Genomic DNA, 144,179 nt, shown 5'->3' with positions numbered 1-144,179 from the left:
GCAATAGAATAGATGTGGTCATTGCTCCTTTAAAAACAGCACAGCAGAAGAGGGTCACCTGGTTTGAGGTACCAATTGGGATTGAGAGTGGGTAATCATCCCAGGGGCTGGAGTCTTCTCTTAGGCAGAAGACAGCCAGAAGCCTTGTAGGGATTGGTGCAGCTGAGGCCTCTGGCTTCTGTACAGGTTTTCCTTATTAATAAATAATCTTTGCATTGCTGATGAAGTCTGTTAGCATCTGTCGTCCTTACCTGGTCTGGCCTACATGGGACTCCAGAGCCACAGCAATGTGGTTGACTCTTAACTGGCCCCTCAATAATTCGGGATGGGCAATAAATTCTGGCACAGCTGGCGTTGCCCACATCCCATGAACGAATAAAAAAAACCTATTACATTGACGACGAGGGTAACACGGATTTTGATGACCAACCCATGTGTATCCGGTTTTAATTGAAGTCTGAAGGGAAGAACTACTTACCCGAATGACCACCTTTGGGCGAATAGGCCCAGTGAGATGCTGAGATATTGCCAGATCCTGAGGGACAGAAGCAGGGCAGCCCATTGATCTGCTCCCCATCCATCACTTTAAACATTCACGAGGTTCTTCATGAAGGCACGTCCTCTCAACCTTGCCCCTCACCTGAATTGGCCAGTGCAATAATAATGGCCCCTGCACTGAGGGACTTCCAGTAGAGAAGTTCTGGAGGTTTGGGGAGAAGAGAAGACACCAACCTGTTTTTAAAAAAAAGAAAGAAAAGAAAACTTTTAAAAATGACCCCTTGAAATCAACAAAACTGGGCACATCAAAAAGAGGAGGGACAACAAGCTCTCCATACAGCGAAAGGAAAGCAACAAATGCCACAGAAATCGCTGGAAAGGCTTTCCAGCAGTAGAAAGGAGAGGTTTTGTGACTTGGAAGCGAATAGCAGGAGATACCTGCCAAAACATCAGAAGCGCAGTTAAAGCACCAAGAGAGAACCGGCAGCTGCTGATAGTTTTTTAAAAAGTTGACAGCCTTAAAGCAGAATGGGTACTACATTTAATATGGCAATGCATTTATAGTAGCAACCACAGGAAGAAACAGAGGACCACCGACAGGAAAATTGAAGAAGACAGCCGATAGAGGGCAACTCTCTAAAAGGTCCATAAGCAACAAAGTCCTCAAGGAAGAGTCAACACAAGACCTCAGAGAAGGAATTGAAGGCCTCATGGAAGACCCTGGAAAGAGGACACTGAAAGAGCCCAGAAGGGGAGCAGCAAAATACACTATATTACTAAATAAATAGCAATAAGAGAATTGTAGAGAACACTACATCGGCGACAGTGAAGCCAAAAATGGGTTTAGCTGAAGATGAGACAAGTAGAAATGAAGATTCCATTTGTCAAATGTATGTGTCTTGTAAGAATATGACGGATTTCCCTTTGAAGAAATGCAGAAATTAGAGATTGTATAAAGGAGTTGAAGGGGGAGGCTGTGGCGATTGTGGTGATTGTGGTCATTGTGGTGATTGTCCCTTTAAGGGCAGCACAGCAGAAGAAGCTTGAGGAAGCAGTTAGGACAGAGTGTGGGTGATCACCCCAAGGGGTGGAGTCCTCTCTTAGGCAGAAGACAACTAGAAGGCATCTAGAGGACATGAGGAACTGGTGTAGCCCGTGGGCTGTTCCAAGGCAGCCAGGGCCTGCCAACCACTTTACAGATTTTCCTTATAAATAAGTAACCTTTGTGTTCCTGATTAAGTCTGTTAGCATGCAATTATTATGATGTCACAGTCCGAGTCTGAGGAGAGAGCTCTTGGGCGGGATTCTCCGACCCCCCGCCATGCCGGAGAATCGCCAGGGAGGCGGCGCGAATCCCGCCCCGCTGCCGCGACGCCGGATTCTCCGGCGATAGTTTTTCGCCAGGGGCAGGAATCGCGTTGCGCCGGTCGGGGGCCATTGGCAGTGGCCCCACCGCCGATCTTCCGCTTCGCAATGGGCCGAGTGGCTGCCCGTTTTCGGCCAGTCCTGCCATCGTAAATCAAACAAGGTCCTAACCGGCGGGACCTGGCTCTGCGGTGGCCTGTGGCGTCCTCGGGGGTGGGGTGCGGGAGATCTGGCCCCCGGGGGGGGGGGGGGCCACGGTGGCCTGGCCTGCAATCGGGGCCCCCCATCTGCGGGCGGGCCTGTGCCGTGGAGGCACTCTTTCCCTCCACGCCGCCCGCTGTAACGTTCTATAACGCCGGTTATAGTGGAGAATCCCAGCCCTTATATTTCCTAAACAGTCAATGAATAACAACACCATGGGCTGGATTCTCTGTTTGGGAGACTAAGTCCTCTCGCCGGTTTGCAAACACTGATGTTTTATGCCAGGAAAACTGGCGCATAACGGCCACCGATTCTCCGTTTTGCTGGGGGTTAGCAGGGAGGCAGCATAGAGCTCCCAGCACTAGCTGCCGATACATCCCTGAGCATTTCGGGGTGCGTGGCCGCCCATGCACATGGCGGTGGTCTGCAGATGCCGCACCGTGCTTCATTGCGGACTCAGCCAGCGGACCCGTATGCTGACCGCAAAATTAATACCCTCCTTCGGCCGCCCGCACACCCCGTACCACCCGTCCACAGTGCCCACACCCCCGGATGAACCCCCTGCCCGCGGATCGGCCCTCCGCCGACTGTGACTGAGTGCGCAGCCGCCACACTAAGTTCACGACGGGTGAGACCGCAGGTGTCCCACGCTGTCGGGATCTCGGCCGGTTGAGCAGGAAGCATCGCGGGGCGGGTCTCAGGCACTGGCCTGAGGCCGTGGATATGTGGCGGGGCATACTCCTAGAGTAAGCTGCTTTTCAGGGGGCGGAGCAGTATGAAAGTGGTGCCGCCCCGATTTTGGCGTCATCGGGGATCCTCCGCTCCCTTGCCGAACGCGATTTCGGCGTCAGGGAGCGGAGAATCCAGCCCCATGTGTGTAAAGGTGTAAAGAGAACAGTGGAGAATTTAAATGCAAACAGGCTTGGGTGTAGTGACATGAGTGTCGCGGGCTTCAGTTGCCTAGCATCCATATTTTCTGTTGCTGTACGTGCTGCTTTTGATTCAAAATGACCTCTATCCTGCGTATGCACACTGCTGGCCCAGCCCATGCTTCATGCCATTTTTGGCATGTCGTCAGCACAGGGATTGGAAGTGTGTATGCCGGTAGTATGTGATGCACTGTAAATTCTATGATAATTTATGATCAATTGCACAAAGACTAAAGTTGGGTACAACTGTGGCTGTATTACAGTCAGATGCGTGGCCTCCTGCTGCAGCTGGTGAAATGGCAGGGCACTGGAGGTCATGCATATTTATACAGTTCTCCATGGGCGGAGCCAGCCGGCAGGAGCTACCGGCGAACCTGGTTCACCACATTCACCCCCTGTTAAAAATGATTCTGGCGGGGGTGACGTGAAACTGTATACAATTAGTGCAATTATGTACAGTGGTAGGGAAAGAAAAGTCCATGTTGACAGTCCGGAGTCCGTCAAAGGTCTGGTCCGGTGCTTTGGTGCTTCGTTGGGAGCGGCGTAACGGTGGCGGCGAAGTCGGTGCTGGTGGAGGTGGAGGTGGCACCGATGGTGATGGTGGCGGTGCTGATGCTGGCCAGTCATCGGGGAGCTCCGGGAGAGTGCAGAAGTCCTCTTCGTCCTCTTGTGCGGAAAGGGGAGGGGGGGTGGTCTGGTGGGGTCAATATTGGCGGCGCTGTGGGAGGTGGGGGGGGGGCGCATTGGTGGGGGGTGTGTGCTGGGGTGGAACCTGACGGTGCCAGGTCCCTGAGTGAGACAGTATCTTGGCGGCCGTCGGGGAACTCAACGTAGGCATATTGAGGGTTGGCGTGGAGCAGGTGAACCCTGTCCACCAAGGGGTCCGCCTTGTGGAGTTGGACATGCCTACGGAGAAGGACCGGTCCTGGAGCAGCGAGCCAAGTCGGGAGCGACACCCCGGATGTGGACTTCCTGGCGAAGGTAAAAACACGTTCATGGGGTGTGTTATTAGTGGCGGTGCACAATAGTGACCGGATGGAGTGTAGAGCGTCAGGGAGGACCTCCTGCCAACGAGAGGCTGGGAGGTTCCTGGACCATAGGGCCAGCTGGATGGCCCTCCAAACCGTCCCATTCTCCCGTTCTACTTGCCCGTTTCCCCGGAGGTTGTAGCTGGTCGCCCTGCTGGAGGCTATACCCCTGCTGAGCAGGAACTGACGCAGCTCATCGCTCATGAATGAGGATCCCCTGTCACTGTGGATGTAGGCAGGGAAACCGAACAGGGCGAAGATGGTGCTGAGGGTCTTGATGACGGTGGCAGATGTCATATCAGGGCATGGGATGGCGAAGGGGACTCTGGAGTACTCGTCGACCACACTGAGAATGTACGTGTTTCGGTCGGTGGAGGGGAGGGGCCCTTTGAAATCCACGCTGAGGCGTTCAAAGGGGTGGGAAGCCCTATCTCAAAGTATATCTTAGTGTACGATGGTCTCATTAACACAATGTCCCAAGCACACAAGATGCCTGTGGGCAAATACACTTCCCACTCTGAACTCCAAGTGAAGGTTTGTGGATGTCTCCTCAGAATCCAACCCCCCCCCCCCCCCCCCCCGAATGATTGTCATGTGAAAGTTTTCAAACTCCGCTCCCAAAAACATGCTTAAAAATCTTCTCCCATAATTATGCTTTCCCTTAGCCTTTTGCATCCTGAAATTCAGACCAAATGACACTTTTAAACAAACCAATGCTCCACTTTTAACAGCAAATCCAGTCCAGGATTTTACACCAATCCTTTTCAGATTCTTTTGTCTTGACTGCTGTGCAAACTGCTCATAAATGCTTGAATTCTCGATTCCAAGTCTATTAAAATGGTATCTGGGGCAGGATTATCTCAGCCCGGGGCCGGGCATGCGATTCTCCGCAGTGCGGAGGTTGGCGCCGGCGTGGTTGTCTCTACACGCCCCCCCCCCCCCCCCCCCGCCGATTCCCGGCCCAGAATGGGCCGAACGGCTGTTATAAAATATCCGAGTCCAGCCGACGCCGTCCACACCTGCTCTCAGCCAGTGGGAACTCAGCGTGGAGGGGTCTGAGGGCGGCCTGTGGGGGGGAGGAGGAGGGTGGCCCGACCCCGGGAGGGGCCTCCAATGTTGTCTGGCCCGCAATTGGGGCCCACCGATCGGCGGGCTGGCCTCTCTGGCTGGGGACCTCCTTTCTTCCGCGCCAGGCCCCTGTAGCCCTGCGCCATGTTGCGTCAGGGCCGGCGCGTTGAAGGGAGCCACTGCGCATGTGCGTGTTGGCGCCGGTGCCACTGCGCATGCGTGGATCCCGCGGCGCCCAGTTCATGACAGGATCAGCAGCTGGAACGGCATGAACCGCTCCAGTGCCGTGCTGGCCCCCTGTAGCGGCCAGAATTGCTGATCCTGAGGCCGTGTTGACACCATCGAGAAACGCGACGGCGTTTCCGACAGCGTCAACACTTAGCCTCAGGATCACAGAATCCCGCCCCAGATATTTGATTTACCTTTGAAGGCTGTTGCCCCACTTTAAATCTGGTTACCGCAATGGTCTCTTTAACTCAGAACACTTTATTTACTCTTCATTGGATTCTTCTGAACATTACCTTGGTCTATGATCTCTTAAATTCAGGCTTCTTAAACATGGGACCAGTTTTGTGTCTTAACCTTACATATTGTGTCCCATACAGGCTGACCACGATTTCTTAAATTTAGTGAATAGGATCGCTGTCCAATATGGACAGTGGGCAGGCTCCTGGAGGGCCAATGCAAGGCCCTCTGGAGCTAACAGCTCAATGGCCTCCCTGACCAAGATGGTAGCTGCCAATCTGAAGATGGTGAGAGAGGGGGAAGAGTGGGAGAAGGCCATGCTTATCTTTTCTTTTAACATTTTAAAAATAGCCACTGTTTCCCAGTGCTTAACAGCCCTTTACATTAATTTTCTCTAAATTGGTGCCCTTGCTCACAGGTGGGTAGCTGTTTGTGACCTGATCTGGCCTCCCTGAAAATGGCTTGGGGGTCAGGTTCATGGAGCCACACTGACATGACGGTTGGTGAGCCCAAATTGTAGGAACGTTCTCACCTGCTGCTTTCCTGACAAATAATTCCAGCTACTACGTGATGCCGATCGCTTTCATTAACAGCTTGCAGTACTCTGATGTATTCAACTGTACATCGCAAGAGTGAGAGGAGCTGAATAATTCCCTGCTTCCTCTTATCCCCAATAAATATTGCAGATTCAGCGAATAGTAATTATTGATAAACTAGGCAAATGACATTGAAATCCTGGCCTTCATTGTTCGTGCAGAACCTGTCCTACTTTCCCATTTATCCACTCACTCACTGTAAACAAAGTGTATAGGGGGCATAGGGAAGAAGAATTTATTGCCACTGATTCATTCTTGTCATAGATTCTCAACAAGTTGCCGCTAAGATGTTGCTATAACCTGTCTTGTTCCTTTTCCTATGGCTTCTATGAAGCAGACTCAGAGAAACCTTTATAGTGTGAAGAATCCCTCAGTACAGTCCTGCAAAGCAAGAGCTCCAGCACATCCACACCAGGGAGTGGTGTTAGTGAGTTTGAAATGTGTGCACAGGCATTGGTTGTGGAAGGTACACAGCACATGAGTGAACAGAGGTGGGTGAGGAAGTATCTGCATTATAAATGCAAGTTATTTTTGTATGATTGTCATGGACCTCATTAATACTAGGGGATCACAGAGGTGTAACAAGGAAGACAGTGAAATGTATCAATTTTCCCACTTAGGAGGCAGGCTAGAAAGGAAGCTAGAGTTGTCAAATATTTTGGGCGTGATCGAACGGCCTCGTTGCGCCTGACTCGGTGGCGCGCCAAGGTCATTACCTCTCGTGAGATTTGTGATACTCGGAACACCTCGTGAGATCTAACGAGTACGAGATTTACATATTTAAAAATTAAATAAATAATTTTTATTGTCACAAGTAGGCTTACATTAACACTTCAATGAAATTACTGTGAAAATCCCCTAGTCGCCACATTCCGGCGCCTGTTTGGGTACACTGAGGGAGAATTCAGAATGTCCAAATTTCCTAACCTGCACGTCTTTTGGGATTTGTGGGAGGAAACCGGAGCACCCGGAGGAAACCCCGTAGACACAGGGAGAACGTGCAGACTCCACACAGACAGTGACCCAAGCCGGGAATCAAATCTGGGACCCAGGAGCTGTGGAGCAACAGTGCTACCCCACTGTGCAACCATGCTGCGTGCGCAGTTTGGCTCACCTAACTATGTCTGCGCCTGATGCTCCCGAGGCCCGGGAATGAATACCTGCGCCTGGGAGACCTCGCCAAGTCGCCGTTTATCACTGGTCCACACGAACGTGAACCAGGTGTACACGGCACATGGGGGGTTCTCTCAAGCTATCGGAGGCCCCCAGGTGGTCAGGCTCTGGGCACGGTGGTAACCTGGCACTCCTGCTGCCACCCGAGCACTTTAGCACTGCCAGTCTGGCATGTTGGCACTGCTACCTGGGCACCCTGGCAGTGAAGCCCTGGCACTGCCAGACTGCCAATGTGGCAATGCCAGGGGGCCAGGCTGACGGTGCCAATGTGCCCGGGTGACAGGTTGCCTGTGCCAGGGATAGGGCCCGGGGGTTACCTGCCCTTATGAGATGGTGAGAGAGAGGGGGCCCCCCCCTCCCCCCCAGGGGCTCGAGGACCCTGTAACAATAATTTGGAGCTTTGGCTGCGGTGGGGGGCTTGGAGATCAGGGTGGTATTTAAAAATGCAGGTGCCGAGAAACACCCTGCTATAAGCATGCAAAACGGGATTGTCTTTTTCCCATTAAATTGCGCTCATTATTTCATTTAAAATCTTGCACATGACAGTTTAATTTGAATGGTAAAGTTAGTTCACAGTGTGATCCAAAAGGTTATTTTAATATAATCAAGATTGACCACTTTATTGAAGATGCAACTTCTTAATAAAATATCTACCTGTGGGCAAATCTCTGTTCTTTTCTCATTAAATTCAAATGCCAGCTCAGTTTCACTGAATTGTGGATGAAGTAAAAAGTTAGTTTCGTTATAGTTCGATTTTAGTTTCTCCTCAACTGGGAATAGTTGCTTGTGTCCAAATTTACAAGATGTTGGGCGGGATTCTCCGACCCCGGGCCGGTTTGGAGAATCGTCGAGGGGGGGTGGGGGGGCGTGATTTACGCGACGTCGGTCCGACGCCGGTCCACAGATTCTCTGGTCACCGGAGAATCAGCGCCAATGACACCGGCGCGGTCGGCTCTACGCGGCCCCCCCCGGCGATTCTCGGCACGCGTTGGGCCGAGTGGCTGCCGAGTTAGGCTGAGTCCCGCTGGCGCCGTTTACGTGTGGTCCTACCCGGCGGGACCTCGCCGTTCATCCTGCGGGGGCAGCCTGCTGGGGGGAGGGGGATCTGATCCTGGGTGGGGGGGACCTCCACCATGGCCTGGCCCGCGATCGGGCCCTACCGATCGGCGGGCTGGCTTCTCCTGGTGGGGGCCAATGTTCATCCGCGCCGGGCCCCTGTAGCTCTCTGCCAAGTTGCGTCGGGGCCGGCGTGGAGAGGGCAATTAGCGCACATCCACGAGTTTGTGCCGGTCGTAGCATGCTTGCGCAAATTCGCGTCGGCTGTAGCATGCATGCGCAGACCCGCGCTGCCAGTTCTGACGCCGATATCGGCAGCTGGAGCAGCGTGAGTTGCTCCAGTGCTGTGCTGGCCCCCTGTGAGGCACAGGCTCCTCGGCGCCTGTTGACGCCGTCGTAAAATGGCGTTTACGAAAGCGTCAACACTTAGCCTCAGGACCAGAGAATCCTGCCTGTTCTCCCTGTTTTATTTATGGATGTTCCTCTGACCCAGTTGTCTTCATGTTGGGGTCTCCTAATCTCCGACGGCAGGGAGCAATACAGCATTGAAGCGGTTAATTTTAATTTAACCCTCCTGATGAGACATTGACAGGGCTGGGTCGGCTGCCTGCTTTTAATCCATTCTCAATTTTACATTTGGCTTCAATCGAGTGTGAACTGGGCAGGGATATAATGAGTCGCCAAACTGATCCTGACAATTTCGCACTGGGCAGTTTTGGATAAAATGGCTGTCTAGCATTTAATGTTTTTCCAATAATGGAAAGAACAATAAGAAAGGAGATGCTGTTGCTATCTGAGTGGAAGGGAAGAAGAATTGACTAAGGTTAAAGGATGATGAGAGATGTTGCATCCTAGAGTTTAATAGGCGGGACTTTCCTCTTCTTCACCAATTTTGAATTGGTACTGAGGGGAAAAGCAGCATGAGGCAGACAAATGTTCTAAAGACCGCCAAAGCTCTGCCATCCACGTGTGGATATGAAAAGGCAAAGTGAGACATTTAAACTTCAACATGGTTACTTTTAGTGTGCAAGGCATTTTCAAAAGAACAAGGGTCTGGATTCCCAGCTGGTGGGATTCCCCGTTGCGCCAGCAGCACCCCCCAGCTCGTGGGTTTCCCGGCGGAGTGGGGTGGCCACGATGGGAAAATCCCATTGGCAGGTGGCAGGAACGGAGAATTCCGTTGCCGACTAGGGCGCGCCGCCCAGGAAAATACGGCTGTCGGACCGGAGAATCCCCCTCAATGTATTTAAACATATCCCAAGTGAACGAGTTTGAACCTTTATTGGACGTAGGTCAAATATCAATCTAAAGCCCAAACCATCTGCAGAGAATGCTAGAAGTACATCAATACCTGCACAGAGTGTAGGATACACTCAGGAAGATTTTCTTTTCACCAAATATATACTTTATTCGTAACAGTTACAAAGCTACATTATGAGACATTTCAACTTGAAAATTACAGAAAGTGCAGTAAAATTTCAACTTGTCTCCACACTCTGAGCTGCCTCAGTACAATTTGAATACTCTTGATACTTACAATATGTGTTCCAGCTCGGGCAGATGACAACCCGAGGGCTAAATGCTTCACGTTGAAGGTTACAGGAAGTGCAATAGAGATCAACTTGTCTCCATGCAGCATGTTCTGCTCTGAGGTGCTGCAATGCAATTTCGATACTCTTGATGTTTACCATACACATTCCTTGTCAGGCAGACAGCCGAGGGGTTCTCCACACTTTCAAGCAGTACTGTGCCTGAAAAGCCTTTACATGACGACCGTTCCCTATTGTGACATTCAGGAAGATTGAAGGAATTCTAAAAACCACCAGAGATGACCCTGTCACAGATGTGCAACCGACTCGAGGTGACAACAGCCTAACTCGGCATCTCGGACATAATGGCTGGTTTGTGTGGTGGAGGCAGATAAAGGCCACCCTGAGAGATTAGACGGTAATTTTTTAATGCATTTTTATTCCTATTTCCGACTCTTCTTGTTGTAGCCGAGACTTGACACATTGTTACAATTCAGCACATCCGTTTTATTTGCAACATTGCATCTGGGACCATTTCTGCAGAACATATTTCAATTTTTGTCAGTTCACTTACCAAGCAGTTTGGTTCCTGTGCTTGTCAGCATTGTCTTGCGCAAAGCAATTTTTTTTTTTTACATAGCTGTCAATCCAAGTTTCCCTTCTTGGTTAAGTACTTACTGCTCCTCAGCACATTGCTTTCATGTCAGTTGAATTGTCTTCTCTGCAAACCAGTTCTGCCCTCGGCTTGCTTCACATTCTTTTTTCATTTTTCCAAATAAGGGGCAATTGAGCGTGGCCAATCCACCTACCCTGCACATCTTTGGGTTGTGGGGGTGAGATCCGCGCAGACACGGGGAGAATGTTTAAACTCCACGCCCGGCCCCGGGTCCTCGGCACCGTGAGGCAGCAGTGCTAACCATGACACCACCACCGTGAGGCAGTAGTGCTAACCACGGCACCACAGTGCCATCCATTTCTTTACAATCTTGAACCATCCATTGAATTTCTGCCCACCTTGGGACAGCCGTTATGAGTAGTTATTAAACACTTACTGTTAAACTACGGGATGTCATAATATACATCTATGTACACAATGGAGTGCAGACAGGCAGTGATTGACACACAGGATGACCAGTAAGCACACAGAACAGAGCAGCCAATCACCAGACAGGACACGACCACTATAAAGCCAGAGGGCACCAGTTTTCCCGCTCTCTCGGGACCCAGCCTCTCAGACAGTCAGAGCTCGTGAGCTAGCCAGTGCCTACACCATGTGGTAGCTAAGTTAGTCTGGTCAGGTTAGTGTCAGGTCTCCAGTCAAGTCAGCATGGTGTCGACCCACGGTTGAACGTGTATAATAGTTTGGATGTTGAATAAAATCGTGTTGCATTTTATCAAGTGTTAGAGGTCTGTCTCTCGCTACACTGCATCAAGTGCAGTTCACCTCGACCCAGCCTACCCATCGAAACGTGCGTTCTCCACCAACACGCCCACATCAGGGCGGCAGAAACGGCAAAGCTAACCTCCCACGAGGCGGAACAGTTGCAGGCCATCACACAAATGCAGGGCCTAAGTATCGACGAAAGTGGCCATTCCGCATGCTTTTCCTGATACAGGAACATGGGAACAGGAATAGATCAATTAGCCCCTCAAGACTGAATGGCTGCTCTTCACTGAGACCATAGCAAACCCGTGACCTAATTCAATATTTATCCCCTTATCCCTTAATATTTTTGCTGAACAGAAATCTATCAACCTCGTGATGCACGATCAATTACACAAAGACGAGAGTTGAATGCAACTGAGGCTTTATTACACTCAGATGTGTGGCCTCCTACAGCAGCTGGCGAAATGGCTGCTGTATGGGGAGCACACATATTTATACTCCACCTACTGGGCGGAGCCAGCAGGCAGGGAACTAACCCCGTACCTGTAGTACAAAGGCCTTACCACAAATCACCTAATATATACATCAGTGGTGACTACCACATTCACCCCCTGTTAACATTTGAGTCCAGCGGGGGTGGTGGAGAACTATATACAAGTACATGTCTTAACTACAGAGAAAAAATGGAGTCCCGATCAAGTTACAGGTTCAGTCGGTCCGGAGCCTTGATCTGCCGTTGGGAGCGCCGCACTGGTGGCGGCCACTCCGGTGTCGGTCTGGTCCTCGGTGCGTGCCGAAATCCTGGTCATCCTCGGGCGTGGGTAGGGGGAGGACGGATTGTCCTGGGGCAGGGGTTGCGGTGGGGTGTGCCGGGGAAGGGGAGGGTGGCGCTGGGTCGGAGGGGGGTGTGTGTGTGGAACCAGCTGGTGCCAGGTCCCTGAGGGAGGCAGTATCTTGGCGGCCATCGGGGTATGCTACGTAGGCGTACTGCGGGTTGGCGTGGAGTAGCTGTACCCTTTCAACCAACGGGTCCGCCTTGTGGAGTCGTACGTGCTTACGGAGTATACAGGTCCTGGAGCTGCAAGCAAAGTCAGGAGCGACACCCCGGAGGTGGACTTCCTGGGGAAGGCAAAGAGACGTTCATGGGGTGTATCATTAGTCACAGTGCATAGGAGCGACCGAATGGAGTGCCGCGCGTCGGGGAGGACCTCCTGTCAGCGGGAGGCCAGGAGATTTCTGGACCTAACTCTAACCCTGATTTCTGACTTCCTCGACGGAGTAGGGCAGATTGCGGGCCTTGATGAAGTGGTACAAACGTGTGACTCCCGGGTGACGAAGGTTGTCGTGTAGAGTCCTGAGTCGGTCCACCTGTGCGCTGGCACATGTATCTCGGGATAGGGCATCGGGGGGCTCGTTAAGGTTACCGGGGCGATTAAAAAATCTCGTAGTTGTACGTATAGAGCTCGATCCACCACCTCAAGATGTTATCGTTTTTGATCTTGCCCCGCTGTGTGTTGTTAAACATGAAAGCTACCGACCGTTGGTCAGTGAGGAGAGCGAATCTCCTGCCGATCAGGTAATGCCTGCAATGCCGCACAGCTTCAACGATGGCTTGGGCCTCTTTTTCGACAGAGGCGTGCCGAATGTCGGAGGCATGAAGGGTTCATGAAAAGAATGCCACGGGTCTGCCTGCCTGATTGAGGGTGGCGGTCAGAGCAACATCTGATGCATCGCTCTCAACTAGGAACTGGGGCGTCTCGCGACTGTGTGCATGTGCCTTGGCGATGTCGGCCTTAATACGATTGAAGGCCTGGTGAGCCTCGGCCGTTAGGGGAAAAAGAGTGGATTGGATGAGTGGGCGGGCCTTGTCCGCATAGTAAGAAAAGAACCCCAGACAACGTTTGAGGGCCTTGGGGCAGTGGGGGAGGGGGAGTTCCATGCGGTCGGGATCGGGCCCCAGAACTCCGTTCTGGACCACATTGCCGAGGATGGCTAAGCGGTTCGTGCTGAACACACACTTCTCCTTGTTGTAAGTGAGTTTGAGAAGAGTGGCGGTGCGGAGAAATTTGGCAAGGTTGGCGTCATGGTCCTGCTGATAGTGGCCGCAGATGGTGACATTGTCAAGGTACGGGAAAGTGGCCCGCAGCCCGTACCGGTCGGCCATTCGGTCCATTTCCCGTTGGAAAACCGAGACCCCATTGGTGACGCCGAAAGGAACCCTGAGAAAGTGGTAAAGGCGGCCATTTACCTCGAAGGCAGTGTAAGGGCGGTCCGCCTTACGGATGGGGAACTGGTGGTCGGCAGATTTAAGGTCCACAGTTGAGAAGACCCGGTACCGTGCAATCTGATTGACCATATCAGATATGCGTGGGAGGGGTTACGCGTCGAGCTGCGTGTACCTGTTGATGGTTTGGCTGTAGTCCACGACCATTCTGTGTTTCTCCCCAGTTTTCACAACTACCACTTGGGCACTCCAGGGGCTGTTGCTGGCCTCAATGATGCCTTCCCGAAGCAGTCGCTGGACTTCAGACCTGATGAAGGTCCTGTCCTGGGCGCTGTACCGTCTGCTCCTGGTGGCGACGGGTTTGCAATCTGGGGTTAAGTTTGCAAACAGGGAAGGTGGGTCGACCTTTAGTGTCGCGAGGCCGCACACAGTAAGGGGTGGTAGGGGCCCGCCGAATTTCAATATTAGGCTCTGGAGGTTGCACTGGAAGCCCAGGCCGAGTAGTAAGGCAGCGCAGAGGTTGGGGAGGACGTAGAGGCGGAAGCCGGTAAACTCTACGCCCTGGACAGTGAGAGTGGCTATGCAATACCCCCGGATCGCCACGGAGTGGGATCCGGAGGCCAGGGAGATTCTCTAATTGGCGGGGTGTACCGCGAAGGAGCAAGGCCTTACCGTATCGGGATGAATGAAGCTCTCGGTGCTCCCGAGTCCAGCAGGCAGGAGATCTCGTGCCCATCGATTTTCACGTTTGTAGAGGCGGTTGCTAGGTTGTGTGGGTGAGACTGGTCAATCGTGACCGAGGCGAGACGCGACTGATCGTCGATGGTGGCAGACGATGGGGTGCCTGGGGCCGCACGTGCCGTGGAGGAGACAAGATGACGGCGCTTGATGTTCCTGGGGAGGACAAGATGGCGGTGTCCATGGGCCGCACGTGGTGGGGGTGGGGGAGTCGGAACAATAGCAGCAACTGAATGGGCCTGGCTCACCGCTGCGAAGTGCCCCTTCTTGCCGTAGGCCTTGAAAAGGGCGCTCCGGGCTGGGCAGCGATGTCGGGGGTGTTTTGGCTGCCCACAAAAGTAACATTTGAGGCCCCCGGGGTTGGTTGGCTGCCGCGCGGCACAGGCGTGGGGTTGGCTGAGTGGGGTTCCGGATGGGACGTCCGTCTGCGGAGTCCACGATGCGTAGGAGGGGTGGGCCGCTGGGCCGGGGGTGTAGGCCTGCATGTTGCACGAGGCGGCCGTCAGCGAGAGCGCAAGCTTTTTAGTTGCCGCGAGGTCGAGCGTGGCCCCTTCTCAAAGGCGTTGGTGGATGTAATCTGACCCTATCCCCGTAACAAAAGTGTCCCTCATAAGCAAGTTCGAGTGTTCTGTGGCCGTGATGGCCTGACAGTCACAGTCTCTGACTAGGGGAATTAGAGCACGCCAGAGGTCTTCTACTGACTCACCAGGGAGTTGACTGCACGTGGAGTTGATGTGTCTGGCGTAAAGCGTGTTAATCTGCTGAGCGTAGTTTTCTTTCAGAAGCGCCACAGCTTCGTCGTAGTTCGGCATGTCCTGGATAAGCGGAAAGACGTTGGAGCTCAGCCGTGTGTCGAGGATCTGGATCTTCTGAGCTTCTGGAATTGGGTCTGGTGCAGACCTGATGTAAGCTTCGAAACAGGCTAGCCAATGTTCAAAGTCCTTTTTGGCGTTGCCTGATTGCAGATCCAGCTGCAGACGATCCGGCTTGATACGGAGGTCCATATTCTAAAAACGTTAGTGTAATAAATTGATGCACGATCAATTACACAAACACGAGAGTTGAATGCAACTGAGGCTTTATTACACTAAGATGTGTGGCCTCGTACAGCAGCTGGCGAAATGGCTGCTGTATGGGGAGCACACATATTTATACTCCGCCTACTGGGCGGTGCCAGCAGGCAGCGAACTACCCCCGTACCTGTAGTACAGGGCCTTACCACAAATCACCTAATATATACATCAGTGGTGACTACCACACCTCACATTTATAATTAAGAATTGATCTAGCATCAGTTGCTACTTTCAGGCGTTTAAAATGTTTTCCACTCTGTGTCTGTGTAGAGGCATTTCCTAATTTCACTCCTGAAAGGTCTAACTCTCATTTCTGGATTATTCCCCGAGTTTTCTCGGGTCTGATTTTCATTACATAAATTTGTGACTCCCACATTGCCGGCAAAAGGGGGTCTGTTTGAGTTCAGTACTAATTTTAAATAACTCTGCTGACTGACCAAAGTGGGGGGGATTCATTCAAGAAGGCACTGAACACATCGAGAGACTTTGTCGGGAACAAAGAGGCAAATTCCAGGCGTCTGAGAGATGACACTAGTCTCCAAGCAGCTCAACTACCCAATTCTTCGATCACTACCCACTCTGCGCGTGGCAGAGTCTGCAAATTGTCACCTCAGAACTCACTGAAGCCGAGTGGAAACAAGTTACCCTTGATTCAGATGGACTCCCTAAGATGAAGTAAAAGACGTCGTGCTCAGAACTGCTCATAACGCTCGAGCTGTGGTCTGCCGAGGTTTCTGCCTAGCTGCAGCATGACTTCTGCTTCTTTGTAGTCTCGTCCTCCAGAAATAAAGGCCAGCATTCCATTAACCATTTTGATACTTTTTTGTACCTGTTCGTGACATTTAATGATCAGCGTATCTGAACAATGAACTCTCTTTGTTGGCCCTCAGCTGGTTCCAGCTTTATGCTGTACAAAAGGTACCCTGCAGGGTGTCATGATATTCAAACACACACATCATGATGGACACACCAACAGACAAATCAGAACACACAACACCACAACCAATCACACACAAAGACAGGAACCATATAAAAGCACGAACATGACACCTGGTGGACAGTAGGTCTGGGGACAAGGACACGGACACGACCTGTTTTAACATCACAAACGGAATTCCCACGTGCAGAGTATCAAGACAAAACTGTACATAGAAAGTTGAAATAAAATAGCGTTGTACCATATACAACTGTGTTGGCTCATCTGTGTGTCAGAACGCCCAACACCACATGGTACAGGAGTGGATCGATACCTGCCAACTAACCTGCCATTCTGGACATGGACCGCACCGACAAACCGCAGCCGTTGCAAGTCGCGGGGAACCTTGGTACCAATTGGAAGCTCTTCAGGCAGCGATTTGACCTGTACATCCGAGCCAACGAGAAACAGAGTGCCTCGGATGACATGAAGATTGCACTGCTCCTCTTCTACGCAGGGCAGCACGCCCTCGACGTCTTCAACTCACTGGTGTTCGAAGAAGGGGAAAACCAATCCAAGTATGACACGGTCATCCTCAAACTGGACCAGCACTTTAATGTTGAAGTGAATGAAAGTTTTGAAAGATACCTCTTTCAGCAACGCCTGCAAGGTAAGGAGGAGCTTTTTCAACCCTTTTTGACGCACCTCCGAATTCTAGCGCAGTCCTGCGGTTACGGCAGCACCACAGAGTCCATGATCAGGGACCAGATTGTTTTTGGCGTTGCCTCCAGTGGCCTACGCCAGCAGCTTCTTAAAATAAAAGGCCTCACCTTAGCGTCTGCTGTGGAAGCCTGTGTCCTCCACGAGAATGCAACCAGCCGTTTTGCCCGATTTCAGGCGTCCGAATTGGCACGGAGGGGGTCCCCTGCCGTTGAATCGGCAAGCCAGGCCACCCACGACGCCAAACGCATCCAGGCCGTCGATTACTTCCCGACCTGTGGCCCCGACGAGAGCGGCCGCTTCCCGCGCTTTTCGCGGTCTCCCGCGCTGGTGCGCGCCAAAATTAACGGCCACATCGAGGGACGCACTGCGCAGGCGCGCCCACCGCAAGATCGCACTGTGCATGCGCAGTGGCGCAACGAACGCCATGACGTCATGACGTGCGGCAATTGTGGAGCTGTACACTTAAAAGGGCAATGTCCTGCTAAAAACCGACAGTGCCTCAGATGTGGCAAGATGGGCCACTATGCTGCCCACTGTCGTGCTGCTCAACCCATGGATCCTGCACATCCCCGACAATCTCGCAGACAAGTCAGGACCGTCCAGCCCACGCATCAAGACTTCCAGTTAAGTGATGCAGATGACCAGGATGCCTTCCGCGTTTCCGTCATCGATGTCAACAAGGTCAATGCCATCAATCTAGCCGATGAGTGGTGTGCCACCCTGACGGTCAACCCGAACTCATCGCAAGCCCATTAGACTGGACTTATAACACCGTTCATATGTTCAAAAAGTTACACACTTCTGTATTATAACCTGTTGTTGTTTATCGTTCCAGATATCGTCTGACTGGACCACTGTTCAAGTTTTTTTTCTCTCGTTCGCATTCATGTTCTGTTATGGTACAACCTTGTTGATGTGACGCACCCGACATCGCCCCATGTAAATAGTTACGTCATATGCACATGCTGTACACAACACACACACACTCTTAGATGCACTCACGACACAATTATATTTATTACCACGTAGGCACATATCTTTGTAAAAGGGGGGGGATGTCATGATATTCAAACACACACATCATGATGGACACACCAACAGACAAATCAGAACACACAACACCACAACCAATCACACACAAAGACAGGAACCATATAAAAGCACGAACACGACACCTGGTGGACAGTAGGTCTGGGGACAAGGACACGGACACGACCTGTTTTAACATCACAAACAGGGAATCCCCACGTGCAGAGTATCAAGACAAAACTGTACATAGAAAGTTGAAATAAAATAGCGTTGTACCATATACAACTGTGTTGGCTCATCTGTGTGTCAGAACACCCAACACCACACAGGGTAACTGGCCAAAGAGCCAGAAGTGAAATAAGGAGAATTTTCTTTTGTGTTGCGGGTTATGAACTGGAATGCAGTGCCTGAAATCAGATTCAACAATAAATTTAAAAGTGGAATTGAATAGATACCATAAAGGGAGAAAATTGGAGGGCCACGGGGAACGATTCGGGGAATGGGACTTACTATGTAGCTCTTTTAATGAGCTGGTGTGGACACACTGGGCTGAATGGTCTCCGCTGCTGTTTGACACCATGATTCTCGAATTATCTGTGTACATGGAGTTTAAGATCTCATCACACATCATTTCAAATCGTGATGGTTTTTGCAAATAACTACAATCGGAACAAGAATCATGCCTGGCGGGTACACCTGCTAGATCTGTGGGGTTGGAGATAAAGTGACCCACTGCTGAGCTGATATGCGGGTCATTGTGTAAAATGTGTACCCAGCTGATTAAAAATCTCACCAAACTGAATTGTATGTTCCAAGGTAATAGTGCCTTAAGGGATGGAGATGACTTGATAAGCAACAAAAACCTGTGCTTGCAGGGTTTATTAATGTTATCTCAACTTCGCAATGTGTCACTGTCGTAGAACACACAGAAAATAAACTTTCAAAACCACTACTCTTCAATAGCCTGCGGCTCCATTCATTCCATTTCAAATGTGCGCAGGATCTTATAAAGTAAAAAAATTAACTGTCTTCACAAAAGACTCAAAGATCTGGGGCGGGATTCTCCAACCCCCCGCCGGGTCGGAGAATCGCCGGGGGGCGGTGTGAATCCCGCTCCCGCCAGCTGCCGAATGCTCCGGCGGCGGGGTTTTGGCGGGGGCGGGAATCGTGCCGCGCGGTCGGCGGCTGATGGCAGCGGCCTCCCCCAGCGATTCTCCGGCCCGTGCTGGGCCGAGTGGCCGCCCGTTTCTTTGCCGGTCCCGCCGGCATAAATTAGAGTAGGTCCTTACCGTCGGGACCTGGTGGCGCGGGCGTCCTCCGGGGTTCTTCGGGGGGGGGGGGGGGGTGCAGGGGATCTGGCCCCGGGAGGTGCCCCCACGGTGGCCTGGCCCGCGATCGGGGCCCACCGATCCGCGGACTGGCCTGTGCCGTGGGGGCACTCTATTCTTCCGCACCGGCGGCTGTAGCGGTCCGCCATGGCCGGTACAGAGACGAAGCCCTCTGCGCATGCGCTGGGATGACGCCAGCACACGGTGGTGCTCCCACGCATGTGCCAACTCGCGCTGGCCGGCGGAGGCCCTTCGGTGCCGTTTGGCATGGCGCCAAGCCCCTTCCCCGCCGGCCGGCACGGCGCAAACCATTCCGGGGCCGGCCTAGCCCCTGAAGGTGCGGATGCATGCTTCCCCAGGGTGCAAGGGGCCATTAACTGCTTGCACATCGGGTTGCCTGTGCTACATGTCAACACTGGCATGTAACACAACCAGAAAGGATTCAACTCCCTCAATGGCCAATTGGTGTGTGACCACGCACAATGTAACATATAGGTCAATGGCTGGAATCTCGGCAGCAGTCACGATACCTTCATTCAGCAGCAGTCTGCTGTACTATCTGCATTTGCAGCCCTACGACAAACCGCAGAGTCACTACTGGGCGAGAAGGGCTATTCCGCACTGACTACCGACGCAATTTAACGGGAAAAAAAATAGAGTCCCGCTTTGGGCCCCTTTAGCTCAGTTTGTCAGTGCAGGAAGAAACCGGGTGCCATTTTTAAATGCCGGCCCAATCTCTCGACCCCCCCTCACCTCCGACCGCAGCCTCCAGACTCCCCCACCTTATAAGGGCATGTCACCCCCCTCCTCCCTCCCCCCGGCCTGATCCCTAGAACAGGCAACCTAGCACCCAGGCATCGTGGCACCGCTAGGCAAAGCTGGATAGATTCTTGATAAACTAGGGAGTGAAAGGCTATAGGGTTAGGTGGGAATGTGGAGTTGAGGTTACAATCAGATCACCCTTGATCTTACTAAATGGTGGAGTTTACTTGAGGGGCCGAGTGGCCGACTTATGCTCCTAATTCACATGTTTATATGTACATTTTTATCCTTGGCTGAACACAGCTAGCATGCAAATTATCAAGCAGCATGAAGTTTGCGTGCTGACTGCACCAGAAAAAGCGGGTGCAGATTAATTATGCATTGTGATACTTGTGCCTGTTTTTAGGCCCTGCTCAGTTTTGCAGCCTAGTTCTTCACTGTAGCTTTTAATTAGCTGTGTTAAGCATTATGGGAATTTAATTCAGTTTGGCAGTCGAGCAGCCCATTGCTCATTAAGTATTCTGGGAACACTAAAAAATGAATGGTTAGACGAAAATTAATAACAACATTTATGCTTTTTGCCTATAACAATTTCTACCTAATATCAACCAAACAATTATGTTTCTGAATAAATGAATAGGTCTTGCACTGGGATATCCAAAACATTGATTTGTTAGACCTGAGAAATTCCTGTAGTAAGTAGAAACAAGTCGAATAAGTCAATTGAATTGAGTCAAATTAAATTTTTGGGGATAGAAATTTAAAAGATTTATCATTTTCTAAAAATGCACCATTTGGTGTTTTGCACTGACTGGGGTTAAATTCGGTACTGTGTGATAGCGTAAAATGGGAGATCGTGTATGTGCAGCCTGTTTTGCATCTCTTTTGAGTTTTTAATTTCATTGATGTGCAAATTATCCACATTGAGTTTCAACAGAAGCCATGAGTGCTGATACATATAGGCACCGAAAGCTTGGTGGTAACTTTGCAGATTTAAAGCTTTAATTATCTGAGTCATTCAATCAGCCCCTGCTAGGCAGGGCTCTAACTTCATTGCCAACGCCCTTGCCAACAACTTAGCATCAGCATTTAACAACAAAATAGGCCAATATGACCCACTTTCTATGGGATCCTTACCCTGCTTCAGGATCAGGAGGTCAGCGTAGACGGCTAGACACCCCGGGATTTGGAATCATTAAACTGTTTGCAAAATTCAATGGGAAACCCAGCCAGGCCCAGTGCTTTACCTGTCTGCATTGACCTAATACAACTCATAATCTCCTCCAGTCCGATTGGCATCTCCAACTCCTGCCTTCTTTCTTGCCCGATCTCCGGAAAGGTCTGCCCATCCAAAAAATGCTTCATTGATTAACCCTCCGCCAGAGCCTCTGACTCATACAACCCAAGGTAGAAGGCCTCAGACACCTCATTAACCTTCTCTGGGGCAGAAACCAACATACCATCCAAGTCCCTAACCTGTACTATCTCCCAGGAGACAGCCTGGTGTCTCAGTTAGTGAGTCATACGCTCCCCATGACTCATAGTAAGTCCCCCTCGATTGCAGGAGCTGGCTCACCATCTTACCCATCGACAACAACCCAAATTCCACTTGCAATTTGTTTCTGTTCGCCAATACCTCCGACATCAGGCAACCAAGTAGTGGTGGCCCACCTTGAGAATCGCGTTCACCAGCCCCTGCCTCTTCACATTCACAGATTTATCCTTATGCCCCTTATGAGAGATTATTTCCCCCCTAACCATTGCCTTCAGTGCTTCCAAGAGCATAGACGGTGAGGCCACCTCATTTCTGTTGAACTCAACGTACTCCCCAATGGCAGAGGAAACAAGCTCACAAAATCCCTCATCCATGAGCAACGGCAATCCCCACAGGGTCACTGAGAGCGGCCCAGCTCCAAAATCAAGTCAACAAAATGCGGAGCATGATCCGAGATAACAATCGGCGAGTACCCCCCCCCCCGCCCCCCCCCCCCACCGCCCCCCTCCCCAGGGTGAAGAGACCAACCCACCAAGAAGTCAATCCGGGAGTAAACCCGATGGATGTGGGGGAAAGAAAAACTCCTTATCCCTCGGCAACATAAATCTCCATGGGCCTGCCGCCCCCCCCCCCACCCCCCCACCCTCCCCCCCCCCCCCCACCCCCACCATCTGTTCCATGAACACCAATAACTCCTTGACCACCCCAGATGGACTCAGAGACTTGGGACTCGACCTGCCAACCGAGGATCCAAAGCACAATTAAAGTCCCCAACCATAATTAGCTGATGTGAATCAGGATCTGTTACAAATGCAGCACCTTAGTAATAAATGCTGAGTCATCCCAATTTGGTGCATACACCTTGACCAATACCACTGATGGTCCCGCCAATGACCCACTGATGATTACGTACCTGCGTCCGCCAATATATTAACCACAGAAAATTCCACCCTCTTAATTAATCAACTGTGGTAGTATGCATTAGGGGTCATGTGGGAATGTGAAGCCGTGATGCTATTGGCTGACAGATCCCGGGTCCTGGTTGGCTGTTGATCTCTAGCTCCGCCCTGAAGGCGGAGTATAAGAACCTGGGCTTCTCCCCGCAGCTCCAGTCTGTTGCTGAACTGCTGGGAACAAGTCACGCTTAATAAAGCCTCATCGACTTCATCTCTATTCGTCTCTCTCGTAAGTCATTGTGCGCTACATCAACACTGCGGTCCGCCGCACCGTACAATCAAAATCGAGTGATATACCTGTCCCACCCATCCCTTCTGAAACCTTGTTTGATCCTTGTTTTTCAAATACATCTCCAGCAGGAAAACCACATCCACCTTCAAATTTCTCACTCAAGGACTTTTTACTTGGCCATTTAACTCCCTCACATTCAAGTTATCAACCGGACCGGGGCCTCCTACCCATCCCCACCCCCACCCCCAATCCCCCAACCCAGGATCAGGCATAACCTCCAGCAGTGCCCCAATCTGCGCCAGCTCAGAGCTCACTCAACATCCCCCATAAAGTCAGCACAAAAACAAAGGAACCGTCACCATCAGCAGTCCACCCCTCCCCCTCCTCCCTCAACCCCATCCCTGCTCCGACACACCCTGAAAATTAAATAAACAACCAACAGAAAAACAAAAGCCCCCTTCCCACGTCCCCAAACCTAAACCAAACAGAAACAAAAAGCCGGAGCTTGTTGCATTAAAAAAAAAAACACCCCCATGGTAACCAGCTACAGACATCTCTCCTTCTCTGCTCCCATTAACGAGCAATACTGCTAGCAGGGTGACCCAGACACAGGGTAAAAATTAAAGTCAATGAAACAAACTTGCCCAAACCAAAAGTTAATACAAAAAAATGGAGGGGAATCGACACCAACCCCCCTCCTGCCCCAAGAAACTCCAACAGTGCAAGATAATGAGCTTTGACAAAGAGTCATCGGACTCGCAATGTTAGCTCTTTTCTCTCCCTACAGATGCTGCCAGACCTGCTGAGATTTTCCAGCATTTTCTCTTTCATTTCAGATTCCAGCTTCCGCAGTAATTTGCTTTTATCCAGTGCAAGATACAAACCCCAATTTCGCCCTGAAAAACCACACATCAATAAGCCCAGGCACATCCCCAAATACAGGTGCACTTAACAAAATAAAAACAACAAACTCCATAGTCCTTAGCCACTTTAGTTCACCCCCAGTCCGTGTTTCTTGACAAACTCATCCGCAATCGCCAACACATCTAAATAATAGTCTTTGTCCCTGAAAGTCACCTGAAGATGAGCCGGGTACACTGCACCAAATCTCACGTTGCTCTTGTACAATGGGGCCTTAGCCTTATTGAATGCCACACGTCTTCTCGCCAACTCTGCCCCACCATCCTGATATATTCTGATGGCATGGTCCTCCCATCTACAGTCTCGATGGCACTTCACCCACCTCAGGACCTGCTCCTTATCCAGGTATCGATGAAACCTGACTATGATCGCCAATCGTGGCTCCCTACATCTGGGTTTCTATCTCAGCGACCGGCGGGCTTGTTCCAACTCAGGAGGGGTCGGAAAGACCCCCTCCAACACCAGCTTTCCGGAAATCTTGGACAGATAGTCCATGGAGAATTAGCCCTTCAAGCCCTCCGGTAGCCCAACAACCCTTAGGTTTGCCTCCTGGAGTGGTTCTCCAGATCGTCAACTTTGGCCATTAGGACTCTTCACTCCCCAGCCACCAATGCCATCTCTGCCTCGAGGGAGTCAATCCAATCACTGTGGTCAGAGAGCACCACCTCCACCTTCTGTATTGTCGCCCCCGCACCTCTATCAGCCGGTCCATCTTGCCCATGGCAGCCCGAATTGGGGCCAAACCCCCGTCCATTGCCTTCTCCAGATCCTCAGCAACCGCCTGCTGCTTTTCCTAACCAACTTCTCAGTCGACCACGGAGGGGCCAATGACACAACAGAAGCCATCGCCATACTCCCCCCTGCTGAGGCTCGAGGAGCTTCTGAGATTGATGACCATCCCTTGCCTGACTTCTGCCTAGTGTTATATTTACCAGACATTATTCATATGGGGGGGATCTTATTCCATCACACTACACCAATTTCCTCCAAAGAAATTGCCCATAAACTGAACAAAAAGGGCAAAAAAAATGAAGTTCCCTGGCAGGAGCCACCACGTGTGCGACTGCTTATCACACAGCCGCCTCTGTAAGTATCATTCAAACCATTGATATACACACCATGAACATATGAGCTGAACCCTGAGGGACACTTCCAACCACTCTTTTAAAAACAAACTGTGCTGAGCTCTTCTTCTTTGTTTTTTTCCCCTTCTAACCAATTTGCAACCCATTTTGCTATGTTCCTCCCAATTCCATACCTGTTAATTTTCTCCAACAATCTTAAGTGTGACACCTTATCAAAAGGTTTGTTAAAGTTTATGTAAACAACATCCATTGCACTTTCACAATCTCTGTGACCTCAAAGAATTCTCTGGTTTGTCAAGCAGAATTTGGGGTGACTCTTAGAATCATACATAAAGTTGTGCAGTAGAGAAGTTCATTCTACTATTGCTCCAATGCCCTTTGGTGGTGTCATAAAAGCATGAATTTTGATCATCTTTGTCAATACACACACTAAAACTGCAGCCATAACTACAGACCTATGCAAGCAGATAGCCAAAGCCACACCTGACAACAGAGCAGAGCAGTTCTAAAGATGAATCAAAGGCACTTTCCCTACTGAAATATACTTCTGGTACTTTTTATCCCAATTAAGGGGCAATTCAGCCAGGTCAATGCACCTACTCTGAACATCTTTGGGTTTTGGGGGTGAGACCCACGAAGACACAGGGAGAATGTAAAAACTTCACACGGACAGTGACCCAGGGCCGGGATCGAACCCAGGTCCTCAGCACCGTGAGGTAGCAGTGCTAACCACTGCTCCACCGTACCGCCCACTTCTGGTACTTAAGGATGATATCTCTGCCCAGTTATCAGTGGTGGAGTAAAATATAGTGGCCTTATCGCCATATAAATTATATGAAATTAAGCATTATTGAAATAGATTTCTCTCTCTTTCCATCGTTAAAAAGAGAGTTAAGACGGACTCCAAAAGATGGCACAAAACCCAGCATCCAGTCAAAGATGGACGGCTAGCACGTTATGTCTTTACATAGACTTGGGACCTCACATCCACATGTAACAAATTTAAGAAGATATCCTTACAAGCGATGAGCAATGGTGACATCAAGGAATTGTGACTTTGACCAGAAGGCTTCACCTTGGACACCTGTTCCTCAGTAATTGGGCAATTTAATGAGAAGGTGTAAATCAGTAAGTGTTTGGTTGATGAGATATCTACCAATGCCCAAAGTTAAAGTCGAAAAATGGGCATCTGAGACGGGAAAAACACAGATAAAGGCAGAAGGCACTGTACCGATGCTAGTTATGGCTCAATACCCTAAATGTATGGAAGAGATTGATGTGGCAGCAACAGTGACCAGGCCGTTCCCCCTGTCCAATTCGGGACGGTAAACCTTCTCGCTCATGCGTCGTACTCTTCCGCTATGTCTATTCTGAATGTGTGTAGTATTTGAAATCTTTCTTCTCACTAAAACACTTTAAACCACTTGTCATGCCTCAATCCTTGTTTTGGGGTAATGTGTGACTCTTGATCAAATCTTACAGAGGTCTGTGCATTGGATCGAACCCTTTTATGGTCATGGGTGCGATTCTCCGCCCCCCCGCCAGGTTGGAGAATCGCCGGGGGCTGGTGTGAATCTCATCCCCGCCGTGTCCCGAATTCTCCGCTACCAGAGAATCGGTGGGGGCGGGAATCTCGCCGCGCCGGTCGGCGGGCTCCCCCCGGAGATTCTCCGGCCCGCAATGGGCCGAAGTCCCGCCGCTGTCAACCCTCGCCAGCCGGCGTGGATTGAACCACCTACCTTACCGGTGGGAGCAGACGGCGCGGGCGGGCCCCAGGGTCCTGGGGGGGGGGGGGGCGCAGGGCGATCTGGCCCCGGGGGGTGCCCCCGCGGTGGCCTGGCCCGCGATCGGGGGCCACTGATTGGCGGGCGGGCCTGTGCCGTGGGGGCACTCTTTTTCTTCCGCCTTCGCCATGGTCTTCACTATGGCGGAGGCGGAAGAGCCCCCCTCCACTGCGCATGTGCGGGGATGCCGTGAGCGGCCGCTGACGCTCCCGCGAATGCTTCACCCGGCGAAGTCCTTTCGGCGCCGGCTGGCGTGGCGCCAAAGGCCTTTCCCGCCAACCGGCGGGGCGGAAATCACTCCGGCGTGGGCCTAGCCCCTCAAGGTAAGGGCTTGGCCCCTAAAGGTGCGGAGAATTCTGCACCTTTGGGGCGGTGCGACGCCGGAGTGGTTCCCGCCACTCCATTACGCCGGATTCCCCCGCCCCGCCGGGTAGGGGAGAATCCCGGCCCTTGTATTTTTATGAGATTCATTTGTTTTCACATGAGCTTCTCAAATGTCACTGTATTTGCATTTTTATGTGGGTGCACTACACGTTTGTGCTTTCTTAGTGTTGAGGTCAAAAAAGCTTAGCAATTGCATCAGCATTTGCATTGATGCAGCCCCGTGTGGGGTTTTCAACCCCTGAAAACAATGTAATAGCTTTCTTTATGTGCCCCTTGCAAAAGCATTTCCCATAAAAGAGTACAATTGACCGTCTCCCAATTACCTCATCTTAGTTTTCCTGCCAATAAACCTGTTTCCATGGTAACATTTGTATGTCCAGACAGAACATGGAGCTTTGGCTAGAAACCTCATTAAAAGAGGCTAAATGACCATTGGGGCACATAAGCTACCCTTGTTGAAAACATTAGACTACGATTCACTACAGCTTACTTTTTTTCTTCTGCTCACGAGATTAATGTACCTTGATTTTAATTATTTTTTTCCCCCATAGCGTGTACAAATGGGTTTATTGATTCCTTTTACTCCTGGTTCTTCACTTCATTAGCTGAAGTGTGAAAAGTTAGCTTCTCAAGATTATTATCCACTGTTCAGGGTCTTTTCTTTCATGTTTCTGAGATGGCTGTAACATGGCGTGATCACCAAATGCTCTGACTTAAATGTCACATACACTTTTTTTCTAACTTGACACTTGATCAAAATGTCACATAATGTTAGGCCATGTAGATGACAGGAGGCGATTGGATTGCAAAGTCGATAAAAGACAATCAAGTATTGAAGATGAGATTTTGCAATGTGAGCCTGAAAAGAATATACGCAGTTGAGACTTTGGTAGAATGCAATAAAGTGAACTAAATAGGAGATGCAAAGTAAAATAAAATGAAGGTTGAATAGGCGTAATTCATTCTCGATCTGTTTCCAGATCACAGATATTTGATTCCAAGAAAAAAACTGGGCTGGATTCTGTGTTCCTGAGACTAAGTGCCGGCGCGAATGGAGTATCAGCGGCATGTTCACGACATGAAAATCGGTGTGAACCCCTCACTGAATCCGGTATGGGTGAGGGGTTAGCACCGGCGCCGCGTGAAACCCACATGGATTGTGCCAAAAACTGCCGGAGAATGGCCACGTCCCGCGCCGCGCATGCGCAGGGCCGATGACCTGCACTGGTCGCGCGCGAACCCTAACCCGCCAATCATGACCCCACAGCCCTGGCCACCCCCCACCAGGCCCCCCAGCCCTAGCAGAAGCCCATCCCGGGCTAGCTGGGTTCCCGACCGCTGGGACCACACGTGGCCCGCGCCATCGAGATGTTGGCCCATCGGGGGTGGAGCATCCTGGGTAGGCCAGCTGATGACGCGCCAACGCCGTTGAAACGGCATGTGGTGCGCGTTATGATGGCGCCAGTTTGAAGGGGGCGGACCGGCTTCAAACTGGCGCTGGCCCCGATTCCGGCGTCAGAACCCATTCTCCGGCTGATCGTCGATCACGATTTCGCCGTTGGGCTACAGAGAGTCCAGCCCAAGGTGTTCCATTTTACCACACCAAGTTTCTTACGACTTCAAAAATATTTCAGTCTTTGACTATGATACGTGAACTAATATGCTCCACATTTGACCTCTCCCAACTATATACTATTTGTGATGAAAGCAGACAGAAGCTTCACTAACCTATGCAAACCGGAATGCTGCGATGTCAGTAAGAGCTCAGTTGCATTTTAACTGCGCCCTGAGCAGGGAAAATCCCTGCGGCATTCTCACCAATTTGAAGCAGTTTTGTGTTGGTCTTCAGACGGAAGGGGCCCTCCAGGGAAAGTGCAAAACTCTCCTTTTGGGGGGTTAAGAGGAGCAGAAGTAGTTCTCCAGACAACACAAAAAATGTGTCAGCCTCTCCTGCCAGAATCAACCCTTCATTTTGACCTGTTTGAAAACCGCTTCCTGACAATTGCCTGCTGGGAGTTTCCCAAAATCCTCTTCTCTACCCATTCCGCACTGGAAGTGGGCAAGTCGCATTTAAATGAGGAATAGGAGATAAAAGATCCCAAGCTCAAACCTTAAAACAATGACTGCATTTGGCATTCCCCTGAGGCCCTCTCTGCTAGCTGGGTGGTTAAATTCAGTCCTGGAGTCTCTGCAAAAATCTTTCTGAGGTGACTTGGTGCTCTGAGATCATGAAAGATGCCATGCAGATCCTTCCTGCCTTGCCTTTCTCAAATTAACCTTATATTATGCAGGGGGGTAATAAGAACATAAGAACTAGAATCAGGATTAGGCCATCTGGCCCCTCGAGCCTGCTCCGCCATTCAAGGAGATCATGGCTGATCTTTTGTGGACTCAGCTCCACTTTCCGGCCCGAACACCATAACCCTTTATTCCTTTATTCTTCAAAAAAACTATCTATCTTTATTTGAAAATATTTAATGAAGGAACCTCAACTGCTTCACTGGGCAGGAAATTCCATAGATTCACAACCTTTTGGGTGAAGACGTTCCTCCTAAACTCAGTCCTAAATCTACATCCCCTTATTTTGAGGCTATGCCCCCTAGTTCTGCTTTCACCCGCCAGTGGAAACAACCTCCCCGCATCTATCCTATCTATTCTCTTCATAATTTTATATGTTTGTATAAGATCGCCTCATATCCTTCTAAATTCTAACGAGTACAGTCCCAGTCTACTCAACCTCTCCTCGTAATCCAACCCCCTCAACTCTGGGATTAACCTAGTGAACCTCCTCTACACACCCTCCAGTGCCAGTATGTCCGTTCTCAGGTAAGGAGACCAATACTCCAGGTGTGGCCTCACTAACACCTTATACAGTTGCAGCATAGCCTTCCTAGTCTTAAACTCCATTCCTCTAGCAATGAAGGACAAAACTCCATTCGCCTTCTTAATCACCTGTTGCACCTGGAAACCAACGTTTTGCGACTCATGCACGAGCACACCCAGGTCCCCCTGCACAGCAGCATGTTTTAATATTTTATCATTTAAATAATAATCCCTTTTGCTGTTATTCCTACCAAAATAGATAACCTCACATTTGTCAACCTTGTCATTCCATCTGCCAGACCACAGCCCATTCACTTAAACTATCCCAATCCCTCTACAGACTTCCAGTATCGTCTGCACTTTTTGCTTTACCACTCATCTTAGTGTCGTCTGCAAACTTGGACACATTGCCCTTGGTCCCCAACTCCAAATCATCTATGTAAATTGTGAACAGTTGTGGGCCCAACACTGATCCCTGAGGGACACCACTAGCTACTGATTGCCAACCAGAGAAACACCCATTAATCCCCACTCTTTGCTTTCTATTAATTAACCAATCCTCTATCCATGCTCACTAACCTATGCAAACTGGAATGCTGCGATGTCAGTAAGAATTCAATTGCATTTTAACTGTGCCCATAGCAGGGAAAATCCCTGTGGCATTCTCACCAGTTTGAAGCAGTTTTGTGTTGATCTTCAGACAGAACGGGCCCTCCAGGGAAAGTACAAAACTCTCCTTTTGTGGGGTTAAGGGGAGCAGAAGTAGTTCTCCAGACAACACAATAGCCATGCATCTTTATCTTATGCAGCAACCTTTTGTGTGGCACCTCGCCAAAAGCTTTCTCGAAATCCAGATATACCACATCCATTGGCTCCCCGTTGTCTACCGCACTGGTAATGTTCTACTAAATTAGTTATGAACCCATGCTGCATCTGTCCAATGGGACAATTCCCACCCAGATGCCTTGCTATTTCTTCCTTGATGATAGATTCCAGCATCTTCCCGACTACCAAAGTTAAGCTAACTGGCCTATAATTACCCGCTTTCTGCCGACCTCCTTTTATAAATGGTGGTGTCACGTTTGCTAATTTCCAAACTGCCGGGACCACCCCAGAGTCTAGTGAATTTTGGCAAATTATCACGAGTGCATTTGCAATTTCCTGAGCCATCTCTTTTAGTACCCTGGGATGCATTCCATCAGGGCCAGGAGACTTGTCTACCTTTAGCCCCATTAGCTTGCCCATCACTACCCCCTTAGTGATAACAATTATATTGCCTTTAATATTGTCACATCTCTTTTCTTAATAGCAATATCTAGCTTGTAAGGTTCTAATTCCATGCTTTTATTGGAAGCTAATCATTAAGGATTATCTTTTAGCTTTATTGTTGATTGGGTGCAAGATAGAACATGCAGACAGCATAGTAAAGTCGCCATATTCCCAAATGAACATTTGCTGCATTCCCTTTGAGGGGGAGAGTAGACTGGTAGTTATTTAACCTGAGAATCACCTCAGGTGAGAGGCAAGATTGAGAAGCCTCATGAATGCCTTCAGCCAGTATGGGAATTGAACCCGTGCTGTTGGCCTCGTTCTGCATCATGAGCCAGCTGCCCAGTCAACTGAGCTAAAGCCCTCAGACAGCATTATCCTGTACTTGGAAAATAATGGGCGGGATTCTCCTTTACCCAACGCAGATATCATAATCGGCGATCGGGTGGAGAATCGACTCCAATGCCAAAATCGGGGCTGGTGCCGTTTTGATGCCAGTGCTAGCCCCTCACTGGTCCCGCAATCGGTAAGGGTTTCACGCAGATCTTTTGGTCGTAAAAGACCACGGGCTGGATTCTCCGCTTTGGAGTCCCCACCCCGGCGTGAAAACAATGATCCTTAATGGCAGGAAAACTGGCGCAAAATGGCCACCCATTTTGCAGGGGGCTGGCAGGGAGGCAGCATAGAGCTCACAGCTCTAGCTGCCGATACAGAACTGAGCGTTTCCGGTTCCGTTGTCCCACATGCGCACGCCGGCGGCCGGCAGCGGACTTCCCGTGCTCCATGCCAGATCAGCCCACGGACCAGGACCGCAAAAGTAATGTCCCCCTTTGGCCACTCGCGCACCCCGGAACGCCTGCCCACAGTGCCCCGAGCCCTGAATGAAGCACCCCCTGCCCGCGGGTCGGCCCTCCACCGACTGTGGAGGCGCCGGACTGAGTCCGCAGCTGCCACGCGACGTTCCCGGATGGTGTGAGCATACGTAACCCACGCCATCGGGAATTTGGTCGGTCGGGGATTTGTGGGCAATGGCCTGAGGCTGTAGATACTTATGTTAGGTGGATTGGTCATGCTAAAATTGCTTCTTATGTCCAAAAAGGCTAGCTGGGTTTTACAGGGATAAGGGATAGGGCGGGTGGAAGGGGTGGGGGTGGCCTAGGTATGGTGCTCTTTCAGAGAATTGGTGCAGACTCGATGGGCCAAATGGCCTCCTTCTGCACTGTTGGGATTCTATGATTCTATGATGTGTACAGAAATCTGCATCCTGAATACTATGGTAGTGTGGAGGGACATAGTTCAATGGATTCACACCCAACATGTTGCTGACATTACTTGTTGATCATTACTCAACACAGCTGAGATCGCAAAGAAGTCATTTAAAATATTGAGCTTTACGAATTAAGGTTATGAATTAACATTGCACTGAGCCAAATATGTGTCCAGTATTTACTTTTTTTTTAAAAACTGAAGAGTTTTTGACAGAATCCAGTAATGGATGTGAATGTTCGGTATTTACTGGATTAGAAAATTGATTTTCGTGTCAGAGTTATTCTCGGCAGTACTGAGGTAATGCTGCACTTTTGGAAGTGCACAGTGGCACAGTGGTTAGCACTGCTGCCTCACAGTACCAGGAATCTGGGTTCGATTCTGGCCTTGGGTAACTGTCTGTGCAAAGTCTGCACGTTCTCCCTGAGTCTGTGTGGGATTCCTCCGGGTGCTCCGGAGGAAACCCATAGAATCATCGAAAATAGAAGCAGAAGGCAGTTATTCGGCGCTGCTATCCTGCTCCCCCATTCATTATGATCATGGTTGATAATTTCTCCTCACCTCAGTCTCAAATGTTTACTCGTTATCCTCAAATTATGACCCTTCGTTCTGCACTCCCCCACTGTCGGAACATTCTTTCTGAATCTACCCAGTCTAATCCTGCTAGAGTTTTATAAGTTTCTATGAGATCCCCTCTCATTCGTCTAAACGCCAATGAATATAATCCTATCACAGTCCAAAAATGTGCCAGTTACGTGGATTGGTCATGCTAAATTGCCCCTTAGTGTCCAAAAATATTAGGTGAGGTTACAGGGATGGGGTGGGGGAGTGGGCCTAGGTAGGGTGCTCTTTCAGAGGATCGGTGCAGACTCGATGGGCTGAATGGTCTCCTTCTGCACTGTAGGTAATCTATGATTCTATGATAATGTGATCAACAACAGCATGTGTGTATGTGCCCACTATCCTGGTAGACACCATAGTGCATTTGTCTTTCACCAATCTCCATCCTCTCACCCCTTTTTCCCTGCACAGCTAGTGCAAGGCTGGCTATCTGAGCACCAGGCCTATCCCCACATTTCACTCTTCTCAGGATCCCCCACCAGCTAAACTATACTGCAATCAGATTCCCAGCCTGAATCAAACCCTCAGAACACGGAATAGCTGATGCAACAATTCCACTGCTCCCTCCCTTCCAATACAGCTCCGAGAGGGCACCATATTAAAGTGGTGTCATAACTCGGCCCGGCAGCCACGCAGAAAGGGAGGATGTGTTATCCTCCTGAAGATGTGTGGTTACTAACTCATCACCACAGAGATTTGCACCCTGATTACTATGGTGTTGAGTTTGAGGGTGCAGAACTTATGGCCACATGTGGGAAATAATGGAATTCCCTCTCAATTCGTGTGGCGTCTTAGTAGATGGCATCAGCACTGTGCCATCTGGCATGAGCATGTGGGCATCAAAAGATACTGAAGCAGGAGTCTGAGGTACCAACAGTAACTCCAGGGATGGTTATCTTGAGGCTTGAACATTGGAGCTTCAGTTGCATCGCAGATCTCCATCATTTTGCCCTCCTGTAGATCAGTAAGAGTACTGAGCTGCAGCCCTATAGCGGTGGGGGTGATGCAAGGGGAATAAAACTAATGGCTCTCTCTCAGGATGAAGGCAACATCATACATACCTTTCAGCCAGATCCTGGCGTTGATACTGCTAACACTGAAACATGGCTACCTCCCTGGCCCTAATTTCCTCATTAAGCATCTCCACTTACCGCATTGGAATGAATGAGATTTTTTTAAAAATTGCAGTATCACTGAGCATTCGATTGTATTGTATTGGATTTGTTTATTGTCACGTGTACCAAGGTACAGTGAAAAGTATTTTTCTGCGAGTAGCTCAAAAATACATTTCACTGTCAAGCATCAAGCACCCTCTCCTCACATCGATACTTCCCCTTTAACCAGCAGTTGACCTGTCCTCCCAAATGATGAACTACTTGCCAGCAGTGTGATCAGCACCTACCTCACCAATTGTCATTCAGGGAAGGCTGATTATGAATATTCATAATGCTTCCTGTAGATGTGCAGCCAACACCGACCTGATCTGGACCAGACCCCCAAAACAAGGCCCGAATTCTCTGCCCGTTGCGATTCACTTTTCCCGCCGGCAGTGCATCCCTCACCCATGAGTTTCCTGGTGATGTGGGACGGCATCAATGGGAAATCCCATTGACAAATGGCGGGAGTATAGAATCTCGGCGCCAGCGAATGGCATGCAACCATGAAACACGTGGCTGGCGGAACCAGAGAATCCAGTCCCAAATCTACAATATTTCACAAACAAAGCAATTCCAACTGCAATAGTACAATGTGCCAGCCAGGAGCCTTCTTGAACAACAATGTGATGTATAGGAACTAACGATGGAGTTAATCCATGTACAGGAACAGCGGTTGGAAAACAGGCTTTTACTCCTTAACTCCTGGGTCCACGCTGAGTGGGGCCCACACTACCTCCCCACTGGCTAAGGCTCACATCGATAGGCCCCAGGCAGATCATGTGTCTGGCGAACAATTGGCCCGTAAAGGGGAGGCTCTACAATACCAACGGACGTACTTCAGAAAGAGACTACCGGCTAATTTCCAAAACAATTCTTCCGCGCCGCCTCCACAAAAGGTGAAGTATCCCACTGGCAGTCATATGGACACAAGGGCAGTCAGAAAGGGTTCACAATCCATATTGTATAAAAACCTGATCTACTTTTCTACTTTTGAAATTTCTGATTCTCAGCCAAAGCCCAGTATACACTTGATACCTGATGCTGTGATGCATGCCTTTCTATAACTGAAAGGTTAGCAGTAGAAATTGGATTCATTGTGCTGATCTCCAGAATCCTTTGGATACTTTTCAAGCTAAAATAAAATGATGGCATTTCTATGTTTCATAAGCCAACTTTTTATTGATTCCAGTTTCTGTTTATCCCTCCCAGTATTCTAAGGGCACAATAGACTGATTCAGAAATCTCTGCAGCCCACTACAGTTGCCAACCTTGCTCACAAAACGTCCTTATCGTTGATCACCTTGCTAGTAACCTTGCTTTTCTCTCTCTCTCTCACCTTCTATCACGAGCTGCCTAATTCCCTCGACCCTGGCTTCATGCGCAGTCTATGATTTTTGATGTTGCTTCGGGAGAGAAAAACAGATTTTCTGTTTGTATGTTAGGGCCCTGAATTTCCTCAACTTTCGTTGCGGCAGAATATTTCTCCACAGTCTAACATGGTGAATTTCAAGGATAACTTAATTTGCATTCAAAGTGCATTCAAATTTCCAAGGGCCGGTGCAGACTCGATGGGCCGAATGGCCTCCTTCTGCACTGTAAATTCTATGATTCTACGATAAAAGTAGTGTGAGCACTTCGACCCTCAGGAAACAAATGAAAATGGTAAATGAAAATGGTAAATGAACTTCAACATAGAAAAGGGTGAGGTGTTACATTTGAAGAAAGATACAGTGATCACATCCGGAAGGTAAGAATGTAAACGGAGACAAGGCGTAAAGGAATAAGATTTACTTCTCGAGGGATAGAAATGTTAAGAAGAGAGGTTCTGCCAAACTTGTATCGAACAGTGGTTCGGCCACAGTTGGAGCACTATATAAGGTTCTGGTCATCACCATTACAAAAAAGATAGAGAGGCACTCGAGAGGGTTCCAAAAAGATTTACAAGGATGATGAGGTGATACCTGTCAGGATAGGATGAATAAGCTGAGCCTCTTTTCAAGAGAAGGCTAAAGGGGTGACCTAATGGAAGTCTTTAAAATTATGAATGGTTTTGAGAGTAGACTGAGGGCTGAATATTGCGGCCCATCCTGGCGGCAGGATCATCTGTTCCCGCCGCCGCCGCCACCGACCTCCCGCGGCGGTGTGGCCAACAAAGACACAAAATGCTATCGGCATAAGTGGCACTAGAAACTAGAAGATCCTCACCGGGATTCTCAGATCCTGAGGCTAAGTGTTGATGCTGTCTGAACTTGGCACCAGGAGCAGCGATTCTGACCCCAACAGGGGGCCAGCACGGCACTGGAGCGACCCATGCCACTCCAGCTGCCGATGCCGGCGTCAGATGGGCACCGTGGGTCTGCGCATGCGCAGTGCGACCGGTGTCAATGTGCGCATGCACAGTGTGACCAGCGCAACTGCGGGATCGGCCGCATAAGAAATCCGAGTCCCGCCAACGCCGTCCACGTGTGGTCTTACCTGGCGGGACCTCGGTGTGCACCTATCCAGGCGCTGCCGGGTTGGGAAGGGGGGGCACAGAGTGGGGTTCTGACCCCGGGAGGGGGGGGGCCTCCGCTGTGGCCTGGCCTGCGATTGGGGCCAACCGATCGGCCGATCCCGGGTGGAGAATCGCGGGGGGGGGAGGCGTGTAGAGCGGCCCCCGCGACCGGCAGCGCGCCGACCACGCCGGCGCCAATGGCGCCGATTCTCCAGGGCGGCGTCGGGGCAGCGTCGCGCAATTCACACCCAGCCCAGCGATTCTGAGGCCTGGGGCGTAGCCGGAGAGAATCCCGCCCCCTGCTTCTGGCTAATGGTGAGTCGCCTCCTTTGCTGGAAAACTAGACGGGCGGGGGGGGGGGGAAGGATTGCGGTGGGGGATCTTGCTCTCAAAGTGTTTAACTTATGGGGAAGAGCATCACTAGAGGCCATCAAAATGATTCAGTCACCCAGAAATTAAACAGTGAACGCAGAAGAAACGTCTTTATCCATAGTGAGAATGTGGAGCTCACTACCTCAAGTAATAGTTGAGGCGAATAGTACAGATCCATATAAATGGAAGCGAGATAACGTGTGAGAAATAAAGAATTGGAAGGTTATGTTGATTGAGTTAGATGAGGGAGGGGAGGAGGGAACTTGAGGGGAGCATAAAAGTGTTGTATATTCTTTGCAACTTTGCAGAAGTGACTCAGCCTCTATAAAGACTTTATTCAAACACTTGTGGACAGAAAAGAAACATGGACGGCATGGTGGCAGTGGTTACCACTGATGCCTCATAGCACCACGACCCGGGTTCAATTCCAACTTTTGGCCACTGTCTGTGTGGAGTATGCATGTTCTCCCTGCATCTACGTGAGCTTCCTCTTGGTGCTCCGGTTTCCTTCCGTGGTCCAAAGATGTGCAGATGGATTGGGTAGATTGGCCACGCTAAATTGCCCCTTAGTGTCCAAAGGTAAGAGGGGGTTATTGGGTTGTTGGGGACTGAGACTAGATAGAATGCTCTTTCAGAGACTTAGTGCGGACTCGTTGGATCGAATGGCCGCCTTCTGCATTGGATGATTCTATGAATGCAAAATTATTACCTCAATCATTTTGCATTTTGTGCATGCAGGCTATCATCCACCCTTTCCTGAAGTGCCTTTTTCCAGAAACATGAGCAGTCAGAGGGCTGCTGTGCCAACGGGCACCACAGGGAGCAGTGTCGCCAGAAAAGATACACAGAAGACAGCAAGGATTGCCTTGTGACTAATGTTGCCCATATCTAGCTTGAAAGGATTTAGTGGCAAAAAAGCATTCGGGGCAGTGCTTGCTTCTCCAGTAACAGCCAAAGTTATTTTGAAGTTAAAAAGTTTGCACAGATGTGCATGGCCACCTTGAACAAGCACCCTTTGAACAAGTTGATCGGCGTAACAAGTCAAACTTGAGCTTTCTCTATCTTTTGGCATAGTAACGCCCCCAGTGCTGAACACAGTGAAGAAAGTCAGAGGCCTTGAGTTTCCAATCTGCTGGATTAGTACAGAGGAGCTGGAAACCTATATTATCAGTTCAGGTTATTCAAATCATGAGTGATTGGCGCACTCGTCCCATGAAGTATAAGTGAAAGAAACATTAGGGGAACTTTGGAGAAACAAATTGTTAAAACTAGAACAGCAGGGTTTTTAATGTGAATTATTTTGCACAGTACTATTTTTCTTAGGATTTTTATTTTGAGAACTTTGTTTTACTGAATTTTTTAATGTTTCCTGTTGATATTTAGGATACGGGATTGCCTTTTGATATTCCTTCCCATTTGAGCTTTGGTGATTGGTCTGGAAATGTGTATTTGCTTGCTATGCACGGCCATCTTGACTAACACAACAGGCACAGAGACACCTACCTGGGAATGTCTGAATATAATTGCCTTCAGAACTCTGCTTCACTAGGGAGACAGTGACCAGGTTTTGCCACCTGCTACAATCTGGCGTTCAGACAATACCACCCGCAAAGAGGGCACCGTGGTTTGTCTTCAAATTAAGGAATCATACCTAGTGCCCCAGGCTCATTGCTTCTACAGGGGACATCAGTAGCATTAGTGCACAGATACACCAAACAAGCAGGACACATACGTTTGTCACTCTGTTCCTTGAATCTCTACGAAAATGAGAAGCCCCAGTGATTTTCCACACTATGCGGTTCCTTTTGCTCAAAGCAGGGGTGGTCCGTGACTAGACATCGTGCAGTTCAATCCTTATTTCCCAGGGAAAGTTCATGATTCCTTTATATTAAGAAATGGACTACTTGAAGGAAAAGGAAACCTCCTTAGCCTCAGCTTTTCACACTATTGCGACAACCACACAGAGACGCACAGGTTTTTATGCAGCAGCCGGATGCTTGGACTTAGCAGCCAATGTACTGGAACACAGTCCTGCGGGTTTATTCATTGCTCTACCCACTGTCATGGTAGCACAGTGGTTAGCACTGTTGCTTCACAGCGCCAGGGTCCCAGGTTCGATTCCCAGCTTGGGTCACCGTCTGTGGGAGTCTGCATGTTCTCCTTGTGTCTGCATGGGTTTCCTCTGGGTGCTCCGGTTTCCTCCCACAAGTCCCGAAAGACATACAGTTAGGTGAATTGGACATTCTGAATTTTCCCTCTGTGTACCCAAACAGGCACCGGAGTGTGGAGACTAGGGGCTTTTCACAGCAACTTTATTGCAGTGTGAATGTATGCCTACATGTGTCAATAATGAAGATTATTATTCTAATTATTATGTGCTGCCTCCTGTATCCACCATTCAGTTCACAAATGCCACGGCACAGCTAGAAATGTGGAAGGTCAATGCCCAGCCCAATGTAAAGGAGACCGACAATAATCACGAAGATATCCAAACTAAATTGGTGATGAAACCGACTAATAACAATATCCAATAATATCATAGAATCATAGAATCACTACAGTGCAGATGGAGGCCATTTGGCCCATCAAGTCTGCACCGACCCTACGAAAAAGCACCTAGCCTAGGCCATATCCCACGCCCTACTCCTGTAACCCAGCCCAATCTTTGGACGCTAAGGGTAATTTAGCATGGCCAATCCACCTCACCTGCACATCTTTGGACTGTGGAAGTAAACCTGAGCACCCAGAGGAAACCCACGCAAACTTGGGGACACAAGATTGAATCGAACCTGGGTCCCTGGCGCTGTGAGGCAGCAGTGCTATTCATTGTGCTACCATGACATCCAAATTTGGTGACAGATTTCACCCTCATTTATTGCCAACCTTCGACAGTAGTGCAGAAAATGGAAACTTTGGGGCTGTCGACCGAGTGGTCACGTGATGACATGACAACGCGGCTACAAAAAGAGTCACGCGTTGGGAATGCGGGTGTTCTCCCTGGGAGCGCAGGCACAGTACAAGCATGCGATAGCCGCTAAGCTAGTGAATAAAATACAGGTTGAAAATTCCTTATCTGAAATGCTTGGGGCCGAATGTGTATAGGATTTCAGAATTTGGGGGATTTTGGAATACACTGTGCGTGTGCAGCGTGCGTTGGGAACTGCGCATGTCTGGAACGTTGGGAACTGCACGTGTGCAGAATGCTGGGAACTGCGCATGTGTGGCCCACGTTGGGAACTGTGCATGTGTAGAACATTGGGAACTGCACATGTGCAGAACTTTATGAACTGTGCATCAGTGGCCCGCGTTGGGAACTGTGCATGTGCGGCGCACGTTAGGAACTGTGCATGTGTGGTGCACGTTAGGAACTGCACATCGCCTGGAAGTCTTGTGGGACTTCCCACTTGTGATGTCACATCAGCACTCAAAAAAAGATGCGGATTTTGGAGGTTTTCGGTTTTTAGAATTTCAGATAAGGGATGCTCAACCTATATTGTTTGTTACAAATCCTTGTTGTCAGTGTTCGGGAACCCAGCTCTTCTACAGGGGGGAAAAAAAATGACGATAATGCGAAGAGATCATAAAGATTCATGGTCACTACAGGAAACTGTTGGGTATCAATATGTTCAACCATATGTTCCCAAACTTCTGCACTCGGCCCGTCTTCAGGGAACTTTAAAGAGTTTGATTATCTTTTCCGCGGTTATTATACCAACAGCTGTTGCCATTAATGGTGGATATGTTTTATTGCAGTTCACAAACTCTTATAATAAATCCAACCTTACCGTATAATATTTTTCCTTAATTACCATTTATTAAACAAAACAAGAGTGAGCCTTCTGTAGATTAATTACCAGTGTCCTTGTAGAAGGCGGCACTGTAATTAACCCAGATTTATTGTTGGTATATGACAACAATGCTTCAGGCTGTGTCAATTTATACACAAGTTATTTTGGGGCCAATTCTACTGACTTTAGTATATATCAACAAAGGATTTTCACCCAGTTTTGGTGCCTACACACGCAGAATAAGCATTCTGGTATTGCAAGTTGTAAAATATGGCATTGGGTGGTACCTTTGCCATGGTTGGAGACTTATCACTGTAATTAGACATCATCTTTAGCTTAGTGGTAGTACTTTCACTTCTGACTCAGTAGAACATGAGTTCAATCTTTATTCCCGAGATGGTGCACTTCATCTGACTCTTCTTTATCAAGGGAGCCATTTGCTGGTCAGAGGTTCTCTCTTTCGGATGAGGCAATGACGGAGAGAAATTTGACTTTGGGCCTCATTTAACTGCGGGTGCAATACTGTAACTTGCCAGGAGGGCTGTTGTCGGCAGCAAAGAGACATAGATAGGATGCAGAGCTGGGCTGAGAAGTGGCAGATGGAGTTTAACCCTGAAAAGTGTGAGGTTGTCCATTTTGGAAGGACAAATATGAATGCGGAATACAGGGTTAACGGTAGGGTTCTTGGCAATGTGGAGGAGCAGAGAGATCTTGGGGTCTATGTTCATAGATCTTTGAAAGTTGCCACTCATGTGGATAGAGCTGTGAAGAAGGCCTATGGTGTGCTAGTGTTCATTAACAGAGGGATTGAATTTAAGAGCTGTGAGGTGATGATGCAACTGTACAAAACCTTGGTAAGGCCACATTTGGAGTACTGTGTGCAGTTCTGGTTGCCTCATTTTAGGAAGGATGTGGAAGCTTTGGTAAAGGTGCAAAGGAGATTTACCAGGATGTTGCCTGGAATGGAGAGTAGGACTTACAAGGAAAGATGAGGGTGCTAGGCCTTTTCTCATTAGAATGGAGAAGGATGAGGGCCGACTTGATAGAGGTTTATAAGATGATCAGGGGAATAGATAGAGTAGACAGTCAGAGACTATTTCCCCGGGTGGCACAAACCATTACAAGTGGACATAAATTTAAGGTGAAAGGTGGAAGATATAGGGGGAATGTCAGAGGTAGGTTCTTTACACAGAGAGTAGTGGGGGCATGGAATGCAATGCCTGTGGAAGTAATTGAGTCGGAAACATTAGGGACCTTCAAGCGGCTATTGGATAGGTACATGGATTACGGTAGAATGATGGGATGTAGATGAATTTTTTCTTAATCCAGGACAAAAGTTCGGCACAACATCATGGGCCAGAGGGCCTGTTCTGTGCTGTATTTTTCTATGTTCCATGTTCTATGTTCTATTTGGGATGGGTGGGAAATCAGCAAGGTTCAGGTTAGACCTGGGGTATGGTGGATGAGGGGCTGACATGTGCCATCGGCTGGACAAAGCTTTTTCTTTATGGGCACAGCATCAGCACTCCATAAAAGTGGGTCCTGCAGATTCATGGAGCCTAACACTTGTTTCAGGCAAACACCCCAGATGGGTGTTCAAGCCAATGTGACATCCAATGCAATGTCATGTCAGTTCAGGTTATGAAATTATGAGATCTTTCAATAGAAAGGATACTTCACCGCAGGAGTGATGTCTGACCAATAGGTATATTCTATGTAAAAATAATGTAAACACAGAATTAACCACAAGAACATCAAAGCAAATAGTTTTACAGTTATCAGTTAAACAGTTCTTAAACACAAGGAAAAATGTAAACTGACAATCTATACCTGCCACTAACTCTAATTAAGCAACCCAATACAGTTCAAATACCAATTACAAAATAGTTTTAAAAAGCAGATTACTTGCTTAGTTAAAGACATTTGGAGAGCGAGACATTTTCAAGAGCAGAACCAATACATGTCTGCTCAACATAGCAGCATTTGGCAAAACTGCTGTTAAACATAAATTTGTTCTGTCTTGTCAGCATAAAATCCTTTAGCAAAACTGCAAAACCACAGACAGACCTGGCTCCCCCAATTAATTACATTGTCTGTATCCCACTACAATGTCGCATGACCTGCATCCCACTACAATGGTGCATGACCTGCTTAGCTAAATACAACTCCTCAAAAATGATCTACTCTCCAGAGAATCTCCAGCAAGCTTAACAATATTCCATTATCCCTTTATCTGTAACCAAGTAAATGGTTAGAATCAATCATGGCCACTTCTTTTACAATTTCTTAATTATAGCTTTAGCAAACACACAGTCTGGATACCTTAACCTAGGTTTTTAACAGAACTACTGCAACAGATATATACCTTAATCTAAGCTTATAATGATAGTAGTGCCACAAATATGAAATCTAAAATTATAAAAAAAAAAAAAATCTAGAGTACCAATTATATTTTCCAATTAAGGGACAATTTAGCATGGCCAATCCACCCACCCTGCACATCTTTTTTAGTTGTGGCGGTGAGACCCATGCAGACACGGAGTGAATGTGCAAACTCCACACAGGTAGTGACCCGGGGCCGGGATCAAACTCGGTGCTTTGAGGCAGCAGTGCTAACCACTGTGCCACCATGCTGCCCTACAATTTCAACATTAATCACAATCCACATTAGCAATTTGCGCCCCAAGCCAGTGCTGAAAAGCATAGTTCTAAGCCACCAACAGCAGGGCTGCACCTGTACCGAGGCTATGGGCTCTATGTGCTTATCTTCCCTTAACAGGCTACACAATGACTTGTAGTCAGTCATTGTCGAAAAATGGTCAGTTGTGAATTGAACTTCTTGAGCAGAAAAACAGATTTCTCAGCAGCCAATTAAGATCCCACAGCACTTTGTATAGTAGATTTGGAAGTTCTCCCAGCATCTTGCCCAATATTTGTCTCTCAGCTAACCACATTGCAAAGTACTTGATTGGAACTGCAGTACCTCGAGACATACACTGGAGACTTCCAATATAAACACAGGGATTTATCAATGAAAGGTGAAGGCATTTAGACAATAGGCACAGAACACTATACAACAGGTCTTTACTCTTCAGCTCTCTGGTCCACACTGCCTGGGGTTCTACTCCCAGGGCCCCACATAAACTCCCCATTGGCCGAGGTTCATGACCTCTTGTGCGATTGGCCTGAGCTGGTCATGTGGTTAGTGGAACTCGTTCCCCTTAGAAACCACGCTAACACGTCCCTCCCCCTTTAAGTCCTTTAATACACTTCCCTGTAACTATATCCAAAAGTCACAGTTAATAGGAACAACTGAGGAAAAGGAGTCCATCAAAAGCTCAATTGGTCCAGAGTCCTCTGGTGCTCCCAGACCTCCAAAGCTGCACTACATAACTGGTGGAATTTCTTCCTACAGAGCATAACCGCTAAGCCCTCCTTCTCAATCTGGGCGTAATTTTGTTCTGCGTCAGAAAAGATCCTTGAGGCAAAGGCGATAGGTCGTTCGTACCATCTCCCATTTTATGCAACCAAACAGCCGCTAAACTGTAAGGGGTCACATTTCACTACATGTTTAATATCCCCCCCATAACTCCTTGATTAATATCCTCCCCTCCTCCCCCTTATTCAGATACGGCCAGCTCTATTGGTTCCCTGGGTCAAAATGCACCAAAAGATTTGAAGACTGAAATACTTCCATCATGACTCAGAAGGCTGCTTTTTGAGGATTCTTCCATTGCTACGACTGATTATTTCTTAAAAGTAGGTGCAATGGTGCCAATGTTGTGGCTCGATTCCACATAAATTCTCCATCGAAGTTGACCATACCAAAAAAACGACTGAAGCTAGCTGACATTTTTGGGTGCAGGGGTATCTCGTGTGGCTTTGCCATTTTCTTCCAAGGGGTGAAACCCTGTTCCATCAACGTCACTTCAGAGGCTTGAAAGGTAAATTTTTCACATTTTAGGCGACCTCAGCATCCCAAACTCTTCTCAATACTTCCTCCAGGCTGGTGTTTTTCTGGAGTAATGCCAGTGACTAACATGCTATCAAGGTAAACCATCACCGGGGGAGGTTTTCCGCCGTGTGTTTCATAGATTTCATAGAATTTACAGTGCAGAAGGAGGCCATTCGGCCCCATCAAGTCTGCACCGGCTCTTGGAAAGAGCACCCTACCCAAGCCTACATTTCCACCCTATCCCCATAACCCAGCAACCCCACCCAACACTAAGGGCAATTTTGGACGTGAAGGGCAATATAACATAGTCAGTCCACCTAACCTGCACATCTTTGGACTGTGGGAGGAAACCGGAGCACCCGGAGGAAACCCATGCACACATGGGGAGGACGTGCAGACTCCGCACAGACAGTGACCCAAGCCGGGAATCGAACCTGGGACCCTGGAGCTGTGAAGCAATTGTGCTAACCACTATGCTACCGTGCTGCCCCGTGTTGGAAGATGGCGCAGGCTGAAGTGATGCCGAATGGCAATCTGGTATACTGGAGGAGGTACTTTGTGAGTATTGATTGTAGCAAGCTTCGGAGACTCCTCATCCAACTCATTTACAGGTAGGCGTGACTGAATTCCAATTTTGAATAGGTGAGGCCTCCCACCAGCTTGGCCTAGAGGTCTTTAATTCAAAGAATCAGATACCGATCGACTCGGGCAGTCTGATTTATGGTAATCTCCGCAACTCCGCTGCCACTTTGAAAACTCAATGGCTTGATTATATCCAGCTCTTCCAATCTCTTCAACTCTGCTTCAATCTTCTGATGCAATGTGTAGAGCACTGGCCTAGCCTGAAAGAACTTGGTGTCAAACCCGGATTGACATATATCTTGGCTTTTACAACATTAATTTAGCCCAATTCTTCGTGGAATACATCTTCATACTGTACAAGATCATAATTAATGATGAACAGCCTCTCTGACCTGAAGAACCCATTTTATGATTATGGAAAGCCAAATGTCTCCATTATGATTTTATAATAGTTCTGATGTTTGTTTATGATATTTCAGCTTCCACCCTCAGTCCGGTGTGGGTTCTAATCTTTATTTTGCTTTCTGTAAAATAATTAAAATGTGAAGGATAATCGTTGCAATTTACACTGGATAAAAGCAAATTACTGCGGATGCTGGTTGCTGTAGGTGAGAATTCTTCAACGCTTAGCCTGCTCGCTGGCATCGCAAGATTCTGGAAATTCTCTTTATTTTTGTGGCAGGGCCAAATAATTTACTGAGAAAGTGAAATACACAGCACAGAGATTATTTGATTTTGGTGGGCAGCTTTCTTCAAGGTCAGTGGTGAATAAAGTCACTTTGCCACTGATTGCAAAAATTTGAGCCAAGAATCAAATAATAGAAATGTAATTGCACTTTGTCTGACCTTAAGAGTGCGAAGAAAATGTCCAGACTTAATCAGGGGGAGTTGGGAACGCAATTGAATCTCTGCACCATGTTTTTCTGCCTGATTATATGGCCCAGATTGCCTCTGAGGGAGCATTGACTTCTATCCTAAAACACTATTCCAAACACAGGTAAGTCTATTTCCTGTCCATTCATAGAACATTATCCGATTACATAAATCTCAGAAGAATCATCTGTGTCCCTGAAATTCATTTTATTTTGTTGGGGATATATTGGCTTGAAAGCAGCGACTCATTAAAACCACTAAAACATGTCAAGCAATAACTGAATATGTATTTCAAAAATCGTACAAGATGGTGATAAACTCTGAGCAAGATATGTTGTCCAGTCTTGTAGGTTCTGGATCAATTGATATCAGGGGCTAGATTCTCCGACGCCCCGCCGGGTCGGAGAATCGCCGGGGGCTGGCGTGAATCCCGCCCCCGCCGGTTGCCGAATTCTCCGGCACCGGATATTCGGCGGGGACGGGAATCGCGGCGCGCCGGTTGGCGGGCCACCCCCCGCGATTCTCCGGCCCGAATGGGCCGAAGTCCCGCCACTAAAATGCCTGTCCCGCCGGCGTAGATTAAACCACCTACCTTACTGGCGGGACAAGGTGGCGCGGGTGGGCTCCGGGGTCCTGGGGGGGGGGCGCGGGGCGATCTGCCCCCGGGGGGTGCCCCCACGGTGCCCGGGCCCGCGATCGTGGCCCACCGATCCGCGGGTGGGCCTGTGGCGTGGGGGCACTCTTTCCCTTCCGCCTTCGCCACGGTCTCCACCATGGCGGACGTGGAGGAGACTCTCTCTACTGCGCATGCGCGGGAATGCCGTCAGCGGCCGCTGACGCTCCCGCGCATGCTCCGCCCGGAGATGTCACTTCCGCGCCAGCTGGCGGGGCACCAAAGGCCTTTTCCGCCAGCTGGCGGGGCGGAAATTCATCCGGCGCCGGCCTAGCCCCTTAAGGTTGGGGCTTGGCCCCCAAAGATGCGGAGCATTCCGCACATTTGGGGCGGCGCGATGCACGACTGATTTGCACCATGTTGGGCGCCAGTCGGCGGACATCACGCTGTTTCCGGAGAATTTCGCCCCAGATCTATGGACAAAAGTTAATGGCCACAGCTGGTGAGCTGGTGACAACACTGTTGTGGCCATGGCAGGCACCCTCCGGCCCAATTCTATGGCACTCAGATTCTTATCTGGTTGGGAATGGGGTCCTCATCACCTTCATGACATATATCCCACTTCTGAGAGCTGCCAACCAATCAGAGGTCGGTACTTTTCCAATATTGGGACTGGGGGCAATAGCCACTGTCGGTACTGCTGTGGGCCCAGGCTGCAGAACATCACTGGAGCCCTGGAAGAAAGGTAGTGATGTGACCATCAATTCACTGAGAGACACGTTGAGAAGTAAACCGTGGTTTTAATCAGCTTACAACTGAGCCTGCCTGTGACCGGTACAACAATGAATGCGGCCCCGCAGGTCAGCTGCCTTTATACTATCGATCGACAGTTCCAACGCGCCACAGCGAAAAACCGGACCCACCTCCTCAGAAGACAAACATGGGACACAACCGGCAGAATACCCTTCGTCGTCCAGTACTTCCCCGGAGCGGAGAAACTACGTCATCTTCTTCACAGCCTTCAACACGTCATTGATGATGATGAACATCTTGCCAAGGTCATCCCCACACCCCCACTACTTGCCTTCAAACAACCGCGCAACCTCAAACGAACCATTGTTTGCAGCAAACTACCCAGTCTTCAGAACAGTGACCACGACACCACACAACCCTGTCATGGCAATCTCTGCAAGACGTGCCAGATCATCGACATGGATACCACTATTACACGTGAGAACACCACCCACCAGGTACGCGGTACATACTCGTGCGACTCGGCCAACGTTGTCGACCTCATACGCTGCAGGAAAGGATGTCCCGAAGCGTGGTACATTGGCGAGACCATGCAGACGCTGCGACAACGAATGAACGGACATCGCGCAACAAGCACCAGGCAGGAATGTTCCCTTCCAGTCGGGGAACACTTCAGCAGTCAAGGGCATTCAGCCTCTGATCTCCGGGTAAGCGTTCTCCAAGGCGGCCTTCAGGACCCGCGACAACGCAGAATCGCCGAGCAGAAACTTATAGCCAAGTTCCGCACACATGAGTGCGGCCTCAACCGGGACCTGGGATTCATGTCGCATTACATTCATCCCCCACCATCTGGCCTGCGAAATCCTACCAACTGTCCTGGCTTGGTACAATTCACACCTCTTTAACCTGGGGTTACCCCATCTCTGGATCTGTAAAGATTTAATCACCTGCTAATGCTCGCATTCCTAGCATTGTTTGGCATCTTTGAATTTGTCTATATATGTGTTTCTGGAACAGACCTCTTCATTCACCTGAGGAAGGAGCAGCGCTCCGAAAGCTAGTGACATCGAAACAAACCTGTTGGACTTTAACCTGGTGTTGTAAGACTTCGTACTGTGCTCACCCCAGTCCAACGCCGGCATCTCCGCATCATTTATACTTCCTGTGAGGGGTGGAGCCATGGGTGAGCCCGTACATGCCCTGACATATCCCCCTGTGGGTGAAGCCATACAATGGCCCATAGGTGGAGGCCACAGGGTTAAACACATAACGTAACACGATACAGCAGTAACATGATATCACAGTGCACTGGTGAATTAACAGTAGTTCCATTCACCACAGGTCGGTTAGGTGGGATTGCTGGGGCCAGTCAGAGGGGCTGAGGAGGGATGGGAGTGATGGGTGGATTTGTGAGTTTAAAGAGAGTCTTCCTGTGTGGGCAGCTCTTGCTGATGGTAGGCCTCTCTATTGGGCATAGGCTGCCAAAGTAGGAGCAATTCCCCACCACTAATCAGGCTGCAGGTACATCCGCCAGGAATTACCTGATAGATTGTCCACATGGCATAGTTCTCGCCAATCCTTGTTTAATACCAACAGCTGTGGGCTGAGAATCCTTAAGTGGCCATTTAAAGGCCTCAATTGGCCCGTGGACAGGAAGGCTATCGTCAATTCTTCCCATCCTGGCCTTAATCTGGGGGAGTCAGGAATGTGACGACGCGGTGTCCATCCAATAACTTTCTGCCCAATTATATGGCCCAGTCTGCCTCTGAGGAAGCATTACATGCTACCCTATGACACTTGGTTAAGCCCCTTTATCTCAATTCATAACATTACCTGATGAAGTAAATCACTGAAGATTCAGCAGTGCCCCTACAATATTGTTACAATATTCTTAACTGTCTGTTGCTTTAGTGTACTCCCTACTTTGAAAAGTTAGAAACCAAATAGGAATTACACAATCAGTACAAAAGTCATAATCATATTACAAGATGATTACATGCATCCAGCTCTGTAATTTCCTCCTGTGCTACAAGCCTCCAATATCAGAGCTCTACTATTTCTGGTATTTGTGAATCCCCAATTTTAATCACGCCATCATTGGTGGCCATGCCTTGGCCCCAAGTTCTGGAATACTATCTCTTGACCTCTCTGCCTCTTTTCCTCACTACCCTGCTTTAAAACACCCATTAAAACTCAACTCTTTGACCATCTTATGTTACTTGCTGTTATTTTTTGTTTTATTACAGTTCTGAGCTATGCCTTGGGGCATTTTATTATGTTAGGCTGTTGTGAAAATAAAAAGTGCTGGAAAAACTCAACAGGCCTGCAAGAATTTGTGGACTGAGATACATTGCAAGTCTGTAGGACTCTTCATAAGAGCGAAAGAGAAGGATGTAATGTAGATGTGATGAATTTTATGCTGTTGAAGAGGGGATGGAGCAGGTGGAGCAAATTAGAAGGTCAGGGGTAGGTGGGCATGAGGAGAGATTGGACAAAGATGTTTTGAACACAAGACCAAGGAAGTGTTAATAGCAGTGTTAAGGACTAAAGAAGGTGCTGATGGTGGCATCAAGATAACAGCAGAATGTGTGGATAGCAGAACAAAGGTCAGTGCTCTGTGAAAGCAAAACTTAAGAATAAGGGACAGATGGCCTGGTGGGGAAAGGAGGGTCGGGAACATTGAGACAAAAAGCAGGGATTTAAAAAAAAGAAAATAAGTAGGTTTAGATGGAGGAGAGAGGGGAAGTTGATTTCATCACTAGCAAACGTGAAGTAGATGAATTACCACTTTAATTGTGGTGATTGTTACAGTTTGGTATTTCTCCAACATTACTGCACTTTATCTTTTTCAAGCCTTTGTGCATGCCTAGAAGCCCAAGAGCTTTCAACTGCATTGTTTTCGTTCAAGTTCATGGACCATTGCCTTTTAAAAGCCTCTTGATTGACAGGCCCAATCAGTTTCAAAGGAAGAATTACCATTGTTTATTTATATAGCTCTGCAGGGGTCCATTAACTCTGAAATACTTCCTCTTTTGAGTATCTGTTCTTTCTAACCACAGTTTTTTTTAAAGAGGCTGTCTCTTTGTTCTGAAGAGCTTCCTAGAATGCTCAGGTGTGGGCAAAACTCCCCTCCCACACCAGTCAGAATTCAAGCCACAAGGGCCCTGTTTCTTAGGACTTGCACCAACTCACTCAAGGAGGATTCCCAGTTGGGGGGAGGGGATTCATGAGCAACACAGGAGGCATTGAATATGGTTCCAACCTGATAATTGGATTCAAATGAATGCACATGAGGTCTTTGCATTTTACTGTCGAGGATGGGCAGGAAACGACGGTACAGACTCGCAGCGGGTTTGATGACCGTGAAACCCGTTTATTGCCTGATGCTTGCTGCAACGGGCTGTCGCGAATCCCATCCCTAGCTAATGTATCCAGAGAATACCGCCCATTGCAATTTTCCTGGTTTGCTCACTTGGCACATTTGCACATTGGCAAACATGGCCTGTTGCCTGATTTCAAATGTATGACTACCATTCATAATACTCCCTTTAGATCAATCCATTCCATTAGTTCACTCCAGGCTGACAATGAGATTTATTTTGTAATTTCTAACCTGATTGCCCAATTGACCACATTTAGCCCAGCTATAAAACATTAACTCTGTTCTCTCTCCACAGATACTCTCACACCTGCTGAGTTTATGAGGCATTCTCTATTTTTCTTCACTAAAAATGCTAGCATGTTATTATAGGTTGCCAGTGATGACAATTGATCAATCCACAACTGTTTTTTCTCCTAATCAAAATTTGTAAACTGTATGCAGTGACTAACTGTAACATTACAAAAGCATTGGTGAGTAAAGGTATAGGAAAGCAATTTCAGATTTTAATGTGGTGGCTAGACATAGGCATCGGTTTTCTTGGGTTGGCCTTTATGGTCTCCAAGAGCAGGTTGGTAGCTGGGGTGGGCGTGCGTAAAATGCCATGTCCACTGCCTACCCGCCCGCTTCGGCCCCACCCCAATTTTACTGGTGGCGGGAGAGCAGTTGCGAGGCCCACCTACCTGTCAGCCAACTGAGACTCTTAAGGAACAAATTAATAACCCCTTAGAGGCCTCATCATGCCGCCATTCAGATTTAACTGCAGTGGAAGAGGCCCAACCAAGGATCCAGCCTGGCATCTTTCACTGCATGGACTGGTGGTGGGCAATGGGGGGAGTGGGTGCCTCATTAACAGGCATTCTGGGCCCAATTGAGATTCCCCCCAAGCTCTTCAGCCAGCCCCCTTCCACCCCCACCCCACCCACTTTCAACTTTGGCTCCATGGCTTCTCACTTTTGCGGACTGAATGCAGTATCAGCAGTGGTCACTGTTCCCAGTGGCACTGCTGGGACCAGACTGCTTCCAGCTATTTGATTAGTCAGAAGCTAACTCTTTGATACACTGACTGCTAATTGGCTTCCCCAACAATGGCCAACTCAGAGCCTGGAGCTTCACTATATGCAGGAGGCAGGCCGGCAGGGCCTAGTCCCAAAATGGGGCAGAATTCTTGACTTAAACTATTTAACGGCCTGGGCCGTTAATTCCCTGCAGGGCAACCCGCTGAAGTGGCTGACATTTTAGCCGGGGGCTAGTGTCAGGCACTTTGGTGCACGGAACAATCCAACCCCTTGATTCTTAGTCAGGATGGACCATCGTAAAAATATAAGATTTGACATCTGATCCAACAAAAAGCATGACTTAATACGTATTGTAGCTGCATTTGCATTAAAAATCCTCAGAGCCCACAAATGTGTGGGGGTAATCACTCTAAGATTTCTTGATATTGAGTCGAGGTGACAGGTGGCAGAACGACCAAACTGCGTTGTGAAAAAAACAGTTCAAGTCAGAATCTAGTCACAGGCAACCCACAGGGCAAGGAGAGCGGGAAACACTGAAGAGGAGCAATATTTGATGCATAGGCAGAGAGAATTGCTACGAGGCATTTTCAGCAAATCAAAATGATAAATTAAATACATTACTAAAACATGAGTATTACACTTGGAGTTAATTGCAAGAAAGGCAGAACAAAATACATCAGTGAGGTGAAGAACCTTGAAGTGGAGGATGTACAAGCAATCTTAGTCTCAACTGAGACAAGAGTTATCTGCAGATGAAGAAGGAGCATGAAAGGTCATCGAATGCATTAGGAACTAATCAGAGTTCTAACTTAGAAATCTAATTAAGCTAGAATCTACTTTCAAATGCAAAAGGAAATGAGGATAGAAAAAAACCCAAACCACTGACGACCAAAAGGTGGGAGAAATTGAATACTTTTTCAAAGTCAAAACTGGACGACTTTACTTGAGTAAGGATTTGAGGATTATGATTTACATGATTTACCTAATGCGACGGTTTTAAATATTTGCAAGATGGCTTTCAATTTTCAATGTGTGGGTATCAGCATGCCGTGTCAGTGCACTGCAAAACATTTCAATTTATTACAAAGTGTTTTTGTTTTAACCTAAATAAATTCCTCCCGCCTTGAATGTAACAACGGAAAGGGTAATGGAGACAGAAATGCTTTCTTGTAATACAGGGAAATGATGCAGGAGTCAGCTGCTGACGCAATTGGAGGTTTGATAATTGCACTGGCCAATAAAGGAATATTTCACTTAGCCCCCCAGGATTTGTGTCATACGAATGTGAGCTATCATTCCAGCAGCTTCTCTGGGGTTCTGCCCATTGAAGTTTGTGGGTTCAGGGGGCACTCATGGTTCCATGCCAAAAGCCCACCTGTGCTAAGGCTGCCAGAAACACTGACACCTGGTAGCTCTCTGGAGATGGCTTACACCCGTCCCCAGATTCATATTTCACCTTTGAACTCCTGCTTCAGGGGCCAACACTAGCATATCAAAGAAAACTTATCTTTCTTGGGTATCTAAGCGACATTCCCTGGTCTAGATCCCTACTAGTCCAGGAGCACCCTCCAGTAGGCTAGGCCATCTCATCTGATTCAGCATTCTGGCCTCCATTCTGCCTGAAGAAAGAAAAATGAACAGCGTTGAGATATTCGGTCCCCTAATTGACTTGTCCTCTCTGACATGCCTGGTCTAGGAAGGAAGGTCTTTGGGGTGGCAAGGTGGCACCGTGGTTAGCATTGCTGCCTCACAGCTCCAGGGACCCGGGTTCGATTCCAACCTCGGGTGACTGTCTGTGTGGAGTTTGTACATTCTCCCCGTGTCAGCGTGGGTTTCCTCAAGGTGCTCCAATTTTCTCTCACAATCCAAAGATGTGCAGGGAAGGTAGAATGGCTATGCTAAATTGTCCCTTAGTGGCCAAAGGTTAGGTGGGGTTACGGCAGGGAATAAAGTGGACGAATGGGCCTAGGTGAGGTGCTCTTTCAGGGAATTGGAGCAGACTCGTTGGGCATAATGGGCGATGGGCAGCACGGTAGCACAGTGATTGACACTGTTGCTGCACAGCGACAGGGACCCGGTTTCGATTCCCGGCTTGGGTCACTGTCTGTGTGTAGTATGCATGTACTCCCCGTGTCTGTGTGGGTCTCCTCCAGGTGCTCCGGTTTCCTATCACAAGTCCCGAAAGAGATGCTTGTTAGGTGGATTGGACATTCTGAATTCTCCCTGTGTACCCGAACAGGTGCCGGAGTGTGGCGACTACAGGATTTTAACAGTAACTTCATTGCAGTGTGATGCACTATCAATTACGACGAGACGAGAGTAGCGAGCAATCGAGGCTTTATTAAGCAGAGATGTGTAGCCTCCTGCAGCTGCTGCCGAAATGGCTGCAGCTCGGTGAGCACACACATTTATACTCCGCCTACTGGGTGGAGCCAGCAGGCAGGGATCTACCCAAGTACCTGTAGTACAGGAGCCTTACTGTATTACCTCTCGTATGTGATATATGCAACAGTGGTGACTACCACATTCACCCCCTGTTAAAAAAGAGTCCAGCGGGGGTGGTGGAAAGCTATTTACATGCATTTTAAGGTAAACATTTTGGGGAAAGTTCACGAATTCAGCCGATCGGGTGCCTTGATCCTCCGTTGTGAACGCCGCAGTCCCGGAGGCGATGCAGAAGTCGGCTCGGTTGCCAGTGACTCCGGGAGCGTGTAGACCTCATCTTCATCCCTGGGTGGGACCAAGGGAAGGACGGATCGTCCTGGAACGGGGGCTGTGGTGAGGTGCGCTGGGGGGAGGAAGGGTGGCGTCGGGGCAGAGGGGGGTGGGGGTGGAGACCAAGCTGGTGCCAGGTTCCTGAGGGAGACTATGTCTTGGCGGCCATCAGGGTACGCCACATAGGGGTACTGCGGGTTTACATGGAGTAGCTGTACCCTCTCGACCAACAGGTCTGCCTTGTGGAGCCGCACGTGCTTGCGGAGGAGAACAGGTCCTGGAGCTGCCAGCCACGTTGGGAGCGAAACCCCGGAGGTGGACCTCTTGGGGAAGGCAAGGAGATGTTCATGGGGGGGGGTTGCATTAGTCGCAGTGCAAAGTAGCGATCGGATGGAGTGAAGGGCGTCGGGGAGGACCTCCTGCCAGCAGGAGACCGGGAGATTTTTGAACTGTAGGGCCAGCTGGACGGCCTTCCAGACCGGCCCATTCTCCCATTCCACCTGCCCATTTCCCCGGGAGTTGTAGCTGGTCATCCTGCTCGAGGCGATGCCTTTGCTGAGCAGGTACTGACGCAGCTCATTGCTCATAAACAAGGATCCCCAGTCGCTGTGGATGTAGGTGGGGAAACCGAACAGGGCGAAGATGGTGTTGAGTGCTTTGATGACGGTGGCAGATGTCATATCGGGGCATGGGACGGTGAAGGGGAAGCTGGAGTATTCGCCCACCCCGATAAGAAAGTACGTGTTTCGGTCGGTGGAGGGGAAGGCCCCTTTCAAATCCACACTGCGGCGTTCAAAGGGGCGGGAGGCCTTCACTAGATGCACGCGGTCTGGCCGGTAGAAGTGCAGTTTGACTCCGCGCAGACCTGGCAGTCTCTGGTGATAGCCCTGACCTCCTCAATGGAGTAGGGCAGATTGCGGGCCTTTATGAAGTGAAAGAACCAGGTGACCCGTGGGTGACTTGGAGAGCATCGTGTAGGGTCCGGAGTCGGTCCACTTGTGCGCTGGCACATGTACCTCGGGATAGGGCATTGGGGCTCGTTGAGCTTACCAGGGCGATACAAAATCTCATAGTTGTAGGTGGAGAGCTCGATCCTCCACCTCAAGATTTTATCATTTTTGATCTTGCCCCGCTGTGTGTTATTGAACATGAAGGCAACCGGCCGTTGGTCAGTGAGCAGAGTGAATCTCCACCCGGCCAGGTAATGCCTCCAATGCCGCACAGCTTCTATGATGGCTTGGGCCTCCTTCTCGACGGAGTTTCGGAGGCATGGAGGGTGCGTGAAAAGAATGCCACGGGCCTGCCTGCCTGGTTGAGGGTGGCGGCCAGAGCGACGTCTGATGCATCGCTCTCGACTTGGAAGGGGAGCGTCTCGTCAACCGCATGCATCACGGCCTTGGCGATGTCGGCATTGATACGGTTGAAGGCCTAGTGAGCCTCGGTCGTCAGGGGGAAAACGGTGGAGTGAATGAGTGGGCGGGCCGTGTCCGTATAGTTAGGGACCCACTGGGCTTAGTATGAGAAGAACCCCAGGCATCGTTTCAGGGCCTTGGGGCAGTGAGGAAGGGGGAGTTCCATGAGGGGGTGCATGCGATCGGGGTCGGGCCCTAGAACTCCATTTTACACCACTTAGCCGAGGATAGCTAAGCGGTTGGTGCTGAACATGCACTTAGGTCGAGAAGTTTGGCGGTGTGGAAGAATTTGGAAAGGTTAGCGTCGTGGTCCTGCTGGTTGTGGCCGCAGATGGTGATGTTATCCAGGTACGGGAAGGTGGCCCGCAGTCCGTACCGTCAACCATTCCATCTCCCGTTGGAAGACCGAGACCCCATTAATGACGCCAAAGGGAACCCGAAGGAAGTGGGAAAGGTGGCCGTCCGCTTCAAACGCGGTGTATGGGCAGTCCTCCTTGCGGATGGGGAGCTGGTGTAGGCAGATTTCAGGTCCACTGTCAAGAAGACCCGGTACTGTGCAATCTGATTGACCACATCAGATATGCATGGGAGGGCGTACGCGTTGAGCTGCGTGTACCGATTGATGGTCTGACTGTAGTCAACGACCATCCTGTTTTTCTTCCCAGCTTTCACACTACCACTTGGGCTCTCCAGGGGCTGTTTCTGGCCTCGATGATGCCTTCTCGAAGCAGCCGCTGGACCTCAGACCTGATGAAGGTCCTGTCCTGGGCAATGTACCGTCTGCTCCTGGTGGCGATGGGTTTGCAATCCAGGGTGAGGTTTGAAAACAGATAAGGCGGGTCGACCTTAAGGGTCGTGAGACTGCAGACAGTAAGGGGTGGTAGGCGCCTGCCGAATTTCAGAGTGAGACTTTGGAGGTTGCACTGGAAGTCCAGGCCGAGTAGCAAGGCAGCGCAGTGGTTGGGGAGGATGTAGAGTCGGAAGTCGCTGAACTCCACACCCTGGATGGTGAGGGTGGCGGTGCAGTACCCCCGGATCTCCACGGAGTGGGATCCAGAGGCCAGGGAGATTCTCTGGTTAATGGGGTGTACCGCGAGGGAGCAGCGCCTTACCGTACCGGGGTGGATGAAACTCTCTGTGCTCCCGGAGTCAAGAAGGCATGATGTCTTGTGCCCATCGATATTTACCGTCGTTGACGCATTTGCGGGGCTGTGCGGCTGGGACTGGTCGATCGTGATGGAGGCGAGCTGTAGCTGGTGTTGGCAGGCGATGAGCGGCCAGATGAGGTGCCCGACGAGCAGAGGCGGGGAAGATGGCGGCGCCCACGGGCCGCACGTGTCCTGAGGCAAGCAAGATGGCGGCGCCCACGGCCGCACGTGGTCTGAGGCGAGGAAGATGGCGGCGCCCACGGGCCGCACGTGGGTTGTGTGGGCAAAATGGCGGTGCCCACAGGTCTCATGTGGGGGGTGCAGGAACAATGGGCCTGGTTACAGCGGAGATCGAGCGGGCCTGGCACACAGCAGCGATATGTCCTTTCTTCCCGCAGGCCTTGCAGAGACCACTCCGCGCGGGGCAGCGCTGCCAGGGGTGCTTTGTCTGTCTGCAGAAGTAGCACTTGGGTCCCCCATGGTTGGCTGGCTGCTGTGCGGCGCAAACTTGGGGTTGGCTGGGGGCGGTCGCTGGTGGGGTCCACGATGGGGTGTTCGCTGGTGGGGTCCACGATGTCCAGGAGGGGTGCGCCGTGCGGTCGGGGGCATTACGACATTACGGAAGGCGACTGTTAGTGAGATTGCGAGTTTCTTGGTCGCTGCGCGGTCACGGGTAGCCCCTTCTAAGAGGTGCTGGCGGATGTACACCGACCCTATGCCCGTAACAAAAGCATCCCTAATTTGGAGTTCGGAATGTTCAACGGCCGAAACGGCCTGGCAATCGCAGTCCCTCGCCAGGATGTGCAGCGCACGCCAGAAATCTTCCACAGACTCACCGGGGAGTTGATGCCGCGTGGACAGGAGGTGCCTGGCGTAGATTTTGTTAGTCTGCTGAGTGTCGTTCTCTTTCAGTAGCGCCATGGCCTCAGCGTAGGTCAGCGCGTCCCGGATGAGGGGAAAGATATCGGAGCTCAGCCGCGTATACAGGATCTGGAGCTTCTGTGCCACTGAGAGTGGTTCTGTTGCAGATCCGATGTAGGCTTCAAAGCAAGCTAGCCAATGTGCGAAGGCCAACTTGGCGTTGTCTGCTTGAGGGTGCAGCTGCAGGTGATCCTGCTTGATGCGGAGGTCCATCGTTGTAAAATCTCTGCTTAATAAATTGATGCACTATCAATTACGACAAGACGAGAGTAAAGAGCAATTGAGGCTTTATTAAGCAGAGATGTGTAGTCTCCTGCAGCTGCTGCCGAAATGGCTGCAGCTTGGTGAGCCCACACATTTATACTCCGCCTGCTGGGCGGAGCCAGCAGGCAGGGATCTACCCCCGTACCTGTAGTACAGGAGCCTTACCGTATTACCTCTTGTATGTGATATATACAACAATGGTGACTACCACACATTGTTAATGTAAGCCTACTTGTGACACTAATAAAGATTATTAATGATCTCCTTCTGCACTGTAGAGATTCTATAACATTCTCTGTGAGTTGAAACAGCTTTCTGCAGAAATGTGTTTGTTTGTGAGTTACACACTGTCAAGGAGGGGTGGGAGATACGAGCATCTGTGAAGATAAAGAAGGTGATGAGATGTCTGAAAGTAAGTGCTCGGCAAGGATTGTGATGACGTCAAATGTGACTGGCTGATCATTTGTGCTCAAGGGGAATGGGACTGAGCTAACCAAGGCTTATAACCATGGTAATGGGTTAATTGGAAGGGATTAAGAAGGGCAGCACTAATCCAGTGAAATTATGGACTTAATTCGCAAACTAACTGCGAGTATTGCAATGAAAATGAAACATGAACTCTCACAAATGTGTGGGTGTTCAATTGAATCACGTATTCCACAGAGATTGGTGCTGAGGTCATTCTGCTCATCATTTACGTAAATGATTTGGACGTGGGATTTGGAAGTACGGTTTTGAAACTTGTGGATGGCTTCAAATTTAAAAAAATAAATAAATTTAGAGTACCCAATTCATTTTTTCCAATTAAGGGGCAATTTAGCGTGGCCAATCCACCTAGCCTGCACATCTTTGGGTTGTGGGGGCGAAACCCACACAAATACAGCAAGAATGTGCAAACTCCGCACGGACAGTGACCCAGAGTCGGGATCGAACCTGGGACCTCGGCGCCGTGAGGAGAGCTAACCCACTGCGCCACCGTGCTGCCCCAAGGATGGCTTCAAATTACGATGCATAGAGACTGATAAATGCAATAAGAACAAACTTGGAGAATGGGCAAATAAATGGTGAACAAATTTTAATATACCTAAGTGTGAGATGGTCCATTTCAGAAGGAAGAATAATGTGGCCATGTAGTCCTCGGAAAATCGGAGTCAACGTGGGACAAAAGGGAAAAGGGATCAAGGGGAACAGATTCTCAAATCATTAAAAGTAGCAAAACAAATTGACAAGGTCATAAACAAAATGAAAAGCACTGGAGTTCATTTCTAGAGGAATAGAATTGAAAAGAATTAACATTATGTAGAATCTTGTTAAGACCACACCTGGGTTAGTATGTTCAATGTCTCCATAGTTCAAAAAGGATATAGAACCGCTGTAGAAGGTGTAAAAAGATTTGTACGGATGATACCAGAACTGAGAAGTTACCTGTCAGGATAGGATGAATGGGCCGGACTTGACAGAGAATGCTTAGGGGTGGTAATATATTAACAGGGATAATTGGTTAAAGGACAAAAAAAAGAGTGTCAGGATAATTGGAGCATTTTCAAGTTGACAGGCTATTCCAAGTGGAGTGCTGCAAGGATCAGTGTGGGGGACTCACCAACCTACAATTTTTTAAATGACTTAGTGTAGCACCATCAATATGACGCGAGGCAGGTTGAGGTAATGTCAATTGAAGGCTTTATTAAGCAGAACTTTATCCCCAGCAGCGTGGTTACAGAATGCAGCTGCTGAGGGAAATGGAGGGAAAACTGGGTTCTTATACCGGCATTTCTGGGTGGAGTCCAGTAGGTGGCAGATCCTATCAGGACCTGGCATCCCTCCATCAATAGCCTGTCGACACGTGGTGTACCGTATTACCCCTAATACATACCACCACACTTAGATGAAGATACTCTGTGTAATGTATCCAGGTTCTCTGATGATGCAGGCTAGGTGCTGTGAGGAGACAAAGGGGGGAATTCTCCCATGGCCCCCCCCGGTGGGTTCAATGTCAGGTGGGAGGGGGGAGGATTCGGTCAGAAGCAACAACGGTGTTACGCCAGTGTGAATTTTCCCCCAGGATCTCCTGCTGGTGCCTGCCATGACAGATCGGTATACCTGGGGTTGGATTCTCTGCACCCTCCCGCCAAAATCGCTGCTGGCACGGGGATGGAGAATCGATCCCGCACAAAATCCGGACCAGTGCCGATTCTGCAGGCCCTGAAAAGCGGCATACTCAGGGAGTACGCTGCTGGGACCTACCTGGTGCCATTGCCAGAGGCCCGCTCAGCCATTCTCCGCCCTCGACTGGCCACAGTCCCGACGGTGTGGACCTAATGTGCTCTAGCTAGTCGGGATACGTGTGTGGCGGCTGCAGACTCAGTCCGCGGTCGTCCTGGTCGGGGGCGGGCGGATTGGAGGCCAGGGTGGTCCTTATAGGCGGCCGGGGAGTGCTTGTAGGGGGATTGAGGGTTGGGCGCGCGGCTGCGGGGGTCTCTTTTCAGGGTCTAGCTCCGTAGTCCGAGTTCGCCATGGAGTACGGTGCGGCCGCTGGAGGCCGCCACCCGCACATGATCGTCCTCTGACCCGGAAATGCAGGGGCCCGTATTTGCAGCAAAAGCTGCGAGATCTACTCCGGGTCCCTGCTAGCCCCCTGCAAGAGTTTGTGCCCCTTTGGACCAAGTTTTTCTGGCGTCAAACTCTACCTTTTTGATGCCGGCATGGGGACATAGTCCCAATAATGGAGAATCCAGCTCCCGGCTTAGTTTGAGTGTGAATAAAAATAGCAGTTCAACATGAACACAAACTATTTGAATTGTGCATAAATGATCCTCTCACTCTCATTGGGATTTGAAACAGGGGCAGGAACTATAAGGCTGAGTGGAAAATTTCAGTCCCTCTCCTTCCCGTTAATTAGCTGAATTGTCTACCTGACAATTGTGGGTAGGTATCCCTATTGTTCCCCTACCCCACCCTGCCTAGGGAAAATCACTTGGTGTCGGTGCGGGGGCACGGGGACAGGCAGGGTAAAGCTGGGATATTGGCAAACTTCCAAACATCCGACCACCACCATTGAGAAGAACAAAGGCATCAGACACATGGGAACACCACCACCTGGAAGATCCCCTCTGATGCACGATCAATTACACAAAGATGAGAGCAGGATGTAATCGTGGCTTTATTACACTGAGATGTGTGGCCTCCTACAGCAGCTGACAAAATGGCTGCTGTACTGGGAGCACACACATTTATACTCCACCTACTGGGTGGAGCCAGCATGCAGGGATCTACCCCCGTACCTGTAGTACAGGGGCCTTACCGTAAAGCACCTCTATCAACATCCTATATATACAATATATACATCAGTGGTGACGACCACATTCACCCACTGTTAAAAAAATGAGTCCGGCGGGGGTGGTGGAGAACTATAACAGAAAGTTGTGCTTTAAAAGTACAGATAATATTACAAATTCAGGCGGTCCGGTGCCTTGATCTGTCGTTGAGAGCGCCGCAGTGCTGGTGGCGACTCCGGTGGCGGCTTGGTCTTGGGTGACTCCGGGAGCATGTCAAAATCCTCTTCATCCCCGGGTGGGAGCAAGGGGAGGCCGGATTGTCCCGGAGCGGGGGCTGCGGTGGGGTGTGGCCGGGGGGGGGGGGGGGTGCCGGGTCGGAGGGGTGTGTGTGTGTGTGGAACCAGCTGATGCCAGGTCTCTGGGGGAGACTGTGTCTTGGCGGCCATCGGGGTACGCTACGTAGGCATACTGCAGGTTTGCGTGGAGTAGCTGTACCCTCTCAACCAACGGGTCCGCCTTGTGGAGTCGACCGTGTCTATGGAGGAGAACAGGTCCTGGAGCTGCCAGCCATGTCTGGAGTGAAACCCCGGAGGTGGACCTCCTAGGGAAGGCAAAGAGACGTTCATGGGGGGTTTCATTAGTCGCGGTGCACAGGAGCGACCGAATGGAGTGAAGTGCGTCGGGAGGACCTCCTGCCAGCAGGGGTCCGGGAGTTTTCTGGACCGTAGGGCCAGCTGGACGGCCCTCTAGACAGTCCCATTCTCCCACTCCACCTGCCAGTTTCCCCGGGGGTTGTAGCTGGTCATCCTGCTCGAGGCAATGCCCCTGTTGAGCAGGTACTGGCGCAGCTCATCGCTCATAAATGAGGATCCCCGGTCGCTGTGGACGTAGGCGGGGAAACCGAACAGAGCGAAGATGGTGTTGAGGACTCTGATGACGGTGGCAGACGTCATGTCGGGCCATGGGACGGCAAAGGGGAATCGGGAATATTCATCGACCACACTGAGAAAATACGTGTTGGGGTCGGTGGAGGGGAGGGGCCCTTTGAAGTCCACGCTGAGGTGTTCAAAGGGGCGGGCGGCCTTCACCAGGTGCGCACGGTCTGGCCGGTAGAAGTGCCAGTAGAAGTGCGGTTTACACTCCGCGCGAACCTGGTAGTCTCTGGTGATCGCCCTGACTTCCTCGATGGAATAGGGCAGGTTGCGGGCCTTGATGAAATGGTAAAAATGTGTGACCCCTGGGTGATAGAGGTTGTCGTGCAGGGTCCGGAGTCGGTCCACCTTTGCGCTGGCACATGTACCTTGGGATAGGGCATCGGGGCGATACAAAATCTCATAATTGTAGGTGGAGAGCTTGATCCTCCACCTCAAGATTTTATTGTTTTTGATCTTGCCCCGCTGTGTTATTAAACATGAAGGAAACTGACCATTGATTAGTGAGGAGAGTGAATCTCCTGCCGGCCAGGTAATGCCTCCAATACCGCATAGCTTCAACGATGGCTTGGGCCTCTTTTTTGACGGAGGAGTGCCGAATTTCGGAGGCTTGAAGGGTTTGTGAAAAGAATGCCACGGGCCTGCCTGCCTGGTTGAGGGTGGCGGTCAGAGTGACGTCTGATACATCGCTCTCAACGTGGAACTGGAGCATCTCGTCGACTGCGTGCATCGCGGCCTTGGGGATGTCGGCCTTAATATGATTGAAGGCCTGGTGAGCCTCGGCCGTTAGGGGAAAAAAGAGTGGATTGGATGAGTGGGCGGGCCTTGTCCGCATAATTTGGGACCCACTGGGCGTAGTAAGAAAAGAACCCCAGGCAACATTTGAGGGCCTTGTGGCAGTGGGGGAGGGGGAGTTCCTCCTCCGGTCGGCCGGTACGTGAAAGGCAGCGCAGAGGTTGGGGAGGACGTAGAGGCGGACGCCGGTAAACTCCACGCCATGGACAGTGAGAGTGGCTAGGCAGTACCCCCGGATCGCCACGGAGGCCAGGGAGATTCTCTGATTGGCGGGGTGTACGGCGAGGGATCAGCGCCTTACCGTATCGGGATGAATGAAGCTCTCGGTGCTCCCGGAGTCCAGCAGGTAGGAGATCTTGTGCCCATCGATTTTCACGTTTGTAGAGGCGGTTGCTAGGTTGTGTGGGCGAGATTGGTCAATCGTGACCGAGGCGAGACGTGACTGATCGTTGATGGTGGCAGATGATGGGGTGCCCGGGGCCGCACGTGCCGTGGGGGAGATAAGGTCGCGGCGCTTGATGTGCCTGGGGAGGACGATGGCTTGGGCCTCCTTTTCGACAGAGGAGTGCCGAATTTCAGAGGCATGGAGGGTGCGGGAAAAGAATGCCATGGGCCTGCCTGGTTGACTGTGGAGGCCGGAGCAACGTCTGATGCATCGCTCTTGACTTGGAAGGGGAGCGTCTCGTCGACCGCGTGCATCGCGGCCTTGGCGATGTCGGCCTTGATATGGTGAAAGGCCTCGTGAGCCTCGGCCGTCAGAGGAAAAACAGTGGATTGTATGAGTGGGTGGGCCTTGTCCTCTTAGTTTGGGACCCACTGGGCATAATACAAAAAGAACCACAGGCAACGTTTGAGGGCCTTGGGGCAGTGGGGGAGGGGGAGTTCCATGAGGGGGCTATGCGATCGGGGTCAGGCCCCAGAACTCTGTTCTGGACCACATAGCCGAGGATGGCTAAGCGGTTCGTGCTGAACACGCACTTCTCCTTGTTATACGTGAGGTTGAGGAGAGTGGCGGTGTGGAGAAATTTGGCAAGGTTGGCATCATGGTCCTGCTGATCGTGGCCGCAGATGGTGACATTGTCCAGGTACGGGAAAGTGGCCCGCAAACCGTACCGGTCAACCAGTCGGTCCATCTCCCGTTGGAAGACCGAGACCCGTCTGCCTCGAACGCAGTGTATGGGCGGTCCGCCTTGCAGATGGGGAGATGGCGGTACGTTGATTTCATGTCTACTGTCGAGAAGACCCGGTACTGTGCAATCTGATTGACCATATCAGATATGCGTGGGAGGGAGTACGTATCGAGCTACATGTACCGATTGTTGGTCTGACTGTAGTCAACGACAATCCTGTTTTTCTCCCCAGTTTTGACCACGACTTCTTGGGCTCTCCAGGGGCTGTTGCTGGCCTCGATGATGCCTTCCCGAAGCAGCCACTGGACTTCAGACCTGATGAAGGTCCTGTCCTTGGTGCTGCACCATCTGCTCCTGGTGGCGACGGGTTTGCAATCCGGGGTTAGGTTTGCAAAACGAGAAGGTGGGTCGACCTTTGGGGTCGCCAGGCCGCACACAGTAAGTGGTTGTAGGGGCCCGCCGACTTTAAGGGTTAGGCTCTGGAGGTTGCACTAGAAGTCCAGGCCGAGTAGCAAGGCAGCACAGAGGTTGGGGAGGAGGCAGAGGCGGACGCCGCTGAACTCCACGCCCTGGACAGTGAGGGCGGCGATGCAGTACCCCCGGATCGCTACGGAGTGGGACCCGTAGACCAGGAGGATTCTCTGGTTAACAGGGAGTACCGTGAGGGAGCAGCGCCTTACCGTATCGGGGTGAATGAAGCTCTCAGTGCGCCTGGAGTCCAGCAGGCAGGAGATCGTGCCTGTTGACCTTCACTTTAGTTGAAGCAGTCGCGGGGTTGTGTAGCCGAGACTGGTCAATCGTGACCGAGGCGAGATGCAACTGGTCGTTGGCGGTTGCAGGCGATGAGCGGCCGGATGAGGTGCCCGACGGGCATGGGTCCTGAGTCGGGTACGATGGCGGCGCCCAGAGGCCGCACGTGGGGGTGCCGGGACAATAGCGGTGATTGAGCGGGCCTGGCACACTGCAGCGAAATATCCCTTCTTGCCACAGGCCTTGCAGAGGGCGTTCTACGTCGGGCAGCGCTGTCGGGGGTGTTTTGACTGCCCACAGAAATAGCATTTGGGCCGCCCGGGATTGGTTGGCTGCCGCGTGGCACAGGCATGGGATTGGCTGAGGGTGGTCGCGAATGGGGGTCCACGATCGGGGGGCCGTCTGCGGAGTCCACGATGCACAGGGGGGGTGGGCCGCGCGGTCAGGGGCATAGGCCTGAATGTTGCGTGATGCGACCGTAAATGAAAGCGCTAGTTTTTTGGTTGGCGCGAGGTCGAGCGTGGACCCTGCTAAGAGGCGCTGGCGGATGTAGTCAGACCCTATGCCCATAACAAATGCGTCTCTCTTTAGCAAATTCGAGTGTTCTGTGGTCGAAACGGCCTGACAGTCACAGTCTCTAACAAGGGGGAGCAGGGCGCTCCAGAAATCTTCCACCGACTCACCGGGAAGTTGACGCCGCGTGGAGAGGAGGTGTCTGGCGTAGAGTGTGTTAGTCCGCTGAGTGTAGTTTTCCTTCAGTAGCGCCATGGCCTCTGCGTAGGTTGGCATGTCCTGGACAAGTGGAAAGACGTTGGCGCTCAGCCGCGTGTAAAGGATCTGGAGCTTTTGTGCTTCTGGAATTTCGTCTGGTGCAGACCCGATGTACGCTTCAAAACAGGCTAGCCAATGTTCAAAGTCCTTTTTGGCGTTGTCTGCTTGTGGATGCAGCTGCAGGCGATCCGGCTTGATGCGGAGGTCCATCTGCTGAAAAACTCAGTGTAATAAATTGATGCATAATCAATTACTCAAAGACGAGAGTAGGATGTAATCGAGGCTTTATTACAGAGATGTGTGGCCTCCTACAACAGCTGACGAAATGGCTGCTGTACTGGGAGCACACATATTTATACTCTGCCTACTGGGCGGAGCCAGCAGGCAGGGATCTACCCCCGTACCTGTAGTACAGGGGCCTTACTGTAAAGCACCTATATCAACATCCTATATATACAATAAATACATCAGTGGTGACTACCACACCCTCCAAGTCACTCACCATCCTGCCTTGGAAATCTATCGCCATTCCTTTAATGTCACCGGGTATATCGCCGTTTCTTTAATGTCACTGGGTCAAATCCTGGACATGCCTCCTGTCATGTGAGAGTACCTTTAAGAGATGTAAGTTTAAGCAATGTACCTTTAACAAATGAAGCTGCTCATATTACTGAAGTGATGTCAGAGGTTGGGGGGAGCTGAGCTGAGCTCACTTCTGCTTTTGGTTTCAGTTTGAAAAAGCAGCTTGTGTGTGTCTGTGTGTTTCCAGAGAGCTGCAGGAAGAAAAGCAAGGTGCTGGAGCTGAAGTCAACCAAGCTGGCATATCTCTGCCATCAAACAGAAAATATATATATTGTAACCTGGTGTGTTACTGTTTTGAAGGTTTGAAGCCTTTTGGATGTTTGAAGGAACATTGAGGGATTATTTAGTGTTGTATTATTTTCGGGGTTATCTTTGAAGTAAGGGGTGTTAAGAGATCTAATGTTTATTTAATAAGTTAATTTGAGTTCATGGAATAAACATTGTTTTGTTTTAACACCCACGTGTCCATAATTGTAATACCACACCTGGGGAACAAGCCGTGTGCTTCAAAAGCAGCAATCCATTAAAGGGGGAGGTTGGTTGAACTCCATGATACATTTTGGGGTTCTGAAAACACCTCGCCCATGACACTCCTTAACAGCACTGTGGGTGTACCTATGCTACATGGACTGCAAAGCTTTATGAAGGCAGCTCACCACTACCTTCTCATGGGCAATTAGCGATCGACAAGAAATGCTGACCCGGTCAACGATGCCCACAGATCCATTGATGAATTAAGAAAAACTGCTGACCAGTGGAGAGTAATTCTGCAACTGGATGCCTTCATTCATGGCCTCGGTAAGGCCTCACCTCAGTCTCAAAGGTGAATAGATAACATTTTAACCTCGTGGAGTTAAATGCTGACTATTCTATTGATAGGGTTTTGAAGTTGAATGTGTGAAGCCATTGCTGCAAGAGGCCTGAATGATTAAAAAAAATATATATATATTTATTCAAATTTTCCAACAAATTTTCAACAAAATCTCCCCCAACAAAAAGAAAGAAACAAGAACACAACAATCAGAAAGTATACATTGGATTTCCCCCATATACAATAACCCCCCATATAACATTTAAAAACACAAATAGGGAAAAACCCCCACCTTCACCCAAACGCCACCCCAAAAGAACCCCCCCCCCCGTCCCTCCCCACCCTCTGCCCTTGGGCTGCTGCTGACCTCCTCCTAATGCTCTGTGAGATAGTCTAGGAACGGTTGACACCACCTGAGGAACCCTTGCACAGACCCTCGCAAGGCAAACTTTATCCTCTCCAGCTTGATGAACCCTGCCATGTCATTGATCTAAGCTTCCACACTAGGGGGCTTCGCATCTTTCCATAATAGCAAAATCCTCCGCCGGACTACCAGGGACGCAAAGGCCAGGATACCGGCCTCTTTCGCCTCCTGCACTCCCGGCCCGTCCGTTACCCCAGATAGTGCCAACCTCCAACTCGGCTTGACCTGGACTTTCACCACCTTGGACATAGTCCTCGCAAAACCCCTCCAAAACCCATCCAGTGCCGGGCACGACCAGAACATATGGACGTGATTTGCCTGGCTCCCCGAGCACCTCCCACATCTGTCCTCCACCCCAAAGAACCTACTCAACCTCGGCCCTGTCATATGCGCTCTGTGAGTAACTTTGAACTGTATTAGGCTGAGCCTGGCGCAAGAGGAGGAAGAATTAACCCTACTCAGGGCATCAGCCCACAGACCCTCATCTATCTCCTCCCCAAGCTCCTCCTCCCACTTGCCCTTTAACTCCTCCACCGAGGCCTCCTCCTCTTCCTTCAGCTCCTGGTAAATCGCCAAAACCTTGCCTTCTCCAACCCATACACCCGAAATCACCCTGTCCTGAATCCCACGTACTGGAAGCAGCGGGAATTCCCTCACCTGCCGCCTCACAAATGCCCTCACTTGCATGTACCTGAAAGCGTTTCCTGGGGGTAGCCCAAATTTCTCCTCCAGCGCCCCTAGGCTCGTAAACGTCCCATCGATGAACAGGTCCCCCATTCTTCTAATCCCTGCCCGATGCGTTCACCAGTACCACCCGCACCCCCTGCAACCTACCACTCACCATCACATATCGACCTCCATTATGCACTACAATATTCAGTGTCTCGAACGACACCCGCTTCCCCACCAGTATTGCAACCCCTCTGTTCTTCGCATCCGGCCCTGAATGAAAGACCTGCCCTACCCACCCCTTTCTCAGCCTAACCTGATCTGCCACCTTCAGATGTGTCTCCTGGAGCATAACCACGTCTGCCTTCAGTCCCTTTAAGTGCGCGAACACCAGGGCCATCTTGACCGGCCCGTTCAGGCCCCTCACATTCCAAGTTATCAGCCGGATCGGGGGACTACTCCCCCCTCCCCCCTCCCCCTCCCCCCTTCCTCTTCCACCCCTCCCCCTCCCCTCCCCTCCCTCCCCCTCCCCCCCGGCATCGGGCCCCTCCACCCCTTCAGGGAGACCCAGAATCCGAAAATTCTTCCTCGACCTATTCTCCAGGTCCTCGAATTTTTCCGCACACCTCTTGTGCAGTGCCTCGTGCGCCTCCACCTTAACCGCCAGGCCCAAGATCTCGTCCTCGTTCTCCGAAGCTTTTTGCTGCACCTCCCGGATCGCCGCCCCTTGGGCGTTCTGGGTCTCCACAAGCTTCTCAATCAGCGCCTTCATTGGCGCCAGCATTTCTGTCCTCAGCTCCTCAAAGCAGCGTTTAAGAAACTCCTGCTGTTCCTGCGACCACTGCCCCCACGCTGCTTGGTCTCCACCCGCCGCCATCTTGCTTTTCCTCCCTCGCACTTTTGGCTGCACCAGGATCACTTTTTTAACCGCTCCACTCCTGGCCCAATCCATATAATGTCGGGGGGACCTTGCAGTCACCTTCCCACACTGGAAGCCGTCGAACAATTGCCGTTGTGGCCCCTCTGAAGAGCCCAAAAGTCCGTTCCCGGCGGGAGCTGCCGAACGTGCGATCTACCTTGGCATAGCTGCAACTGGAAGTCCTGGCCGGAATCATTTTCATGGTTGGACCACATCAGCATGACAAGGTCAAGCTGGCAGTGCTGACCAAACAGTTTGCCGTTCTGGGGGAGGAGGGAATCAATGGCCTTTGCCTGGGGCTGTGATGATTGTGCATTCTGAAGTGAAGAAAAAGCATTAAAAATTCTCATTATTTTATAGAAATCCACCTACATGGTTCAACATGATTGCTGCCTCTTTCCTGCTGGAGTGCTGGTCAGCCATATTGAGGCTGCTTCAAAGATGGCAGGGTGGGCCTCGAATGAGGAATCATTAAGTTTGCTCTTGGATTTGGGTCTTGCTGCCCCAGTCCCGCAAAAAAATAGGCAATAGGGAGCCCCTAAGTCACCACCGGCGTTTTACCATTATTTGGCTGCTCAATCTTGCTGCTTCTTTTCACGCATAATTAAGTCCCATTTATCATTGGGCTTTTGATTGCGATTAGAATTGAATCGGCACATTAGACAGCCGGCTCTAATATTTAAGGTGATGTGTAAGTGGGGATCAGGGAAGTGTATTTAAACAAGGGCGATAAAACCGGCAATTCAAGATAGAGAAACCACTTTGAATTGAACTAACTGCATTATATGAAAATTAAAATGTTTGATTTCACTTTGTTCTGGAGTCAATGTGCCACAACATCACTCTAGTTTTGGTGAGCCTGAATTTTGCAAAGCCTGACTAAAGTGAAGGTGTGTGAATTGATCAGGGGTTTTGAATTTGAATTAAATACAAAGATAATACGTTCTGTACAAGTTAATTTGAATTCAAGCCCCCTTCACTAACGCACTAGGTATTCTCTTCTACGCTTTCCCTGCATTTCATTTAGCAAGTTGATTGCAGCAAATGACATATTACTAATAGTCTGTGTGCTTGTGATAAATCAAGGTCTTGGACCTGTGATCTGTGAATGAAATGGTGAAGAAATTTAAAATATTCTTTTAGTGGCGATTAACTAGAAGTAGATATTTTATATATTGGTGATCGGAATCATACAGAAGTGGAAACAATGAGAAAAATGTTACTCTGGGAGATCTTTGACTGCATTACAAAATGTTTGCCAATCTTAGTCTTTGAGGAGAAATGAGGAACGATAAAGGTCAGCATTCAACTTTATTTCATTAAATGTCAGGACAGGCTGCAAGCACAGTTTCACATTAACATTCTGTTGACAGCATTAACGCTTTGAACACAGGTGTTCATTCAGAGCCAGAATTGTGTAATAAATTTTGGTTTCATATCATTTTAGGATTCTAAAATAATGAGGACTGTAAAAGAATAGGTCAACTTCAATAACATGTAACTTAAATATTTTCAAGAAGCTTATGAATATTTGGTTATACTCCAGAGAGTCAATGAAGAACCTTCATTCATCAGGCAGAGGAAATTGTGCTCAATGTCTGCTTTATCGTAGATAGGTCATAGATAGATAATAGAATTTACGGTGCAGACAGTGCAGAAGGATGCCATTCAGTCCATCGGGTCTGTACGGGCCCTTGGAAAGAACACCCCACTTAAACCTATACCTTCACCCTATCTCCGTAACCCAGTAACCCCACCAAACCTTTTTGGACATTAAGGCAATTTAGCATGGCCAATTCACCTAACCTGCCCATCTTAAGACTGTGGGAGGAAACCGGAGCACCTGGAGGAAACCCATGCAGACACGGGAGAACGTGCAGACTCTACACAGACAGTGACCCAAGCTGGGAATCGAACCTTGGACCCTGGAGCTGTGAAGCAACAGTGTTAACCACCGTGCTACCGTGCTGCCCCTTTACTACTGCAGTCAGTGGAAAATAACTTTTACTAGCTTTTCTACCTGGAGTGGGGTAGGGAGGAGGTCCCAGCATGTGTCCAGTCCTCAATGCCATGTATTGTTTTATGGTTATGTGTAAGGGGGAAGAGAGGAAGGGTTGATTGCGTGCCATGTTGTAAAGCCATGCTTTATTTCAAAAATGACTTTATGCATTTACTGCCTGACAACCCCTGATTGAGTTTTAAAAGGCTGAAGCAAAATTCCAGTGACTTGAAGCAGCAGTTTCTAAGATGGCTGAACATTTGCATGACTTTACGTCAAGAAGTTCCAAAGCATGACAATGGAATTAACTCGCCAAGGAACTCCCATCAGAAATAATCACCTTGGAGGAACATAAATGGGGTAGATCCTAACGCATTCGCAAAGCATCTGGACAATCACAGGGTACTCAACAAGGAGCAGTCAAACCATGGGATGTAATAACCTCAGACAATAATCTCCAGCAATGAAAAGAATTCACCCAGCCGTAATCTAATCATGTAAACCCATGGACCAGGAATCCACTGGCCATGACCATGGTTAGATACCTGGCCAGTCGGATAGACCTAGACATAGAATTTATAGTGGCGAAGGCGGCCATTTAGCCCATCGAGTCTGCACCGGCCTTTGGAAAAAGCACCCCACATAAGCCCACACCTGTAACCCAGCAACCCCACCCAACCCCTTTGGGCACTAAGGGCAATTTAGCATGGCCAATCCACCTAACCTGCACGTCTTTGGACTGTGGGAGGAAACCGCAGCTCCCGGAGGAAACACACGCAGGCACGAGGAGGACGTGCAGATTCCGCACAGACAGTGACCCAAGCCGAGAATCGAACCTGGGACCCTGGAGCTGTGAAGCCACAGTGCTACCCACTGTGCTACCGTGCCACCCATGGATAGAGGGGATCATGTGACAAGCCCTTTTTTCTATTAAGAAATTGTTTTTCTCTAGGCCATGGACAGAAGCAGAAGAGAGGCCAAAAAGCAGGACTCCTGAATGGGACAACACCCCCCCCCCCCCCCCCCCCCACCCCACCCCCCACCCCACCCCACCCCCCCCACCCTCGCTCTCTCTCTCTCTATCCAGCCTGCAAGTTTGAGTCATGGCTGCTATTTGACCATCCACACTCTGCAGACCATTCTCAGATCCTACAACTCCCTCCCTCAAGGTACCTACACCACATGGATTGCAGCAGTTCACTATCACCAGCTTAAGGGCAATAAGGAATAGGCAACAAATGCTGCCCTTACAAGCGGCACCCATATCCCACAAAATAATTTTTAAAAATCATCAAGATACATGACATCAACTAATTGATTCAAGCCTGGATGTTTGATATAAATGGATCAACGTCCACTGTAAAATTATAGATGATGGGGTATTCTATGGAGGCACTAAATAACCACACTACGACATTGCCAACAGTAATAATGCGCCTTCATTTCATACATTGTTCTGATCGTTTTTGAGGTTTCTGCATGAATTAATTTTCTATCCATGCTTAACATCGTAGTGCTTTACTTTTGGCTGGTTTTGGAGCTTAATGCATCTGCCAATTGTCAAAAACATTTGAGGAATTATTTGATTCAGCTCCATTTCTAACGGGAAGCTTTGCATTTTATCCCTTAGATATTTCTAATTAACATAGGCCACAGGATCAGGCCTAAAATGTTACATACCACGCTTGACGGAAGTAAATCTTGTTGGCAAGCAAATAGATATTTTTTAAAGTAGCACATAAATATAGCCACTCAATTGGGATCACATAATTTTCTTTCCAGTTTTGAGGTGGAGCACATTTGATTATTTAGAGAAAACTTTGCTTGCTGCTTAAAATTATAAAATTCCAATTTTAGTGCCACAAAGTGGCACTAAGGATAATTAAGTGCATTAGAACAGATCACCAAGGAACAACTGAACCATCCCTTAATGCCCACATTCTGCAGGCCACTTTTCCATTCACTGGCATCAATATGAGGGAAGAATGCATGACCCCATGTAGCTGGAGTTAATAGTCGCTCATAGGGAGTATTTGCCAGGAGCTCTGGAACATGGGTCAGGGAACCTGCAGCGTTTGTTTAAATCATTCAAGTGATATGAGCATTGCTGGCTGGGCCTGCATTTGTTGCCCATCCCGAAATGCCCTTGAACTGAGTGGCATTTAAGAATCAACCACATTGCTGAGTCACATGGAGACCAGACCGAGTAAGGATGGCAGATTTCCTTCCCTCAAGGACATTAGTGAACCAGATGGATTTTTAATGACAAATGACAATGGTTTCGCCGTTAGACCTTCAATTCCAGATTTTTATTGAATTCAAATTTCACCATCTACCGCGGTGGGATTTGAACCTGGGTCTCTGCATTACCAGCTCAGGCACAACACCATCGCCTCCCGTTCACTGCCCAACCATCAAAGTGACTGGACAGAGAATCATGACCTTTCTGCCAAATCTCTCAATCCAGCAAGTAAAGCTTCACACCGGCTGCAAACAAGCTACAGTTCCAGTTGTTTAAATGATGTGATTGTCACATCTCTGCTAATTATAAACAAATACAGCTTTCTGTCCGTTCCGTTGGAATTGAATAATCAGTTTAGGTTAGATGCTCATGTGTCTGGAGCAGGACTTGAACTCACAGCCTTCTGGCTCAAAGACTACTACTGACCCATTACCGACATTCAATTACAGTTTATAATCCATGAGTCCCAAACCTGATTTCCAGACGTGGACACAAACTCCAGGCTGACAGTTTGGCACAGCGCTGTATTGATGGAGGTGCTGGGCATGATTCAGCGACCGTCAGATGAAAAGCGGGAGAGGTCAAAGATCGAGATTCGTGCTGGGCGTGAACCAGTTTGCGATTCACCCGGTCCGCTCCCGAAGGAGAGTTCTGGATCTCGCCCCAAAATGACAAGGATTTCATTAACCCTAATTTGCATTCATTTCAATCTCATTAACGCGACTGAAGTCGAATGCAGCCGACTCCCAGGAATTACCCGACTCCCCAGCGGGAAGTCACACAAGACTCCTTTTCAAAAAAAATGTGAAGCTGCCGCAATGGCTACCGAGGGGAACTGAGGAGGTGAGGAGCCTTTTCCAGTTTCTGGCACCGATGCTTGGGTTTGTTGGGGGGGCTGGAAGTTCCAGGTCGGGGGTCATCCCTGGGCTGCGGGGTGGTGAGGGGCTGTGTGTTTGTGAGGCCTTCAAGCCATCTTTAAACATTGTGGAGACCCAGAAACAGGAGCAACCACACATGCAGACTGCCCGTCCTATCAAACTCCTCCAAGACAGAGCCCTGCGGGGGCCTCTATCCTGAAAGTCAGTTTCACTCCCTTTGACTGTGAGCAGCCTCTAGCTATTTCAAGTGAGGAATTAGCCTTGTTAGTTGTGAGAGCACTTCATAGCTGCAGATTGTTTGCTGCCTGCTCCTGCTGGTGGCTGCAGATGGCAGGAGGCTGCTTTTGCTGTTCCCTTCCTTTTCTGTAGCCGGAAAGAAGGACAATTTTTTCTTACACACTTGGATCATGGAACACCAAGCTCAGGGGGATGTATGAGTCCAGAAGGCAATCTGGTTTGAAGCAGGAAGATACTGCGGGACCAGGTACGTAACATTGATCCAAATGGGCCACCTGATGACACCGTTGAAGAAATACTTTTGCAGATGGCATGGTGAGTGCTGCATGTAGCTGACACGCCACCATGGGTTAAACATGCTGGAAGTTAAGGATGTTCAACTGCATCTTGAGCACCAGTGGAATATGTGGATGATAGGATTTGGTTCCGGTGAGATTGAGCCGTGTGGGAGGGGCTGCACAGCTGCGGCTCTTGGATGGAGAATGACACTGATACGTGGAACAAGTCGTGCATGGATGGACAGGTCATTTCTATGACAAAGATCTGGACATTATAACACATTCTCAAGCTTATCCTCCTTTTCTGTTGAGGAACCTGCAAGGGCTGATACCTTGTGTTTGTTTGTATTGTGAAAATGAGCTGATGCAGCTTTCTAAAAAAAGAAGAAATCGCTTGTCACAAGTAGGCTTCAATGAAGTTACTGTGGAAAGCCCCTAGTCGCCACATTCCGGCGCCTGTTCGGGGAGGCTGGTACGGGAATTGAACCGTGCTGCTGGCCTGCCTTCGTCTGCTTTAAAAGCCAGCGATTTAGCCCAGTGTGCCCCATAGCGGTGCCAATATGGAACAATGATGTTTCCTTGTTGCTCATTGGTTAGTGTGATATGTGGAATGTTACGTAATTGATTTTCAAATCTTTGTTACTGTTGACTGTGTAATAAACAAAGTATTCTCAACTTTGGGCAGCGTGGTGGCACAAGTGGCTAGCACTGTGGCTTCACAGCGCCAGGGTCCCAGGTTTGATTCCCCGCTGGGTCCCTGTCTGTGCGGAGTCTGTACGTTCTCCCCGTGTCTGCGTGAGTTTCCTCCGGGAGCTCCGGTTTCCTCCCACAGTCCAAAGACGTGCAGGTTAGGTGGATTGGCCATGACCAAAGGGTTAGGAAGAGTTATTGGGTTACGGGGATAGGATGGAAATGAGGGCTTAAGTGGGTCGGTGCAGACTCGATGGGCCGAATGGCCTCCGTCTGCACTGTATGTTCTATGTTCTCAAGTTCCTCCTCGAAGGCCCAGGTGTCATGGATGATTAGTGCACTGCATGTCCAGTAAAGTTTGATGCCTGAACAGTGGGTCTGAACTCGAGGAGCGTCCGCACCATTGAGGCAGCTGCCAACAATCAAACAGTAAAGAGCAGAGCTTCACCACTGAAGATCCTCTTGTGGCCAAAGGGTAAGTGTGTGGATCAGCGGAGGTCAGCTGAGCACCACCTCCCTAATGTTCCTGGCAAAGTTCTGGGTTCTAGGGGCTCCTGACCTATTTGGGTGTGAGTGTTCAGGGCGAGGTTTGCCAGCACTACTGGCTCGTTGGATGGCACTCTGAGAAAAGGCAGGACAGTCATGGTAAGGGTGGGGGCGGCTTGGGGGATTTGAGAGTCCTGGGATGGAAGCCTTAACTGATTGTTGGTCTCTCTCCTTTCCAATTCCTTAAAGATAAAACTATGTTTGCTGGTGTGGATCCCACGAAGGCTGCCCTCGTTGAGCTTGGCGATGATCCTCAGTGACTGGGCCATGTTCTGCAGTGCATCGGAAATGTCCATCTGGGCCTGGGACATGTCTCTCAGTGACTGGGACATGATGATGAGGCCATTAGCCATGGTCCTCACAGACTGAGCCATGCCTTAGACAGCACCACTCAAGATGCGGGCATCATGCTCCAGGTTTTCCCACTGCATTCACCAACCTAGCAGTTTTGGTCTAGGTGACACGCATTGTCGGCAACAGCTCCTGCACCTGAAGTCTTTTGGATTCCTCCATTCGGCCTCTCAGTCACTGGAATGTCGGTGACATCCCCTCCTGAATCTTACAGCTGTGTCGCGTCACCTGCATCATCTCTGGGAGAACCTTGGCCAGAGGCTCGGCATCTGGCTGGGACAAGGCTGTGTCCTGGGATCCAGCAGACCTCCGACTGCTGATTCCCTTGGATGATCCTGCCTCCACTTGATGTGCATCAGAAACTGTGTGGTGCTCACCAGTTTGTGCCCCAGACCCTGTCCACTAATGTCATCCACCGAGGTGTGTGTCTCTGCGCTGGGGGAAGGTAGTGGTGATAGCTGTGATGATAGGTGGTCTCCTCGGAGCTTCCATCGAAGGTATTCTGTTGGGTAGCTGGAGGGGGGGGGGGGGGGGTACGATATCAGATGGCCCAGCCTCACTCAATGGTGACCCTGTCAGACAATTGATATGTGGTCAGTAAGGGGGAAGGATAATTTTATCTGACATGAACTACACAATTGAGGCAGGCCTTCTGGGTGAACCGGGTGGTGGATCCTCACCTCTCTGGCGCAGCTGCCCTCTCCTCGGGCAACATGAAATTTCCAGGGCCCGATCCTCATTGAGGGTGAGGACTCGGATCTCTGGGATTCCTCACCCCCCCCTCCCCCCTCCACCCCACGGCCCACGTCTTGGCCCTTTCCTGTTTATTCTGTGGGGACAAAGAGAGGGCTTTGTGAGCTGCATGCTTGATGGGTCGGGGGATCAATACCAGGTGGCATGTATGGGCACTGCAACTGACATGAAGGGATTTGCTGGCAGATGCCAGGGGGTGCTGAGGAACAATCATGAAGATCAGAGAGGGTGGGAGGTGCCAGCCGGTGATTACGAAGATTGGTGGAGTTGTGGATAGTAAGGAGGGCTGTTGTCGGCTGCAAAGAGACATAGATAGGATGCAGAGCTGGGCTGAGAAGTGGCAGATGGAGTTTAACCCTGAAAAGTGTGAGGTTGTCCATTTTGGAAGGACAAATATGAATGCGGAATATAGGGTTAACGGTAGAGTTCTTGGCAATGTGGAGGAGCAGAGAGATCTTGGGGTCTATGTTCATACATCTTTGAAAATTGCCACTCATGTGAATAGAGCTGTGAAGAAGGCCTATGGTGTGCTCGCGTTCATTAACAGAGGGATTGAATTTAAGAGCCGTGAGGTGATGATGCAGCTGTACAAAACTTTGGTAAGGCCACATTTGGAGTACTGTGTACAGTTCTGGTCGCCTCATTTTAGGAAGGATGTGGAAGCTCTGGAAAAGGTGCAAAGAAGATTTACCAGGATGTTGCCTGGAATGGAGAGTAGGTCTTACGAGGAAAGGTTGAGGGTGCTAGGCCTTTTCTCATTAGAGCGGAGAAGGATGAGGGGCGACTTGATAGAGGTTTATAAGATGATCAGGGGAATAGATAGAGTAGACAGTCAGAGACTTTTTCCCCAGGTGGAACACACCATTACAAGGGGACATATATTTAAGGTGAAAGGTGGAAGATATAGGAGGGATATCAGAGGTAGGTTCTTTACCCAGAGAGTAGTGGGGGCATGGAATGCACTGCCTGTGGAAGTAGTTGAGTCGGAAACATTAGGGACCTTCAAGCAGCTATTGGATAGGTACATGGATGACGGTAAAATGATATAGTGTAGATTTATTTGTTCTTAAGGGCAGCACGGTAGCATTGTGGATAGCGCAATTGCTTCACAGCTCCATGGTCCCAGGTTCGATTCCGGCTTGGGTCATTGTCTGTGCGGAGTCTGCACGTCCTCCCCGTGTCTGCGTGGGTTTCCTCCGGGTGCTCCGGTTTCCTCCCACAGTCCAAAGATGTGCGGGTTAGGTGAATTGGCCAATGATAAATTGCCCTTAATGTCCAAATTGCCCTTGGTGTTTGGTGGAGGTGTTGAGTTTGGGTATGGTGCTCTTTCCAAGAGCCGGTGCAGACTCAAAGGGCCGAATGGCCTCCTTCTGCACTGTAAATTCAATGATAATCTATGATTAATCTGGGACAAAGGTTCGGCACAACATCGTGGGCCGAAGGGCCTGTTCTGTGCTGTATTTTCTATGTTCTATGTTCTATGATTTGAGCGGGGGGGGGGGGGGCGGTGGCATGACGGATGCCAAGAGAGAGCTGGCGACTTACCCTTGCAGCTCGTTGGAGGTCGTTTGGTCTTCTTTTGACAATGGATGGCGGTCCTCCTGGTCATGCTCCCCACACTGGCAGCTGCTGCCACTGCCTCCCAGGTGGCATTTCTCACCCTGCTGTTAGTCCTCCGCCCCCCCCCTCAGGGGAACAGGGTGCCCCGCCTCCCATCTACAGAGTCGACAAGCTTTGTGAGGTCACCATCTCCAAAGCGAGGAGCAGGTCTGCATGCTGCTTGTGTGTTGACTGGGAGTGAGTGATGTGGGTGCGTTTAAAAGCAGCTCCCCCTTGCTAGCGACAAGCAGCTGAGGCGTGAGTCTGGCGAATCCGATGGTGAGGGAGTCAGTAACGTTGACAATCCCACAGGGGCTCATTTTTGACACTAAGTGCCATTGAAAACAGGCCGTGATCTCACTAACACGGCTGTCATGAAACTCCCGTCAAACACGTCCAAAACCGAACTCTAACTTTGGGCCGCTGAATCACGCCCGCTATCTTTTAACTGCAACATTAAACCGAGGCTGGGCCTGACAAACATTTGTGCCTCAATGCGACCAAAACCGGTTAACAAGCCATTGATCACATTGCTGTTTGTCCCAATCAGCAGCAGCATCTACCAACAAAACAATGATTTTAATGGGTGTAGAGCACTTTGGAATGTCAGCAGCATGGGGAAGGCATTATTTTAGTGCAATTTTGCTTATCTGTAGAATATTGTGTATTTGAACAATGATTAATGATAGTTATACCATGTAGATGCAATTCAAAGAGCATTGTTCACTTTTCAGTGAATTGTGCTTTTAGAAACTGTCAAAATATAAACTACGATTCTGCCATCTACTCGCCCACCCCTGCCCAAACTGCAATGAGATGCAGGGCAGGGGAACTATCAGGTGCCCTGTCCACACTTGCGCCTATTGAGGCCCTTTATTGGTCAATTAGTGGGAGCTTAATGCCTCATCCGTTGCCGCCAGTATTATCCCCATGATAGGGGACACCCACCTCAATTTGGAAACCCACCGCATTTGGGAAGCACAGCAGCTTCAGCTGTGTGAGCTGGTGTTGGGAAAATGCAGGAACTCCCCCCGCCCCACCACTGCACCCCGCTGCAGTGGCTTGCCAACTTGGCTCCGATGAGAGTTCGGACCTTGGACTGACCTGGTTCCTCAGTGTGGTAGGACTGCCCGTAGATCCAGCAGTGCTCACAGCTCCTGGTAGCGTTGCTAGGACTACAGAGCTGCCGGCCATCCGATTGGGTGACAGCTCTCTAAGACAGGCCTTCCTCACTGCGTTTAATGGCTGCAGGGTAGCAGAGGTTGTGGGTGGACTCCTCCCAATATTTTAACTGAGGGGCAGGGGCGAGGACTATGGCAATTTCTTGTGTTTTAGCCTGGTAAATTCAACCCCAGGTCTCTCTTCTTTAATATGATATAACCAATATTAAAAGATGGAATTATGGTGATTAGCAGAGACCTCATTATCCCATTGAAGTCAGAATTACTTAAAAACTACTCAGCTTAAATAAAAAATTTTAAAAGGACAGTGCACTGGCCCGTAACTTGCTGGTTCCCCAGCGTCAGATTTGGGGGATGGGCTAATCCCTCTTGGAATTTCCTGAGTAAAGTTTATGCAGCAATTGCCCATTAGCATTAAACCAACCCCCACCCACCCGAACCCCCCAGACCTCTGATCCCCCCCATCCTCCAGGCCTGCGAATCCCCCATTCCCCTGGCTTCTGACTCCCTTCCCCAGACCTGACACCTCCCTCCTATCCCATCCACGCACTCAAGCACCAACCTTCCGGAGAAGCCAAATCGCATCCACTTACCCAAGACACTTACCTTCCCCCGGGCTTGTCAGTTTCACTGGGCCCTTTAAACATCCCTGCTTTACGGCAGCTAGTGCGGGAAAAAAAGGAAGGTGGCCACCTTGAATCTGACGCTGCTTGACTATGCTGGGGCATGCGGGAACTCTTTTGCTGCAGCACCAAGCACCTCCGAACATCCCCGGTTTCAACACAGTTTTCAAGAGCAAGTAAATGCGCTTTAAAGTCTTCTAGTTCCAGTGGGCCATCGCTTTCTGATGCTCAATGGAAGTTATGGCGCTGTATCTTTAAGAGCGCTCCATATCTGGGTGTTTGAGCGCTGCACAGTTTTGCTTCAGCAAGTGGAGAATGACCATTCACTGGTCTCTGCAGTTTTCTGATTACGGAATTGACGACTGATATCATTACCAAGTGATGCTTGGCTATTCAGAGAGATGCAGTCCCCACAGATAACATTGATCCTTATTTATTACAAAATTAACTAAACTATTCAGCACCTTTGCCACCTTATAACATCAGCTAGTCAAGCACCATTTAGTCCTGTTGTCCTGACTACTGTTGCTTTCTAGTCACTCATTTGACAGATAATGCAGTAACCAGTTGAATACCATTATACCCCTACCCTGACCTTTCTGTCATGAGGTTCTGCGTAGCACCAATTAATGCACAACAAGTCATCAGTTTCTGTCAACATCCACACTAATCTGGGTTTCCTACAGCTGTTTTGCTGCCCTCCGAACAGATGTGCTTCATTAGGACTGACAATGATAGATGCGCATAATTTGGACAAATCTGCTCTGTGGTAATGTTAGGTTTATCAGAGTTTTGATCAGTGCATTTCAGCATAGCAAAATTATATATAGGTTGGGTACCTAAATATAATGGCCACATTAGCAAAACATCTTTGATCTTAGCCAGATAGGAATGGCCAAGAACATGTAAATATAAACCGTTTGTAGTCCCTGGTCTTCATCAAACTTTTTTGCCCTGGACCCATTTCTACCAACCGGCAATCCTTCGGGACCCACGCCACCCAATCTTCATAACCCACCTTTTTTGCTTACCTTTAATGTGACAGGTGCGCCTGCTTGGTCCACATAACCTCACTTGCTTCGTCATTCAATGTTACATTTCTGCTCAGGGCTTCAGTTGATGATTTAAGATTTCACTGCGTCTGTTTAAAAAAATCAAGATGTTTGTCCTCAAACTCACCATGTTTAGTCTTGAAATGCCTTTGATGTTTTGAGGGTTTTAATCTTTTATTTGCCAGTACTCCCCTGCATATAACACACACAAACTTTGCAACCTGATTTGCAGTGGCACAATTAATAAACCCATACCTCAAAAAAACATCTTTATACTGCTTTGTTCCTGTTTTCAACTTCGTGAGTTGTAACGCAGAGGCCCTGGAGCTCACACCAGCACTGCTGGCAGCTACAAAATGGAGGAATCGCTCTCGTGCCCAGAGCACATGACGTCAATGTGACCTGCTCTCTGCCGCCGCTTCTGGAGAGAAGACTCCATCGATTTTAGGGCCTGTACACTGCTGAGGGGGCACGCATGCGCGGGATGGCTGGCTCCGCTACAATCCCAACTCCTGCGGGTCGTGACCCTGACTTTGAAAGTGACTGTAGCAGGCTGGGTAAATGGGTGTAATTAGAATTTGGATCAATGGTAATTCCATGTGGTTTAGAATCGAACAAATTCCTCTATCAGCTGTTCTGTGAATCAAATGCAAATCACATGTTCATGCAAGGGAACATTTTAAGATCTGATTTGATTTGATTTACTGTCACATGTACCGAAGTACAGTGAAATGTATTTTGCTGTGGCCGAGGGAATGTATGTACACAGTGCATACATAGTTGACAAAAAGAATAATCAGCAGAGAACATCGACAAATGGTACATCGACAAACAGCGATTGGTTACAGTGCAGAACAAGGGGCCAAACAAAGCAAATACATGAGCAAGAGCAGCATAGGGTGTCGTGATTAGTGTTCTTACAGGGAACAGATCAGTCCGAGGGGGAGCCGTTGAGGAGTCTTGTAGCTGTGGGGACGAAGCTATTCCTATGTTTGGATGTGTGGGTCTTCAGACTTCTGTACCTTCTGTCTGATGCAAGGGTCTGGAAGAAGGCACTGCCTGGGTGGGAGGGGTCTCTGATAATGCTGTCTGCCTTCCTGAGGTGTATACAGAATCAATGTGAGGGTGGCAAGCTTGTGTGATGCGTTGGGCTGCATTTTAATGTGATCTTGGACTGAGCAGTTGCCATACCAAGCTGTGATGCAGCCGGTTAGGATGCTCTCTATGGCACATCTGTAGAAGTTTGTGAGAATCGATGAAGACATGCCGAATGTCTTTAGCTTCCGTAGGAAGTAAGAGACGTTGTTGCGTTTTCTTGACTGTTGCATCAACGTGAGTGGACCAGGACAGACTGTTGGTGATAGTGACCCCCGTGAACTTAAAGCTATCGACCATCTCCACTTCGGAGCCATTGTTGCAGACGGGAGTGTGTGTCATGCTATGCTTCCTGAAGTCAATGATCAGTTCCTTGGTCTTTCCGACATTTAGAGAGAGGTTGTTTTCGGTGCACCGTGCAACCAAGTGATTTATCTTCCTTCTGTAGTCTGAATTCTGTGCAATACACAAGAACTAATCATTTCAGGCCTTGTTTCCCTTTCATTTGTTGCATATTGGTGAAAATCAAGGCTTTTAAAAAAAACACTTTTCTATTTGTTTGGAAAATGATGGACTGAAACTCCCAAGGACAGACACAAGGGATAAAGCCATATCATCTCATCCAAATCTTCCAAAGTGCTTTTGGCTCGATATTCAAATTGTCCAGAAATTTATGACTGAAGCAACACAGGAAGCGTGATTTCAATTCAAACAAGCGAGTAATTCAAATGAAACAGCTTCAGATTAAGAGTTGAATGTATGTAACAGCCATTTTAAAGAAGCCCTGCCCTCACAATGATACTGAAAATTCCAAGAGTTGTAGAGCTAAAATGTCAATTGCAAAAGGTTGGGAAAGTACATGGCGCGTGGCTTTAAGAAAGATCTTCCAGTAAACTCCGTTACTGCTAGAGAGTAATGAACATAGATATGTTAGAGCTTGAGAGATAAATCAATGCACACATTCTCTTGGCCCAGGTGAGAAAGATATCACGGGCGGGATTCTCCGACCCCCCGCCGGGTCGGAGAATCGGCGGGGGACGGCATGAATCCCACCCCTTTGGGGCGGCCCGACGCCAGAGTGGTTCCCGCCACTCCATCCCGCTGGGACCCCCCGCCCCGCCGGGTAGGGGAGAATCCTGGCCCACGTTCCTGCAGCATTTGATAAAAGCATTTTGCAGAAAAAGTTACTTAAAATAACAGTGGCTGCTTTACAATTGTTTTCTCTCGTGTGATCTGACCAATAAGATTAAGATGATGTTTAGACAGCTCGTACCTGGGAGGGCCACACTGCAGCAAATAAGCAAGCTGGTCCCCTGCTAGAATGATCGCTGAAGTCTCAAAGGGTTAGATAATATGTCAAGGATAAACAATCCAATTACAACGTGCTCTTGTTTAGTAATAGGACGGCTTCTGATTCAGTCGTAACATAAACCCAATGACTCTGTGAATGTGGTATTACCAACAGGCCGACATAGAACATAGAACAGTACAGCACAGTACAGGCCTTTCAGCCCACGATGTTGTGCAGACCATTTATCCTAATCTAAGATCAACCTAACCTACACCCCTTCAATTTACTACGGTCCATGTGCCTGTCTAAGAGTCGCTTAAATGTCCCTAATAACTCTGTCTCCACCACCTCTGCTGACAGTGCATTCCACACACCCACCACTCTCTGTGTAAAGAACCTACCTCTGACATCTCCACTATACCTTCCTCCAATCACCTTAAAATTATGTCCCCTCGTGACAGCCATTTTCACCCTGGGGAAAAGTCTCTGGCTATCCACTCTATCCATGCCTCTCATCTTCTTGTACACCTCTATCAAGTCACCTCTCTTCCTTCTTCGCTCCAGTGAGAAAAGCACTAGCTCCCTCAACCTTTCTTCATAAGACATGCCCTCCAGTCCAGGCAGCATCCTGGTAAATCTCCTCTGTACCCTCTCCAAAGCATCCACATCCTTCCTGTAATGAGGCGACCAGAACTGGACACAATATTCTAAGTGTGGTCTAACTCGAGTTTTATAAAGCTGCAGCAAAACCTCGCAGCTGTTAAACTCAATCCCCCTGTTAATGAAAGCCAACACACCATACGCCTTCTTAAGAACCCTATCAACCTGGGTGGCAACTTTGAGGGATCTATGTACGTGGACCCCAAGATCCCTCTGTTCCTCCACACTTCCAAGGATCCTGCCTTTAACCCTGTATTCAGCATTCAAATTCAACCTTCCAAAATGAATCACTTCTTACATATGGGCACGAAATTCAATCTTAAACAGATTGGATGTGTGAGGTCTAAAGGTGGTTAGGTAATTTTTTTTTTCGAGAAACTTTCTTTAGTCTTTCGGGTACTCAGAGATAAAACTTTAAACTTTCCTAACAATTGGTTTTATTAACATTAAAATATTATTTGGTTAGAAATTCATACAGCCATAATTAGACGTACAACTCAAACCTCAATGGCTGAACGTTCTTCATCAGGAGACTGAGAGATTAATGATCCATCATCACCCTTTGTGGTTGTCCTCTGGACTCTCTGTTCAGTCTCCTTTTTTACTTTAGAATGGCTGCTGTTGTACCATTCTTGCTGATACTTGTACAATGTTTGTGTCTGTGCACATTTGGAGTCCGCTACCAACATTTAAATTGAGACTGGCGGCAGCTGCCACCTTCTAAATAAGAAGGAAATGAGGTTGTGTGCAGTCTTCCGACCTAAGTGGCAGCAGCCATGCGGCCTGCACATACACTTGATGCCAAGCGCCCTGTATGTGCGTGCTTTTGGTGCCAAATCATGGAAAAGAGAGCCTCTTCCATTTTCTACCTTCTGGCAAGCAAGGCAAGAGGATTGTGAAGGTGAATCATTTTCTCAGAAGAAGGAGATGGCCAGAGACACAAGGAGGCAATGTACCTGCTGAGCAGGATCTCACATTGAATCTGCTGGAAAGAATTGCGCAAGCGAGTCCATGGCAGGACAGAACAGTCCAAAGTCTCTGGTTAACAGCCTACAAAGAAGAAACTTAACTCAGGAATAAAGCAGTATAAAGATGATTTGTTGAGGTATGGTTTTGTCAATTGTGCAAGTGTAAATAAGGATGCAAAGCCCATGTGTGTTATATGCAGTGAAGTACTGGCAAATAAAAGAAGAAGTTTCAGATTTTGAAAGAGAAGTGGTGGGTGAAAAATTCCTTTTGAAGTTGAGATCCCAGAGTCAGTTATTGACTTACAGCTGACTCCAAATCAAAAGGAGGATTCCGCAACTTCCGGTTGGCCCAACACTGGAGTGGTTCACGCTGTTCTTAGCGCCGGGGTCGGGCCATCCTGACAATTGCAGGAGAATCCCACCCATTGGCTTTCCTAATCCTTCATTATCAACAATGCATCAAGACAATTTGAAAGATAACTTGCATACTTTGACGAAACCACTGACAAGATCAACTAGAATGGGAAAACCACCAAACAGATTACATTTGTAATGATTGTAATAACTATTCATCTGTCATCACCAATGTGACTTAACAGTTATGTTTGACATTGAATGTAAAAACAAGCTAATGATTCATGCTCACTAATGTAATGTTCAAAGAAAAAATGTTACAAAATTTATAGTCTTTTTTCCAAAGAAAGGGGGATGTGACATCATCATAAATGTAAAGAACCGCAAGGGTTAATGTAATGTCTAAACCAACCACTGGAGGGAGCTAGATGTACAACTATATAAGGCATTGATGCTAAGCCTTGTGGATGAGAGGTTGAGGAGAAAGCTGGAGTACAGACTGAAGGAAAGATAGTGTGAGTGAGAGCAGATCATAGTTAATTTAATAGTGCAGAGATTAGTAGTAGATGAGTGTAGATTATATGTTTATTATCAGCTGTGTATATAAGAGTAAGTGTTGAATCCAATTAAGTAGTGTTAATAAATTTATAGCTTTGTTCAGGTTAAAGCTATTTTGTGGTCTTGTGAACACTACGCCAACCATCCTGAATTTGGCAACACAAAGAAAACCACAACTATCGTTTGGCTTCAAAATGCAGAACGCTATATTCACCCTATTGCAGGTGATTTACGGGTCTTGTGATGTCAGTAAAGAAATTGCTGGCACAGTACATACCATTCAGCCATACAGTAGTATTCAACTGAGCTGATTCAACACCAGGGCAAGCAATTGGGAAGAAGTTCCAAACTTCTGATGATGGGATCTAGGATTTCGGAGCCTTTTATGTTTTCGCTTCTAGTCCTGTCAAAAGCTAAAAAATGTATTTATGTTCAGAGTGCGACAAAATTGAACTGTCTTGGCAGAATTACAGTGCGAGAAATATTAAATGATACAAGGTTGAAATAACGCAATCACTGAAACACCCCAGGTTAATGACTGCATCTCCGCTGGCACTTAATTCAATTCCTTCCTATTGCCGCTTCAGTAACTCTTCCAAACCATTTCTTTCTTGACAATCTCATCAATGTTCACAACTTAAGCATAAAGATTTATAATAAATAACGAACTACAGAAAAAAGTGAACATTTCTTATAATGAGCTTCAACCTACTTTCTTTTAAGAGAAGCAGTGAGGCAAACTCAGTCTCTAAAATGAAAATCATACACAGCTTCTTTGTGCGATGAGCTGAATGGTTTAGATTATATTTTGTTTGCAGGGAGTTTACAGATTGAGATTGGGCTAGACAAAGGTTTTTTTAATTCAGGCTATTATAAGAAGTGCTTTCTGTCTACCAAGGCCATAAAAATGGCCTGACATGTTTATATCAGCACCCACATGTAAATGATTTTCCTGATCGAAGATAAACTTGCATTTTTACAGCACCTTTCATGATCTCAGGAAGTCCCAAAGCACTTGACTGCCAGTAAAGTATTTTTTGCAGTCACTGTTGGAAAATACAAAGCCAATTTTCAAACTGTAAACTTCCACAAACAACAATGAGATAATGGCCAGGTAATATGATTTTCGTGATGTTGACTGGGTGCTAAATACTAACCAGCACACTAAGGCATGCTTTTTGAAATAGTGCCATGGGTTTTTTCACAACCCCTTGAGAGAGTAGGATGGACTTGGTTTAATATCTTATCCGAAAGACAGCTATTCCTCTGGTGACAAAAAAAAGGAAAGATAAGCCATTCAGCCCATCTGGCCTATTCCACCATTCACTGAGGTAATGGTTGGACAGTAGCCTATCTGAATTTCAGTTCAGTTTTTGGTTCCTTTTGTTCCAAGATATCTGGCATTACAACCAGACAGCCATCAATCTGTACCTGTCTGGGAGATAGGATGCATATGAGATCTGCATGGTAATGGTTGACCAGGTAGAATGTAAATGAATGCATGTCAAGGACCAGCTTTGTGTGAATGGCCAGTCCGAAGAAGTGGTAATTGGAGAAGATTGGTAAAAGTTGTACATACTTTGCATATACTGTTGACACTGAGTGCTGTCCATTTACCTGCTTAACAATTGCGAAATTTGTTGAATAATTAAAGCCTGACCCACAGTCACCTTACCGCACTTCAATAAAATGGAGTACTGTCACTACGCTTCTCTTTTTCAACTTCGGGGGTCTCTGCACTCACTGCAGATACTCGGCTGATAAAGGTGTAGGGACATGGAAACAAGACTCGGTCATTAAACCTTTGAGCCTATTCCACCATTCAATGTAATCATGCCTGATCTCTGACCTAACTCCATCTCCCCACATTGGCTGCAAATCCCTGGATATCCTCGCAAAAATCCATCAACTTTATCTTTCAAATTATTCATTGCACAGTCATCTGATGCTTTTTATCGGAGTGAGCTCTACTACACTTTGCTTGAAGAAGTGTTTCCTAACTTGGATTTTGGGTCCGCTTGTCCAAGACTCTCCAACCAGAGTTAAAATTTTCATTATCTACCTAAATAATTGCTTTCAAAATCCTAAAAATCTCAATCAAATCCCTCCTTAACCTTCTATATTCAAGAGAAGTCATGTTTAAGTAATTGCTCCTTATAACTGAACTCCTGTAGCGCTTGTAACGTTCTGTTGGATCTGCTCTGCATTCCTTCATGGTCAATGTATCCTTTCTAAAGTGTCTGCAACAGCACACACTACTTCAGGTGTAGTCCGACCAAGACTTTGTCCAGCAGTGACAAAACCTCCCCTTTATATTCTGGCCATCATGGATATAAAGACTAACATTACATAGCCTTTTTCATTAGTTGTTTTTGTTCTTGACCACTACATTTTAGAGATATTCGTACATGGACCTCTTAACCTTCTTGGGCTTCCACATGCCTAGCTTTTCACCAATTCCAAACATCAGCTCTATTCTTTTCTTCGTTCAAAACGGATGATTCAACCCTTACCTGCGTTGAAATCCATGTTGCCATAGTTATGCCTGTTCACTTAATCTATCAATGTTGCTCTGTAACTTTATGCCCTGTCTAGACCAGTTCCTCTGCCACTGATCTTTGTGCCATTGTCAAACTTGGACATACAACTCTACTCCCTAAATCATTCACAAATAAAGTGAACAGTTGGGGCTCCAGAACTAATCCTTGTCGGAAATCACAAATCACTTCCTTCCAATCTGAATAGATACTCAATATCCTTATACTTTGCCTTCTATCGCCTAACCAACCCCTGAACCAGATCAATAATTTGTCTTAATTTCCCCAAGCTTTAATTTTAATTCACAGTTGCCTATATGGGCCGTTATCAAATTATGTCTAGAAGATCATATAAGCTACTTCCCGCCTCAAACAATGTAATTAAGGTCATTAGACATGGTCTGCCCTCAACAAATCCCTGTTGACTCTAATCATGTCAATCACTTTCTGTAATTATAGATTCCAGTAAATTTCCCATAACAGTTGTTAGACTAACCAATTTATAATTTCCTGCTGTCCCTCTCTCTTTCAACTTCCTTAAATAATGGAGTTATATTGCAATTTTTCAATGTAATGGGCTGAATTGTGGATCGAGAGACCTTTGGAAGATTACCATTAAAATATCTGCAATTTCCTCACCTATTTCCTTTAAAACCCTCGATGAAATCCTGAGGATCTGTCAATTTTCATTGCCCCCCATTATTTTTTTAAAATACTGTTTTCTTGTTTACATTAATTTTAGTGAGCTCCAGGTCTTGATTCATTATTAGTTTCCCTGGAATGTCAAGAATATCTACTGTGAAGACTGAATAATTATTTAACAAGTTTGCCATTTCCTTATTTTCATCTGCAGTATTACCCACATGGAGTAGCTCATATTGGACAAGGTTTGCCAACAGAAATGTTCAGTAACATTGTGCTGAAGGAAGCATCAAAACGTAAAGGTCTGCATTTTGCGCTTGGCGAGCACACGTGAACGTCGGAATGATGCAGTTTCACACTCTGAGGCTAATTAAGGGCCAACCAGCATGAAACACGGCTTGACATTGGTACATGGGGACAGGAACATGGCGGGCACAGGGCTGAATGGTCACCCAGGAGGTGGGTAAAAACTAGCCTAGCCAGCTCTCTGGTGGCCGCCAGGAGTTGGGGAGGAACTTGATGGAGGTGTCAACAAGAGAATGGAAAGTTTGACACCAATAATGGCTCCGCACCCGGTGGGCATGGCAAGTGGCTGCCAATGCTGGTGGGCACGATTCTGAGATGACAGCCTGTGCCCTCTAGTGGAGGCAGTGAGTGCTCAGCGTGAAATAATCATGCTGTGGGATGGAAAGCAAAGGCCAGCCCACCAGACAAAGAAGGCCTGGACGAGGGTGGATGTGCAGGTGAGCAGGCATCCAATGTCAGAAACAGTTGAAAGCTCTTCTGTGCTCTGCAAGGGTGGGTACTAATGACATGGAGCCAAGCATAGATGTCTTGGAGAACGGGTGTAAGAAGCAGCGCTTAGGGGTGAGAGATGCATTGTGCCAAAGGACACATATCCTGTGCATGCCAAGGGTGGGAGATTTGGCCATTCACCTTGTGTCTATGGGAGGGCGAGGAGTCCCAGCCTGATGGTAACTTGAAGCTAGTTCTTTCAGGGGAGAGGTTTGCAAGGCTGGAATGGTGTAGCAGGTAAGGACTGGACTAATTAATGTACTTGTTTAAGTTCTGAAAAAGAGAAACCATAATGTGTTAGAGTTCACATGAACAGTTGCCGGCGTGCCCAACACCCTGATCCTGTCCGTGTCTGAAATGGACACCCTTGACATGGAAGGTGAGCGAGGAGCAAGGTCCTCAAGTGTTGGAGAGACTGGGGTGTTGAAGGATGGTAAGAGTTCAGTGAGTAGATGAGAGACTGGGGGTATGTGCAGGAGGGGCTGAATTGTGTCATCTCAAGTGAGAAGGACAAATCCAGAGTTGCCATAGATTAACTACTCAGTTCCTCAGTGAGGCACTTGTCTGTTAAGGCAAGCTATCGTTATGCTTGCACAGGCACTTAGTGAGGATGTTCTTAACTGACCAATTCTGTTTCCTCCTCAGAAGCGCCATCCTCAGGATGCACCACTGACCCCAAGGACACCCCCTTGACACCCATGGACAAACTGCCGAGTGAATCACCTGCGTCATATCCACTCTTTGCACCAAGCACCAGTGCAGACACAGGCACCTCAATGGGCTATATTACATTGGCTCAGTTTGAAGAGTACTGTGGTGACAGCACATCACACTCATTGAAGGAGTTAGCAGAGGCAGAGAGTGCCCAGGGCGCTGGCAGGCAGAGGACTGCTAGGGACCAAGGCCATGCTGAATCTGAGGCTGATGATGAGCCTCTGGGGTCATCCATCAGGTGGAAGATATTGGATGCCCAGGGGGATGTGCAGGGAGATCTGGTGGGAATCGCTGTGGATCTGTGTGTCATGGTCTTTGTCATGGAGGAGTCCATATGGAGCTTGAGTGTTGCGTAAACCCTGAGCACCGAGCATACAGCCTCATTCATTGGGAGAGTGCTCTCACGGATGTCATGATATTCAAACACACACATCATGATAGACACACCAACAGACAAATCAGAACACACAACACCACAACCAATGACAGAAAGATATAAAAGCACAGACACGACCCCCGGTGGTCAGTATTAGCTGCAGAGGAGAACCAGGACACATCTGTTACCAAACACACTCAGGGAGACAGCACGTGCAGAGTATCCAGAACGAACTGTATTATAAGAGTTATAATAAAATAGAGTTGTATCACACACAACTGTGTTGGCTCATCTGTGCACCAGAGCACCCAACACCACATGGTACAGGAGTGGATCGATACCTGCCGGCATACCTCAGTGTACACAGACAACCAGCAGTGCCCAGGCAAAATGATAGAGCTCCCGGTTCCGCAGCCGCTCCAGTGCCACGGCGACCTCCGCGAAAACTGGCGGCGATTCCGGCAAATGTTCGAATTGTTCCTGGTGGCAGCTGAACTCCAAGACCTGGATGATAGCGAAAAAATTGAATTTCTCCTCACCATCGCCGGTGCAAGGGCAAGAGAAATATTCACAAGGTTCAGGTTCTTCAGGAGGCAACAAAGGTACGATTACCAGGCAGTCCTGGGCAAATTCTCCAAGTACTGTGAAGAAAACGCAATCCAATCGGCAAATAAAGGTAAGAAAAGCTGCAGTACTCACCTCGTGGCTGGGATCCCGGAGCCCGAATTCCCAGAGGCCGAAATCCCGGGCCTGAGAGAAGGCTGGGTCGAGGTCGGCGGCCATCTTGCTAAAGGTATCACGCTAGCACAGTTGCGCGAGCAGTGCGCAGAACCGGAAGTTTTGTTTGAGCATGCGCGAGATGCTGCGCATGCGCAGTCAAGAAAACGGCCATCGGTAAAGGAACAGCGATCTGAGCATGCGCAGTCGCTTCCTACGTGCTACATACCGAGCGTCAGGATGTCAGAAGCCCCAGACTGCACCAATTTAAAAGGGAAACGTCCCAAATCCAATTTAAAAGGGAAACGTCCCAAATCAAAAAAACAAAAATCTGTTAAAGCTGTAAAACAACCTTCCCTCACCTGGAATGACAGCACAGTGCCGCAAATTGACCCAGGAGATGAATTTGACCTCCGAAGAACCCTCCGACAAGCAGTTACCTACGCACAAGCCGATGATTCCGACCTTGAATACTTCGATGACGATCTTTACAGTGTTTCCGGACCTCGCGAGCCCAATGATAGCTCCGTGGTCCTATATGACTATGACTCGGACGAACCTTTCGTGTTGCACATTGGCGGCCCCCACATTGAATCCGACGCAGATGCGGATTCATTTTTCGGATTTGAGGATCTTCAATCCAGCAGATATGACGTTCCAACTTATCAGTACCGGATGATGCTGCAGCCTGACATTAACAGACAGGGAGCGGTGCAAGCACACGGAGAGTGCCCTGCTGCCACACAGAGCGTGGTCCACGTCCCGCTCAACGTTCCCGACTCTATGAAAGAAGACATGCAAGACTCCAGAGTGCAGTCCTCGCATGAACCAGAAGTGACTCCAGTGTCACAAGCTTCCACAGCAAGCTCGTGGACAGACTCCACAATTGCAGAAATGCAAGACTCCAGAGCGCAGTCCTTGCACGGACAAGAAGTGACTCCAGTGTCACAAGCCTCCACAGAGAGCTCGTGGACAGCCTCCACGATAGAGGCAACGCAAGACTCCAGAGCGCAGTCCTTGCACGAACAAGAAGTGACTCCAGTGTCACAAGCCTCCACAGAGAGCTCGTGGACAGCCTCCACGATAGAAGCAACGCAAGACTCCAGAGCGCAGTCCTTGCACGAACAAGAAGTGACTCCAGTGTCACAAGCCTCCACAGAGAGCTCGTGGACAGCCTCCACGATAGAAGCAACGCAAGACTCCAGAGCGCAGTCCTTGCACGAACAAGAAGTGACTCCAGTGTCACAAGCCTCCACAGAGAGCTCGTGGACGGACTCCACGATGGAAGGAACGCAAGACTCCAGAGCGCAGTCCTTGCAGGAACAAGACCATGAGGGTCTAGCAACCTCTCCTGACCAACCAGCGGCAGACGATGCAAGTCTGCCATGCTCAAGTGAACAGCAAACTGCTAATGAGGATCTATCCACGGGATGTGAGACGAGTGACGACAGCATCCCACTTCCCATGCAAAAGGTGCAAGGTGACAGACCTCGCCTAGTGCGTACCGAGGCACTCGACGATCACGGTGGGACCACTGACGACTGCGGTGGCGGCGCACCGCTTCCACCCTCGATGGCTCGACCCTCTCCACTGGTTGGTGCATTACTGCATGTTCCGACTCCAGAAGTGCAGCTTCAGGGAATCTCGGCTGCCTCCAGTGAACCTGTTGGGACTCCGGACGGGGGGCATCGACGGAAGGCAGACCGGACTCCAGATGGGGAGCAGCCAAGCGCCGACTCTGATTCGCGCACGCCAGACCTTGCTCCGGACGGGCGGTGTCGCGGCCTCGGTGATGGCACGCTCAGGGTGACGGCGGATGCCACGGCGACAGGGAATGGATCGCGTGGCAGTCCCACTGGGTCGGCAGTGGCAACCAGCACCGGCGGTCCAAGATGGACACACCAATTCGCGCCATCGCCAGACGTTGATGCGAGCAACAATTCTCTCTCCAAGGCGACATGCTTCGACGTTTCTCTGCGGAGTCGCCCTTCCGGCACAGCAGGTGGCCGGAACCAGCGTACACGGTCTCGGCCAACTTCCACATCTGGCACAGTCATCGCCTTGCATGATATTAGTGATGGTGCTACTTCGATGGCAACGACCCATCGGCTACAAGATGCCGTCCACCACAAACATAAAAAGAAAAAGACTCCACCTTGTTCCTGGCATGCAGGGCGGATGGATTGGTGCGTAGGCGCAATCAGCGAGCTTTGCGCCGCCTTCCACGCTCGCAACTGAACCGTACGCACACGCCGGATCCTCCACTGGTTCCCAAGGATGACTTCGTGGAGATGCCACGGATCATGCCCCTTCCATCGCCACCAGAACCAAACCACAGCCAAGGCACCACTAACAAAGATGTTGAATGTTATATTTGCACGAATGAAAAAACCAAGCACTGCACGAAGTACAACAAATGGTAAAGTAGAGACTTCGGCAACAGCATCACCTCCAACAGTCCAAGGTGAACCAGTGTGACCCCAAATCTCCACAGCTGAACCGGCTTGAGGACCAGCCCATTCTTGAGGCGGTCACCCATTAGACTGGACTTATAACGCTGTTCATACGTTCAAAAAGTCAAACACTTCTGTATTATAACCTGTTGTTGTTTATTGTTCCAGATATCGTCTGACCAGACCAATGTTCAAGTTTTTTTTCTCTCGCATCCAAGTTTTGTTATGGTACAACCTTGTTATGTGATGCACCCGACATCGCCCCATGTAAATAGTTACGTCATATACACACGCTGTACATAACACACACACACACTCTTCGATGCACTCACGACACAATTATATTTATAACCACGTAGGCACATATCTTTGTAAAAAGGGGAGGATGTCATGATATTCAAGCACACACATCATGATAGACACACCAACAGACAAATCAGAACACACAACACCACAACCAATGACAGAAAGATATAAAAGCACAGACACGACCCCCGGTGGTCAGTATTAGCTGCAGAGGAGAACCAGGACACATCTGTTACCAAACACACTCAGGGAGACAGCACGTGCAGAGTATCCAGAACGAACTGTATTATAAGAGTTATAATAAAATAGAGTTGTATCACACACAACTGTGTTGGCTCATCTGTGCACCAGAGCACCCAACACCACAACGGAGAAACAGCTCCATCCAGCAACAGAATCCGGGATTCAATGGGTTCCACTCGAACATGAGGGGAGACAATAGCATAGTGGTATTATCACTGACTAGTAACCCAGAGATTCAGGGTAATTCTCTGGGGAGCTGGGTTCAAATCCCGCCATGGCAGATGGTGAAATTTGAATTCAGTCAAATATCTGGAATTAAAAGTTTAATGATGACCATGAAACCATTGTCGATTGTCGTAAAAACACATCTGGGTCACTGATGTCCTTCAGAGAAGGAAATCAGCCATCCTTACCTGCTCTGGCCTACAGGTGACACCAGACCCACAGCAAAGTGATCAACTCTTAACTGCCCTCTAAAATGGCCAAACAAGTCACTCAGTTCAAGGGCAATTTTGGGATGGACAGTAAATGCTGGCCCAGCCAGAGACACCCACATCCCATGAATGAATAAAACAAAATGCAGGCCAACACACTGCCTGTGATCTCAGGAGCTCATTGTCACTGTGAGAGGAGCATGAGGAACCCAGCCTCTAGGTGCCCATCCATCAATTGTGAGCAGGGGGATCTGAACACCAACCATGTTGCTTGCCACAGCCCTCCTAGGAAGAGCTTGCTCAGGCCCCACCAGTCAGAGGCCGACCGCCCAGGTCATTAGGGCTGACATGACAGCCAAGTCAACAATCTGTCTCCAATACTGCTATCAGTGAGAGGGGGACACACCAAGTGTAAGTTTAAGGCACCGTGTGCACCGGATGGGTTTTCAGGGATAACTTTTGTTCATTTCATCAAAGTAATGTTTTATTTCTGTGTAACTGTGCCAAATATTTGATATTCTGTTTCAAGTTTGCAAGTCTGGCAAAGATATAAATAAGCATTGTGTTGCAACACAATGAGTGTCCTTCATGTTTTGCATAGGTGCAGGCCTCATCAGGGCCTTATGATAGACGGCAGGGACAGCACATTTTGTTACAGAGGTTGACATGGGGGTCATGCCATTGCCTTCTCAGAAATGTGCGGAAAGGAGGCGGTGTCCTTGGACTGAGATGGAAGCTATGTTTCGGCAGCCTAGCAGAAGGAGCTTTGAATCAAGGCCTCCCTGGTGTCTCTCCTTCACTGAAGGTTCACCAAGGCCACCTCCTCATTCTCACCCTTTGCCTGCCTGGAATCCTCAGCAGATTCATCTGTGGAGTCTCCCTCTGAGGTGAGCTGCCTCCGTGAGGTCATCCTCGTGTGAGTCCACATGTGCCAGTGCCAGATTGTGCAGAGCACAGTACACCACGACAGTAAGCAACACATATTCTGGAGGAAATTGCAGGCACCCCCCCTCCCCCCAGAGGATATTGCAGAGACCCCCCCCACCATGCCGGAATATATTGCAGGAACCCCACCCGCAACCTCCCTCACCGGAAAAGTCCAGGCAGCAGAATCTCATCTTCAACAGCCCTCTTATCCTCTCGACCACCACCTTTGTGGGGACATAACTCCGTTTGTACCTCTCTTCCACTCTTGTCCTATGGCACTGGAGTGGCATCATGAGCCACCTTTTCAATGGGTACCCTTTGTCACCCAGCAACCAACCATTCAGCTGAGCTGGAACCATGAATAGCCTTGTCACCTGGGCGTGATCCTGTGTGCATGCATCACGGGAGATGCCAGGGTACTTGGCATAGATATGCAGAATGTACATCTTGTTGTTGCATACCGTACGCATATTTATGGAGTAGTAATCTATTCATAAAGGTACCCGGCTGACCCGCTAGTTCCTTGATGGCCACTTGAACGCAATCTGTGGCACCCTGGGTATGGGGGAATCCATTAATTGTTGCGAAGCCTCTGGCATGCACAGCCTGGCTGGCTTAGTCCATGTGTTAATGGATGAATGTGCAGACCCATGTAACCAGAATGTGTTGTGAGTTTGACCAAGCTATGGACAACTGATTTAGATCCCCCCGCCCCCGCAACCACCCTACCCACTGATCCCTGGAAAGATCTGGATGCAGTACAATTGAGAGCAACTGTGACTTTCAGAGCTGTTGACATTGCTTGCCCACCTACTCAATTGTAGGGGATCTCTGTCACAATCATGTGACATAATGATGTCACAGTTTCCCTCGAGGTGGACCCTCCTGCGACACTAGACATTGCACATATTGAGGCAGCTGGATCATTGCCTATACACTCTGGCAGGAGGTTGTGGCATCTTCTGTGGGCCTGTCATCCTTGCTCTCACTGCTGGCACTGCACCCCATATTCCTGCACCTCTCCTTCCAAAGTTCTCTTCCTGTGATGCTGCCAGCGGACTCCTGGTCTCCTCTCTCTCCTGCCCCCCTCTCTCTCCTGCCCCTTTCTTGCTCCTCCCCCCTGCCCTATCGGAGTACATAATCCTTATCTGCTGAAATGTAGATGGCACTGCCCTGTGCAGTGAAGGTTGCAATGGGCAGAAATGCTCTAAAAGAACAAGAGTCCCCATAACAAGGTTTAAAAAAAAATATTTTATTGAGGTATTTGAAATATTTTTACAGCAGTAACATAAACAATGACATCAACATTGTCGTGTTGGTGTTCCGATATACAAACAAACCAACACGGTTGTTGGTGGTACAACTCTGTTTTATTATTCTGTATAATAACAACTGTTAACTTCTGGCTGTGGTTCGTACTTCACCAGTTAACCTGTGGACCCAGCCTTTGCACTATCTTAGTGAGGCACTCAGCACATGGTCTATGTCTGAGTGGCGCGCTGTGCGCTCTGTGCTCTGAGCTATCTCCTGGTAGAATGAGCGGGAACTGTGGTGTTCCCTGTTTTATAGTGCGTGTGCTCTCACTGGTGATTGGCTGTGATGTTGCGTGTGTGTTGATTGGTCCGTCTACCTGTCCATCAGTGTGTGTGTGTGATTGCACCATGATATGTTAATGTGGATATCATGACATCCCCCCTTTTCACAAGAATATATGCCTACGTGGTAATAAATATTGGTGTGTACTGAGTGCGGCTGAGTATGTGTGTGCAATATTTACAACATGTACATGAGGCTAAACTATATACATAGGAAGGTGTCAGGTGCAACATAGCAACGAGGTTGTACCACAAACAAAACAAGTGCAATCATCAAATATCGAAAGAGAACTCCTGGAACGACAAAGAAGAGAAACACGTTAACTTTTGTTGCACAACAATTCAGTGAGTCCAATGTGCAAACAGGCTCATAAGTCCAGTCTAGTAGGTGGGCGACGAATTCGGGTTGACCACCTCAAGGGTGGGACAGGATCCACCGGCTGAGGAATGGGCCTGGCCACGGGCGATAGAGGAATAGGCAGAGTGGCAGGAAGCTCCACAAAGTCGACATCAGGGACAACAGGAGGGCGTGGCACCCGTGCATGATCACGTAGCGAGCACGGAAGCAGCCGAAGGGCCCACCGATTACGCCGGCGAATGGAGCCATCAGGCATGCGAACCAGGAACGAGCGGGAAGCCACACGGCGGAGAACCTCAGCAGTTGCCGACCAGCCACCCTCTGGTAGGTGTATGCGGACGTTGTCTACAGGCGCCAGGGCAGGAAGATCAGTTGCCCGAGTGTCATGTGCCACCTTCTGCTGAGCACGCCGCTGTCGCATCCTTTGCAGTACTGGAGCATGGTCGGGTTTAGGAACATGAATGGACAGCACAGTGGTCCTGAGGGCGCGACCCATCAACAGCTGGGCTGGTGAGAGGCCTGTGGACAGTAGGGCCGAGCGATAGGCCAGCCGGGCTAAACAGAAGTCAGATCCGGCATCAGCAGCCTTGCGGAGGAGCCGCTTCACGATATGGACGCCCTTTTCCGCCTTGCCATTCAACTGGGGATGCAAAGGGCTGGACATCACATGTGTGAAGCCATATGAAGCGGCAAAAGAAGACCATTCTTGGCTTGCAAAACAGGGCCCATTGTCCAACATGACGGTAAGCGGAATGCCATGGCGAGCGAAGGTTTCTTTACCAGCTCTGATTACAGCTGATGATGTCAAGCCGTGCAGGCGTATGACCTCTGGATAATTGGAAAAATAGTCAATTATGGACATAGACATAGACATAGAAGTTACAGTGCAGAAGGAGGCCATTCGGCCCATCGAATATGCACCGGCTCTTGGAAAGAGCACCCCACCAAAGCCCACACCATCCTATCCCCATAACCCCAAAACCCAGTAACCCCACCCAACACTAAGGGCACTTTTGGACACTAAGGGCAATTTAGCATGGCCAATCCATCTAGCCTGCACATCTTTGGTCTGTGGGAGGAAACCGGAGCACCCGGAGGAAACCCACGCACACACAGGGAGAACGTGCAGACTCCGCACAGACAGTGACCCAAGCCGGGAATCGAACCTGGGACCCTGGAGCTGTGAAGCAATTGTGCTAACCACTATGCTACCGTGCTGCCCTAGTATGATGACGTAGTCCCTGCCGAGCGCATGAAAAATGTCCACAACCACCTTTGCCAGCGGGACGTTACCAACTCATGGGGCTGAAGTGTCTCAGGGGGTTGCGTCGGTTGAAACCTTTGGCAGGTGGGGCAGTTGTGCACCATGTTGGCGATGTCGTCGCTGATGCCCGGCCAGTACACAGCTTCTCGGGCCCTCCGCCTGCACTTTTCAACCCCGAGATGGCCTTCGTGCAATTGTTCGAGGACAAGCCTGTGCATGCTGTGTGGGATCACAATCCAGTCCAACTTCAGGAGGACACCATCAATGACGGCCAAGTCGTCCCGTACATTGTAGAATTGTGGGCACTGCCCCTTGAGCCACCCTTCCGTCATGTGGCGCATCACACGTTGTAGAAGGGGGTCAGCCACAGTCTCATGGCGAATGTGGGCCAGACTTGCATCAGTAGCTGGCAGATTGGCTGATGTGAAGGCTACATGTGCGTTGACCTGACAGACGAATCCCCCCAATTCGGGCAGTGTGCTCACTGCTCTGGACAGGGCATCCGCGATGATGAGGTCCTTTCCCGGGGTGTAGACAAGTTGAAAGTCGTACCTCCGGAGCTTGAGCAGAATGTGCTGGAGGCGAGGGGTCATCTCATTGAGGTCCTTTTGTATGATGCCGACCAGGGGGTGATGGTCGGTCTCCACGGTGAACTGCGGAAGACCGTACACATAGTCGTGGAATTTATCGATGCCGGTTAACAAACCCAGGCACTCCTTTTCAATCTGCGTATAGCGCTGTTCTGTGGGGGTAATGGCCCACGATGCATCGGTGACCGGGGCCCATGATGCAGTGTCGTCCCGCTGCAGTAGTACCACCCCAATGCCGGACTGGCTGGCATCAGTCGAGATCTTTGTGTCTCGAGTAGTGTCGAAGAATGCCAATACCGGGGCGGTGGTGAGCTTGATCTTGAGCTTCTCCCATTCCTTCTGGTGTGCGGGCAGCCACTGGAATTCCGTAGTCTTCTTCACCAGGTGGCGAAGAGCCGTTGTGTGCGAGGCAAGGTTGGGAATAAACTTCCCCAGGAAGTTGACCATTCCGAGAAAGCATAGCACTGCCTTCTTGTCTGCCGGCTGCGGCATGGCTGCAATAGCTGCCGCTTTGTCGGCATCCGGACGCACCCCTGACCGGGATATGTGGTCCTCCAGAAACTTGAGCTCAGCTTGGCCAAAAGAACACTTGGCTCGGTTGAGGCACAGGCCGTGATCTCGAATCCGAGCAAAGAGACGCTGGAGACGACTGATGTGCTCCTGTGGTGTGGTGGACCAGATGATGACGCCGTCAACATAGATGCGCACCCCTTCGATGCCGTCCATCATCTGTTCCATGATTTGATGAAACACCTTGGATGCCGAGATGATGCCAAACGGCATCCTCTTGTAGCAGTATCTGCCAAAGGGAGTGTTGAAAGTGCACAGCTTCCTGCTGGACTGATCCAGCTGAATCTGCCAAAAACCCTTTGAGGCATCAAGCTTGGTAAAAATTTTAGCCCGGGCCATTTCGTTCGTGATTTCTTCCCGTTTGGGTATGGGGTAGTGTTCCCTCATGATGTTATTGTTCAGGTCTTTCGGGTTGATGTAGATCCGGAGCTCGCCAGAGGGCTTCTTTACGCACACCATGGAGCTGACCCATGGCATTGGCTCCTTGACCCGGGAAAGCACTCCTTGGTCCTGCAGATCCTGCAGCTGCTGCTTGAGGCGGTCCTTGAGTGGTGCTGGGACTCTACGAGGTGCGTGAATGACCGGGGTGGCGTCCGGTTTGAGCAGTATTCTGTAAGTGTAGGGCAGTGTGCCCATGCCCTCGAAAACCTCCTGGTTGTGGGCGAGGAGCGAGTGGAGCTGTGCCCTAAAGTCTGCATCCGGGAAATTGGACGTGCCTTCTGGAGACAGAGTGTGTACCCGCTGAACGAGGTGGAGGATCTTGCATGCCTGTGCGCCTAGCAGAGAGTCCTTCGAGGATCCAACTATCTCAAAAGACAGTGTGGCTGTGTATGAATTGTGTGCAACCTCGAGCTGGCAAGACCCCATGGCCGGGATAACATTACCATTGTAATTGACCAACTGACAGTGGGATGGCTGAATCGGTGGCTTGACCTTCAAGGTGTAGAAGGCTGACCATGCAATGAGATTGGCGGAGGCACCAGTGTCTAAGCGGAATGTGATTGGTGATCGGTTGACCGTTAGGGTGGCACACCATTCATCGCCCGGATTAACGCTGTGCACTGGCATCGGCTGGTGGGTCCTACTTGGGGACATCCGATTTCTGTCTATTACCGCAACGTGGAAGGGTTCCCGGTCGTCGGTATCACCGGTCTGTACGTCATCAGAGTATGACTTGGTGTATGGAGGCTGAATCGTCCGCACGTCCCTGCGAGGCTGGCGGAATTGCGGAGCGTTGGCAGGTTGAGCTGCTCGACAGCAGGCAGCGTAGTGGCCCATCTTGCCACAGCGGAGGCATTGTCGAGTTTTGGCTGGACATTGCCGCTTTAAGTGCGCGGATCCACAGTTGCCGCACGTTGTGACGTCATGGCGTTTGTTGCGCCACCATGCATGCGCAGTTCGGTCATGCGTAGAGCGCGCCTGCGCGTCACGTCCCTCTGCATCAACGTCCCCTCTTTTGGCGTGTACAAGCGCGGGAGGCCTTGGAAAGCACGCGAAATGGCCGCCCTCGTCCGGGCCGCGGGCCGGGTGGAACCTGATCGACTGGACCCGCTCAGCCTTGTTGGACCCCTGCCGTGCCGATTCGGCCGCCTGGAATTGGGAGTACTGGCTGGTCGCGTTTTGAAATGAAATGAAATGAAATGACAATTAAATAAAATGAAATGAAATGTTTTCATGGAGGACGCAGGTTTCGATGGCGGTGGCTAGGGTGAGGCTCTTTATTTTGAGGAGCTGCTGGCGTAGGGTGTCCGAGGTGACCCCAAAAACTATCTGGTCCCGAATCATGGAATCGGAGGTGGCCTCATAGCCGTAGGACTGAGCGAGGATACGGAGGTGAAAAATGAAATGAAAAGAAAATTGCTTATTGTCACAAGTAGGCTTCAAATGAAGTTACTGTGAAAAGCCCCTAGTCGCCACATTCCAGCGCCTGTTCGGGAAGGCTGTTACTGGAATTGAACCGTGCTGCTGGCCTGCCTTGGTCTGCTTTCAAAGCCAGCGATTTAGCCCTGTGCTAAACAGCCCCTGTGTGTCAAAAAAGAATGAAAAGGCTCATCCTTACGTATGCTGGAAGAGGTATCTCTCGAAGCTCTCATTCACTTCGACGCTGAAGTGTTGCTCAAGTTTTAGAAGGACCGTCTTGTACTTCGTCTTGTCCTCACCTTCCGCTAATGCCAGGGAGTTGTAGATGTGGATGGCATGTTGCCCCGCCGTGGAGAGGAGGAGGGCGATCTTCCTGGTGTCTGATGCATTCTCCCTGTCTGTGGCTTCTAAGAAGAGCTGGAAGCGCTGTTTAAACAGCTTCCAGTTGACGCCGAGATTTCCAGCGATTCGGAGCAGCTGCGGCGGGCTGATGGTGTCCATGGCACAGGATGGCGGATCTCTGAAGAGGTGCAGGTAGGTCTCACAGTTGCTGGCGAGTTTCCAATCCTGGTATCATGTCGTGTTGGGTGTTACGGTATACAAACGAACCAACACGGTTGTAGATGGTACAACTCTGTTTTATTATTCTGTATAATAACAACTGTTAACTCCTGGCTCTGGTTCGTACTTCAACAGTTAACCTGTGGACCCAGCCCTAGCACTAACTTAGAGAGGCACTCAGCACATGGTGTATGTCTGAGTGGCACACTGTGAGCTCTGTGCTCTGAGCTATCTCCTGCTAGAATGAGCGGGAGCTGTGGTGTTCCCTGTTTTATAGTGCGTGTGCTCTCACTGGTGATTGGCTGTGATGTTGTGTGTGTGTTGATTGGTCCGTCTACCTGTCCATCAGTGTGTGTGTGTGATTGCACCATGATACGTTAATATGGATATCATGACAAACATGGTAAAATAAACATTTCTCCCCCCAGCCCAATCTTCACACGCCTCGACCATACAACAACAATCCCCCCCAACCCTCCCTCCCCCACCCCGGTATACTGCATCTGCCGACATTTTAATTTTCCCCGAGAAAGTCGACGAACGGCTGCCACCTCTGGGAGAACCCTAACATTGACCCTCTTAAGGCAAACTTTATTTTCTCAAGATTGTGAAACCCAGCCATGTCACTAACCCAGGTCTCGACACTCGGGGTCTTCGAGTCCCTCCACATTAACAAGATCCGACTCCGGGCTACCAGGGAGACAAAGGCCAAGACGCGGCCCCTTTCGCCGCCTGAACTCCCAGCTCTTCCGACACTCCAAAGATCACTACCTCCGGACTCGGCATCACTCGTGTTTTTAGCCCCGTGGACATTGCCTTAGCACACCCTGCAAAAACCCTCTAAGCTTCGGGCATGCGCAAAACATGTGGACATGATTTGCTGGGCTTTCCGCGCACCTTGCACACCTATCTTCTACCCTGAAAAACTTGCTCATCCTAGCTGCTGTTATGTGTGCCCGGTGGACTACCTTAAATTGCATCAGACTAATCCTGGCACATGATGAGGAGCTATTAACCCTGCCTAGGGCATCCGCCGACAGACCCGCCTCTATCTCTCCTCCTAGCTCATCCTCGCACTAGCCCCGAAGCTCCTCCACCGGGGTTTCCTCCGTCTCCGAAAGCTCCTGGTAAATATCCAATACCTTCCCCTCTCCCACCCAGGTACTGGAAACTACTCTATCCTGTATCCCCCGTGGCAGCAGCGGGAAGGTCAGAACCTGTTTTCTCAGAAAGTCTCGCACCTGCAAATACCTAAAACCATTCCCGGTTGGCAATTTAAATTTACCTTCCAACACAATGCCCAGTATAATCTTATTCACCAGCTTGAAAAAGGCCTTAGGGATGAAGATGGGGAGGCACTGAAAGACACAAACAGAAATCTGGGGAGGACCGTCATTTTTACGGTCTGTACCCTCCCCGCCAGTGATAGCGGGAGCATGTCCCATCTCTTAAAGTCCCCTTCCATTTGTTCTACCAACCGGGATAGGCTTACCTTGTGCAGTACCTCCCATTCTCGGACTACCTAGATTCCCAGAAATCAAAAGCTTTTCCCTACCATTCTAAGCGGCAGCCCTCCCAGTCTCTTCTCCTGTCCTCTTGCCTGGATCGCAAACATCTTCCCCAGAACTAGGTTAACAATGCAAATACCTCACAACTCACACGGTCAGCCCTTGGGTGAGAAATGGAATGGTCGCCTGCCCGTGTTGCCCTTGTGCTAACCGATAAATTGCACTGCAACGTAAAATTCCAGTTAATTGGTCTTTTAAACCCCTTAACTGGCTGCAGGGGTGCACTTACTTCTGCTTGAACCTGCCAACCGAAATATCACGCAAGTGTGAGATAACATCAGGACACGCGCCAAATACCTTCTCGCACAATTTCTCAAGCTTCCAAGTTGGGCACACACCCACCTGAGTAAAGTAAAATTATGGCCAAAAACATATAAAGTAATGCACAGGATATGCAAGTACCTTTGGATAGGATGACTGAATAGCAAGGACATTTTCAGCATTTTCAGAGAAAGTCAGCATGAGTTTGCAAACGGTAGTACATGCCTAATGAATCTGATTGAATTTTTTGAGGGGACTAAATTAGTGGACGGGAATGTGTAAGAATACTGCTTATATGGACGTCCAGAGAGTATTTGATGAACTCCCTCATAAGGGACTATTAGCTGAAATTGAGGCTCATGGAACTGAAGACAAATTCTTGATTCATGAGGAAATCAGTTGGGGATAGAGATTAGGGACAATGCACAGGTATTCTCATTGGCAGACTATGATGTACCACAAGGATCTGTGTTGGAGCCTCATCTATTCATCGTATTGATTAGTGGCTTAATTCATGGGACTAAAAAAGTAACAGGTCATATTTATCAACGACACAAAGATACATAACATTATAAGCAGTGTAGATGGAAGTTTAATTTTGCAAAGAGATTTGGATCGATTCAGTAAATGAGCAAAACTGTGGGTTTTGATCTTGGCAAAGTTGAGGTTGTCCACTTTGGACATATAAGGATAGAGATGGGTGTTTTCTAAATGGGGACAAGCTAGAAACAATGGAGGCCCAAAGGGAATATGGGGTGAAGATACATGGGTCATTAAAATGTCAGGGACGCATACAGAAAATAATCAAAAAGATTGTTGCAATGCTGGCCTTTGGATGATGAGAATATAATGGGGGTTGAAGCCATGTTCCAGCAATACAAAACCCTGATTAGACCACACCAGGGGTACTCTGAGCAGTTTTGGGCATCACACCTTAGGAAGGATATATTATCCTTGGGAGGAATGCAGCAGTTTATATTTACTACTATAATGTTACCTGGACTCCCAGGGTTAAATTATGAGGAAGAATTACACAGACCAGGGTGTATTAAGTGGAATTTAGAAGGTTAAGAGGTAATTTGATCAAAGTATTCCAAGATATTAAGGTGAACTGATAAGGTAGGCAGAGAAAAATTATTTCCACTGGTTGGGGAGTCCAGGACTAGGGGACAGAATCCAAAAATGAGAGCAAGACCTTAAAGACTGAATCTACAGTCGATATGACCATGGTGGGCCGGATCTCGAATAACGACGAGTCAGAATACAGGAGGGAGATAGAGAACCTAGTGGAGTGGTGCAGCGACAACAATCTCTCCCTCAATGCCAGCAAAACTGAAGAGCTGGTCATTGACTTCAGGAAGCAAAGTACTGTACACACCCCTGTCAGCATCAACGGGGCCGAGGTGGAGATGGTTAGCAGTTTCAAATTCCTAGGGGTACACACCTCTAAAAATCTGTCCTGGTCCACCCACGTCGATGCTACCACCAAGAAAGTAAAACAGTGCCTATACTTCCTCAGGAAACTAAATTCGGCATGTCCACATTAACTCTTACTAACTTTTACAGATGCACCATAGAAAGCATCCTATCTGGCTGCATCACAGCCTGGTATGGCAACTGCACGGCCCAAGACCGCAACAAACTTCAGAGAGTCGTGAACACAGCCCAGTCCATTACACAAACCTGCCTCCCATCCATTGACTCCATCTACACCTCCCGCTGCCTGGGGAAAGCGGGCAGCATAATCAAAGACCCATCCCACCCGGCTTACTCACTCTTCCAACTTCTTCCTTCGGGCAGGAGATACAAAAGTCTGAGAACACGCATGAACAGACTAAAAAACAGCTTAATTCCTGTTGTTACCAGACTTCTAAATGACCCTCTTATGGACTGACCTCATTAAACTACACCCCGGTATGCTTCACCCGATGCCGGTGTTCATGTAGTCACATTGTGAACCTTGTGTTGCCCTATTATGTATTTTCTTTTTTTTTCTTTTCATGTACTTAATGATCTGTTGAGCTGCTCGCAGAAAAATACTTTTCACTGTACCTCGGGACACGTGACAATAAACAAAATCCAAAATCCAAGTCCAAGAAAGACCTCTACATACAAAGGCTAGTAGAGACGTGAAACTTTCTTCTGCAAATACCAATTGATGCAAGATCAATTGCTAAATTTAAAACTGTGATTGATAACATTTTGATAACAGGGTATTAAGCGATATGGGGCAAAGGCAAGTATATAGGTTGCACATCAGCTATGGCGTCACTGAATGGCTTGAGGGGCTGAATGGCCTCCTCCTGTTCCCATTTTCCCTTCACTTAGCAATCTAGGAATAACAATGCAGCCTTAGTCCACAGTTAATGTTCAAACTCACTCAGGGAAACATGGATATTTAATTCCGAATAATGAAGTTGCCATATACGATAGAAGATTGTTTTCGTATTGAGAATTGAAAGGTTAAGGATAGACACATCACTGAAATAAAAGCTGAAGACTCAGAGCCCAATGCCAGAGATAATGAGGCTAGTTTATCTGACTGAAATAGGCATGCTCTGAATCTTTGATCTTATCTCATTAGTACACGTACTGAAGTGGTACTATCTATTTTACTGCCTTCCGAAGATCAGAACCTTTCACAGCAGAGAGTATCAATATGGATAACACAATCAACAGCGACAGAATCAGAGATCTGGCATTCAGAAAATACTGTGGTGATACGCATCACTGTAAATGCACAAGGGGTTAATGTAAATACACTACGACTAAGTAAACACTAGAGGGAGCACCAGAGACATCATGACAAGCTAATGAACACATAGAATAGGACACGACCAATGGGCAGTCAAGACACCCAGAGGTGACATTACCACAAGGGGGCATTACACAACCCACATAAAAGGACAGGGCACACATGCTCTGTCCCTTTCCACAGGCGATACTTAGAGAGTAGGACAGGGGCAAATCAGAAGCATCACACCCACCACGTGGCTTAGAGCAGACTGGTTAGTTAGACTGAGTTACTATAGCAAGATTAGCAGGAGAGTCGAACTCATAGAGAACTGTGCTAATGGTTCAATAAATCACATTGAACTTACTTCAAAGTCTGGAGTATCTTTTGGTCAAAGCTGCATCGAGTTGCAGCCTGTGTTATCCCAGAGTATATAACACAACAAATACTACTGAAGTTCAGAGAGATGAATATGTCGGTTAAAAAAAAAATTAAAGTGGAGATAACCTTGTAAAGAAACTGGCCGAACTAATCCCACAGGCAAAAATATCACTGACTAGTTTCTTTAGCAGTTGCTTCTGGCTTTGGAAGTTGCTACTGGATATAATTATGGCAGATGTTATAAACGGTACAATTGTCGTTGGATGGTAGTAATCACCAATAAATTCCCTCAGTGATCAAAGCAGTAGTTTTGATGGCTATTAGGACCTCCATCACCAAACTAGGGAATGTTGAGATGGGGGAGGGAGGCACACAGGGAATCACACCGGTTACATCATCTTACCGGAACAATGCTTCTCAAACTGAGGAATCCGGACTCCTGGAGGCCCGTTTAATTTTAGGGAGTCTGTGAAACAATGTGAAATGTGAGCGAGGAGGCAGGAGCAGATTGTGACCGCCACATAAGTAGCACCGAGTAGGTTGGCTGTCCCACCTAGGAGGAGAACGAGCAAGATTAGACACACAGAGCAGTGAGAAACAGGGACGAACATCTCACTGACAACTGTCAGCAAATAACTATTTTCATAAAAACATTATTGCAACAGTCTTTGCATGCAACACTTTAGCATCACGAGCCTGCATACAATCTTTGACATACTGGCTAAAGAGGTGATGGAGGAGGTTTCAAGTAGGACTGGAACAAGGAGTATTCCACCTATCCCAGAATAAGGCTGGACCAATATGACTACCTAGAGCATGGAGGATAGAATGCAACAGGCCAAGCAGGAGAGTTTTGCAATTGTCCAGTCTCAGGGTAACAAAGACGTGGATGAAGATTTGCGAAGCAAATGAGCTGTGACAGTGGCAGAGTCAGCAATGTTACTGTCATGTGAGTGTCCCTTTAAGGAAATCTTTTGTCTTATCATATGGCTTCAGTGATGTCATTGTATGGGTGGAGCTGGTCTGTGGCTCTATGCGTTTACCTTTGCTTTGAGTTTGGACTGGTTTGAACTGCACAGGTTGAAAGAAGGGTTTCTCTATCTTCATTTTAAAAGCTGTTTCCAGACTAGTTGATAACTTAAAAAGAGATAATTGCTTTCTGGAAAGAATTCAGATCTGCTGTTTGGAAAGGAAATAAGAGTATCACTAACAAGTCTTATACCAGTAAGAGTGCCGTGTGCTGGGCCACGCCTTTGAAAAGTGGGGTACTGGCTTTTACTTGGATCTTGTTGTTAAATTAGACCAGTAAAGGGGGGATTCATTAAGGGTCATACATTGATTATTGTAGTGGTGTGGGAAATTTATGTTTGTAGTTGATAGAAATTCTTGCATGCGTGTGTTTATACAAATGTTAACGAAATTCGTAGAATAAAGTTTGTTTTTTTGATTAAAAGCACCTAAGAACTCTGTTGAATAACACCTGAAAGACAGGCTCTTGTGCTCATCCCAGCCACATTCAATATACTGTTGTAGGTCAGGTGAACTCCATGATACACGTTTGGAGTTTTCTAAAACCTGGCCCATAACATTATTATAGATTATCATAGAATTTACAGTGCAGAAGGAGGCCATTCGGCCCATCGAGTCTGCACTGGCTCTTGGAAAGAGCACCCTACCCAAGGTCAACACCTCCACCCTATCCCCATAACCCAATAACCCAAACCAACACTAAGGGCAATTTTGGACACTAAAGGCAATTTATCATGGCCAATCCACCTAACCTGCACATCTTTGGACTGTGGGAGGAAACCCACGCACACATGGAGAGGATGTGCAGACTCCGCACAGACAGTGACCCAAGCCGGAATCGAACCTGGGACCCTGGAGCTATGAAACAATTGTGCTATCCACAATGCTGCCGTGCTGCCCATAACTGAGATGGAAAGACGTGGCCTTTGAGATGACGCACATGTGGCTGGAAGCTTATCCTGGGGTCAAGCATGACTCCAAGATGGTGAACAATTTGGCAGCAGGATGAAGTCAGAGTTTGTTCAGTCTTCCCAAAATTTAGTCAGGGGAAGTCTCTGCTTATCCAGCACTGGATGCCAGACAACCAATCTGACAACTTATAGACAGCAGAGGGGGGTCAAGAGAGCGGGTGGAGATGTAGAACTGGATGTCATCAATGTACACGTGTGTTTCCAGATGATACCTCCAAAGACCAATATGTTGATAATCAATAGGAGCAGACCAAGAATTGGTGCTTGAAAAACAGCAAAGTAACTGTGGGGTGTGGGAGTGGGAAGAGAAGCTATTGCAGGTGATTCTCTGGCTATGATTCGATAGATACGAATGGAACCAAACGAGTGCAGACCCACCCAGCTGGATTTTGGTGGAAAAGCATCGGAGGAGTGTGGTTATCCACCTCAAAGGCTGGCGATACCTCAAGAAGGGTGAGGGCAGATAGTCTACCTTTGACACAGTCACATAGTCATTTATGATTTTGATAAGGGCTGTTTCGGTACTGTGTCAGGGACAGAAGCCTGATTTAGAGGAATTCAAACATGGAGTCCCAGAAAAGATGATTTGTGAGACAATGACCATTCTCTAGTATCTCGGCCTTGTAGGACACGGAGGTTAAAATCAGCCCTATAATCTTTAGTTAGCACATTTCAATCTATACTACATTAATTTCTCATTGGAATATATCACTAAAATTATAATTATAATTTCCATTTACATTCATTTGGTTATGGAATCATTTTTTACCCCATCGGTACAAGTAGGGATTTTCAGAATGGACTGAAAGTCAACAGTTAAAACGACTGAGGTGTTATTAAAAATACTTACCTGATGATTACTATTATTGATAGATTTTGGGCGGGATTATCCGCCCCACCACACCACATTTCTGCCCCAACCGGCTGGCGGGATTCTCCGTTACGCTAGCCGGTCAATGGAGTTTCCCATTGTGGGGCAGCCCTACGTGTTGAGAAACCCTCGGGCGCCGGCATAACAGAGAATCACCCCGGCGGAGAAGCCCGGCCAAAACCTTTGGAAAATGTATGCACTAATCGATAGATCACTCAGCCCTTATTTTGTACAGGTTCTTTCTATTAAACAACATTTATAATATGCTGTTCTTCAACCTTAAAAACTTAAAGCTCTCCTGCGAGAGTAATTAATTCAGATGTCCAACTTGCAGAACTAAATGTTAATGGGTGCATGTCTGCACAGTTTTTAGGGGGGGGGGGGTGCAAAGTCCTGCCAATTTCCAATGTAACTTCTAACAGAAATTCCATCGTAATGCATCCAATTAGAATTCAGCTTTAAAGATCGTAATTAACCACAATAGTAGATCTGACCTATCTGACCGACTCGAATAAAAGTGGGTAATGACTGAGTGCAGTGCATGAGAGAAAGCTGTTTTCAACCGACACTTAAGGAGCTTGATGGAAAGATTGATCAATTTCTATTCACAGGAATCATATAATTTACAGCGGAAAGTCAAACCCATTGAAAGCATTGCAACCTACAAGGATTCTAAGGTTGAAGGAAAACCTAACGATTGTGGAAACGTATGAGTAATTTCAAGAACTGACCGAGTCAAAAGAACTTGAGATTGATAAAGGAAGTGTTGATACACCTAAGAGGAGAAAGATTAACGTGTTGCCCAAGTCATTCAAGAATTGAACGCATCATCCAATTCTGATAACGTAACTTCCACATTTTATGAATTTGCTTCTATTATTTTGAATAACTCTTATAATTAGAGAATACTAGCTGACCTTCCGCAATGTTGTCCATGGAACTTTTGGAGTTGGGAATACATGTGTGGTGATCTGTTAATTCTAAACTAGGCTTAACAGGCCTGTCATTTTAAGGCCATGATGGTTCCTGTAGGAAAGTATTTTGAGGTGACATGTCTTAAGATCAACAGGAGGCGAATTGTTAATGGAAGTTTGTCCAGATTGGCAATTATATATAAATTCCTCGGTCAGGAAATGAGGCCAGGTTTTCGATGGTAGCACAAAAATTATTGTTGCTTTTTAAAAACTATTACTTTGAAGTTTAATGCCTGAAGCTGACAGCATTAGAAATAATCTGCATGCACTTCCTGTGTTGTGACTGTTACATTTCACATATAAAATTTGGTTGTCCCTCCCAGCCCCATGCCCTCTCCATCACAAAAGTTGCTTAATTCCTCCTCTCTAACATTGCATGCCTCTGGCCCTGCCTCAACTCATCTGCTGTTTTCATCTCTCAAACATTCCAAAGTTCTCTTGGCTAACTTGTGTAAATCATTTAAAGTGGAAGGACAGTGTGATAGCATGGTCCCTTTAAGGAGCGATCGTTCAAGGGCCATGTGACTTGCCTGGGGCCTATTGCACGGGAGCGTGTGAACCCTGACCAATTTCCGCATACCACCCCCCACCCCACCAACTCCCCCACCCCAACCACCCGCCAGCGGAGCAGCACATGGCCCACCCAACTGCAATTCCTACAGTGGCCCCGAAGGAGTGTGCCGGACGGGGGCCACGGAGCGTACCGCTGGCACGGGCAGCACCAGCCTCCGGTACAGCAGGGAGGGGGGCCAGGCACAGATGCCTGCTGAAGAGGACCAGGAGGCAGCCACTGAGGATGGACAGCTTGCTGCCCAACAGGCCGAGGAGGAGGTAGGGAGGAGGCACAGCATCAGGCCTCATGTGTACCAGCAGTGCCTGTCATTCGAGGACCTGCTGGATTGGGCATGGCGTCGAAGAGTCTGGCTGAGGAGGGGGATTGTCCGGTAAATGTGCCAGATAATGGTGCACCTGGCACCGTAGGGGTCTCGGGGAGGACACCCACTTCCAATGGCTTTCAAAAAACGGTCGCCCTGAACTTTCACACCACAGGGTCCTTCCAGGCGATGAGTGTGGCCCTGTCAAGGATCTCGCAGACCTCAGTGCACAGGTGCATCTGCACCATCGCGGAGGTCCTGTCTGCCCAGTTGGCACAATATATCCATTTCAAAGTGGACTGAGCCCACCAGGGGCTGGTTTAGCACAGTGGGCTAAACAGCTGGCTTGTAATGCAGAACAAGGCCAGCAGTGCGGGTTCAATTCCTGTACCGGTCTCCCCGAACAGGTGCCGGAATGTGGCGACTAGGGGCTTTTCACAGTAACTTCAGTGAAGCCTACTTGTGAGAATAAGCGGTTATTATTATTATTATTACCAGGATGCCCGGGCAGCGGGGTTCACCATTATTACCGAGATGCCCCAGGACCCGGGGGTGATCGACAGGATTCATGTAGCTCTTTGAGCACCGGCCCATGACGGCCTGGTCTTCAAAAACCAAAAGGGATTCTACTCGATGAACATGCAGCTGGTGTGTGACCATGCGATGCACATCATGCACGTCTGCGCCTGATACCCAGGCAGTGTGCACAACGCCTTCATCCTGGCACACTTGATGGTTCCTGACATCTTTAACGTGCACTCCCGGCTGAGTGGTTGGCTCCTGGGTGACAGGGGCTATCTGCTGCCTTCATGATGACACCTATCTGGAGGTCACAGACCAACGCGGAGAGGCGCTACAATGACGCCCATGCCGCAACCAGGGGTGTGATCGAGTGGTGCTTTGGCATTCTGAGGATGCGTGGTCCGCTCTGGAGAGGCCATCCAGTATAGTGCTAGGATGGTCTCCCACACTGTGGTGGCCTGCTGTGCCCGCAACAACATTGCACAGCAGAGGGGTGACGTGCTGGAGGTGGATGATGAACACCAGGCCTCTCCCCGGCCCAGTGTATGGCAGCGGGTGGCAGTCTCCTTCCCACCCCAGCGCACAGCATAGCCCACCTCTCCTCCACAGCATCCAGCAACGTCTCGAGCTCTGCGTCTGCAAACTGGGATGCTGCTCTCTGTGCCTCCATCTTGTTGGCTGGACTGAGTGTGTTTAGGGAGCGGAGTGCCAATATGCGGCTGCAGCTTGTCAGTGTCTCGAATGTCAATCCCGGACCCAGCTAATCTGACACCGCTTCTCATTGGAATCGCTCGTGTTCCACGTGGCACCACTGCTAGCCCATTAACGGTTGTTGAATTGCTCTGGTACCGGCAACAAATTTGCTGTTGTAGAGATCCACCGATTCTGTCCTGGTGTCAGCACTTAGTCTCTGAAACAAAGAATCCTGCCCCTTGAGTTAACCACCTATTGCTAATGACACCACTATCTCGATGGTGGCAAAACCTGTTGAATAACTGAGGCATTCCACTTGTCCTCGGAAGTGACATAATAGACTGACCCTGTGGGAGACTGTACCCTACCACCCTCTTTTTTTGAGATTCTGCCTTGTTGAAAATAATTACCGATTATTATCTTGTAATGCGTATAATATTGAGGGACTTGAGGGGGGAGGGATAGGGCTGCATGACCCCTTTAAGGGGAGATTGTTTGAGGGTCACGTGACTGTTCTCCTTGGAGAAGAGAAGGTTGAGAGGATATTTGATAAGGGCGTTCAAAACATTGAGCGGCTGGACAGAGTTGAAGAGGGAGAAATTGTTCTCATTTCCAGAAGGATCAGAGGGCATAGATTTAAGGTAATTAGCAAAAGAACAAATGGTGACATGAGAAAAAACATTTTTCATGCATTGAATGGCTAGGATTCAATGTGCACTGCCTGAGAGTGTGTGGAGATAGGGTCATTTCAACCTTTCAAAAGATGATTGGATCATTACCTGAAAAATTTTGCTTCACTACAGAGAAAAGGTAGAGGGTGCCCCTAGATTAAATGTTCCTTCAGGGGTCAGCACAGAGTCGATTGGCCAAATGGTCTCCTTCTGTTCTGCAACCATTCTATGATTCTGTATCCTTCACAAACTGTAAAAGTTCACATAATCTAAAACTGCTGCCTGTAATCTATCTGTATTTATTTTGGATGCTGTCAAGCTTCTTGTGTGTTGTTGGAGCTGCACTCATCCAGACAAATGGGGAGTATTCCATTACACTCCAGACTTGAGCCATGTCGATTGTGGGCAGAATTTAGGGTGTCAGGAGTTGAATTACTTGCCGCAGGATTCCTAGCCTCTGACTTGCTCTTGTAGCCACAGTATTTAAATGGCTAGACCCAGTTAAGGCTCTGAAAACTGTAACCCCCACAATGTTGATAGTGGAGGTTTCAGTGAGGTCATGCCATTGAATGTCATGGGGCAATGGTTATATATTTTTTCTTGTTGGAGATGGTCATTGCCTGACACTTGTGTGGTGTGAATGTTACTTCCACTTGCCAGTCCAAGCATGGATATTGCTCGGGTCTTGCTGCATTTGGACATGGACTGCTTCAGTATCTGAGGAGTCTCGAATGGTGCTGAACATGCAGTCATGTGCAATCATCCCCGCTTCGGACCTTATGATGGAAGGGAGGATATAGATGAAGCAGCCTATGTTCAGCTAGGACACTCCCCTGAGGAACTCCTGCAGTGATGTCCTGGAGCTGAGATGACTGACCTCCAACAGCCACAATCATCTTCCTTTGTGCCAGGTACGACTCCTACCAGCAGAATTTTCCTATGATTCCCATTAACTCCAGTTTTGCTGGGGCTCCTTGATGCAACGCTCAGTCCAAAAAAAAAATCACACAGACTAATTGAAACCAATACTGGAAGAAGATCAGTTTTGGAAAATCAAAGGAATACATACTTATAATTTGGCCTGCCAGTGCTAAATCATAGCTTGACCTGACATAATGAAAATTACATGTAATCTTGGGTTCCTTCTAAATTTTGTTGTAGTAGTGTGGTCAAGGACAATCAATTCCATAACTAGCCAATTTTAGAACTGCGATTAGTGTACCACAAAAATAATTGTGAGGACATCGCATCAAAAACTTCATGTCATTTCATGCAATTATTCAGTCAACAGAAATATGTGCTGCCTACTTAAAACTTGATGCAATGAAGAAGTATTACAGATTAACACAGAAAAGCACCAGCTGGCTCTTGTAAAATGTGTCCTTTTGATTTATTTTTTTTATAGGTAAGACACTGTGCTGTGTAGAAGTATTGAATTGGTTACCTTAAGCCCCAGTAATTATAAGCACATGGTGCTCCAGTGCAGCTAATTCCTATTAAGAGGTATTATCTTTTCGATCATTTGTCATTAAGTATTATAATCAAATGACCTCTTCAACCCATTTGAACTTCAAATGTTGAACCTTGTGCATTCATTGCTGCACTTAAGAAGGCGTTGGTAGTACAGAAGTTGAATACTGCTATAAATAAAGGCAAACTGTCTGTTATAACCTGCCTGCTTACCACTGACTGGGGACTAATGGCAATCCCGCAATCCTTAGGGAGTATGAGCACCCCCAATGAGGGGGGCTGAGAAATCATGAGCAGAGTCCCTGCATAAATAAAGTTGGCCAGTATGGAACCGGCTAGAGAGGAGTGAGCAGCAAGGGAGTTACTGCTGCTGCTGTTGTGTATATATGTTATTGTCAATAAAATTTTCTTTCTGTTCTGCAAACACGTGCTGGATTCTTCATGGCCCTCCCAAAACTGACAACGAGGGTTAAAGTGGATAGCTGTCTACGCTGCTGAAGCCACCTCCCTGGATTTTTGTTGGATACAGGTTGGAAGTTTTTTATTCTGTTACACCATGCTTCTTTATGGACGTTTGGATGTCTTTGATGCTGCGCTGGAGAGTTGGAACCAGTACGCACAACGGATGCGTTACTATTTCCGGGCAAACAACATCACCGAAAACGAGCGCCAGGTGATCATTTTTCTCACCGCCTGCGGCCCGCATACGTTTGGAGTGATAAGGAGCCTTACGTACCCAGCTGTGCCGGACACCTAGACGTTTGATGAACTTGTGACCTTAGTGGAGCAACAGTTTAACCCAACCCCGTCCACGATAGTCCAGTGTTACCAGTTTAATACCGCTGAGAGGACCCCAGGAGAATCACTTGCAGAGTTTCTATCCAGGCTACGTAGGATTGCAGAGTACTGTGACTATGGTGAGACATTGTCAGAAATATTGCACGATCGTTTGGTTTGCGGTATTAACAATGAGGCCACCCAGAGAAAGTTGTTAGCTGAGCCAACATTGACTTTCAACAGGCCATTCAGATAGTATTGTCCCGAGAGAGCGCAGAACTGGGAGTGCAGGAGCTATAGAGAATGGAGGTGCATGCCTTGGGGCGCAACCCCTTCCGTCCAAAAGCATCTCCCCACACCCCTGCCGTACCTTGGGCGGGGCGGCGTCTGGATCGACACTGTTGTGTTATACTGCTTAAGATAACACAAGCTGCTACTTGATGCAGTCTTAACTAAAGGATGCTCCAGACTCTGAAATGAGTTCAACGTGTTTATTGAACTATTAACACAGTTCTCAAATGAGTTCGACTCTCTGCTAATCTAACTGTAGTAACTCAGTCTAACTGTCCCAGCTTGCTCTGAGCCACGTGCTGGGGTGTGATGCTGCTGATCAACCCTGCCTAACTCTCTAGATGTCTGTCTGTGGAAAGAGGCCGGGTGTGAGTGCCTCATCCCTTTTATGGTGTTTATGTCATGCCCCCTTGTGGTGATCCCACCTCTGAGAGTCCTGACTGCCCATTGGTTGTGTCCTATTCTGAGTGTTCATTGGTTGCATGTTTGCATATCATGACAGACGCCAGTGGCCGCCGGACGTTCCTCCCCGAAGGGAGCCTTCTCCAGAACCAATGGATGAGGAGCCATGTCAGTGTCGGACTTGTGGACGCCGACCCCGTCGCGGAAGCCGGCCCTGGGGGCGCCAGAGGCGCCATCGTTCCGACAGCCCAGGGACCGTACCTTCCATTTAGATGAGCCTGCGGGGACTACTCCAGAGGACATGGAGATGGAGGATGACTGCCTGCAGCTGCATTGTGTGGCAGCTCCCCGTGTGGCCCCCATTAAGGTGATAGTATGGGTCAACGGTGACCCGCTTGAGATGGGGTTGGACACTGGCGCAGCGGTCTCCATGATCGCCCAGAGGACATTTGACCACATCAAGCAGGGTATACAGACCCTTACATTAACCGATACACAGGCCAGGTTGGCCACCTACACCGGGGAGCCATTGGACATCGCTGGAACGACGATGACTCCTGTTGTTTATGGACGCCAGGAGGGGCGTTTCCCACTTATTGTGGTGCACGGCCACGGGCCCAGCCTGTTGGGTCGGGACTGGTTGCGCCATTTGCGGCTGCAGTGGCAGCACATCCTCCAAACAGGTTTTGGAGGGTTGACGCAGGTACTAGGATGGTATCCAGATGTATTCCATCCCGGTTTGGGGAAGATAAAAGGGGCTGTAGCCCGTATTCAGGTCGAACCAGGAGTCACGCCGCGCTATTTCCGGGTGCACCCGGTGCCTTACGCCCTGCTCGAGAAGGTAGAAGGGGAGCTCACTCGTTTGGAGTCCTTGGGTATTAACAGACCCGTCCGTTTCGCTGATTGGGCAGCGCCAATTATACCTGTAATGAAGCCAGATGCCACAGTTCACTTGTGCGGTGACTATAAATGTACAGTGAATACGGCTTCCCGGCTCGACCGATATCCAATGCCTCGCATCGAAGATCTCTACGCGAAGCTTGCAGCTGGACTCTCGTTCACAAAATTAGATATGAGTCACACCTACCTACAGTTGGAGCTGGACCCTGCCTCCTGGGCATATGTAACTATTAATACACACCGGGGCCTGTATGAATATACACGGTTGCCCTTTTGGTGTATCCTCTGCCTGCGCTATTTTTCAACGCTTCATGGAGGGCATCTTGAGAGGTTTACCGCGTGTCGCTGTCTACTTAGACAACATTTTGATTACAGGGACTTCGGAGCAGGAACATTTGGAAAATTTGGAGGCTGTCCTTAGGCGCTTCTCAGAGGCTGGAGTCCGTTTACATCGCATAAAGTGCGTCTTTCAGGCGAAGGAAGTGGTCTACCTGGGTTATCGGGTGGACCGCGAAGGTTTTCACCCCATCGCAGAGAAGGTGCGTGCAATTCAGCAGGCCCCCGCCCCGACTGACACTTCGCATCTTCGTTCATTTCTCGGCCTCGTAAATTATTACGGGAAGATCCTCCCCAATCTGGCAACTATACTGGCCCCATTGCACCTTCTGCTAAAGAAGAATCACACCTGGGTTTGGGGTCATCTGCAAGGAACCGCTTTCCGGCGGGTAAAACAGCAATTGTCGTTGGCTGGGTTACTAACCCACTACGATCCTGGAAAGCCTTTGCTCATCACGTGTGATGCATCCTGATATGGTATTGGGGCCGTCCTGTCCCACAAGGTGGAGAACGGGGCCGAGCGGCCGATAGCTTTCACCTCCCGCACATTGACTGCAGCGGAAAAGAAGTACGTGCAGATTGAGAAGGAGGGCCTGGCGGTGGTCTTTTCAGTGAAACGCTTCCAGCAGTATGTATATGGCCGCCACTTCACTATCGTGACTGATCATAAGCCTCTGCTGGGACTTTTCCATGAGGATAAGCCAATACCGCTCATTGCTTCCGCACGGATCCAGCGCTGGGCTTTGTTGCTCGCTGCCTACGAGTATTCTCTGGAGCATAAACCAGGGACCCAGATAGCGAATGCCGATGCACTGAGCCGATTGCCTTTGTCGACTGGCCCCATGTCAACCCCCACGACTGGTGAGCTGGTTGCAACCCTAAATTTTATGGACTCCTTGCCTGTCACGGCATCACAGATCTGTGAGTGGACCAAGACGGAGCCAGTCCTGTCAAAGGTTCGGCGAGTTGCGGGCATTTTCCTCCAAGCTGTCAGAATTTAGTGTGGAAGACGGTATCCTCTTGTGGGGGACGCGTGTGATTGTCCTGGAAAAAGGACAGGAGCTGATGCTAAAGGACTTGCACAATGGGCATCCGGGTGTGACCAAAATGAAAATGTTGGCCCGGAGTTATGTCTGGTGGCCAGGCCTCGACACCGACATTGAGAAGGTGGCCCAAAACTGCTCCATTTGCCAGGAGCATCAGAAGCTCCCGCCGGCCACGCCCCTACATCACTGGGAATGGCTAGGGCGGCCTTGGGCGTGCTTGCATGCGGATTTCGCCAGCCCTTTTCAAGGATCCATGTTCGTTCAATCAATAGATACCCTGTCTAAATGGCTAGAGGTGCATAAGATGGTAGGCACAACGTCCTGCACAATGATCGAGAAGATGCGTTTGTCTTTCAGTACGCATGGCCTCTCCGAGGTGTTCGTCATGGTCAACGCACTCCTTTCACAAGTGAGGAGTTGGCGAGGTTCATGACGATGAACGGCATACGCCATATCCGCACCGCTCCATACCACCCGGCTTCTAATGGGTCGACGGAGTGCGCAGTGCAGATATTCAAATGGGTCCTAAAGAAGCAGTCTTCTGGGTCTATGGACTCGAGACTGGCTCGTTTTTTGTTTTCATATAGGACCACTCCACATGCGGTGACTGGGGTAGCTCCTGCGGAACTCCTAATGGGCCGGAGGCTTCGTACCCACCTTAGCATGGTTTTCCCTGATATTGACTCAAAAGTACGCTGCACTCCAGAACGGCAGGGACATGGCCTTTCTCGGCATCGGCCGATTCGGCAGTTTGCGCCTGGTGACCCGGTGTTCATTCGACATTTTGCTGGTGGTGCCCAGTGGGTCCCTGGCATTATCTATGGATGAACTTGCCCGATCTCTTACCAGGTACAAGCCCAGGGTCGTCTCCACGCAAGCATGTAGATCACATTCGGTCCAGAAGGCCGCCTCTTCCAAAGATTCCCTGCCCCCGGAGCTCACTTCTACAGCCGCAGATACCAGACACAGTGGAGGGTGTTCCTCACGAACTTCCCCTGGTGCCGCACTCAAAGCCTGCACAGGTCATTGCAGAACCACGTGGAGATAGGGCGCCGAGATGACAGAAGCTTTGGAATCCAATTCCGAGATGGAGACACAGGACCCCTCCGAAGGGGAGTCCTCGGTCCCACGGGCCGTGGATGTACAACTGTTACGCCGTTCATCACAGAAGCGCAGTTCTCCGTCTCGATACACGCCGCCCGATCCAGCGCCTCGTGCAAATGGTGTCCAGCCTGCGGCAAAACGAGTCCAGTGTGTGCGTGTGTGTGTGCGCGTGTGCGCGTGTGCGCGCGCGCGTTATTGTAAATAAAGTTTTATTTCTGTTCTAGAAACTCGTGCTGGATTCTTCGTGGCCCTCACAAAATTGTCGAAGCTTTACATCTTGTACCCATAAAGACAGATGCAAGAATGCCCAATATCAAAGCAACAATTTATACTGCCTGAGTAAAGGATGCTGATTTGTTGGCAAGTTGCATTTGATTGGTCAAGATATTACCATGGAGATTGCACCAGGGAACTATTGTCCCCCTTGATTTTGTTTAATTTAATAAAGGCATAATGCCAGGATGTGATCCTTTTCCCTGGAGAGGACAGATTCCTGCATATGAATACATGTAGGTTCCAACAAACATGAGTGAGCCATATTGTGAGCCTGACTGGCAATCTTAAATTGGTTGATAATCTCATTCTTAGCTCACTTCTGAAGCACGTTTCTTAATAATCTGTCCAACCACAGAATCACATCTAATGTTAAACATTATGTTCCGATTTTCGTAAACACAGACTGATTGAGTGTGATGACCTAACTACCTGTTGTGAATAGCTGAAGGGATGTGTTGTTTGATATGTACTGCTACTTTTTGGGATGTGCAACCTACATATCTGGCACTGCACCAGCATTGAAATTCACATGCCCCATTACCCATTTCTCTGAGTGGCAGGAAATCTTTTTAGCTTGACAGAAACATTTTCTTAGTGGAACATACCACTCCTGTTGCTACTGCACAGTGGCGGTGTGAAATGGCTTGCTTCAACTGTTGCTTCAGGTTTTTGAGATACCTTTTCCTTCCAAGGTAATTTGAGTAGATTGGGTACTTTTTATATGTCCAATTGGGAGCAGGCACAATACACAGCGGACTGATCTGATCGGGATAGCAATTGTCCCACAGGATAGATTTGATGCACAGTATTTCTGGGCTAAGTTTGTACGGTGATCAAATGGCTTGGGCCCTATTTATGAGACTACCAATAAGACCAATCTTATAGCGCATGGAGCTGTAGGAATCCCAACGCATACATTGCACAGTGAAGGTAGGCTTATGGTAAACAGTGGTAGAGACTCCATTTGCAGATTTCTGAACTAATACGTAAAGGAAAGGGAGCTCATTAGACTGCTCTATTTCGAAGTTCAATTGGAGCATGGCACGGAATGCATGAAGATGTGCGTGGAAATTCTTGCATGTAGCTTTCGATTCAAATAGAGCAAATGTATCATTCATATTTTGGAAATTTGCAAGGGTAGGAGTTGATGGATCATTCCACCAAAGACACATTTCTCACAGAAACCAAAGAAAACATTAGCGAAAGCTGGGCCGAGAGGAGATCCCATGGCAACACCGTCTATTTGGGCATAAATGGTGTCTTTTCAGCTGAACTTAACTGTGCAGGTTACTAGGCAAGACTTTCCGGCTGTTCATGCTGGCAGTTTCTTCTGGTCCCGGCGGCGGAAGACTCCAGCCATGGGTTTCCCGGTGACGTGGGGCAGATTCAATGGGAAATCCATTGACAGCAGCGGGACCAGAATCCTGCCGCCGGCCAAGGGGCACCCTCCAGCCACCGAGAAATACACCGCAGGGAGGCCTGAGAATCCCGCCCACTCGGTTAATAAGCTTAATGAATTCAGATTCAGAAAATGGCTGTGTGTCTGGATTGGTTCTCTTGAGAGACAGATTAGTGGATAGGCTACCAAAGTCAAATGAGCACTTCGGCACTGCATTACTATTGGTACGCAAGGCAAGGGCATATCTCAAAGCTAATTAGGAAGAGGCAGTGAAAATGCTGGTCTAGCCAGTGACACCGGGCTCCCATGAAAATGTTTCAAAAATGAAGGTGTCTTCGCAAAAAGGAAGGAATCCTTCAACAGGTATGTGGAACATTCACGCAGAACTGTTTGTAGAACTCACTCAACAATTCTTCGCTGAGGCTGCACTTGAAACATTTCCTACTGGTGAGCTTCCTTGTCGATCGGGGTGCTGTTTTGAAAGGCTGCCCTGATCTTCCCTCCCCTGGCTTTCAGGCCCCCCCAAGTCTTTTGACTTCCCCGTCACCACCCCAACCTTGGGAAGACCCCCAGGAAACTCCCTCACCCCCTCTTGACCTGGCAATGCCCTCCCTGGCAGTGCCAAGGTGCCCAGTTGCCTGAGGGAGTGCCAGGGACCCACCATTAACCATAAAATATAGGAGCAGTAGGCCATTCGGCACATTGGACCTGCTCCACCATTCGATCATGGCTGATATTTATCTCATCTCTTCTCCTGACTCCTCCCAATAACCCCTGATTCCCTTATTAATCAAGAAGCTATCTATCTCTGTCTTAAAGACACTCAGTGATTTGGCCTCCATAGCCTTCCACGGCAATGACTTCCACAGATACAGCACCCTCTGGCTGAATAAATTCCTCCTCATCTCAATTTTAACAGATCGTCCCTTCAGTCTGAGGCTGTGTCCTCGGGTTCCCATCTCTCTTACTACTAAGGTCGATCCAGGGAATCGCGGCTAAAGATTTAAAGGATAAAATTGCAACCAACACCACTGGGAGCCGCTGAAACTACAAAGCATAAGAAACCTTGTTGAGAAAAAGTGTATGACAGCACCATCCTGGAATTCCTCACAGCATTTTAATGTACCCTTTTAATTTCAATGAACATGAATGGAACATCTACATTACCAGACCAGTTTGGACTCCTGAAAGGGTCAAATGTATTGCAGAATTTGGAGTCCTGACAAAATTTTTTTTTAAAGTTAACGGCGTATATTAGGCCTAAATAGGAAATTAAAAGATGTCCACATTCATACTTTTTGATATTTGTTTTAGATACTTGCTGATGAAGTAATTCTAATGCAATGCACTGATGAATCCTCCAACTACTGTGATGAAATATTAAAAGCCTTTGACAAAGCCTTTGAAGACCAGTAGGTTGTGAGCGCACAGAACTTAAACAGAGGGATAGAAACCCCCCAGTAAAGCTATGAAAAGACAAAAGACAATTCTCAAGCCAACCATATATTGACCTCACAAAGGCAGAGAACATACCGGAAGTCTTAACATTAATAGTTTTGAAAATCCTGACATGTTGCCTGAACTGCAACAATAGATGGCAGTGTGAAGCCACTATTATTGAATCCAAAGTAGGAGATTGTTCCAAACTGCAGGCAAATAAAGAAAAGACGGTAGCAAGATCAGAAAATGTACATTTGGAGCTAAAGACCAAAGAAAGAGAAGAAATAATACTGATTCCAAATACATTTTGGATACTGTTGGGGGGAATGGCCTCTCAGAGGAAAACAGTAACAGCCAAACTCATGGCACCACGGTTGAGTTCTGCTGCAGAGGGGAGGGGCAATAAGTGTGCCAATGCAATAGTTATAGGGGATTCCGTTGGAAGGGGAATAGACAGGCATTTCTGTGGCTGTAAATGAAACTCCAGCATGGTATGTTGCCTCCCTGGTGCTAGGGTCAAGGATGTCGCGGAGCGGGTACAGGGCATTCTGGAGGGGGAGGGTGAACAGCTAGTGGTAGTGGTATACATCGGTACAAATGACAGAGGTAAAAAAAGGGATGAGGTCCTAAAAGCAGAACACAGGGAGCTAGGAAGGAAGTTAAGAAATCGGACCTCAAAGATAGTGATCTCGGGATTATTACTGGTGCCATGTGCTGGTCAGAGTAGAAATGACAGGATAGATAGAATGAATACGTGGCTGAAGAGATGGTATCAGGGGGAGGGTTTTAGATTCCTGGGGCATTGGGACCGGTTCTGGGGGAGGTGGGACCTGTACAAACTGGACGGGTTACATCTGGGCAGGACTGAAACTGATGTCCTAGGGGGGATACTTGCTCGAGCAGTTGGGGAGAGTTTAAACTAATATGCCAAGGGGATGGGAACCTATGCAAGGCGTCAGAGAAAGAGGGATCAAGGACAAAAACAAAAGGTAGAAAAATGAATAAGAAAAGTGATAAGTGGAGAAACCAAGGGCAAAATAAATTCAAACAGGACAATAGAGAAAAATATTGGGAGTAAGACAAACAGTGTGAAAAAGACAAAATTAAAGGCTCTGTGCCTTAATGCATGGAGCAGTTGCAATAAAGTGGATGAACTAACCGCGCAGATAGATATAAATGGGCATGATATAATTGGAATTACGGAGACATGGCTGCAGGGTACCAGGGATGGGAACTGAATGTCCCAGGGTTTTCAGTATCTAGGAAAGATAGGCATAAAAGAAAAGGTGGTGGCGTGGCACTTCTGGTTAAAGAGGAAATTAACACAATCGTGAGAAAGGATATTAGCTCTGACAATGTGGAATCTGTATGGGTAGAGTTGAGAAATACCAAGGGGCAAAAAACATTAGTGGGTGTCATATATAGACCCCCCCAAACTGCAGTGGTGAAGTTGGGAATGGCATTAAACACGAAATTAGAGATGCATGTAATAAGGGAATATCGGTGATCATGGGTGATTTTAATCTTCACATAGATTGGGCAAATCAAATTAGCCACAATGCCGTAGAGGAGGAATTCCTGGAGTGTCTACGGGATGGTTTTCTTGACCAATATGTGGAGGAACCAACTAGAGAGCAGGCCATCTTAGACTAGGTACTGTGTAATGAGATGGGAATCATTGCCAATCTGGCTAGAAGAGACCCCTTGGGGATGAGCGACCATAACATGGTCGAATTCTTTATCAAGGTGGAGAGTGAAGTCGTTGATTCGGAGACGAGGGTGCTGAATCTGGGTAAAGCGAACTATGAAGATATGAGGCGTGAGTTTGCCTTGATAGATTGGGAAGAGTTACTTAAAGGGATGACAGTGGATAGACAATGGCGAACATTCAAGGAACACAGATGGGGGAACTACAGCAACTGTTCATTCCTGTCTGGCAGGAAAGCAAAGGGGGTAAGAGGCCCAATCCATGGCTTACAAAGGAAATTAGAAATAGTATCCGATCCAAGGAAGAAGCATACAGATTGGTCAAGAAAAATAATCGGTCTGAAGATTGGGAGCAGTTTAGAATTCATCAACGAAGGACGAAGGGATTGATTAAGAAGGGGAAAGTACAGTATGAAAGGAAGCTTGCAGGGAACATAAAGATTGACACCACGGGCGGCATTCTCTGACCACCCGCTGGGTCAGAGAATCGGCGGGGGGCGGCGTGAATCTTGCCACGCTGCCCAGACGCCGGCTGCCGAATTCTCCGGCGCCGGGGTTTTGGCGAGGGCGGGGATCGCGCCGGGCCGGTTGGCAGCTGCTGTTGGAGCCCCACCCCCCCAGCAATTTGCCGCCCTGCAATGGGCCGAGCAGCCGCCCGTTTTCGGCCGGTCCCGCCGGCGTAAATCAAACCAGGTCCGTACCGGCGGGACCTGGCTCTACGGGTGGCCTGCAGAGCCTCAGGGAGAGGAGGGGGGGGTGCGGGGGATCTGGGGGGGGGGGGTCTCCACAGTGGCCTGGCCCGTGATCGGGGCCCACCAATCTGCGGGCAGGCTTGTGCCGTGGGGGCACTCTTCCCCTCCGTGCCGGCTGCTGTCAACCTCTGCCATGGCCAGTGCGGAGAAGAACCGCCATGCGCATGTGCAGGGATGACACCAGCACATGCTGACACTCCCGCGCATGCGCCAACTCACACCGGTCGGCGGAGCCCCTGAAAGTGCACCAAGCCCTTCTGCACCGGCTGGCGTGCTGCCAACCCTGCCGCCGCCGTCCTAGCCCCTGAAAGTGCGGAGGATTCCGCACCTTCCGTGCGGTCCACGCCGGACTGGCTCACGCCATTCCTCGGTGCCGGTACGGCCCGCCCCGCCGGCTAGGGGATAATCCCACCCTTAGAGTTTCTGTTGATATGTGAAGGGAAAGAGATTGGTAAAGACAAATGTAGGCCCCCTACAGTCAGAAAGGGGAATGCATAATAAGGGACAAAGAAATGGCTGAACAATTGAACACATACTTTGGTTCTGTCTTCACAAAAGAGGACACAAATCAGAGACCAGAAATGCTGGAGAATGAAAGGTTTAGTGAGAGGGAAGAACTGAGGGAGGTCAACATTAGTAGAGAAATGGTGCTAGGAAAATTAATGGGATTAAAGGCAGATAAATCCCCAGGGCCTGAGAATCTGCATCCCAGAGTGCTTAAGGAGGTGCCTTTGGAAATAGTGGACGCATTAGTGGTCATCTTCCTGGATTCTATAGACTCTGGAACTGTCCTTCAGATTGGAGGGTTAGGGTTAGGGTTTGGCTCACGGCACTCCGATCAGTCAGAGTCAGCATGGACTTATGAAGGGAAAATCATGCTTGACAAATCTGTGGCAATTCTTTGAAGATGTAACCGGTACAGTTGACAAGGGTGAGCCAGTCGATGTGCTATATTTGGACTTTCAGAAGGCCTTTGACAAAGTCCCGCATAAGTGATTATTGTGCAAAATTAAAGCACATGGGATTGGGGGAAATGTATTGTGGTGGATAAAAAACTGGCTGGCAGAGAGGAAACAAAGAGTAGGGATTAATGGGTGCTTTTCAAATTTGCAGGCAGTAACTAGTGGGGTACCACAGGGATCGGTGCTGGGACCCCAGCTATTCACAATATATATTAATGATTTGGATCAAAATGTAACATCTCAAAGTTTGAAGATGATACCAAGTTAGGCAGGAGGGTGAATTGTGACGAGGACGCAGGGATCCTACAGCATGATTTGGATAGGTTGGGCGAGTGGGCAAATCAATGGCAGATGCAGTATAATTTGGATAAGTGTGAGGTTATTCACTTTGGAAGCAAAAACAAAAAGGCAGATTGCTCCCTGAATGGTTGTAAATTGGGAGAGGGGAGTGTGCAGCAGGACCTGGGTTTCCTTGGGCACCATTCGCTGAAGGTTAGCATGCAGGTGCAGCAGGCGGTAAAGAAGACTAATGGTATGTTGGCCTTCATTGCGAGACGTTTCGAGTATAGAAGCAGGGATGTGTTGCTGCACTTATACAGGACCTTGGTGAGACCACACTTGGAGTATTGTGTGCAGTTTTGGTCTCCTTCTCTAAGGAAGGATGTTCTTGCTCTTGAGGGAGTGTAGCAAAGGTTTACCAGACTGATTACAGGGATGGCGTGACTCATATGAGGAGAGATTGACTCGGTTGGGATTGTTCTCACTGGAGTTCAGAAGAATTAAGGGGGATCTCATAGAGACTTATAAAATTTTAACGGGACTAGACAGGGTAGATGCAGGTAAGATGCTACCAATGATGGGTGTGTCCAGAACCAGGGGTCACAGTCTGAGGATTCAGGGTAAACCATTTCGGACAGATATAAGGAGACATTTCTTCACACAAAGAGTGGTGAGCCTGTGGAATTCAATACCACAGGAAGTAGTTGATACTAAAACTTTGAATATATTCAAGAGGGGACTGGATATAGCACTTGGGGAGAATGGGATCAAAGGCTATGGGGAGAAAGCAGGATTAGGCTATTGAGTTGGATGATCAGCCATGACCGTGATGAAAGGCGGAGCAGGCTCGAAGGGCCAAAAGGCCTCCTCCTACTCCTATCTTCTCTGTATCTATGTATCTATGAATGCCTCAAACTTCCTGAGAACCATTGAGTCATTGAGAAATATAATGGGCAAAATGTAAATTAACAGCTCAGAATGGCAAGAGAAAGTAGAAGTTCTTACAAAAGAACTTGACGCAGCTCGGAAAAAAATTGACCACAAATACAATTCCAGAATGTGAGGTTGAAGGATCGTGCAGAGGAATTGTGCTCTTCTAAGATGGACCTGATCAACGTCAAGAGCCAGATATCATGCATAAAAGATAAATCTGATAAGGAAAACCAAGAACTGATGAGAACTGGAATGTCACTCACAGGAAATAGAACACGAACGAGGACTTAAAGCTAAATGATAACCCTGCAGAAACAAAATCGACAAAGGGTTCAATTTAAATTTGATGAACGTCAAGCATCAGAAGTCTTTAACAAACATTGTGGAGAATGCTTGGAACAGGATTGCTGATGCATCAGAACAGTTGCTTGAAAGCAGAATTAACAACCAAAACTGATTAGATTCTTGAACTTCGACCCAATCTGACGAACATGAAGGATGAGATGTGCAGCATGTAAGAGAAAATCCAGACTTTGAAAGGAGGCAAAGAAAATTCTATGAAACAGATTGAAGATCCAAGGAATGAACTGGAAGAGTTTAATGGAGATGTTAGTAACTATGGGAGAAATATTCAAAAACGAATTGAATGCCCAGGTAATGTTGTTAATCTTTTATCAGGGTTCCAGACAGAACAAAGACAATTGAAATTACCAGAGTAGTTTCTGAGCTGAGTGAACAGATACATAAGCTTGATAAACAACTGGGAAATAAGAGAAGAATCACATATTTAGCTAAAGTTGTGAAACAAGTGGGGAGTAAAAGTTCCATTCTTGAAACGTTAACTCCTGTATACATCATGGTTGAAGAACAGAACGAGCGTTCTGACGAGCAAGTTAATCTTTCCCATAAGAACAAAGAACAATATAGCACAGGACCAGGCCCTTCGGCCCACCAAGCCTGTACCGGTCATGGTACCACCCTTGGCCAAAACCCGAAAGAACAAAGAATAATACAGCACAGGAATAGAATGGGATAAACCAATAACACCAGCTAGGGAGTTGAGAAGGAGAGGTTCAACTCTGAAGAACAAAAATTGAATTAAGATCAACTAACCAAAGGCCAGAACGACTACATTCAAAACAACCTCCAGCAATGTTTACCCAGTACAACAGAACCTACCCTTCTCCAATTGTTGTAAAGCCAACAATTATAAAGCCTCCAGACCACCTAAACCTGTAAACACAGAGACTTGAGCGAGTGGAATAAGGGGTAGTAGAGTTAATGTAAATATATTGGATATATAAGGAATTTATTGTACAAAAAAAAACACTTGTTGGGGGGGGGGGGGGGGGGGGGGGGGGGGCTGTAGTTTCATGGTCTGACGTAGAGAGGGTTAATGGGATTGGGTACAGTGCAGCCCACAGTGTGACATAAAGGAACACATGATGCGAGTCCAGAGGACAGTCTTGTACCGGACAGAGAAGTGTATAGAGGCAAGCATGGAGATAGCTCGTAGCTTAGGCCTTACACTGTATCCATGTAGATACTTACCGCTCCACTCCTGGTCCACTCCATGCAGTGCTGAGGGAACCTTACTGCTGCCTTCCCACACCGGGAATCGTCGTCCAAGTGCCGCTGGGGCTCCTCAAGGGGGCCCAAAAGTCCGTTCACGGCGGAAGCTGCCGAACGTGTGACCTACCCAGGCATAGCCACAACCGGAAGTCTCCCATGTATATACTTACATGTCGTTAATAAACGCTTACTGTTACAAGACTCAGAACCTGTTCATGAGACCTATCCAGCTACATACATCTTACAGCAGTTAGGTTCCAATTATCTCCAAAATCTCTCATTAAAAGCTTGTTAAAACAGAGGGAAAATGAATATCATGTGAATGTGCTAATTACTAATGTTGTGAGTTTGATTACATTGTTATAAACTCTTTTGTTGAAAATGCTGCCTGGTTGCTTACAGAACAGTTCACCTGGATACGTTTATCATTTTCTTTCTTGAGCTGTTTAGTAATTGCTACATTCTTGTAATACTCTTCCAAACACAAATGGTAAATGATCAGAGCATATCTCTGTCAGACGATTTTACTCAGACAGGCCTGCCAGTTTTTTCTCAAAAAGTCCACTTATATCTCTTGTCAATAAGAACACAGTCTTTGCTTTTGACAATTTAAACATGGCAGTTTGAGCCAGTTCACATCTCTTGCCACTTTAAGGTGATCACCATTACTCGCTAGATCAAAAGAAACATTCTTCAGGATAAAAAAGTACTTTTCAGTATTCATCAGCACAGACCCTGCAAAACAAACTATATACACTCCTCCCATATCTGTTACTGAACTAATATTTAGGGTGACTCTCCAACTTACATCAACATATATAACCTCTCCCTTTCATATTTTCATTATAAATTCCTATATTTATATTGTTAATTGTCTGTGTCAACTTCTCATACTGCACTTACACCCTCCAAGGCTCCCATTAATGGTGTTTCTTTCAGCATCAGTAATGTGTTCTGCCTCATTGCTCCTGTCAGATTTATTTCTTTAGCCAATTTGCTTTCTTATGGTGATGATCCATCCATCCGTTTGTCCATCCAACCGCCTCTCCTTCCATCTGTCCCTCCATCCATCCCTCCATCCCTCCCTCCATCACTCGCTCTCTCCCTCTCTCACTTCCTCCCTCCCTCTCTCCCTCTTTCTCTCCCTCTCTCCCTCCATCCCCCCTCCCTCTCTTTCTCCCTCCCCCTCTGATGCACGATCAATTACACAAAGACGAGAGTTGGATGCAATCGAGGCTTTATTACACTAAGATGTGTGGCCTCATACAGCAGCTGGGAAATGGCTGCTGTACGAGGAGCGCACATATTTATACTCTGCCTACTGGGCGGAGCCAGCAGGCAGGGAACTATCCCCGTACCTGTAGTACAGGGCCTTACCACAAAGCACCTAATATATACATCAGTGGTGACTACCACACCCTCTCTCTCCCTCCCCCCTCTATCCCTCCCCCTCTCTTCCTCTCTCTGCCTCCCTCTCTCTCTGCCTCCCTCCCTCTCTCTCTCTCCCTCCTTCTCTCTCTGCCTCCCTCCCTCCCTTTCTCCCACCCCTCTCTCCCTCTCTCTCCCTCCCTTTCTCCCTCCCTCTCTCCCTCCCTCGCTCCATCCCTCCATCCATCCATCTTTTGTCAAAATTGTGCACATGGTACACTATTCCTGTCCACATCACCCTTATTTCCTGCATCATCATTTTGAGCAGTGACTTGATGGCAGCATTTATAATATAAAAACCCTTTGTCAACATTTATCTGTCACCTGATAATAATGACAGGCCTCCCACCTCTGGGTGGCACTGCTACTCACTCTCTTTTCCTGGCATCACTGCTGTCCCTCATCCCCCTGTGCTGCCTCCTTTTCCTTGCCTATAAGTCAGCCTCTCTGCTTTGCTGGCATTCTGCCAGGATCTAAATCAGCCATTATCTTTTGAAGTCGCTTTTCTTGTTCCAAATGATGAGCAGAGGAGAGAGGTAAGAACGAGGAAGGGAAGGAAATATGGGGATAAGGTAGTCTTCAGGGTGTGGAAATAAGCATACAGGGTGAGAGAGGAGGCAAGGTGACTGGGAAATGACATGGGATGGGAGGATAGTTCCTCGCAAAACAAATCCTTAAAAAAGCAAAATGCCAGGAAACGAACTTTCATAGAACATACAGTGCATAAGGAGGCCATTCTGCTCATCAAGTCTGCACCGACCCACTTAAGCCCTCACTTCCACCCTATCCCCGTAACCCAACAACCCCTCCTAAACTTTTTTGGTCTCTAAGGGCAATTTATCTTGGCCAATCCACCTAACCTGCATGTCTTTGGACTGTGGGAGGAAACCGGACCACCAGGAGGAAACCCACGCAGACACGGGGAGAACGTGCAGACTCCACACAGACAGTGACCCAGCAGGGAATCGAACCTGGGACCCTGGCGCTGTGAAGCCAGAGTGCAAATCACTTTTGCTACCGTGCTGCCCTTGTTACATGTTACATTAATAAGGGAGCTCTCGGGCTAAATGATAAAGGGAAGGGAATTAGGAGAAGCTTGGGGAAGGTTTGAAAGGAGAAGGCAAGTGGCAGAAAATTGAGACAGAAGAAAATAGGTTAGAACATGCATGGCGGGAGCTATTAAGAGTGACCTAATAGGAACCAAAAGGAGTGAGAAGGTTCCAGAAAACATATTGGTTTGAAGAGGAGATGGGTTGCACAGAACAAATATGGAATAGGAAATTACAGATGCATTCCTTTGCATTGCCTCCCTGAGCCTGACATGCTCCGGCCTACCACCCATATCATCCCAGAGCATAACCATAGCCGGCCAGATTCCTCACCACAGCTGTCACTTCACTAACTAAATACTAGCCTATGATTGGCGCCCTAATCAACATCTTGTAGTTGCCAACTGAAAATGTGGCCTTCAGCCTTCGACGCCCCCCCCCTCCCGCCCCGCCCCGCCTGACTAGTGCCTTAGGTCTGCCGGCAGAAAAGATAACGCACAGCCCATGGCAGCTCCATCTCCTACTGATGTCCACCCAACAACTCCTCAAAACTGGAATGAGGAGAGGAACCTACCCGAGAGCTGAAAATTAAAGATGGGAAAGAAAGAGAAAATGGAGAGAGAGGGAGAGAAAATGAAAGGAAAAGGGGAGAGAAACAGAAAAGATTGGCAGGCCGACAGAGTCAGAAAAGGAAAAAGGAGGGGAAGCAAGAAGATAAAGGTCGAAGACATCTCAAAAAACTTGTTTCTGTGCCTCCCTAAGTTGAGAATTCGACTTTATCAGTGCTTCCATTTTTCATTTTGCTTTCTCTTTGCATTGCCTATTCGCTGAATGTATACCCAAAATGAAAATGTAAGTAATCAGGTTTATAAATGTAATTTTAAAATTCCATGTAAGACATTGATTCAGCAACTTCTCAGACAAACTGAATATTCTTGAGTTTTATTTCCCTAATTGCCCTATTGTAATATTGCTGACTGGGGGAAAAAATCTTCGACGGTATGTTTTTAATGTGAACTGACATTTCTTATTATGACGTATTTTTCATTAACTGATGACATATCACGAAAACTTCTGAACTATTAGTTCATTGAAATGCTAATTGTACTGAATGGAAAGTGAAAAATTGTTGAAAAATTCAAAGGAAATCTAAATTCCAAAGAGTGCTTATTTGCAGTAAATTTGGTGGGCCAGAAACTTAATAGGACTGGAAGCTGAAAAGGAACCAAAGTTTAAAAGGTTTCCTCTCTGCAATGCTGAAACAAAATGGGCCTTCTTTGTAAATGGTTTTATAATTGTATTACATGTATGTGTACAAAGGAACTGTTGACTGTGAAAATTAAAGGCTACAACATGCAAGGTACAGTAATTGTTATATATAAAGTTTGTCACAATAAAGTAAATACAAATCAACATAATTAATGGTTCCAATTTATTGTCTGTTTTTGAAGTTCATTCAGACGTTTTACAACACCAGGTTAAAGTCCAACAGGTGTGTTTCGATGTCACTAGCTTTCGGAGCGCTGCTCCTTCCTCAGGTGAATGAAGAGGTATATCGAAACAAACCTGTTGGACTTTAACCTGGTGTTGTAAAACTTCTTACTGTGCCCACCCCAGTCCATCGGCGGCATCTCCACATCTTTGAAGTTCATACAAAGAGTTCAACGATTAAAGAGTTACTTCAATGCCTGATTTCAACATGGAGTTGTGCTCACACAGAGTAATAATCATAATAATCTTTATTGTCGCAAGTAGACTTACATTAACCACTGCAATGAAGTTACTGTGAAAAGCCCTTAGTTGTCACATTCCGGCGCCTGTTCGGGTAAACTGAGGGAGGATTCAGAATGTCCAAATTACCTAACAGCACATCTTTCGGGACTTGTGGGAGGAAACCGGAGCACCCGGAGGAAACCCACGCAGACATGGGGACAACGTGCAGACTCCGCACAGACAGTGACCCAAGCTGGGAATCAAAACTGGGACCCTGGCGCTGTGAAGCAACAGTGCTAGCCACTGTGCTCCCATGCCGCCCAAATGCTTTAGTGAGCCAGGAGTACAAGGTCCTAGCACTATTTTTGACCCAATTCCAGTGTGTATCGTTTCCCTGATCGGAGTGCTTGATAGTAAATTCACTTTTGAAAACATCACTATTTCTTTCTAAAATTACTTCAAATTGCACCAGAACATCAACACATCAGCTCTAAGTTAGCACATCAATATATGTACATTGTTCTTCCTGTCAAGATTATTCATACATTTTAAACACAGTTAATTACATTTAGTTGATTAATCATTGGCCTCCATGCCTTCATAATCCACAAACGACAGCATAAGCAGAACACCATGATTCACATGCCTCAAACCATTAACCTGCATCTTTGCCAATCAGCACTTGACTGCTTATTCATCTTTTCTGTTCATAGCTTTCCATTGCCTTATTTAACTGTACCTCAGCATGCTCCCTCTCCTTCTTTACCCACTTCCTCCTGTCCATTAGTGCCACTTCTTTCAGCCAATACACCCTTGTTCTCTGAAAGTCTCTCTCAAATATTTTGGCTTTGCCACCTCCCTCTCTGTTATCAGCAACTTCCTTCACAAACTGTTCTTTGCCAGTACTTTTGGGCTCCAGTCCCCCCCCCCCCCCCCCCCCCCCCCCCCGCCTTTTCTTCTATTTCTGGAAACATTCTCTACAATAGAAGGACTATAGAAAGGTAAGTTGTTGTAACAGGGTCCCAGGTTTGATTCCTGAGTTGGGTGACTGTCTGTGTGGAGTTTGCACTTTCTGCCCATGTCTGCGTGGGTTTCCTCCGGGTACTCCGGTTTCCTCCCAGAGTCTAAAGATGTGCAGCTTAGGTGGATTGGCCATGCTAAATTGCCCTTAGTGTCCAAAAAGGTTAGATGGGGTTACGGGGATAGGGTGGAGGTGTGGGCTTAGGCAGGGTGATCTTTCCATGGGCCAGTGCAGACTCGATGGGCCAAATAGCCTCCTGCATTCTAAATTCTATGATTCTATGATCTATGAACTACCAACCATCTTCAATGATTGTGTGGCTGTCCAGCTCTCAATTGTTTGTGGTAGTGGTCTGTGTTTCAATGTAGCTTGAAATTTCCTTATCCTCTGCACCTTAAAACCAAGATATCAGTTATCCATTGACATCCACAATGTGGTCACAATATGTCACATCAATACTACTCAGAGGTTAAACTAACAAATACAACCCATTGCAAATCAACTTGCAAACACCCACTGGAATAAATCAGATATTTCTAATACAAAGAGCATGGGATAGATTCTGTCCTGAGTGGTGACATAAAATGGGCGATATTCGATCAGACTCCTGTTGTACCTGATATTCAGTTCCATTGACTGATCGCACCCAAAACAAATTTTATGCGAAAGGGAAAAGAATTTCAAAATGATTCATATGTTCAAAACTACATTTCTCTATTGAAAGCAGGAGTTGGTGCATGGATTTCAGCAGAGATTATTAAAGGTTCACAATTTTGAGGGCATAATTTTTATATTAGATCTCGGTCATTCAGGAGTGAAATTGGGAAGGAACCTTTGACTTACATCTGACTTACTTTTCTTCTGTCGCCATGGTGCTCAACTCTGGAAGGGCGGGGAGGTCACTGGAAAGGAAAGCACCCTTGCAGGAGCTGATATAAAGTTTGCCTGAATTTTATTCCTCGGATTGCAAGTTTAACCGTTTTCTCTCATCCTCTCGACATGCACCTGAATCTCCATTGGAATTACATTTTCACCTGGAGTTGGTGCTCCCATGCAGAGATTTATACATTGGAAGAATGCCTCCGGAATTCAGGTGCCCGGTTAAGTGTTATTGGCCAGGAAAACAGGGATATGAGTCAGTTGCATGTTCCCTGAAGTTCTAATTTGTGCTCTTGGAATACAAACCTCACATTAAGAGCATGAATTTGTAACATCAAATCTATTGTTTGAGGCTGAAGTTGTGTGTGCTGATATCAATTCAGAGATGCCTAGTTTCCATAGTTTGTGGTCTGCCTGAAAGTTATTTCGGAAGTGGATGCTATGTACATATCGACTCTGGCCAAGTTGCTTTGCTCAGCTGTATGCAGAGCAGAGGCTGCTGAATGGGGATAATTATGTGTCTTGTCAAGTTTGATTCAAGGACAGCCTACATCTTGGCTCTATTAATTGAAATTTGTTCTTCTTTCTTATTTATCCACTCCATCCAAACCTGATAATGATTTGATAAAACAAATGCATAACTTGAAAACTCCCCATCTGGAGAGAAACAAATCAGATGATTAAAGCTGTCTAAAAACAAAATAATGCTGTTAAAAATCTCTGACTACTGAACACTTAGAAGTGTGCATTTTCTCCCAACAATACAATTTTTATGATTTTACAATTAAAACTTTGAGGTCTTCACACACCCCATTTGCTTCTGAGTTTGAACCAAGTCCTGACAAAGGTCAAAAGAACTTAAAAAAAAACACAGAAGGAAAAGGAGTAATTCAGCCCATCGAGGCTAATTTCACAGACAACATAAATGTATCCTCATCTGGCTTTCAACTAATTTATTTAATTGATTATGATAGGCGACTAATCACAGGTCAAATCTCTTTCAAGCATCTCCTTGTCTTACCACAGTAACCTGGCAAAATTTCAATGTATCACTGTTACTTTGAAAATTATATTTTACTCCAGTACTGGGATTTCTATCGTTCTCCCTCAGAAGGAATACCAAATTTTTGATCATCCATGTGTATCTTAAATCCTGCTTGTAGCCAGCTATTTATTTAGCACTTTACGAATGAAATTGATCAATGTAGCTTAGATTTTGGGTCCATTGATTTCATAGAATCCCTACATGTAGAAGGAGGCCATTTGGCCCATAGAGTCTGCACTAACCCTCTGAAAGATCACCCTACCTGGGCTGATTCCTGCACCCTATCCCCGTAACCCCACCCAACCTTTGCACACGAAGGGCTGGATTCTCCGAGCCCGCGCCAGGTCGTAGAATCGCCGGCGATTGGAAAATTCCTGCCGCTCCGACGCCGGGACGCTATTCTCCGGCAACCGGAGAATCGGCAGCAAACCCGCCCGCGGGTTCGCTGCGTCGCTGGTTGGGGGCTGCTGAAAGAGGCCCCCGCGGCGATTCTCCACGGTCGACCAGCAGAACTCCCACCGAGTTCCACCAAGTCCCGCCGGCATGGTTCCAACCTGGTACTACCTGGTGGGAGCTCGGACCCACGGCCACAGTGGATGTCCTGGTGGGGCGGCGGGGGATCTGACTCCGGGGGGGGGGGGGGGGCCTCCACGGCTCAAGGCCCACGAGCAGGGGCTTTCGATCGGCGGGCGCTCGCGATCTGGAGGGGGCCTACCTCCTTCCGCACGCGCCTGCTGTAGGACACCGCCATGTTGTGCAGGGACGGCAACCACGCGCATGCGCCAGTGCGGAGATGGCCGTTGTGTGTATGCGCCGGCGCGGAGACGGCCGTTGCGCACATGCGCGGACGCACGACGGCCATGCAGGGCCACCTTTCGGCGCCAGAGCAGCGCGCAGCACTCCGGCGCCATGCTGGCCCCCTGAAGACCTCTGAATTGTTGGGCCAGGAGGCTCGTTGACACCGGCACACACCACTCCGGTGTTTATGCTGGCGTCAACACTTGAGGGCCAATTTAGCACGGCAAGTCCACCTAAACCTGCACATCTTTGGACTGTTGGAGGAAACCGGAGCACCCGGAGGGAACTTGGACAGACAGAGGGAGAACGTGCAAACTCCACACATATAGTCACCCAAGGTCGGGATTGAACCCGGGTCCCTGGCACTGTGAGGCAGCAGTGCTAACCACTGCCATGGCACGGAAATAGCGGAGAAAATATTCTCATCTGCAATCTCACTTCAAGTTGATTTTCTACTTCTACTTTTGTTTTATGATCATAGTCCATTAGATAATCAGTTTAGAGTATCCATTTCTGGCTGTGCCTTTAAAATGTCACTTCAGGTCTTCCTTCACCCTCTCTTCAATGAAACGTTATGGTCTGTGAATCTCTTTTCATAACTTAGAATTGTAGGTCCCAGCATAATCCTGAACCAATACAATGGGCAGAACCTTGCCAGAATTTGACAAAGTGTCAGGCTCAGACAGAAAACTGGTACATAACACTCCAGTTGCACATGCCAGTTTTAAAATGTAGAACATGGAACATACAGTGCAGAAGGAGGCCATTCGGCCCATTGAGTCTGCATCGACCCACTTAAGCCCGCACTTCCATCCTATCCCCGTAACTCAATAACCGCTCCTAACCTTTTTTGGTCACTAAGGACAATTTATCATGGCCAATCCACCTAAGCTGCACGTCTTTGGACTGTGGGAGGAACCCGGAGCACCAGTGACCCAGCGGGGAATTGAACCTGGGACCCTGGCGTTGTGAAGCCACAGTGCTATCCACTTGTGCTGCCCACGGAATCTCACGGAATCTTGAGGCTCTTGGACAAAATGAAATGAGTGGGCATGGCTTATGCCATCACTCTGCAGGGTGGGGCTTCATAGAGCCGCACTCCGGTTCCACAGAGATTTGGGTGCCATCTGTAAAGGTGCGCCCCAATCAGCGGTGCAACCTAATGGGCCCCCAGTCTCCATCACAGTGATATTGAGGGCCGTCACTCCCTGACGGTCCTGGACGACGCTCCGCTCCCTCCCCACCCCCACCACCGGCATTGAACACACTCTCCCCACACTAATACTGTGGAAGTATAGCTTGCACTCCCCCGTCCTGCACCACACATCAATGCCCCCACCCCCCTTAGGGCTGCCACTTGGCCTCACCCCAGCACTGCCCTCTGGTACAGGTTGGCACTACCACACAACTGCCTCATGCCTGGCTAAACCTCGTTGACATCAAAGGTATGAATATTTAGTAAGGGGGGGGTCATTTGGGGTCGCTAATAACATTGAAACCCATTCAAATTTATTAAAAGCGTGGGGAAGGTCGGGGCTGCCGCTGAAAATGGCGTCCCGATCGTCAAAGAACCTTTCCTGCTGGCAGGAAATCCCTCCAAGTGTGGCCTCGGTGGGGAGAAACTCCCTGAGGCTAAAAATAACCCAGCAAAGTGCCATTGACTGCAGCCACTGAGAAACACCCTGCTAAACATGTTGTTCAGCGGACTTGAACTTCAGTCTGCTGAATCACGGACAGTGATTACATAAAGGTGTATTATCACACATATTCTGTCGTTCCAAAGCCCAAAGACATAATTTAAAATTGCACAATGCCTTAACTTCTGAAACTAACAGAGTGAAACATTATTCTGTAGAAATAGCACCAGATCCTGAAAGAATCAGAGCTATTTTTCCATCTACTGCATAGTACATGTCCCAATCTGAAATAGTCACTATATTTATATTTGGTTCAGTACAGAAGATGTGAAATATCATGATGAATTAAACTGTTTCGTTGGCTGCGATTGAAGCTTTTATTTTAAAGGCAGTGGTAATATTGGCTGTCATGCTTGCAAGCCTGTGTGTGTTAACAAGTTTCTGAGGTGTCCCTAACACTAATTTACATGTCATTTTAGCACTTTGAATTCACACACAGTGCATTTGAATTTGTTCTTGTTTACCTACTGCGTTACTGGCTCATGCAAGTGTGAGACATTGCTTTACAGTGAGCAGAAAGGGAGCTAAGATTCAGATTCTTGGAAGCTAGGAGCCTGCAAAAATGATCATGATTTATGTTTTTATTATGAGCTGTTCCTTGCTGTGGTTGTATCTCAACATGGCCGTCTCTTTGTCTGTGGCATGTATTTTATTCCAGCATTATTTTATTTTACTTTGGTCTTCCTCGCTACCATTCTAGGCTGACGCTGGGTTAGATTTTCTTTCATGGTTTTTAAAAATTCCCTTTGAAGGAATCCACCATAGTCAAGTCAGGCTACCATTTCTGTAGATTTCCTCACTCTTCTATCAGCAATACTTATTTTTTTGCAATAGAATCATAGAATCATAGAATTTACAGTGCAGAAGGAGGCCATTTAGCCCATCAAGACTGCACTGGCCTTTGGAAACAGCACCCTTCTAAGCCCACGCCTCCACCTTATCTCCGTAACTCATTAACCTGACCTACCCTTTTGGACACTAAGGGGCAATTTAGCATGGCCAATCCACCTAACCTGCACACTGTGGGAGGAAACCGGAGCACCCGGAGGAAACCCATGCAGACATGGGGAGAACGTGCAAACTCCACACAGTCACCCGAGGCCGGAATTGAACCTTGGTCCCTGGAGCTGTGAGGCAGCAGTGCTAACCACTGTGCCACCTTGCCACTTGCGATACTACAGCTGCCCGAAGTCGACAGTCCAAAGCAATGAAGCTCTGTAGAAGACTCAAAACATTAACTTTGTTTCTCTCGTGAAAGATGCTGCCAGTCCTGCTGGGCTTTCCCAGCATTTTCTGTTTTTATTTCAGATTTGCAGCTGCTCAGTATTTTGCTTTTAATTATCGTCGCTAGCAGTGTATTTTTGTGGAATAGTAGCGTCAAAGGAAAGTTTTGGACCATTTAACTCTTGCAAAGCCTAATCCTGCAATATAATCCTCATAAACCCCATAAATGTACACAGCCACGATAGGCCGATTGGAATTTACAGTGCAGAAGGAGGCCATTTAGCCCATCAAGACTGCACTGGCCTTTGGAAACAGCACCCTTCTAAGCCCACGCCTCCACCTTATCTCCGTAACTCATTAACCTGACCTACCCTTTTGGACACTAAGGGGCAATTTAGCATGGCCAATCCACCTAACCTGCACACTGTGGGAGGAAACCGGAGCACCCGGAGGAAACCCATGCAGACATGGGGAGAACGTGCAAACTCCACACAGTCACCCGAGGCCGGAATTGAACCTTGGTCCCTGGAGCTGTGAGGCAGCAGTGCTAACCACTGTGCCACCTTGCCACTTGCGATACTACAGCTGCCCGAAGTCGACAGTCCAAAGCAATGAAGCTCTGTAGAAGACTCAAAACATTAACTTTGTTTCTCTCGTGAAAGATGCTGCCAGTCCTGCTGGGCTTTCCCAGCATTTTCTGTTTTTATTTCAGATTTGCAGCTGCTCAGTATTTTGCTTTTAATTATCGTCGCTAGCAGTGTATTTTTGTGGAATAGTAGCGTCAAAGGAAAGTTTTGGACCATTTAACTCTTGCAAAGCCTAATCCTGCAATATAATCCTCATAAACCCCATAAATGTACACAGCCACGATAGGCCGATTGGCCTCCTATGCCGTTTGTTATGATCCTAGTTGATGTTACAACTGGATGGGAAGATCCCAGAAAGGAACAGTGGCTCAAAAGACTGTAACTTTTACTGTTTTTTTGAATAAGACGTGGAGGAACAGAGTCACAGGACCTCTAATTAATTTTAACAACAAGAAAAAAACTTATTAAACATGAAGAGTTGGATTATTATACAATACTCCTTCACTCCCCCCTGAGCTTAACAAATTCACACAGATTTAAAGATTAACATGGATCACAAAATGTATCTTAAACTACAATGGTCTCATTCACACAAAATTCCTTTTATGCACACAAGGTGACTGTAGCAAATACACTCTCCACTTTGAACCCAATTTAGTGTCTGTGTTTTTCTCCTCAGAATCCCCCCCAGATGATTGTCACATGAAAGTTTCCAAACTCCACTCCCAAAAACATGCTTTAAATTCTTCTGTCATAATAATGCTTTCCTTTGGCAGTTTTCATTCTGAAATCCAGTCCAGGTTTTACAAATGACAATTTCGAACAAAGCTTCCGCTCCACTTTTAACAGTGAATCCAGTCCAGGATTTCACATCAACAACTTTAGGATTTCATGGTCGTGATTGCTTGCAAACTGCTCCCAATTGCTTTAACTCTCGATTCCCAGACAATATTAAAATTATATCAAACGTTTCATCTATCTCTGAAGTCTGCTGTCCCACTTTAAATCTAGTTACCTTAATTACCACTTTAACTCAAAACTCTTTGTTTGCTCTTCCTTGAATTCTTTTGAGCAATACCTTGAACGGCTCACTTTAACTCCAGACTTCTTAGACACTCTTTTTATTCCAATTCCCTGGTTATTTGGACTGTAACTTGCACCGTAGGAAGCCTGCCACTTTGCAACTCCCTTGTTCTGTCCAGCTTCTCTGAAGGTTAATGTGCAGGTTCAGTCGGCAGTTAAGAAGACAAATGCAATGTTAGCATTCATGACAAGAGGGCTAGAATACAAGACCAGGGATGTACTTCTAAGGCTGTATAAAGCTCTGGTCAGACCCCATTTGGAGTATTGTGAGCAGTTTGGGGCCCCGTATCTAAGCAAGGCCTTGGAAAGGGTCCAGAGGAGGTTCACAAGAATGATCCCTGGAATTAAGAACTTGTCATATGAGGAACATTTGAGGACTCTGGGTCTGTACTCATAGGAGTTTCGAAGGAGGGGATCTTATTGAAACTTACAAGATACTGCGAGGCCTGGATAGAGTGGATGTGGAGAGAATGTTTCCACTTGTAGGAAAAGCTAGAACCAGAGAACACGATCTCAGACTAAAGGGACGATCCTTTAAAACATAAGAACTAGGATCAGGAGTAGGCCATCTGGGCCCTCAAGCCTGCCCGTCATTCAATGAGATCATGGCTGATTTTTTTGTGGACTCAGCTCCACTTTCCGGCCCGAACACCATAACCCTTAATCCCTTTATTCTTCAAAAAACTATCTATCTTTATCTTAAAAACATTTAATGAAGGAGCCTCAACTGCTTCA

This window comes from Scyliorhinus torazame, chromosome 12, assembly GCF_047496885.1.
Source record: "Scyliorhinus torazame isolate Kashiwa2021f chromosome 12, sScyTor2.1, whole genome shotgun sequence".
In the NCBI taxonomy this organism is placed as follows: domain Eukaryota; kingdom Metazoa; phylum Chordata; class Chondrichthyes; order Carcharhiniformes; family Scyliorhinidae; genus Scyliorhinus; species Scyliorhinus torazame.
This window is presented reverse-complemented; position numbering follows the sequence as displayed.